The sequence below is a fragment of the Paramormyrops kingsleyae genome, chromosome 15, assembly GCF_048594095.1.
Source record: "Paramormyrops kingsleyae isolate MSU_618 chromosome 15, PKINGS_0.4, whole genome shotgun sequence".
NCBI lineage: Eukaryota > Metazoa > Chordata > Actinopteri > Osteoglossiformes > Mormyridae > Paramormyrops > Paramormyrops kingsleyae.
In genome coordinates this window covers 7,696,453-7,840,631 of record NC_132811.1, presented here as the reverse complement: position 1 = coordinate 7,840,631, position 144,179 = coordinate 7,696,453, and the positions used below count along the sequence as shown (strand labels likewise).

The window sequence follows — 144,179 nt, the reverse complement described above, 5'->3', positions numbered from 1 at the left end:
GCTATTTTGAAAGATCCTCCTTTTTGAGCCTGACAACAGATCTCCTCTGTGAAGCCATCAAGGATGGAGTGGTTGAACGACTTCAAGTGATATAGATTCTCAGGTCAAAATGAAATGTGTCCTATTACATACACTGGAAAGTATCCAGATCAGACGTGGCTGGATCCAACCAAACAAGGACAGCAACTATAGATATTAATGGGATACTGCAGTAACACTTTACTTAAACATAGTACCCTCATAATGCATTATAATGGCCAGTACAATAATTAATTATGCTTTGTACTACATTATGAAGGTATCTAAGGGCATTATATATGAAAGCATCATAAAGCATGTATTATGCATAATAAATGTGTCAATAATGTGTTATGCCTTTTTATAAATATTTATTACCATGTTTATAATGCTTTATGAATGCATTATAAAGTGTTATGAATGTGGTCATAGATTTTTATGGACATGATATTTATAGAAAATGTTACTAATACTGCACTTGTGGAGATTTTAAAATATGTCAATAAGGAGTTATTTTGCATTGTTTCTTCCCTGTCATCATTCTGTCATCATCCTGCTTATATCATTCTGTTTATAGAAGTATCCCACACTTCTTGAAATCCTCACTGGTATGATTACTTCACTGCTTTGAAAAATGGATCAAGTTCCAAAACTTGAAAATCATTCCTGGGTAGATGTCAATAATTCATAACACTTAACCCACAAACGCTGTTGCCTTCTAATAAGTTTTACATGATTTATATCTAATAAATATTATGAAAATATGCTTTCAATTTCATATTTTTCACAAACACCCTTTCTGGTTTAATAATTTACGTTGCGCTATACTGAATATGGTTTCCTTTGATACAGAAATAGGTTACTGTTATGTACGCAACATAACTTTAACTGATTTAACATTTTTATATAAAAGGGAGAAGAACTGAGCTTGCTGTTTTAATAACCACTGTTATACATGTTTAAAACAATGTTACTTAGTCTATACAGGTCATCATTTACTTCTAAGACACTGATAGTTGGAGTTTTTCTCGGTGGACAGGAGGATTACCTCGATGCAGCTACAAGTTGCAGTTAGGAAAACTCTTTTGTTTGTGTGTATGCACTGAGTAGCACTCCAGAATACTAAGCCTTCTCAAAGAATGTGGGAGAGGTGATTGAAAGTGTGCCCCCTGTTAAGTCTGTGGTTTTACTAAGACATTTCAACACACACATTGAGAAGATACCAGAAGGGGCGGGGTTGGTAAGATTGGACTCTTGGATGTAAATCTGTGAGGTGCATTGTTTTGGATTGTGCAAGCTATGGACTGTCCATGACAAACATCTAGTCTGAGCAAGAGGATGCCCGTAAGTGTACATTGTGCCAGATCAATCAGCTTTGTGGTTGTGCCATCTGAATAGAGACTGTATGCTTTGAACCCTTGGATGAAGAGACCGGAGAGGTATCAATTGATCACCACTTGGTGTTGCATTGGATTCAGCATTTAGGCAGGCGGTTGAATGGACAACCTAGCAGAGATATCACTGAAGCTTCCATGCAAGATGAATTCAACCTATGCAGCTGAATTCAACCTATGCAATCCTACTGGATAGAAGACTCTGCCTGATAGATTCAGAGAGGGTGATGTGGATCAGTAAACCAGCGCATCTCTCTCACACCATTGTGTGAGGGTTTGTATAAATACGCCCACACTGGGGTCCGTATACAGTGTGCTATTTGTTCCTGTATGAATGCAGTAAGCATCCAGATACTTGGCACATAATCAACCTTAACAGTTGGTGCTGTCACCCAGTAAAGGTATATGTTGTCTCCACTGCTGTTTGTGATTTTCATGGACAGGATATCAAGGCACAGCCATGGCTGGAAGGCTGCCTGAAATGGAGAGCTAGAAGTTACATCCCTGCTTTCTGCAGATGAAGTTCTGCTTCTGGCCTCATCCAACCAGGATCTCCAGTTCAAGACTGAGTGTAAAGTAACAGGGTTGAGAAGCAGCATCTTCAAACCAGAGGACATAGAATGAAGTTGATTGCTGCTTTCAGTTGAGGGGGAAGAGTCTGTTCATGAGAGACAGGCAGATCAGTTCAGCTCCTGCAGTTTTGAGGGCACAAAACAAGTGTGTCACTTGTCATATGAAGCTTGTGACTCTCTCTGTTTTCTATCTTCACCCATAGACATGAGCCGTGGGTAATGACCCAAAGAAAAGGGTTGCGAGTACCAGTGGCTGAAGTGAGGTTTCTCCATAGGGTTACTGGGCTCACTATCTGCAACGGCATGCAGCTTTTTATAGGCCTGTTCCTGTTTATCCAAGGTCAAATGATAATTTGCTTGTTAGTCAGACTTCATTTGTAACGAAAGTGTTAAAATGACAGAGTGTCAAACTTCAAGCAGGATTGTGGGGGTGTGACAGTACACCAAAGTCACGGTTTTAGGTTATATACACACACAGACGCGTGTATGTGTGTGTATAATATCATTACAATTATAATTCATGAAATTGCATGTTCTTTACTACCATGTATGGTTGCATATCTGTAGCGATAAACGCCCCTATAGCCATAGTTATTTTTTTTTACCCGGTCTGCATTCCCTGGCAAAAATGCCTTAAATGCACCAGGGAGAATAACTGCTTTACTCCGATCATGCACACACTCGGATGATGTCGTCTCAAACGAGCGAGCGCGTTTTCTTGTGTTTTCAGCAACATATCCGCACCCATGTCATCCTACCTGTAGTGAAAACAGCGAGCTAGGTGACGGAAAACTTGTGCATTTCAGTGAAAACTGTGAGCCATCGAAAAAGATTCGTTATTCTCATATCTTTAGCTTTTACTATTAGTTTCCCTATAAAATAACATTTGCAATTACACTGACTCGCAACACGCAAACTTTGACAAATAATGCGGGGGCATTTCACATCTGGTTGACTTGTCTCAGCCATTTTGGGTGTAACTGGCAGCAGTGTCACAAAACTACATTGCTTTCCGAGGTCACAGCAGAGTCACAGCAGAGTCACCCCAGTATATTCATGCATAACACTGAAATGAATACGAGTCATACAGAGTGGCATATATTTTTATGTGTGTTCAGATATACCTTCACAGCAGGTCCTGTCTGATACTGAAGTAAATTTTTTGTTTGTTTAAGCACATCACCATCCACGGGATTTCCATCTCACACCTGTAAGATAGCAGCTAAGACAAAAAAAACTTGAGTTTCATTGGGAAAATGTGAGATTTGACACGAATGTGGACCATAAACATCACGGCTGATAGACAGTTATTTTGCCATCCATCTTCCACTCCCTCATCCAGCCATCCATCATGGTGGGAGGGGGGGGAGGGCTTGAGTCAATCCTAAGCAGCATGGATGGGATTACAGTCCATCACTGTGCACACAATGGACAATTGAGAAATACTGATTAGCTTAACTGGATGCCTGACTGCATGTCTTTGGATCATGGGAGGAAAGGGCAATATGCAAACTCAAAACACAAACACACGCACACACACCCACAAACACACACACACACACACACACACACATGTCTGCACATACACACACACACATTGTTGAGAAAAACCCTAATCCCAACAATGACAACCTTAACCCCTACCCAGCCCTAACCTTAACCATAAGTAACCAAACAAAATAAAAGTCTTTTGGCATTATTAGTTTTTTGATTGCATTCACAGATTTTTGTAAAATTGAAAAGGTGCTCCCCACAGCATCGCAGTAACAGATTTTTGTCACATTGTGGGGACCTTTAGTTCCCATAGTGTAATCTATACATGACCTAAATTTCACTTTTACAAAGCATTTCCAAGGAACATAGACCACATTCCCTGGGCATGCAAGAGGTAGATTTGCATGTGCAGGGCTGAAGGACTCTACAATGAGAAGCCCTACACACTCCAAATACAGGCATGTGTTATCAGTCCACTCCATATAAGTGGTATGTAAATAAAATAAATTACATTGTGCTTAAGCAAAACAATCATGCAGCACCCAATAAATGATGTTTGTACACCCATCTGTATCACCTCAAAGGTCTTTCCCTCCCCCCAGCTGAGCACTAGGCATCTATTCAGCACTATCCATACTATAGCCACTTCCAAGTCAGTGCTGGAGCCTACAAAGTCATTATTATAAACCCCGTAAACTGCACAGAAATACAAAATAGGGTGAATGAATGACAATTATGGCAGTCTGTTTTTGGCACTAAATCAGATAATGCTGATCTTGTTGATTTTGGAAATATTACAGACAGCAAGGGGAAAATGTAGTACTATGGTCTTTTCTGGCGTGAACACAGCATGAAAAATGATGTGAATTCTTCAGGTGATTTATTACCGATGCCATAATTTGTTAATTGTGGGGAACGTTTGGAAGCCGAATCGATTCTGCTGTGCGAATAGTAGGGTTAAATCTAAAGGACTGAATTTCGAAGAGGTTTGTGCAAGAACTTACTGGAGTTTCTTTACCTCGCAGGGCAGGTGTGTTTTGAGGGTAAGAGGAATGTAGGGAGAGCAGATGCAGCTGCACAAACGCTAAGCTGCGGACTCCACAGCCGATTAACGTCATTCAGAGGGACGTGAGATCTGGCCGAGGGCCAAGCCCAGCATTCCTGGGGGCATTACTCTTCTCAGCGGTGAGGGATGTGGTCCAGCCAAAACCATTTCCTTGTTCACATGTGTGAGTGAAAGTTGCGTAGATATTTTACTGGGGAAGTGCTTCAGGAGCAGTAAAAGATTTGCCGATAACTGACATGTGATCGGAAAACATCCCAGGGATCACGCGCTTCCCAGCCCAAAGCACCTTCTTTTCTTCTCTCTTTGTTCGCAACTGAGAAGCAGAGAATCTTCTTTTACTTTTTTGTATGTGTGTGTTATCAGATTAGAAGCATTTTACATTAGCAGAAGTTGGATATACTGATGGATTGACAACTTAGGAGGTGAATTTGCTCTGTGCTGTATATTTGTGGGGATTCCAGTGTAACTATTTCATTTACCTATCTCTTTATTAGAGGCCCTTGGGAATAAGTGCACTTTTTGCGGTGTATGAGACCTGTGGGGAAGTGCATTTATCTTATCATAGACTCTTCACTGATTCTCCAATGCTGCCTTTGTGAATTGCGCAATGAAATCAGGGACACAGTACACATTTCACTATAGACATACAATGACAATAAACTCTTATCTTAGATGATGGATGGATGGATGGATGGATGGATGGAGTTTATCAGTCCCAAAAGTGCCACATCGGAAAATGTCAGCGACTGGTGTCAGATTTTTGCTCTAGCTAGTAGGCAAGATAAATGGTACAGTACTATCAATATAGTAGCTAAGATCACTTTGTTGTTTTTTTTATGCAACCAAGGTATGTTTACAACAGAAAACAGGATCTTTGGAACCTGCATTAAAATTTGATTTCTAAGGGATGTTTCTAAATAATTTCTGCCTTCTTGTTCGATCCTGCTGACAGCAGTTAGTTCGTGGAATGCTGCCAACAGCACTATTTTCAAGCTTATGTATGTCGTCTACCTGCAAACGTCTGTTCCAAACCCATGGGTTGGTTACGCATCATGTGTAGGACTGATTCAGGTCATTCTTTATTCATTAGGACCCAGACAAATATGACCGGACTTGTTGTATTTATGTCAAATTTTATTGCTCACAGTAGTTCTGTCATCTTTACCTGAGGAGGGCACCTGTCTAAGAAGGTTCCTTCTAGGAGAGAAAAAGAATAATGAAATCGGACAGAGTCAAACAAGACAAACAAAGACCAAAATACACACTATCTCAGTGTATCCAGTGTGACTATTGGGACAAAAGTTCAAACTTACACATACAATTTACAAAGATTTCTCTCAAGGAAAATTTGACATGTGAATGTAGAATATGACGCACCAAGTTTCATTTTCTGCAGAAATGATTTCACATTTAAGAGAAATGCAGACAGAATTTTCCCTACCTATGGGAATACTTCTCTACAGCAAGTGATTACAAATGTTTATAGGTGGGCAAGGTGCCTGTTTTGTGTCTAGAACTCTTGTCCTCTTCAAAGTTGAACTTGGAAGAATGACCACGAGATCCAATATCAAGTAGCTTAATATATAAATGGTACCGGAATAACAGGACACAAGCAGCTTTTTAAAAACAGTTATGTTTTGAATATCCAAGCAGTCAGCAAGGTGACACGAACATTAGAATATTAAATGAATAAAATATGATGCTCTGGGAATGCAGCCAAGCTCTGAAATAAAGAAAAATGTAACCTTCTCTCCGAGTCAGCAGCTTGAAAAAGGAGCTGCCTACTCAAGGCAGACCTCAGACCGATTTACTGCCGCGCGCCCGTGCCTAGCTATCGTTTCCTCCCTTGCCCTTTTTATTCTCAGTGCATTTTTTTAAATGCCCTTTATAAAAAAAAAAAGCACGTCCTTGAAAAATAAATTAAATTTACCGCATTTTTCAGATTGATTTACAATGAAACGTGCTAAGTCGGTGTTCCTACTGACAACATAGCTTTTTTTAAAGAAGTTTCACTGTGGATTAAAGAGAACTAAGTAAAACAAAACTGAATTATTAGCAGCAAAATAATAATGAAAATATTATAAGTATTTTATAATATTTAGCGAATTAAGTTTAAGCTTACATTAGATATCGTTGTAACATACATTTTTGTATTGTCATAATTATCGTTTGTAACAGACTGAATTGTCACATCAGTCAAATGTTTTTATTGGGCACATTTTTAATATTCCAAAACTGTATACATATGTTAAAGAGAGTTGGTGTTTGGCTAGTTAGAATGGGGAATGGATACATCTTATAATAACTTCTAAGCTGCTCTGCGTGTTTTAGAAAATGAGAAGAAAATATTGTTTCTTAACTTATCCATCCATTTTCGAGAATTATTTATAAAGTCCTGAATCAAGAAAGGGTGGAAGTCGGATCTCAGGAAGCACAGGGTTCTCCCTGAACAGGATGCTTACATGTTACCCCACAGGCAATTTACAGAAGCTGAGCCAAGGCAGGGACAGCACACCCAGCCATGGATGCAGGAATCCGTGGTGCCAATCCACTGAGCTGCTGATCCGCTCCTTGTTTTATATACAGCTTGGGACAAAATGAATATTTAAAAAAATCTGCATTTTAAATCCTGGTTTAATCCTGGTTCTGCAAGCAGGAGGCTACACTGAGAGGCAGGCTGCTTCCAGGCTGAAAGTTTCTAAGACAGTATTACACAAGAACAAGGTGAAGCAGGAGACACTGGGAACAACCAGAAACCAGCCAGATAGAGGGCAGAAGCAACCTTCAAATGGCAGAGATGACCGTCAAATTATCTGGCAGTGTCTCATAAATCGGAGGATGACCTTCAAAAAGATTGGGAAATGTTAAGTGGTGTGAAGTGCATTGCTAGGACAGTTCATATCAGGCTCATAGAATCAGGACCAAAGACCCACAAAGCAAGGAAGAAGCCCTTCATCGATGAGAAGCAGGGAAGAGCCAGGTTGGAGTTTGAAAAAAAAGAAGAAAAATGTACATTTTACGCAGGTGCTTACTCATAAGTTAAGAAATGAGTAAAACTGAAAAATTTCTTAATTTTTTCCAGAGCTGTACATGTTGCCTAATTTCAGAGCATGTTTTCCGTTCTCAATAAAAAGGCAGTTTCCTTTGATTAATCCTGCATGGATTTCTGTTTGGTAGGCCTCATCTATAATCTCAGACATAGCAAATAAATTTACAGCTTGGCGATGTAAATATATAATTCCTTTCAAATTGAAGAATATTTCAAATCTGCACCAACAGCACCCAATGGGAATATTGTAAACGTGTATATTCTTATGATATAATCACTGCAAGTCAGGTCAGGTAAAAAAGAGAAGCCATGTATCATGAGGATAGAAGGAAGCAACGGGGATTTAATTTGGCACAGATTTAATGAAAAGGCAGGGAGGGAATAAAAACAAATGATAACCTTTTCAGCTTCAGCACAAGGGAAACACATTGGAAAACAAAATAGGCATTACACCCTGGCAAAGGAATAACTGGAATCAGACAGAGAAGCTTATTTTATATAAGAAGCCTTCGTTTAGCTTTATCGTTGTCTTAAACTCCTCCCCAAAGCCAAACACAATCCAAAAATCCAAAACCAGAAGATTGGCAGACATAACAGAACCCAATGCTACCGGAGACCAAATCGATCGTTATTCATAAAAGTTGTAGTCAAGAAATGCAGGCAGAAGAGTTGAAAAATACATGGACAGGCACAGAAGAACACAGGGAACACAGGGAACACGGGCTCACATTACCTCGCGATGGGCTGTAACTAAAGACCGGTATTTAAAGGTTAAACTTTTATCGCAGGTGTGCTAGCTAATCGGTTGGTGCCAAGATGTGGAGCAGATTCAGGTGCTTGCTGGCTGCTCCTGATGATCACATTATTATGTCAGTACATTTCAGAAATATAAAAAGGACAGTGTATTTGTTTGGGAGATGCAATAAAAACCCCAGAGACATGGTAAGAGGGGGATGGACTACAAATTACAAGAAGCTTCTGAGAATGCGATGTTTGTGAATTTCATTTTTGCTATATATATATAGCCTGACGATGAATAATATCTACATTTTTCTAAAATTACACTTTATGACTAAATTCACAGATACTTATTATATTTTAGGAAAAGTCCTGTCTTCATTTAGAGACGTGACTGAATAAGAAAGTCTTCTGGGGAAAATGCTGGGGAAAAGGCATCTGCCCATCAGAGCCGCTCATCTCCACTGCAGCATTAAATGAGGCGGTGTTCCACATCATTAATCAGCAGCTTAGACCTTTCTTGGCATGAGTCATCGTGGTGTAACATTTCTTGGTGTCAGAAAGTAAATTGTGGGAATGCACTTTCACCTTTTTTTCTTCTGGTTCAGTGGTCACCACAGAAACTGTACGTTACTGTGTGGGCATGAAGATCTCTAAGGAGGGCACCTGCCTACGTATGTGCTTTTCAGGGGAGAAAAAGAGTAATGAAATTGAACAGAGTCAAACGAGACAAACAACCACACATATACACTCTCCCTCCAGTGTAGGTATTGGTACAAAACTTCAACCTTACCCAGTTTCAACTTTAATTTTTTAACATTAAAGAGCTCTTCTTGGTGTTTTCACTGCACTACGTACCTGCAGGTAAAAAAATACCGTCCATTCATTTCTATGGACAAAACCCTAATTCCAACAACCTTAACCTCTACCCAACCCTAACCTTAACCAAACAAAATACAAGTCTTTGGGCATTTTTAGTTTTTTGATTGCATTCACAGATCTTTGAGTGGACTGGAAAAATGGTCCCCACAACGTCAAAATATCAGGCTTTTATCACATGGCGGAGACCAATATCTCCACAATGTAATGTATATCTGACACACACACACACACACACAAAGAGAGACACACACACTTCACACAAAAGATCAGTTTAGTACTGTAGGCATACCCTGATATGTTGAATCCTAATTAATATAATACTTTTTATTAGTAACTTTATTTGTGTGTGTGTGTGTGTATGTGAAAGAGAGATCGAGAGAGTATAATGTGATATTCTTAGGGACAGGCAACAAAATCATAGAGTTATTCACTAGTTGAGTGAGCTTGGTGGCCACGGATGGATTCAAGGTGTCAGAGGTGGTGGTTGGAATGTGCAAAGCCAAGTGGAGAAGAGAGCTACAGTGTTACAGTGGGAGAAAGCAGCAGTGCAAGAAAGCGTACATTTCAGGCTGCTGGAGAAAAGCATGTACATTTCTGAATAAAATGTATGGGGTGATTGGCGGGAAAAAATAATAATGTGATCCAATTATGAGTAAAAATACGAATGCTGCTTAAGTAAGCTACTTTTTAAAAACTTTTGAAGTGGCGTCTCAGAAGTATTTTTAGGCAGGATGATTTTGGGGAAACTTTTATTTTTAGTCACATCTTGAGATCAAAGTAATTGCAGCAGATGTCACATACATTTTCAGTTTTTACCAAAATTTCCATTTCTCTTCTACTAGGAGCAGCATTTTATATATCCTGTCTTTTCCAGTATGGTCAAAGAGAAGTTGAGCTATTTCTTTTACTAACTTCGGAAAAATTTGAGAATTGGTCATTTCTCACTGTGGTTGCAGAACTGGTTAAAACCTAGTCTTAAGGCAAAACTACCGGGTTGGCTAAAAACATTAGTTTCCTAGTAGCTAAATCATATTCCAAGGTTAGACTGAGTGGAATTATCCTTGGCTCTAACAGCAAGGGATATTATCTTAAGACTATATTTATACATTCAGGTTTTGGTCAACGTTGTGTTGAGCCAGCCTTGAATCTTGACCCAATGGTGTGGGCAGTACTTGAGGTTGGTAAGCTCACTATGTTAGCATTCTAGCTTGAACACCCTTGCAGACAGGGTACACAGGAAAGTGTATGTAAAACAAGCCTCTTTACTAGGATACAGTTCCAATAAATCATTCTTTGGTAGAAAAAAAAACTAAGAATAAGGAATGACACCTGAAGGCTACAAAGCACAGGCATATAATTGGAGCATCTCAAGAACTGATTTGGATCAAACCAGCTGGTTCAAGACTAAACACAGGCTATAGTGCCAGAAGAGCTTATATAGTGGACACAAGACTCTGAGACCAATGAGACCACAAGGGGCAGGTAACAGAGCATTAACAAATGCAAAATAGATTTGATTGTTTGAAATATTCTGGAAAGATTCTAAAGAGGGTATGGAGCTTAGACTACAGCCCTTCAGTGGACAACTGGCACCATCTGTCTACCACAACCCACAGCTAATGGATACGGGGGCATGCCGGACCTTATTTCTGTAAGTCGTTTCCCCCAAATCATTCCCATTTTCCTTGGATTTAGCAAAAGTAGACTTTCATATGACTTTGCCAAATACCATAACCCATTTCAATAAAGGGCCTGTGTTCAGGATGCAAATTTGTTTGTTTGTTTACCTGCTCTAAGAATCCTGGGACTGTGGTGAACTATGGCCATTTAATGAAGGCAGAAAACGCAAACTGATCATTGTAAATATATTTTACACACTCATTCTATGTTGGCACCATAATGGATGTCACTGTCTCAGAGCATTCCCGTTGATATCAGTACTTAGTTCTTACACATTACTTGCCCAGGAGTAAACAACCAGGCAGATGCATGCTTTAGAGAGGTTTAAAGTGCAAAAGTAATTTTATTAATAAATATAAGGTGTTCAGAAAAACAATTAAACCATTTAAAATCCTTTTTAAAACATCTGGAAGCCACCACAATCCCATATGAAACATAACTTCTCTGCTCAACTGAATTTGGAATGATTGTAGGACCATTGAAAAATACAAGAGAGAATACTTTAAGCTATTAAACTGCAGTTCTATAATACCGCGCCCCCCCCCCCGCAGACTCCCAGAAGAAGCCACTTATTATTAACTGTAACTTGACATTTCACAGTTCTGAGGAACCAACTTGTTAAAAAAATGAAAGCCTTTAATATTCTGTGTCTAATATGCTCAGATGAATCCTGTATAATTCCCACCCATATATGAGAAGTTATACTTTATGTTTACATATTTTCTTAAGCACTGACATTATGTAATTAATATATATAATATATAGACAAATGTCAATTCAAGCATGGATGGCTCTCTTGCAATAAGTCAATTCGTGAAATTGCTTCACTGCTTGATATTCCCCCTGTCAACTGTAAGTGGTATTAATGCAAAGTGTGTTTAGGAACAACAGAAAGGCATAATGGAGCGGCATCGTTGAGTGTTCAGGCGCAAGCTGCGTGAAAGTCGCCAAAGCTCTGTTGACTCAATGACTGCAGAGTTCCAAACTTCCTCTGGCATTAACCCCAGCACACAAACTGCACGGCAGGAGCTCCATGGCTGAGCAGCTGCATGCAAACGGATGGCGTGGTGTAAAGCACAGCGACACTGGACTCTGGAGCAGTGGAAACATATTCTGTGGAGTGATGAATCATGGGTCTCTGGCTGCCTGATGGATGAGTCTGGGTTTGGTGGATGTCAGGAGAACGTTACCTGCCTGACTGCACTGTGCCAACTGTAAAGTTTGGTGGGGGAGGGATAATGGTATGGGGTTGTTTTTCAGGGGTTGGGCTGGACCCCTTAGTTCCAGCGAAGGGGACTCTGCTTCAGCATACCAAGACATTTTAGACAATTCTATGCTTCCAACTTTGTGGCAAGAAAGGCCTTTTGCTGTTCCAGCATGACTGTGCTCCAGTGCACAAAGCAAGGTCCATAAGGGCATGGTTGGGTGAATTTGGTGTGGAAGAACTTGACTGGCCCGCAGACAGCCCTGACCTCAACTCCATCAAACACCTTTGGGATGAAGTAGGACAGAGATTGTGAGCCAGACCTTTTTCTAATTTATTTTTATTTTTAATTTGACAGCATGTCCTCTTTAGTGTACAACAGGAATAAATATGTTTCCTTACATCAGTGAAAAGATAAATGCAAAAACAAAATGTCCACTACAATGGACATAAATGAATGGGTGGGGTCTCAGGAGGATATACAGTACGATGGTTGGCCCATAAGATTGCAAAGGAGCTGAAAACAATCATAACGTCATAGTGCAACACTTTACTCATGTGTTTGTGGCGATTGTGCAAACAAACCTACTGCCCTGCCAGTCGTATTAAAGTATAGCATATGCAACTATTTATTGTGCACAATACTTGATAATGATAATAAACAACTCTGTTACTGGTTCCTGTTACTGGTTATTTACATTACTGTACTGTTTTAGTGTTTTTTAGAGTGCACTCATTCTACTTATATAAAAGGTTTATTGCAAAACGTGCACATATTGTGTAAGTATACCTCATGATGTTTGCACAATGATAAAATCGCCTAATGATTCATTTCTCAGAATGTCATCATTAAATGACACTTGACTGTGTAAGGAATAAATCTCAGAATGAATATTGTATGAATGACCTGCTGGAGTAGGTGCATCGCAACTAGTGAAAGGTAATTGTCTCCCACCTAGAGTAGGTGTGGATGGGCAAGCTGGCAAAGTAAAAGGCAGTTTTCTCCCTCCTTTGGAAGGTGTAGGTGCCTGGGTAGGTGCAGGTGTGAACACCTTGGGTCAGGGTGTCCCTGAAATATATAGTCATTAGAGTTTCCCCTAGGGTTGGTGAAGATGCCAGCATTTAGAGAGGAACTGGGTATCCCTAGTGAAAAGTGTGTGATTATAGAGAATATAATGATTTTCAGAGGGAATGGTGCTTGAACTTTGCATTTGCATTGAAGTTCTGGTGGTCTCCATTAACTCCTTCGATATCAGTGATATTTGAGTTATCTTTGAATTATACTGTATGTAGATTGAATCTTGAACATTATGATACTTCTGTTCAGTTGTGTTGGGAACAGAGTTGGGTAATTCAGGTCCAGAGAGTAAAAGTCCAAACCGGGATTTTGTTTCAACCAACCAGTTGAGTATAAAGAGTCACAGTGACAGAGTACTCAACTGGTTGGTTGAAACAAAATCCCCATCTGGACTTTTACTCTCTGGACCTGAATTACCTAACTCTGGTTAGGAAAGACAGTTTCTCTATATACCGATCAGCCATAACATTAAAAGCATGTGTCTAATGTTGTGTAGGTCCCCTCCCATGCCACCAAAACAGCTGTGACCCGTCGAGGTATGGACTCCACAAGACCTCTGAAGGTGTCCTCTGAAGGTGTCCTCTGGTATCTGGCACCATGACATTAGCAGCAGATCCTATAAGTCCTATAAGTTGTGAGGTGGGCCTCCATGGATCAGCTAGCCTTTGCTCCCCACATGCATCAATGAGCCTTTGGCACCATGACCCCATCACCAGTGCACCGGTTGCCCATCTCTGGAACCCTTTTGGTAAGTACTGACCACTGCATACTAGGAACACCCCACAAGACTCGTTTTGGAGATGCTCTGACCCAGTCATCCAGTCATCACAATTTGGCCTTTGTCAGAGTCTCTCAGATCCATACACATGCTCACTTTTCCTGCTTCCAACACATCAACTTCAAGAACTGACTGTTCATTTGCCTAATATATAATGGCAGATGCCATTGTAGTGAGATAATCAATGTTATTCACTCCACCTCTCAGTGATTTTAATGTTATGGCTGATCGGTGTATATTGGTGATTTAAACTGTCAGACCTGTATAATTTATTCTTTCACTCTGACAATTTTGGATGACAATAAAAATCAGTCAGACTTAATCTAAACAAAATCCTCTAACCCCAAGGTACACAATTAAGAATCAAAATTCAGGATTTAAGTTTTATTAGTATATGCAATAAGTGCATTGGAATGTTTACTTGGTCAGCCATACATAGTACAAGAAATAACAGTATATAATAAATAAAGAATATCTAGACATTATATATACAATACAAGATAAGACGCATAGACACATTTTGTAAAATTCAGAGTACAGTGATATTGCAATGGATCAGTTCAGCGAATCATGATGCAGATAGCTTTCGAGACTAAACTGTTCCTGCATCTGATAGTCAGCATTTTGATGCTGTGAAGCCTTCTACCCGAGCCCAGGGGTGAATATAACTTGTGGCCTGAGTGATCCGAAACCTCTAATATACTCTGTGTTTTGTTGAGGCAGCTGTTAGTGTATATCTAGTTGATGGATGACAGACCGGTCCCAATGATCTTTTGGACTGACCTCATAATTCTCTGTATAGCCTTCTTGTCTCAAGCTGTGATCATACCATACCATGATACCATTTATGAGAACACTTTCAGAGGTACAGCTAAGGGTGCTCAAAGAATCACTGACCCCGGTCCCATTTGATTCTGCAATGACTTCTGGACACTGAACAAGGTGGTGAAATTTAACAGTTTTTCCCTTGATGATCTAGTGGAATTTTCAGATAAAGTCTGATGTATCAGTGCTGTACATTGGAAAAATGGGGGCCCAGAGAGGCCATGGAAAAGGTTTTCTTTAGTTCTCCCAGGGGCCACTGAAAGGCCACATCTCTCCCATGGGGCCCTTGACATGACACATCTCTCCCAGGGGCCACTGACAGGACACATCTCTCCCAGGGGCCACTGACAGGACACATCTCTCCCAGGGGCCACTGACAGGACACATCTCCCCTATGGGGCCCCTGTTACCTTCTAGAGGATGATGGACATTTTCCTTCATGTGCATCAGGCTATGCTTTGGCCTGAGTAGATCATGTGGAACAGCCAAGCAGAGTAGGAAGCATTGACATTTACCCCCATGCTAAGAGGAGCATAGTGCTTGGGGGGACTGTCACAGGTCGGACAATGGGAGGTCATCTGACTTTTGCTGCATTGATTTCAGCACTGTGGATTGCTGCCACTTATTCCTCTTGCTGAAATGTGCGGAAACTAAACAAGCCGTGGCTAGAACATGATCGGTTGCCCTCACTCCACTCCTTTTGCTCCTCTCTCATTTCCCCATGGGGTACTTAATGCATTCAGGAGAGACTGCTGGAGGAGAAAAAGCCAGGTGGATTTGTTCTAATGCTCTTGTCCTCTCTTTGAATAGAGATTGCATAAACTGTCCTCCCAATATGGACAGAGAAAACCTGACTGAACTGCTGATTTTCAGGAACAGTGGATGATCATCCCCCCCCCACACACACACTGCATCAGCTGATGGCCCGAGGCTGTAGGCATGATCCTTTACATGTCGTCCCCACTTAACCTCTCCTGTTTTTGCACTCAGCAGCTGCCAGTTCAATTCAAACCTAGCATCAAATCAAAGCTCTGGATGTTGCTGCCTGTTTAAAAAAAGCAAATTCCAGTACACCTGCGACACTCGTAGATTCATTTGGAAGGGATACCCACCAACACACGTAGATTCATCTGGAAGGGATACCCGCCAACACACGTAGATTCATCTGGAAGGGATACCCGCCAACACACGTAGATTCATCTGGAAGGGATACCCGCCAACACACGTAGATTCATCTGGAAGGGATACCCGGCAACACACGTAGATTCATCTGGAAGGGATACCCGCCAACACACGTAGATTCATGTGGAAGGGATACCCGCCAACACAAGTAGATTCATCTGGAAGGGATACCCGCCAACACACGTAGATTCATCTGGAAGGGATACCCGCCAACACACGTAGATTCATCTGGAAGGGATACCCGCCAACACAAGTAGATTCATCTGGAAGGGATACCCGGCAACACACGTAGATTCATCTGGAAGGGATACCCGGCAACACACGTAGATTCATCTGGAAGGGATACCCGCCAACACACGTAGATTCATCTGGAAGGGATACCCGCCAACACACGTAGATTCATCTGGAAGGGATACCCGTCAACACACGTAGATTCATTTGGAAGGGATACCTGCTTCACCAGCTAATAATGTATTACCCAGCCAATAATGGAATGCCTTATTACATTATGCAGAAATTGTTATTATCTTCTTGATTCTGAAATTTAATTACATCATAGGTAAGTTATTCCATTATCGGCTTTTACATTAAGAATGGAAAAATTATTACATTATTGGCAGTTACGATATTATTGGCTGCAACATGCCCATTCATCCCACTATTCCTTTTCCTTTAATTAAACTAGCTCTATATCTAAGACACTTTTTATTCTATTGGAAAAACCTCCAGTCCCCAGTAAATACATCCTACAGGTCTTATATTGTAGGTGTAGCTGCAGTTGATGCTATTTATTTTGCTTTCCATTAACTTCTGTCAGTCTCCCTGCTCTTGAATTCTTCCTCTACCTCCTTTCTTCTACCAGCTCTTTCTCTATACCAGAATTAATTGTGATGTAAGTCAACTTCTTGTGCCATAGGCCTTGGCCACCACCACACACCTTATCTGATATTTCAGCCCACGTTTCTTCTCTAGTTAGTCAATGCCTTGTCTCTGGAGTTCCATTGTATTTACAAATAGCTACAGTCACCCCTGTTCCCAAGAAGCCTAGTTTAAAGTCCACTTAGCTGATGTTTTACAGACCAATTTCTAATCTCACTTTTGTCACTATGCTTTAGAAAATGTTGCTGTTTCTCAGATTCTAGCCCATTTAGGTTTCTGTAAACATTATTAGCCTTTTCAATCATTTTTTTCTCTCTCCATAGTACTGAGAGTCTAAATCATGAGTTTTCTCTCAGCGCTTCTTCTCTCTCTCCCACTATTGTGTTATGTTACTGTGCAGTGATTGTTTTATTTCTTGACGTTGCCATTATACCACTATGAACATCACCGTCAACATTCTCATCATTTTCCGTGATCCCTTAAAATGCAGTTGTATGCAGTTAGACAGTTAATATAGTCAAAGTGCAATACATACTTTTTTCAGTGTCTCTGCAATAGTGATTTGTTGTCTAGTTAACTAGGATAAGAACTGTAATTAGTTGACTTCTGCAGGGATGTATAACTAAAACATTCATTATGCTAAATAAAGCAGGGTAAATCAGAGCCAGGTTTTCAACCAAAACTAAAACCCATGAATGTTTACAAAGTTTGAGCTAATATTACATATCTGAGCTGTTCTGCACATCACTTATATTGGAATTATTTATCAGTTATGGCCTTCATAATGTTTTTCTTATGACGTGGGATATAATAGTACTTGACTTACAATTACATCTTACAATTATGTGCTGTGCACAACTTAGAGCTTGTTCAGAAAGCTTCAGCCTAAGAAATCAATGATTCATTATATTGGTTGGAACAACCACTTGAAAAGATTTATTGAAGAAATATTTTTCATGCCTTTTTTCTTAAGAGGATTTTTTCCCACTTTTAAAATATTTGCTAAGATTTTAGTGTAGCGGAAAAATGGTGCCTCCTATGATCTTAGATGAACTTTTGACAAGGCTGCTGAATAATTTGTGTCAATGTCATAATGCATTGTCACACAATCTTTTCTTTAACTCTTTGAATTCAATTTGAATTCAGCCAACCTTGAACAATTAGTGCACATACTTATTTTTATGCATGTTTGTCTCAGTTTCAAAGATTTTTTTGCCAACTCATAATTGAGCGCTATAAAACCTTTTCCTATTCAATATGGTGACCTTGTTGTTCTAAAACCTTCTACCTTGCAATTTATTTTTTTTCTCAGCCAATGTAATATGGCTGTACAAAATAAGGTTTGGCTGTTTTCCATAACCTAGAACATCATGAAAGAGTGCTAACGGTACAAAATGTGCCTTTTCATCTACAATATCTCAAAAAATCACAAGTTTTGTTTGTAAAATGCAATATCGATTATTCTCTATAGTTTCATGAGCCAATAGAAAACATTTAAAATAGCTCTTTGTGTGTATGATATTGTCTAAATTTATATGTGTCTATACTTTTTTCTGTGAAAGATAGAAGAAAAATAGCTTAGGACTGGGGTTACTATCTTCTGTTTCCCCCGAGTAGAACACAAAAGGAGCAACCTGACAAATATTTTGCGTTTTTCTGCTCAATAATCACTGATATTAAAGAAATTTGTAAGCTGCTCTTTTAGTCTCCACATCGTTTCTGCACTCAGAAAGAGTTATGAAAAATAAAGCCTGTTATAAGTTAGGTAAATAGTAAAAAAAAAAAAAGATAGATACAGATAACTGAACTCGTATTTGTGCAAGGGCTAAGGTCATAGACTTTAGGTGATTTGGAAGGGTGGTAGAGGGTCAGAGTATTTTGTATTGATTACTGTCTGTTGTTCCCTGAAATATTTTTAAATTGGTCCATTATGTTTTGTTTTTCTTCCACCAAGCAGGATATCAGTTGACGTCAGTCCAAGGATTTGTATTCTCCTGTGTGATCATTTATACTGTTCAGCCTGGATGAATCAGCCCTCTGGTCTCATTCTTCTCATTTCTCCAACTTTTCTTCTTGTGTGTGTTCTGTCTTTGGTAGAGGTTGCTTTTGGGTGCACAATCAGGGACAGCAGGAAATTAAATAAGGAAATTAAACAGAAAAACCAGACAATTGTAGACCAGACAGAATAGGCGAAGAATCAGGTCAGGAAAAGCAAATGATGTTTTCACTTGAATTCACAAGAGAAGCTTCAAGATTTCAAGTTGCCTAAATAGCACCCCAGTGAGGCTTAATTAGTGGGCGTGCTCTGATTTTGAAGAGAACTGGGAGTCAGTTTTCCTTGTAATCTCCTGTGGAGAAAAAGTGGATCGGATTGCCCCCAATCTGTTACAAGCGGAGCTGGAGCAGAATCTGTTTAGATTCTCCTAAATAATAAGAAAGTCCTAACAGATGATAATGATAATCATTACTACTACTACTACTACTACTAATAATCATAATAATCAAATATTTTACAAACTTAAAGTCCTCCCCACTATCAAATACAATCATTTTCTAATCAACTGCTTGTTATTCAATATCCACATTATTGCAAAGTTCCTGAAATTTCTTCAGCAATACGCAATGTGTTCTCCTGTCTATCTCCTCCATCCTACAGTCCACCCAAATGCGGAGTATTTGTGAAACATTCCAGCCAAAAGTATACTGTGAAAAACCAGAGGGAGCATAATAAGAGCCACTCTGCTTTTTGCAGTGAGAGAAGCTCTCCCAGGATTACTCTTTCACACTTCCTTCATGGCCACTGGCAATTATTCAGTCATTTAATCATGCTTCCAGACTGTTGACATGCCCTAATATTATTCTGGCAGTCACAGGTCCAGCCAGCTATAAATATTAGTGTACCGCTGCAGGGGGCGTGTATAATTACATGGCCTGAATTCACGGTGAAACACATTTGGTAAACGTTAAAGCAATAACAGGTAACCTAAATGTGTCGGCCTGGTTACCCTTAGTTATGATGTTACTTGTTCATTTAGTGACAGAATAAAATCCTCATTGTTGAGTATATTACACAGTCCCATGTGAGATTTTTACCTAAACATTTTTTAACTGTGACATGTAAGTAATTTATGAGGCAATCAGAATATTAGCCATCTTAAATTTAAAATGTGTTAAGTAGGACGCCAAAATATGTATTATATTTTGTTTAATATCATATGCTTTTATATTTTATGTTCTGATTTCTTTCACTTATTGTCCAGTTAATTTCCATATTTAGTATTTTGGTAATTTTGTATGGCAAACATTGAAGCAAATTGTACCGTATTGCAGCACATTATATAATGGCATAAGAAAGAAGAGAAGCATGTTTGTGGAATTAGTGCTGTCTGTCTGTCTATCTGTCTGTCTGTCTGTCTATCTTTCTGGTCTGTCTGTCTATCTTTCTGGTCTATCTGTCTGTCTGTTTATCTTTCTGATCTATCTGTCTGTCTTTCTGGTCTATCTGTCTGTCTGTCTATCTTTCTGGTCTATCTGTTTGTCTGTCTGTCTGTCTCTCTTTCTGGTCTATCTGTCTTTCTGGTCTATCTGTCTGTCTATCTTTCTGGTCTATCTGTCTGTCTATCTATCTGTCTATCTGTCTGTCTGTCTGTCTGTCTATCTAAATGCAAAACCATAAAAGCCTGCATATTCTTTTCATCCTTACACCACATTCACAGACCCCCTCCACAGTGAACTGTGCTTCGCAGCTGATGCTTTACTCCAGTGGCCTGTACTACGTACTGTAGCAGAGTTACTGGCTTATTGGGGTAACTTGTCTGATTTAAGGTACCACAGTTTAAATGGACTTAATATTCCTTCGCTTACGTTTTACCCAGACTACCTTAAATCCGACAAGTTACCCCGATAAGCCAGTAACGCCGCTTCGTAGTACAGGCCACTAGTGAGATCCACAGCCTTACCTGATTGCAGAGACCAGTGACACAAGGTGCCACAAATTATTTATAGTAATTACTTCTGTATGCAACTGTCGTAATTTACCGCTATATACTCAAAAGTTGTCTAGATTTCTATTGCTAGTATGAAGCAATATACACATGTTTATTTTCTGTTTTGAAACTTTTAAATATAGCTTGTCTTGCTCATATTGAGATAAGGAGACCTGTAAGTATGTGCAATGTTGTCATGTTCTCCAGGTTGGAGATGATTCAGACCACTGGGCTTCTACAGAGCATGCTAGAGTATACCTGCCATCCATTAGATACAGTATGCGCTGCGGCAGTAGGTGTTTTGGATATAAAAACATGATAAGGTGGTGTATGGGTTTTGGAGAAAAAAAAATAGGGGTGCAGGGGGAGCAACCGCATTATTTAGATGTGATTTTATCCTAAAGATCAATCCAAGCAGCCGATTAAATAATGTATAAGCAGTGGGATTATATTTCAAGTTCAATTGAGGAATATTGACATATTCTTTATGTTTTTTGTTTTCTGGACATTCTGGCCTACTCAGATATGTCATAATTTGATGTTTAGATGACGTGGGAATGCAGAGGTTTCATTGGGGACCTTTCTATGGCTTAGTATTGTGAATGAATACATGTCTGGTGCCATCTTTGATTTTGCATCCATTTGGTAACTTGTTGAAGTTATTTGATAGACTGCAATGTATGCTTTTATATATTTTTTATTTATCACTTTATAACATCTGAAAGAAATTGAAATAGAATAGCTGTGTTGTCAGTGTCAGCGCCTGTTCAACCCAACCCTTGGTGTCTCAACCCTGTTTGGCCAGCAGGTGTCGCTGGTCATCCCACCTTTTCACTCCCTGTCTAACTCCTGCGTGTTCGGCTACAGCTTGGGCTACTGCATGGCTCAGGGGCGCAGAGGCCAAGATCCTACAGTCATGGGTTCAAAGCCAGCTTCACCTGTTTCTTTTAATTATTGATTTTTGTTCCTAGTGTTTGTTGCAGTTATTTTGCTTTTCTTTTTGGTGTGCCCTGTTTGTGTCCTGTTTGATTTTAGTTTTATTTTATTCAGCCCTCTGTGTTACACCTACTAGTTTCTGGTTTTGGTGTATATTAAGGTTCCTTGGTTTCATACTTGTTTAACTGAAAAAGCTACTCCTGGATATCTATCTAAGCTTGAATTTTTCTATAGAATGGTATGATAAAGCCAAGCTATATGTTTGTGCTGTGCAAAGATCTTGGTCTATATACAATGGTCTATCTGAAATGTATCAAAACAGCACAGTGTTAAACAATGTGCAAATTCAAAGGTGTGTGTAGCCTACAAAAATAAGCAATATGTTATTCACTCTATGTAGATACAGTAATTAAAACATTATTAAAGAGCACTATGAAACACCAACAATAAAAGGAGATTACAATTAAAATAGCCGGTTCCCAGTATTCTGCAAGACTTTATGAATGCCACTGGTTTTAGAAGTTGCAGCTGTGCTCTGAATGTTTAACATGCCTTTTGGACAATATGAATATCACATACTCCCATTTGGTATTTCATCTGCCCCAGAAACATTTTATTGTGAGATGGAAAACACAATGGTAATGGACTGGGAAAAGACCAAGTATACCGACGCCTAACAGCAGAGTGTAAACTGGTGTCACTTAGAGTGCAAAAAATTATTTCACTTCCTCGGGACCCGTTCCTGGGGGATAGGCTAACACCTGCTTGTGCTTAGCCAGATGTGAACAACATGCCTATGGCAACAGATAAAAAGTGATTGCATGAAAGGTCATTGTGTATGGAGAAATGCAAGTTTTATCAACCACCTCCTAAAAAAATGACTGCTCATAGGGAATTATTTAAAGGCAAAAAATGAACAGTGACCATGAAGTATGGTTAGCAAATGGGGAAAATCCATTTCTTCAAATAACGAGAAAACCAAGACTTTCCTCAGAAACTGGGTGCAGTTATTCTGCAGGCCTGTGAGTGAACTTTGAAATAAATCCTTAATAAATCAATAAATACATAAAAAAAAAACAGCATGCGAGGTCATAAAACGGTCAGGCCACCAACCGCTCGCTTTTTTTGCTTATCATAAATTAAAATTTAGATATACTACAAAACCTTGACAACCATATGAGCTAAAACAGATACTATATGTCTAATAAATTATGGTGGCACTGTAAAAGTACGTACAATTATATGCTTTCACACAGTAATGGAAAATTACTTACTTCTCCAGTCTCTCTGTCAAAAGCAATATAATACAGGCAGCAAGTGGGGGAGCTGCAGACCTGTAAGAGGTTACAAGCTGTGTTCTTATAGTAATGGAAGCATTTCTTGGCAGTGCTGCTCTGAAGCAGAAAATTATGGCTGAAACAGCCATGGATGGGCAAATGAAAAAGGTCATGAGGGTTAATGGGGTGTGACTGTCCAAAACAGGCCTGCTCTCATTTTTATGAATAGCGGGCCACATTTTCATTTGTGCAAGGAGCACTAAAGGAAACCCAGACAGAGATTCTCACCATGCTGTAGCTGGAGGTTCTACAAAAATGTGGCTGGTTAGGCAACCGGATTATTGGGCTGGAATCAATGAAGATTATTAATAATATGTACAACATAAGCTGCATTATTCAATAAGACAAGTAGCAAAAATAGCTTATGAGGAATGGCTTTCCCCAAGTTTGTTTGGCTTTCAAGGAAAGATATTTGGCCTTTGTTACACTCCTTATGACCCCACGTTAGCAAGGAAATCTAATACATGTAGGAAATGGTCACATTGCAATGTTTTCCTGCTCTGTCAGATGGTATGAATTGTAGCCTGAACTCATTTTTTTCTATAGGCTGATGGCAAATCAGAAGTACACATGGTGACACTTTACTTGAGGGGGCACAAATAATGTAATAGCCAGTAAATAAATGTTATGTACTGATCCCAATGTTCCCAATCTTCGTTCATCATTAATCAATCATAACGGTTCATAGCGGTATTTCATGCAGGAACTATATTAGGTGCGTGATTTGTTCTTTAGTAACTGAATAAGTATGTTATTTGTGCCCCCTGTTACTATCCACATTTTCATGCATGGCAATCTAGACAGGATAGTAGTACTTTTTCATTAGAGTTGGAAGCAAATTTCAAAATTGGACATGAAAATTAGTTTCAAAACTAATTTTTGGATTAATGGAATTCATATGGCTATATAACCAGGGGTCTCACAGCCGCAGGGGGAGTGTTGTTAGGGGACCCGTTGGTAATATTTGTCGCCGCAGGGGGGTCCCCCTGGGTAAATGCCTGGGGGTGGTTCTCCTCTGGTCCCTCCACTACTGAATGTAACAGTTAATCAGACCGTATCATTCTGATGCTTAACATACTGTACATGTGAGAAGCCGCTAAGCATACCTTTGACATTTGTTCTGTTATACAATTTCTGTCCTGCGATATTGCCTGTATCTGTAGCCATAATGTTTTTCAAAGCTTCACGTGCAGTTTGTTGATAGATGAAGCACCAAACAGCCTAATATTAAGATGTTGAGGCATTGTGTTTTTACTGTATCAGCCAGTGACTATTTTACAGAGACTTTTTGAGGGATTTTATGTCATGATTACACTGCTAACATAACAATAACAACAAGGACATCTTTTGTTTAAAAGAGGTGTATTACCTTCTATAGTCAGTGAAACAGTTACCTCTACTATTTATTCTTACCTTACTCACACTTAGAACTTTAAAGAAACTGTCAAGAAATTGAGCTTTATTTGAGATCTCTGTCAGTCCCTTGGTGTCTGATCTTCAGCTTATTACAATTTCCAGTCTTTGGTCTCTTACAATCCAGTTTTTGTTGGTTGAACTTCAGGGCAATAGACACGCCCCAGGATGTAGATGAAACATAAGGGCATGCTTCCAAGAGTAGAATCTTCACAACCCTGGCAACAGTGACCTAGTTGAAAGGACAATGAAATTAATCTTTTATAGAGATGAACAGGCAGAAGTTAAAAAGGAAAAGGAAAAATCCATTATTAGTATGTATAAAACATTTTATGCATGCAGTGTTAAATGTACTCTATACATTTATATAGCATATATAAATACACATTTGGCGTTATGTGATTATATATGCATATATATATATACACATACACTGTATGTAGTAATAATGTACTGTAAATGTACATGTACTGTAGAAAATTCCTATTATCATTTGTGAAATAAATGAGATGTAACAATCCTTCCTACTCATTGATCTAAATTTTGCCTCCTTTTTTTAACACTTCTACGCTTTGCCATATGACAAGAATAGTACCAGTGCAAAGCTTCCACTAAATCAACATGTTGTAATACTGTGTAAATACCGTGGAGGCAAATATTTTTCTATATACAGTACGTGCTATACCTTTCCTCCAGAATTTATTATCAATGCCAGACATGGATGCATCTGAAAAATGCCTGAAACGCCTGAAAAAATATATATATTTAGAGATGTTGGACAATTTCCTACAGGATGCCACTCATTCTTGGCAGCACATACAGTTTCTAAAGAAAATCTAGGATGTATCAGAAGCTGTATGATAAAATATTAGATTTTCTTTAATGCATTATGCACTGAAATCACTTTATCCTTACTTGACCTCCATATACTGGACCACTAAATCAAATTTTAATTCTTGGCTGTCAAAACTTGGCAAGACATGTACAAAAGTGAAAATGAGATTATCACTAGAGCTGATAGCACACAAATCCAGATTAAGTGCATGCATTCCACAGTCTTCTAAAGTACGGTTGTCTTTCTGTCTGAAAAAATCTCTTCATGCATGTTTTTGCATCTGCACACAGGCACGCACACACACACAAACAAAGAACTTCTGATGACTGACAGATAAAATATGACAGTAGCTAGTTCCTATTTTTACTATAATGACTATTTCCAGTCTGCGGCAATGCTCAAAAGTATAAAAGTTCATAACCTATTTTACATAAGATAAATCAAGACCTAGCCCTACCAAAGATTTTATATATGTAATTTATTTTAAAAATGACAATATTAAAAATTACTGTTGGGTCAACCAGAAATAAGTTCTGATATAAACTTCTATATGTTAAATTATATTTAAAAATCGCTGCAAATTCAAACATTTTTCACGACCATGGCCCAATTCTCTTCTCATTATTGCCTGCAGCCAAGACGTCAGTGGTACATGTGGAAAAAATGTGACCTATAAGGAATGCAGCCTTACCCTTTTCTGCTTGTTTTTTTTTTTGATCCTGACATTGAACTAGAGAACACAAGGGCATTTTGCAGCCTGGGAATTATATTTCTTATATTTGTGAATGAAAATTATCTAGCATGGCTCAATGTCAGTGGAAAATTCTTTTGTTTTGGCTCCAGACTGCATGCAGATCCTTGGCAAATGACCAATGCATACAATTGCTAAAGAGCTTGATGCAGTCTGATATTTTTACTGAAGCAATTCAGCTTAAATAGCTATAACTCTCTGTGCTACTGCAAGCTCTTTGTTCTCACCTTGTCTAAATCCACCCAGTAAGGGAGCAGTTGAATCTGCTTATATTCAGGTGTACAACGTGGCCACGGCGTCTCATTGATGCTGTATCACACAATGCGTATTTTAGCAGAACCCTGCTTTATCTGCAGTAACTGCTGCACCAAAGATGCCTGGGCTTGTGCTTGTGTAACAGTCGAAACACAAAACCCCGGAGAGAATTCTCACCTGTCGCGGCAGCAGAGCCAGTGCCAAGGCTTCAAAAGTCAAGGCAAGGATATGCTTGAGTGCTAATTAATTCAACAAAGCCTGTCTGGTCTTGGGAAGTGACACTGTTTCCTTGCAACGTGCACCCAGCGGAGAGTATCATAGCACTCGCGGAATGACAGCACTGCAGGGGTGCACAGTCAGGTAACACAGTGTGACTTCTTTCTGAGGGATCCAGCCCCCACCCCAGCAAGAAGTGGCTAGCCTAACTTTTCTCATAGTCTGGCTGCTCTGTCTGTGCCAAACAATGCATCACCTCGAAAACTGTAATAACAGGAGGTTTTCGCTGGATAGAGATCCAGGCACAGGGTATATTGTTGTCACTCTGAAAACAACAAATCAAATACATGATACTCGGTAGGGATGCAATGGCCCATCGGGGTCAAACATTACAATGAAGGAGAATCAAGGCAATACATATAACAGATAAAACACACAGATGAAAAGTCATACGCAGGCAACCCAGAAACTGGAACTAACACTCAGACTGCCCCTTAGGAACAACACTGAAGGCACAAGGGATTAAGCGTCCATATAACTAGCAAGAAACAGGTGAAACTAATTGAGACAAATCCAGTTGATATTCCAGTGAGGGGGAGTGTTGCCAACTGCATGTGGGCGAGACTCAGAGTATGATAAAAAATATTATTAATACTTATTAATAATTAAATGTGAATAGTAGCCACCCCCAGATCAGCAGACTGTACATCTCAGACAAGTACGCAATATTACAGGCTCCACTCAGAACATTTTTATTTTAAAATGTTGCAGTGTCTTTCCATTTCATTTGATTTCTTTGAGATAATTTAGGTTAACTGGGGTAATTCGGGGGTCTAAGGATAAAGTGCTTTATCCACTTAAATATATTACTGGATCACATTAGATGATCTCTCTACAACAGAGCACGTTTTTGTAGCAGAGATGTATCCAGTGTTTATTAAACTGGACCATGGACCATCCACAATCTGCATTCATGCCAAGCAGTTCAAATTTGGAAGCAATTAAAATTGTAGTGTGTGATCTTCTGTTACCCTCAAATACAGGGAAGGGAATCTAGGTCACTCATGTAAGCCAGTATTATGAGGAGGTAGAAAATGTTGATATAGCAGCATGTGAACTCCAGAGAAAATTGGCAGCCTAAATAACATTTTAAAGGCACCGTTTTGAAGGAACTAGTGATGATAATGTTCTTCTTTAAAATTCATATGTATAAATGTCAGCCTAGAAAATGTTATTTAATTCTGAACACTTTTCACTCACACCCTCGCTTGTCATTTCCATTATCTTTCTTAAGCCCTTCATTCGTATGATATGAAGCTTTTCTACATCGTATATGCTTTCTATAGGCCTAGTAGTAACAGCGTATCGTTGCAGCTCTGCTGCAAATGGCTGAGGATGAGCCCAGCCTGAAGAAAGAAGGGCTTCACAAATGAAAGTAGTACTTCCAGCTCTTGCAATACTCACACACAGTAATGCCTATAGTACTACAATAGGACTGCTTTGCAATTAGCAGAAGTTGTTGCCAAACCAACTGGATTTAAAAAGGCAAACACTATAATCCCTTCAAACTCAGCTACCTACAAACAACTCGTAAGTCGTAAGAAGCTTCAGCATCTTTAGTTCACTATATTATTGTCAGCAAGACATAATATATTTCCCAAAACAAATAGCAATGATTTCACTAAGCCCTTTCCAACTAGACAATGAGGCAGTTCCGGGGAGAAAATGGAACTAGATATTATGATTAATTTGCCTTTGCAAAATGATCATGATTTTAATACAATTACATTATGACGTATCTAATATATCAGTTACATAGAAGAGTGAAGCCTTCAGTATTCAAGCATGATTGCACTACATAAACATAATGAACATGATGCAACATCTATCTTTTTTTATAATGACATTGTGAAACTGTCTGTGGCTTGTGAGAATGGACAGGGAACAGGAGGTCAGTGGAGGAAAGTTCAGGTTCAGAAAGTACAAATGCAGTTGGGTATAAAGGGTCACATTCACAGAGAACTCAATTGGTTAGCTGAAACAAAATCTTTGTCTGGATTTATTCTTTCTGACTTTGAACTTTTGTTTTGCATGAGGGGATATAGTGTAGTTTAAGAGAAAATAGTTTTGGGTAGCAAAGGGATGGGCAGCACAGATAAAGATAAAAGCAAACAATAATGATGCTCTTTTGGCAGTGAGTGAAATGGAATATCACACGAAGGGGTGAAGTAAGGCAAGCTTCAGGGTGTTGGGGAAACGTGCTACGGTGCATGAGAGATGAGCTTGTAGCAGTGTGAGGGCTGTAGATTCCTACAGGGTACTAGAAGCAAAAACTCCAGGATGAACCAGGTGGTTAAGGCAGTGCTTCCCAACCCAGACACAGGTGCACTGTGAGCTCAGAGGAAGCAAAAACGTGGACTGACCGGGGTTCCCCGAGGACTGGGCGGGGAAACACTGCACTAAGGCATTGGAGATAAAGTAAGATTTACTTGTATAAGCAATTGCAAAAAGCTGGAACACCTGACTCTACCTGTTGAAAGAGCCACCCCACAAACCAAGTGATATTTCTATTTGTCTTGACCCTCCCAATAAGTTACTGATGGATATAGCTACGTAATAAATCTGAATGGATAAGCTTCAACATATTCTTTTGCAAAGTATTCTACATTCCATTTTTTTTTCATTATACACATTATTGCTCAAATAAAAAGAAAGGAAAATTAAAGCTTTGCTGATTTTCTTACCTAGCATAGCTGTACATAAATACCTCTTTATGCATCGTGATAAAATACTTTAATAAGAGCTCTTTTTGTTTTAGTGATTTAGGTAATCATTTCATTTATTTATATATTGTTTACTAGTGCAGCACACAACACAGGAAAACAAATATGAAAGAACAACATTAGACGAGAAGAAGGAAAAAAACGATAAAAAGGAAACACACACACGCACACACACACACACGCACACACACACACACACAAGTTGGTATTCCTATCTAAATGGGGACCGTCCATTCATTTCTATGGAAAAAACCCTAATCCCCATCACGACAACCTTAACCTCTACCCATCCCTAACCTTAGCCATAAGTAACCAACCCAAATACACAACTTTTGGCATTTCTACTTTTTTGATTGCATCCACAGATTTCTATAAAACTGAGGTTATCCAAATGGGGACCTCAAAAGATGTCCCGAAAAGTATGGAAATTTCAGGTTTTACTGCACTTTGGGGACAATTTGGTCCTCAAACGTGATCTATGCAAACCCCCCCCCCCCACACACACACACACACAAAACAAGTGTAATAATAAAGTCACCTTTAATTACTGCCCAAGCCAAATGTTTAGTCCTCCTGCTGGCCTTCTCCAGCAATTCTGTTGCATTTCCTGGCGCTGAATCCACTCACATAGGTAATCATCTCTAAGAAGAATGCATCCTACTGCAGCCTATTATAGAAGTTGCTCCAGGCAACAAAAGCTTTTGTGTCTTGGTGCTCAGTTTTATTATAGTATATTCAATGTCAGTAGTACAGACTCTATTCTTATCTTGGAGATTTCAGATTATCATCATTCCATTGTAGAAAATGAAAAAAATGTTCATGCTGTAAAAATTCATTTGTTCATTCATCCATCAATCCATCTTTCAACCGCCATTTGTCTGTCATCATAATAAGATGTCTCTTTGGCAGATTTGAGTTGATTACATAAAAAAAAAAAATATTTCTTATTCTTTTTACTGTCATTGGCTACATACCCAGTCCAGGAGTTTGTCCTAATTTTTTTAAGATGAAATATTCCAACAATGAGTAAAACGTCCATGGTTGGTAATCGATACTGACAACCAGCAGACAGGCGTGTTGTTAGTGAAATGCAATAAACTCACACTAGTGACAGAAGAGTTATCTGCTTTTAGGAAATTGCCATAATTGCTTCAGCATCTGTGAAAATGGGACAGTTGTAATGAAAAACTCAGATTGACAGACAGATAGGAAGATTGAGGCCCTGCACACACCCAGAACTTTGGCTTTATTCCAACCCCAGGCTCTGTTTATCAACTTTGCATGGTCTCCTACACTCAGGAGGGTTTCCTCTAGTATCTAAGCACGATCCATACCTACAGTTTAGGTGAATTGGTGGCTTTTAATTACCAGGCATTGAGCTTCTTAATATGTCTTGTGATCTGAAAAGCAAATGTGATAAATGCTTGGGGGGCTAGCTTGGCTGCTTCTTTAGTAAACTAAACTTTAAATATCTAATAGATCAAATGGAAATATGTACCTTAAAAAATTCAAAGTAACGAAGCGCATCTATTTGGAAACAAGATGTCGAATCAAGGCAAGACAAAGTGTCTGGATCGGCACGTCTGGCCCTGTCACACCTGTCTTTTCAGCATTTGGCCAGCAGGGGGCGCTGGCCATCCTGTTCCCTCCTCTGTCTTGTAGTCTCTCAGTACCTAGCGTATTTCTCTATGCTGCAGTGTGACTTAATGGGTTAAGTGGTCAGCCATCATCCAGACATCCTTTTGTTGGCCAGCCCCAACTATTTTGTTCTTTTCTTTGTTTCACATTTGTTATTTTTTGTTCTCTTGGTCTCATTTTGCGTATGTATTCCCGTTACAGTCCCTTGTGTTTGCTCCCTGGTTGTGCTCAGTTTCCCTTGGTGTTTAAATCTGCTCCTCATTGTCCCTGGTTCTTTTTAGTCCACACCTGCCCTTTGTTAGTCTTTGTTATTAGTGTATTTAGTGTCTGCCTTTGTCCTATTCCTCAGTCTCTCATTGTAGCTGTTACTTCATGTTTGTAGCTGTGGTTGTTTTCCAGGCTAGCTGCCAGTTTTGCTCTGTTCCCTAGTTGTGTTGCTTTCTGGTTAATTTTAGTCAGTTCTTGTTTTCCTGTTTTTTTATTGCCCCTCATGGTCCCTTTCTTTTCTGCTTCCTCCCTTTATGTTCTTTTTGAGTTTATTAAAGTCTTCTGTTTGCTGTGAGCCACTCTGTGGTTTTGTCCCTTTTTCCTTCGCCATGCCCCCCATTATTTAGGTTCCTTTCTCTGATGTCCTTCAACCGTAATCCTTCATTCTGTATTTCATTCACTGTTATGGACTGGCACCCCACCCAGGGTGGACCCTGCCTTATGAACTTGGACTGGATAAGCAGTTCTGTAAAATGGCTGTATCTAATGTATTTAATCTAATTCATGATAATCGTCAGCTACCCTTCCCATCCACATTAAAATAATTTTTGTTAAACTGTTTTGGTATCCTGTCTTGATGCATGTGCCCATTAAGCATTTGCACATTTTGGACCTCAAGAGTTTACTGATGTGCATGGTTTTCAGTTAAATCCTGGAATAGACACTTCCAATTTTGATCAGTACTATGCATTTTTCATAAAACCCTGACATTCTGATGTATTAAATCTTTTTTCCCATTGAAATATTGTGATGCTTACACAATCAACTCAACCCTCATCTGATATGAGTCTGTGAACTAACACCAAATAAGAATTTCACTGTACTTGGGATATGTGACAATAAAATATTGAATCCTTGAATCTACTCCACGAATCATCACCTTATCTTTGTGAAGAGGTTTGTGTGTCTCCATGATCCTCGGAGCTATGTTGTCAGGGGTAATTGCCCCCGGTAGGGTCTCCCATGGCAAATTGCTCTTTGGTGGTGGGCCAGACAGAAGTGCAATCCAAATGACCCCCATGAAGTAAAATATCAAGGATCTAGTAATCTCGTCTGGACTGGGGAGTCCGGGGCCCTTCCCGAGAGCCAGGATTGGGGGGGGAGGGAACTCGCATGGGAGCACTTGATGGTTGGGCCATCCACCCATGGGGTCTGGCCGGGTAAAGCGAAAAAGAATGAAATGGACCCCCCCTACTGTGCATCCACCACCTGCAGGGGCCCAATGAGCGACAGTTGAAGGAAGGGGCCTTAGCGGACCAATCCTCAGTTTTAGGAACATGAAGCGTAGCCTCTCTGGTGGGAAAGGTGCCTGAGCTAGTGCAGGAGGTGATGAGATACCATCTAGATGTAGTCGGACTCTCCTTAATGTACAACATGGGCTATGGAACCAAATACCTGTTGAAGGGCTAGACTCTATTCCACTCTGCAGTTGTCCTAGGTGAGAGGCGCTGGGCAGGTGTGGATCTGCTCATAGCCACTTGATTCAGTGCCTCTGAGCATCATTTTAGAGGATATGGCCTTGGGTGGGGTGCTGGAAGGCACAACCTCTGGGAACTCCATTGTTCTACTGGGGGACTTTGACACTCGTGATCAATCCAATCCAGTCCAGTCCAGTCCAGTGCCTTTCACAACAGATTCATCCCAAAACACTTTACATGGATGTGTTGTGATACATTAAACATTATTAGAGAAAGTAATACAGAAAAACCAGTAAAATCACAGTAATGATTAGTAATGAGTAATACAGTAAAACCTGGAAGGGTGTGATAGGGAGGAACGACCTGCCCAATTTGAGTCTGAGCGGTGCCTTATTAATGGACTTTTGAGCTAGCCATAATTTGTCAATAACAAACACCACAAATATGCATAATGGTGTACATAAGTGCATCTGACACCAAAATACCCTAGGCGATAGATCAAATGATCAGATCGGCAACTGTATGTCTTGTATAGTCAGGTGAAGAGAGGAGCTGAGCCATCAGTTGATCACCTTCAGGTATGAGATGAGGGGGGAAATGTTGAACAAACCTTCCAGACCCAAAAGTATAGTGACAGTGTGCTGAGAGTGTCTGGTAGAGGTTCCTGTTTGGGAGATCTTCAACTCACACCCCCGACAGAAATTCTCTTACATTCCGAGGAAGGCTGGAGACGTCGAGCCTGAGTGGGCTATCTTCTGTGCTAGTGCTTGTGGTGGCACCAAGCCCCAAATATGCTGATGGGCACCAGCAGTAATAGGAGCCATCGGGCTGAAGAAGGCCTTTTCAGCTTGGTTAGCTTATGGGACTCCAGAGGCAGCTGACAGGTACCAGCAGTCCGACCAAAGTGTGGCTTTAGAAGTTGTAGAAACAAATACTCAAGAGTGGGAGAGTCCAGTGAGGCCAAGGAACGAGATTCTTGCAACTGTTAGGCAACTTATGAGGGTGAAGTAGGGTTTTGCTGTTTACAGCAGGGATAGACTGTTGTTGACCTCAACTGGGGATATTTTCAGATGTAGGAAAGAGCACCTTGAGGACCCCCTGAATCCTACTGACATGCCTTCCAAGGAGAAGGTAGAGTTGGAGGACTTGGAGGAGGATTTGCAAATTACTAGGTCTACAGTAAGGTCACTGAGGTTAAAAATGTCTTCAAGGGTACTTCTGAAGGCTCTGGATGTTGCTAGGCTGTCTTGGCTGGCACCCCTCTGCAACATTGCATGGAGGTTGATCAGGGCCACCATATGTCTGGCACGTGCCTGGGGACAAGATGATCTCCAAGGTCCCCCCCCCCCCCATGACATTGTAAACTATCCAGTTCACATCATGCCTCGATACATGTGTGAGCAGTTTAATGCTTATAATAGTTGAGAACTTGAGATGCATTCAAGTATGTTCTAGCTGGAGTATGGGAAATCCCCAGAAAAGATCGCTTCCTAATCTTACCGAAGGTGAGAATTTTATCCCTGTTCTATTAGTGCTGCAATGTCTAATGACACAGACAATATGCAAAACTATTTTTTGATATCAGCTTAGGGCTAGGTGAAATGGTAAAATATTTTATCACGATGCTCTTTCTAAATCAATCTATATCGATAATTATCATAATTTGATTCAAGTCATTGTTTCTTTACTTCAATGTTCCGTTTCTACTTAAAATTGCCTTATAAATGCCCTTTAACAAGTTCAGAAAATGAAAAGAGGGACAAATTGAATTGACTGCAAACTGAAATCTAATTTTAATAAATAAATCATGCAAAAAAATACAGAAATCATACATATAAATAATACACAACCACATGTATTCAGTGGGCTGCCAATTCACTCAGCTGACCACTGCATCTTTCTGGGTCTGCTGGAAATCTATGAAATGTTAAACCAGGTTTATCACCTCTCCAACGTTTCAGGCATATTAAACAAAAATCTTCTCGAAAAAAAAACGTTGCTGCTGTTTTTTTCTGCATTGTAAGGCATTGCTTTTTGAAAGGCCAATGGGTTTGTTTGACTGGCACTAAAACAAGAGACCAAACCATTTTTTTTGTTCATTATACAGCGCGTAAGTAAAATTATTTTTGCCCACTATGCCAAGGAAAAATAGGAAGATAAAAAATAACATGCTTCTCTGTGATTCACAAATGCAATATAACATTTTCACGAATGTGCATTTTTGACAAAATATGCCAGCAGGATAAAGCCCTCTTTTGCCCCCCCCCCCTTGACCCAGGCACCTATACCCCCCCCAACACCATCCACCCCCCCCCCCCCGCCATCTATCTGTCCGTGGGTGAAATCTTGGACCCAGCTGGAGCAATTTTGTCCCGGTCATGGAAAGCTGGACCAACGTTTTACCCTCACAAAGAATATTAGAAGGTTCATTGGAGTTTCTCCACCCATCCGATACATGTTCTGTGAACTTGGAAATAGCATAGAGCTATGTCTCTCAGGGGGTCCTGTGCAGGATGATTTGAGATATAGGGTGCTGGACCCACTGTTACAGGCCATTAGGTTCCTGTAAAACTGGAATGAGAGTTTGGTTCGCATTGCCAGCAGTAAGCTAAACTCATTCCTGGTGATTTTGGACTCCACTAGAGCTGCCCTTTGTCACCGATTCTGCTCATAGTTTTTGTGGACTTTCTAGGCACAGTCAAAGGGTAGAGGGCATCCAGGTTAGTGCCCTCAGGATCACATCTTTGCTTTTTGTAGATGATGTGATCCTGTTGAATTTATAGAGCTGTGACCTTGGTTGTGCTGTGGAGCATTTTGAAGAGGAGCGTGAAGTAGCCAGGATGAAGATGAGCACTTCTAAATCTGAAGCTATAGCTCTGACATACCACATAGAAGTAGCTGAGAATGATAAAATAATTCATATAAAATAATTCCACCTAGAGTAAGAGAAGCAAGCCCCCCACCACAAAACAGCTGTGTGGAATTTTCAGTAGTCAGAAAGAAACAATGATGGTTAAACCTTCCCACTGTTTGTCAGTGCATGGTGTGACCAGTGCATTAAGACATTGATGCCTCTCCTTTGTCAAGGGTATGTACATTAAGATCTGTGAAGATACTTAAACACACACACAAATATGTGCTGAGAGTTTTAAAAATGTTAAAGGCTTAACATAATCAAGACTGGGAAAGCAGGCGCCTCATGAAATCTAATTAAATAGAAGGTGGATTTTATATGCAAGAAGAGGAAGATTAATTTGGTTTTATGGAAGAGAGACATCATGTGGATTTTTATTGAATTGCAATAAGTGCAAAATCCCTATAATTGTGTTTTTCCATTAGGGTGACTGCAAGTCATTTTCTACAAGACTTACTTTTGATGTAAGCATAACAATACATATTGGTATAATAATATTAAAGCATACTACCCACTGCAAATTCGTATTAAATATTATATTTCTTTTAAATATCTGCAGCTGAAAGTGGTATTGTATTAGTGCATGAGAGATTATAAGTGTTAAAATTTTATTAGGCTTGTTATACAAGCATTTTATCATTTTTTCTGAGTCTAATTAAGCCCAGCATCCTTCCCATGTAGCACCTCTAAACCAGCATGTTTATTCATTCATCCATTTACTGAAACCGTTTGTCCTGTTCAGGGTCGTGGGGGGTCTGGAGCCTATCCCAGAGGTTACGGGTTCAAGGCAGGGAAGAACCCAGGACAGGGTGCCAACCCATTGCAGGGCACACACACACACACACACATACACACACACACACTCCTACAGGAAATTTGGCTACTCCACTTAGCCTCAGCATGTTTTTGGACTGCGGGGGGAACCCGGAGTACCCGGAGGAAACCCCACGATGACACGGGGAGAACATCACACCCCACACACATGGAACCCTGTCAGACAATCCAGGTCCCAGAGATGTAAGGTAACAGTTCTAATCACTTCGTCTTTATTCTGATTCTGTAAAATTTTTGTACAGTGATTACTATATGAGCACCCCCTGCTGGCCAAACATTAATGAAAAAACTCCATAAATGATCAGTACACTGTAGCAAATATGGTAGCTTAGTAAGCCGCAGTCTTGCCTCTCCAGTTTTAGAGGCTAAGATCCCAGCCCTGTCTGACTGCTTATTCTTCCCTTGTTCTGTGAAATTCCTCATGAGCAGGTAGGTGTGATTGTTTCTGTGCCCGAGGTTTATACGGCCTGTGAGGGACCTTCCATCCACGGATCGACATGTGACACAAAATCCAGTAAAGAATGCTTACTTTCAGGGCTGGACTGGCCATCAGGTATATCAGCAATGTACAGTATCATGCCCCCCCCAGTCAGCAACACTTACTGTACTGTGAATGAACCCACCCCCCGGTATAATTTATCATGGGGTCACAGGGGACCCCGAAGTCCGGGCCTGACTTTTAATTCCAGCCCCACCCTGCTTACATTTCCATGTGAAACACATTTTTGATTTTGTCTTATTCATCTGGAACTGCAGTGTAACAGCATGTTTGCTGACTCTGAAAAGGAAATGCCTCTTATTTTTACCCTTGCATTTGCTGTTCTTGCAGCCGCATCCATCGCAGTTGCCCACCAGTTGGCTGCAGCCCGTCGCCGTCATTATGAAGCAAACCCCATTATCCCGGTTATCAATGGGTCACTAATACTATCTTGAAATGTTCTGAAATGTTTTTTGAGCAATAAGAGAGCTGGTTAAGTCAGAAGAATATGTAATAAATTCCAAAAGCTTAAAAAAAGAACCATAAGTTCTCTGCACGTAACAGTAGTTAAAAAAAGTGAGAGTTAAAAGAAAAAAAAACTCTGAACATACCACCAATTAAATCTTTTTAAGCTTACTTTACCTGGTCTTTTACATTTTTTTGCAGGATTTATTTCTTTTGCAGTCATCCAATGACAAGAATGACAGAAATTTTGGCTCAAACTACACCCTGCTGTGCTTAGTCTTCCAGAACGATCTGGGGCAGGCCATTCCCCCGCTCTCCCTGTTCAGATAGACAGCTCTCATGAATGGTAACTAGGTTCTGGTGCCACTTAGCTCCTAGTCACACTGGAATAACAGCAGGGCTCAGACCCGAACACTGATATTCGCAATTGAAACATTTCCTCACTCAGAACTGATTCCTTAGCCAGGTTAGTTGCTCAAAGATCTCCACATTTTTATACAATTGATAAATATATAATCACACATGAACTAGAACATTGTTACATAACCTTGATTGGAAATGTGATGGAGCTAATGGCTTCACTTAGGACACACACACACACACACACACGCGTACACACACGCACACACACGTGTGCCCGCATGCGTTTGTATTCATATCTTTTTAGAGACTCTCCATGTATTTCTATGGGCATAATCCTAATCCTTAACCCCTATCCAGCCCTAACCTTAACCATAAGTAACCAAACAAAATGCGAGACTTTTGGCATTTTAAGTTTTTTGATTGCATTAACAGATCTTTGTGTGGACTGGAAAATGGTCCTCACAATGTCAAAATAACAGGTTTTTATTACATTGTGGGGAACATTTGGTCCCCATAATGTAATATAAACATAATAGACACACACACACACTTACTTAAGCACATGCAACCACAATGCTTGGCTGACTAATTTTAAGCATGAGAGTCCATTGTGCCTGTCACTCTTAGTGCACCATGAGCTATGTCACACATGTGGGGACACCGGCACTTGACCCAGACATTTAGCAGAACTGTGTCTCTAATAATCAACTTCTAGGAAGGAGCTTGAACAATAACGCTGCAACCCTCAATCTTTAAATGAGAATGGGATTGATAGCACAGTCCAAAGAAAATAGTGCAACTAAAGGTAAGATTTGTTCAAGGCTATTCAACGACTCATTCCAGGCTTATTGTGTTTTACGGTACTTTGTGTTTTCCATCTAGCGCAAGGCAAATCCTCAAATGCAAATTGTAGTTCACTTAAAGTGTATTTTCCTCATTTCTCAAAAACCTGGTTACACGAAATAACAGGTTATGAGTAAGTGTACGCAGGTCTTCCATCTTCCACTGCTTTTGAATTTGTTATTCTGTGTTACAGAATGTTATTGTTCTAGGTGAAGTACTTAATCTGTTGTATTACATTGTAAATAGTAAAAAGAAAAAAACAGCCGTAACGTGCATGTAGGCATGTAGCATATTGTAGCATATTGTAGCATATTGTAGCATGTTGCAGATGGAGTAATTAGCCTCAGTTGAATTTTTCCTTTTTTCTCTTGCCTATCTATGCATTGAAGATCAAAAAATGTAAATGTTTCCTCCTTAGAGACAGTTGTGTGTTGAGGGCCACCAGACAGAAAGGTACAGACCCTGGTGCCTCCTCCAGTGAGGTTTAACCCCGTTTCATGGTTTCGGCAATGATTCAATAAGGAACGAGCTGTTAAAAGAAAAAGTAAAAAAAGACCACGAACGGTGTTGCTGACTAAATAAATGTGTTTGGGAGAGGGATTTGCACAGATATTTATAGCACATAATTTGTCCCTGGAGAGTAAAATGAAAAATGTTAGCGCACTGCTGCTCTGTCATGTTGTGTAAGGATAAGAGCTAACAGGAATATATCAACGTCTTAAAATAACTAAAGGCAAATCAAATAGCATTTTGAGTAGGAACTAAAAAGCCATTTAGGGCTGGGAGGACCTGTTAGGCTGTTACCATTCGGGGAAGTCGCACACAACAATAATAGTGTCCCTTGTCTTAATCGGTCTTGACCTGCTAACCCACGCAATACTCAGTAACCTTCACCAGGTCTCATGGAACAGATGCCTGCGTTAAACTTTCTATTTTCAGAGTGTTGCTGCATGGTCAAGCACATTGAGGAGACACTGCAGACCATCAGCACTCTACACTCATGCCCATTACTCTTTCATCACTTGTAATATTAACTCTAAATTCAGGGTCACTGTAAGTGAATTGTACAGATACATACAAATACGGCACAGTTTACTCTTAGTGGTTGTATGGTTATTTGGCTCTGATTTCCCTTCCAATCATGACACCTAAGCCACAACGCTAGAATACATGTATACTGTACACACAACCATGAAATAAACAGTAATAAAATGTATTATTCATTTATCCATGGTCATGTACTTCTTAACCGCTTAACCAATTGGAAACTAGCAGAACATGAAAACACTGCACAGAATGGGACATGTTTAACACTGGACTACAAATACTCGCCAGTATAATGCATGAACAGGTATTCCTGGTACTGATTCAAGTTTCTCACCTGGAGAATAATGCCTGAACAAATTTCTGTATTTTAGAATGAATTGATGTTTTAATTTTCAATCTTTAAGTCTTAAAAGATTGCGGGAAATAAAGTTGTGCTGATTGTTGTACAGCTTCCAAGCAGCAGGGGACTGATGTCATATCATGAGGCTGTTATTTCAATAAGCAAACAGTGGCTGCATTTCATCTGTTCACCATGCACCTGCTCTTTCAAGTGCTGTCCGCTCTGCCTCAGATCTGCTTTTATCTACCTCTACCTGTCATCTCCCTGTTTTTTTCTGTCTTGCTGAGACACCGGTGAGGAGCTGAGAACTCCCACTGTGCCTGGTATGTGAAATGCTCTGTATAATTGGTATAAAACAGAAATTTATTCTAAAATTTCCCAACATTCAAAACATAAATTTAACTCTACTTTGAATAATAAAATTGTAATCTAGGCAAAGGTGATTTTATTTTATTTTTTACACTTTTGATTATCACTTAAAAGTTGTCATGGTTCATGCCATGGTTGGGATGGCAGAGACACACAGACACTCACCCATGGAAACAGAAACCCAACAATATTTTAGCTACTCTCAGAAGCTAGAGCTCAGTGATGTAGGGCTGCTGAAGAGTATCGCCAAAAAAAGAAACAAGCTCCGAGGGAAGCAGGGATTGGAACACAGGACAAAAAAAGCAAAGAGTATTAAATTCCCTACCGGACACTCAGGAATGATTCCCACCATCTTACCTGCTCTTATGTTTCACAGTATCTGGCACCATTAAACTTATTAGATTTCATGCGATAAATGATAATGCAAAGATGTCGGGTGAGACAGCATGTGTCTCATAGGGTAAGTGAATAAAAGCCTGAAAAGATCTCCTCTGAAATTCCAATCAAGGTATACGATAAAAATTACTCCCACACGTATAACCTGGTAACTGGATTGACACTGTTATCCCCGATTTCCCACTAATATACACCATTGCTGATTAAGTCCCGTATCCTGTAAACTTCTGTGTCCCATACATAGTTATTTTCTAGTCCCGACTTTCTCTGGTCGGAATGAGAAGTCTTTCCTCCTCTCACCTGTTTTTCTTTCCGACACAATCGGCTAAGTGGTAATGGGTCATCCTAACTCTTTGACCTTTTCTGAACATGTCACAAGTTTTGTGTTCCAAACTCGCTGTTTGGCACTCCCATTTACATAGAGACAGAGGACCTTGGAGTGACAGCAGGCTCAAGGTAGAATTTACACAAACTAGTGATTCTCCTTAGTTGCTTAAGCGTGATGAATAAAAAGTTATACAGTTCCTCAGGAATTAATGTCACTCACATATCATACACGTATGACATTTATGCAGTACGACATGTAATGTACCAGACATGTATTAGAAGAGGTTACTGTTTTACACATTTTTCCTCCTGAACATCAATATTTTAGTTAATGTTACGTTATATAGAATATAAACAAGCAGTCTACCCACAACTTGGCTGTGTTTGTAAATAGCTGAGGAAGACTAATGGCAAGCTGAATTACACAGAATGACTCATTGTTTTATAACCACATCTGTATCCATGTGCATGCACTGTTTAGATTCCAAGGATTTTAAGTAATTTTTTTTCACTACAATGCCTTGTTTTCTTTCACAGAGCTGTCCACAGGCATTACATTTGAAATGTGCTGGTTGTCTCAGCAGAACAGCACAGTGGTTCCTGCTGTTCCTTATATTTAATTACTGCATTTTCTATTGCAATCCATGAGGGAGTCTGAGTGTTACAAATGAAGACTGTATGGGAATGTGGAGCGCTGGAAATGATTTAACTCAATTACAATCCGGAATTCGTCTCTTAAAAAATACTAGTCATTGTGTGTCTTCTTCCCCACTTTATAAAGCTCAAATGTATCCATTCATATAACACTTCATATAATTTTAAAACTGAGTAAAAAGGAAAAAAAAACTTTAAATTCCTGTCAAATATACCAGTGATATTTATATAAGTGACAGGTTTTCATCTCAGGGTTCTCACGTATTACCTGGCTGTAATGTGCAAAACAAAATGTAACCCAATATTTGAAAAATGCTCTCTGACCCACAACATGTGATTAGCTTCTGTCGTTTCCTCTTCCAGCATGACTTCCACACAGCAACGGATCTACGACCACAGACCTTTAACAGAACATTACAGTTAATATATAACTATAATACCAGTAAGGGTGAATCCCACTGTACAGGGATGAGTGTGGGTCTGCAGTTTCTGTAGGTGGTCTTGTCATGCAATAACTCTAAGACTGCGATCAGGTTGCTTGTGTTTGCTGTAAAAAGATGAATATATGTTTCTTATCAGGCCTATAAAAAGACAGTGCTCTAAATTACTTATATAGTTATATTTACTAGTTAAATAACAGTAAATTAAAAATGTTAGTTGAAACCCGAATGATAAACTTGGTTGTATTACCATTTAGTGATATTTTTGTTTATATGTTGCATTGAATATTTTAATTTTGGAAATATTTTGTATTGGGACATTTAAAAATGTATGTATACATCGATATGGTGACAGTATATCACAAAGAAACTACTGTGCATCTGAGCGTTACTATATTCAGTGCTACATATTAGTACATTTGTGTGCCACTGTTTGCCATTCATGGGAAGCATCTCATCCGTTGACATTTTGTTGACATTGTGTGTGTGCTTGGCCTCGTTGCCATGACACTGACAGCATCATTAGTGGCACATTCGAACAAATTACGGAGGAAGTTATCGTTTACATGGACATGAAATGTCAGGGTACTCATTACTAACACCGTGTAAAACCTGAAAGGCTATTAGTCAAAGCAGCAATAAAAATTAAATGCTGTTTGTGCCAAATGTACCTCTCAGTAAATTCAATTTAGTACAATGTAGATGTACATCAACAAAATTAAACAACGTAGGTTTGTCATAGTATAAATATGAAAGTAAGTGCTAGAATTGTTTTGTTTTGTGAAATGTAAGTTTTTGACTTTACAACTTAAGTATAACTTACCGTGTTTCACAGAATTCCTGTAATTTCTCTGCCTATTTAATTGCTAATTAAAAAGTAACTGCAGAGTTTAAGATAGAAATAAATTGTAAAGATTATATCTGTTTAAAAGTTAAAATGCTTAAGTTCCAATAGTTAATTCATATAAATTTTTGCCTTAATGTGCAATATATTTTGAACACAAAATATTAAAAAACTATTAATATTTGACAACTGAAATGTTTCGGCATATTACATTTTTATCACTGCCAGTTTCCCTAAAACCTGTCAATCTGATTTACACAATTAGCTAACATTTTCTATGCTTTAATACTCCTCATGCATTTAACACATGACACTTTGAACGAAGTAGCAGCTTGCTGAAGAGCACCAATGCAATTCACTCTTAGCGATTAAATACATGTTAATATTAAAAAATGATTAGCTTGCGCTGACAGATATATCTTTCATGATGTGTTCGCTAAAACCATCTGTTCATAACTTCTTATATTGCTGCCCAAACACAACGCTGCTACCTTGTCCTCACTGCATGATTCAGTATTTACTCAGAGGTGTTGACTTTGAACCTGCCCTAAGAGCCTCTTGCAGTTACTCACCAATGCACAGCTGACTGATTATCTTACTACTGTCTTCCAAAAGAAAGAACATGTACTGAGACTTGCAGATGCCTCAGATTAGTATCACATGAAAGTTAGTGGTGTGTGTCAATAAAATGGCATCATAAACGCATCACAGTTTCACAATTGCAGAGGAGCTGAGCAAGATTTTTCCAAGAAATAACACGACATGCAGCAAAGGTACAGTTACTGAGTTTGTGTTTATTACTTCACCATTCTTAAGTACTCTAGAATATGGAAAAAACGATATGGCATTTGGGCATTTTGTTGTAGGCAGTCTTTACTTACTGTCTGTGTTTGCATGGAAAGACTATTGTAAGACTGGGACTGATTTTCATGGGTTCAATCTTGCAGATGTGATTCATGTTACGCCGCCTGTCCGTCATCCAATTTCTCAAATAAAGCATAATGAAATGTTGTTTTTGTACTATAAATTTGCTTTGATAGGAAATTAACAGATTAATCAATGAGAAGACAAATTAGTGAATATGGGATGAATTAATTAGATAACGAAGCTTAAAGAAACTTTTGACAATATTACTACAACACTTTAATGGACAAGTTAAGTTAAATATTTATCTGTGAATAAAAATCATGTTGATTATATTATATTGAACGTGTCTATAATGTCTTTGGTCAGAAACTGATTTTAAAAAGTTTAGATTGTGCATGGACCAATGAATAGTCAGAAACTGATTAATCCTCTGGAGTTGATTGGACCAATCTACTGGGGTAGATGGGGCTGCATCAGCCAATTAATATGGTCCAGATATGACAAATCAGAATTTACCCACTTTTTCTGTTATCTGTCTTAGCATAAGATTTCCATTTCTTTTCTGCCTTATCTGTACAAGTTCAATTCTTGTGTCTCAATGTGCTTGTCCCAGTGTGTACAGTACATGTACACAAGCTTTTGTATGTCATTTATATCTGCTGGTTTGATACCTGGCGTAAGTTCATTTGTTCAGCTGTCTGTAGTAATACTGTGAAAACTGGATTGCTTTTTATAGGTTTTGTGTCAATGTTTTGAATTGAGAGCTGCCGATTAAAGGATATGCTTCAGCTAACAATTTGAATGTTTGCGCTTTTGCTTTTGCTGTCTGCAGGATTTGAGCTGTACAGACTGACTTATTGCTATAAGCAATATAATAAAATTGCATTTCAATTTCGTTGTTCAAGTGACAATGACAAAGGTTTATCTTATCCTTATATTTTAAAAGTACTGTTATATTTATCTGGGTAGTAAGTGTATATTTTTTTCAGAAAAGCACTGTTTTATTATAGAACGTAAGCAAATAAACACAATAAAAAGTATGAAGGATTCCTTATTCTCTAAGAAGTTATTGATATCTTGCTGGATAGCTAGATGAACATCACTTTGGTTCCCAAATCTCTCCTCATGGCCACCGCAGCCATTTCATGCATTCAATAAATTTCACCACCAGCTTACTTAATTAACTTAATTAATTAAAGAACTTGATTCAAACATGGTTTGTTAGTGGCTGAGTCAACAAACACATGGCTACATGCTTTGAAAAGTTACTAAAAATACTGAGGTTAATTTTGGTTTTGATACAGCAAAGCTAAATCTCTTTGAGAGACATGCAATAATTGTACAATATAACACAACAACGACTGTAACCAAAGCACTAGTAGGAGCCTTCCTAACAGTACAAACGTACGAGTAGTGAAACAGCAGGAGGTTACAAATAGATCTGGTTTTAGTGACAGTCAAATGGGATGGCAAACACCTTCTGTGACACACACACACACACACAGCTAGAAAAAGAGAACATGAGGCTGCCCAGTGTATCCTGCTACTGCAGTTGGGTCACATGTGCCGTTTTTAAGAAAGGCTGTCTTTGTTGACCTAAAGCTAGGCGCCCTATTCTGAGTACGCAAATAGTCCAGCACCTGCTGTCTCAATATGCCTGCCATCAGGAGAGAATTTCACTTTTCCGGATCTGTCCGGCATTCTGAAGGGATCAAGTTATTTTTTCGGCATGTTTTTGTTGAAATATGCAGCATCTCATGGTTAACTTTATTAATCCCATAAAGTGAAATTGTGGATATATTTAATGCCAGGAAATGCTTTTGAAAGACTGCATTTTCCATAAGGTCAATATAGAGAAGCATAATGTTGTGTTATTTTGCTTGAAACAAGAATAATAAATTCAATATTTCAAATAAGTCGATAGTTGTCATTACATGATAAATGACGACAGATTGGAAATTTGTAGGTATTCATCAGTAAAACAAATTCTTACAAATATGTTATTACCATGGTGATTTGTAATAACAACCTTGATTCTGTGTAATGATGTCCATTGATGGTTTGGAAAGCTCAAGGAACAACAGTAAGCGTCTATATTGAATATTTAATCCCCTGTCAGAAACTTTGAAATAAAAGGCATTTTTTAATTAGAAATATCATCTGCAATGAACTAGGTATAGCTTTATTGACACAATATGACAGGTACAACAAAAATAAGCGCCAATATGCCCTCCCTCGCCCCCTACTTCCCTCTGTTCTACCTTTATTCTGTGGGTGTCGTCTATGTTAGGTTAGGTTAACTAGCGTCTCTACATTGCCCATTGTGTGTGCCATGCAATGCCCCAATGTCCTGCCCAGGATGTACCCCTGCCATGTGCCCTAATGTTGCCCCAGGCCCCCTTATGACCCTGTGCTAGATAACTGCTTGGAAGAGGGTATACTGTAAATATGCACATAATTTGTAGACAATTATTTTTAAATATTTAACCCTAATGCTCTTATTATAAATGTATTCAACATCAAACTTTTTTTATTAATATTTTTTTTTACAAAAAGACTTCTCCATAATTTTCATATTTTAAAACTTGAAGTTATGACACCTTGAAAAAGCTATTACAAGTTGCTGTATATAAACTGTCCCACACATAATTAATATGCATGGAAAAATGGAAAATGTGGTATTGCATAAATATTAAAATCCTTTGTTGCTGCAAACCTAAATTAATTATGAATCAGAATTATGTCTTGACAATAAACAAAAAGTTCCGATCTGAAGTTTCTTGATCTGGAGTATTCAGAATAAGTCAGGGATTAAATTGAAGAGCAGATGTTGGCAACACATCCAGTACATCTGAATCTGAGAATACTTCTCTGTTTATTAATTACGAAATAAAAAAAAAACATTCAAAATTGAAAGCAGGAGTGCATCGTGTCAATGCAATAGCTATGCAAAGACAAACCAGGTTTGATATGCTGTTTTGAAACCAGCCAAGTTTGCAAGAGTTACGCTGCTCAATGGCTGACGTGCAAGAAATGACAAAACAAAGAAATATCTAAAAATGCTAATGAGTCATTAGCATCCTTATCGTTCCGCATGATTAAAAAGTTTGACAAGAATAATACTGGGAAGAAAATATTGCACTAATTTAACAATGTAATGGGAAGTATGCTGCTTGCAGCCTTAGCTTATAAGGAGTAAATAGACAATAAATGGTTCTGGATAAAGCCACAATTCAGGAAGATAATGAAGAGGCGAATAGAATACCAGCACTGTATTCATCTCTGTGGTTGAATTGGGTACTTAATGCATGTCCCATCTCACTCCCCATGAGCAATACAGACACACATGGATTTCCCCAATGGTTTTTCATTACATCTGAGCAACAGCATGTGAAATAATAAAATTCTCATTAGTCTAATACACCATTAGAGAACAATTATATTTGCTTGGTTAATGGCGGTAAGTCAAACACTAAAGTTTTGGCAGTAAATCAAGAACTATAGTAAATGTCTGTGGGGGGAAAAAGTTACAAAAACATAGGAGAAAAACTAAAATCATAAGGAAAATTTAACAGAACACAAGAATCATTTATGAAATGTAATTCCTGGTAATAAATAATTACACACGGTAAATTGGTGAACTATATCAGGGTTATCAGCTAAAGTGTTTCAAATTCCAAAAGCATTAGCTCACTGAATGCTCCTTACAAAGCATTAGCACTGCAAACCATACTTATATCCTTCAGGGTCTTACAGGTTGTTACAATCAACAGAATAATGCAGTAAGTGAACTGTATATTTAAACAACTTTTATATATAGAGCGAAATAATACCTTTCAATGTTTGCAGTTTTAAATTCAACATTTAATTTAAGCTTCTGGATATGACTGAAAGCAGTATGATATTAAAAGTTCAGGCAACCCATTCCACTGCATCAGCTTGCATACATAACTGGTTTTGACTCTGCTGTTTATTCATTTAACAACAGCAGTAATGTCCTTTGATATGCAATTATGTCCTTTACCTTCTGTGATGTCATTAGTGGTACAATATCATGCAAAATTAGGCATGTAATCTTCTGCTAAATGAGAGAGGTAAGTTGAGGCCATGTTGTTAATGAACACAGTGATGCTAATGAGACACAGTGGACATAGTAATGAATTTAGGCATCAACAGAGATGGCACTTTTCTTTGCTAAATATAAGCTGAAGGGCAGCATTACAAACTTTATATCATATTTTAACAAAGCATCATGGAAGGAACTGTATGGGATGAAACAGGAACTGTATGGGATGAAACAGGAACTGTATGTGATGAAAAAGGAACTGTATGGGATGAAGCAGGAACTGTATGTGATGAAAAAGGAACTGTATGGGATGAAGCAGGAACTGTATGGGATGAAACAGAAACTGTATGGGATGAAGCAGGAACTGTATGTGATGAAACAGGAACTGTATGGGAGGAAACAGGAACTGTATGTGATGAAACAGGAACTGTTGGGAGGAAACAGGAACTGTATGTGATGAAACAGGAACTATATGTGATGAAACAGGAACTGTATGGAATGAAGCAGGAACTGTATGTGATGAAGCAGGAACTGTATGTGATGAAACAGGAACTGTATGGGAGGAAACAGTAACTGTATGTGACGAAACAGGAACTGTATGAGATGAAACAGGAATTTATGGGATGTAACAGGAACTGTATTGGATGAATCAGGAACTGTATGGGATGAAACAGGAACTGTATGAGATGAAACGGGCAAACTTACCGTAGTCCTCTTCCGATGTTGAGTATCATTCATACCCAACATCCATTTCCCCATTCCCCATTAATATCTGATATTAATTTTATTCTTTTACAGGTATACTGTCAGATGAATATATGGGTGGACAAATTAAAAAATATTAGATGCTTTTATTGAGTTTTTAACTGTGCAAGAATTGACATATTCATATATTTTGCACAATTATTAATTTAGAAAGATTTTGTATCTTTACCAAAATAATAAGTGGTGACCCCCCCCCCAGCCCACCCCACCTCATAAAAACTGGATTAGGAAGAAAATTAGAAATATAAAATTTAATAAGTTAGTGTAATAAGATCATGTTAAAATATGAGAGAAGAGATGGTGGCAGGTTCACTAAAAAGGCAGAAAATAGTTTTTTATATAATAAGGATAACTCGTGTATTAGAAGGTGGTGAGAAATGACAGATGCTGTTCATCAGTCTGCCTAAACCATCAAGGTCAATCCCTAATGAGAAGTTACCGCCATAGCAACCGTGTTATCATGGCTTTGTGCCACTGTGTGTCAGACACCAGACAATTTATTTTAATGAGTGACATTAACACCGTAACATATGATGTCGGAGGAGTAGGAAAGTTGATGAGAAAAAAATATAGAAAAAGCAGAAGGTAAGGAGATTTTGTATTCACTCCATTCAGAGTTTCATGGTATGTGCATCAGGGAGGGAGCAGAGCAGAGAGTGTCCAGGGTTAGGATTGTAAAGGTTGATCCATCTTTCTTTGAGTACGAGGTGCAGAAAGCAGTGGAGTGCAGAACAGGCTGATATGAAGCCTGCCTTCTTGACAGCTGGTTGGCAGTTCCAGAGCCCATTTTGATGAAGCAAGAAGAGAGGGTAGGGGATCGGGATTTGGATGGATCAGTTTACCATTACAGTAGAAACAAGAGGGTTCGATCAACACCAGTGACTCTATTGCCTTCTGGAACAGAAATAACAGATTAGAACATCGGGACTATGGATGATGGGGAAAAAAACGTGTCAAGTGCAGCTGTATGGCTAATTAGGCTGCTGAAGTTTTGTACTATAGTTTCCTTTGTCGGGACAGTCTCAGAATATTTCTCCTATGTGCTTGATCGGCCCTCCCTCTCTTGGGGCGGATAGGTGACAAGGTTGCTACTACAGAAGTGAGCGACAGATAAATTGCCAGCAAATTCTTTTCACTGCTGAGCAGAAAGGATGCGACACACTGCTGTTGATGTGCCTTAATGCTGAATTGCACAGCTGAAATACCATAAAAAGCCCAATATAAATCAGGCATCTCGCCGGTAAAACATTGCCCAAAATGTCATCACCTCTTATCCAACCACCATGTGGCCCCTGAACGAGGGCCTTAACCCTGAGTTGCTCTGGACAAATTACCTGATATATGGCCTATATATATTCACTGTAGTTGCATACTAATATAAAATAACCCTGAATTGTTATGATTTAAATGCTGTTGAATTAACAGGTATACTTAACACATTAACGTGTTAAATTCTATCCTGACATGATATAAATCAATGACGCATAAAATGTGCAACATGATAATCCCATAAAGTAGTTTGATTGAAAGACATTTTTGTATGCTCTAGCTTAGAGTTCAAAGCAAAACATGGTTTATTTATACTCCTTATTTACCATACGAGATGATGACCTTGAAACCCTTTGCCTAAAACTAATTGCTGAAATTTTGCAAGGGATCTATGTTGTGCCAGTCTAAGTGCTGTCAGCTAATTATCATTCCACTACCACTGCCACTTTGGAATACAAATATTAAATAACAAATGAGCAGCCCGAAAATTTAGGACCAATTAGGAAGGCTTGACGCATGCTAGGCTTGTGATCTGAAGACTGTTCCTCCATCGTTCATCTTCTGTCACCTCCTTTAACGGAATTCCACCATGCAAAGTAGGAGCCGTGTGATTCCTTTCTTTTCAGAGGGACTGTGGAGGCAGGACGCCAGGATCACAGCTTGAGTGTGAGTACACAGATAACTGAGCGTCTCTCCCCCAGGTCTTTCCAGCCATCCTCTCAGACGACTTCTGTGAGTGGGCAGAGCACTAAAGTCTCCCGGAGAATGTTCCTCTGGGCAGGGAGCAAAGGAGCCCAGGGACCAAGCCAAGGAAGAAGGTAGAGAGCAACTTTAAGATAAAATAAGCCCTATTTTAATTACCGAAAAAGTGCCGTCCAGTAGATTTGAATGTTGTTGACCGACTAGGTTGTTACACTGTAATTTTTAAGAAAGGGCATTCATTATTTTTTCCATTTCAGATTGACGAATGTATATATGCATTATATCAAAAGTATTGCATGCAAATGTAAAAATACTGTTTATAAGTATAGCAAACATGCACACAACACAAATGAATTACGGAACCCAAAGAGATAAGCTGTGAAATTTAGTCATATAAAATTAGCGTCACTTAAAAGTAAAATGAATTACTCAACTACCTTTAGAATTTCAGAAAGCTAAAAAAATCTATTATGTGTTTCATGCATCAGGACAATTTACCAGAAAATCTGGGAGTACGACTCTCTGGACAAGAAGAAAACTGTGACTGCTCTTAAGGCTGGAGAGGACAGGGCGATTCTCTTAGGCCTCGTCATGATCCTCTGCTCCATTATGATCTATTTCATTCTGGGCATTACAATAGTGCGCTCCTATTCAGACAGGTACAGTACAGTGACTGATACTGTATCATCGTGTGCATGTGTGTGTCTACTGTTCCAGTTCTTCCTCTTGGCAATGTTCTGTCTACAAAATATATAAGCAGAAATCCACCAAACACACCATATTTTTTCTCCTCGATTATGTTCAGTGTGTGGACAGAGGAATCCAGCTGCAGTGTGATCAATTCTACTATCATAGGAGAGATCAACTGTACTTACAGCTGTGGCTCTGACTGCCGGAAAACGTCTAAGTATCCCTGCCTGCAAGTGTTTGTCAGTCTGAATACATCTGGGAAGACTGTGCGTCTGTTGCTGAACGAGGAGATGCACAATATGAACCCAGATGTAAGTCCGGAGAAATATGCAATACTTTTTCATATTCAAGGTGCAAAAGGCATTATGAACCAGACATTTGTACAGTGCTTATCAAGTACTGTCCGATTCATGATCAGCATCACTACTTTTAATTCAGTTGCTTTAAGTACACAAATGGAAAATTTATACTCAAATAATTCAACTCTTTCAATATTCACAATAATGTAAAATGAAGACCTTGCAACTCTGTATTGAATAAGCCATTAGAAGATGGGTGGGTGTATGAAAAAGACTGACAAATATTTTTGAATATTAGTTTTGTCAAAACTAGTATTCAAAAATTTGCCTGTGTTAGGAACTTGCCAGTTATTTGCACCAAAATTGCCTGTATTAATAGGAAATTGCCAATTGATTATGAGAAACGTCATAGTAATACAAACTATATCAACTGTATACGTACACATGAAAAAAAAAAATCTATTACAGATCAGTCATCATTTTGAATTATTGTCAACATAAAACCTCAAATATATTTTTCTGTTACAGTGTTTCTATGTGCCAAAATGTCAAAAGGATCTTGTGACAATGCATACAGTAATTATAAACATTATTGGGCACCTACGATTGCATCCTCAATTCTGCTGCTATTACGACCCAGCCGAACGTCAGGACAGCGTTCTACTAACGCAGCTGTACAGCCATACTACAGTTCTACAGTCCCTCTTTTGGCCCACGATTATTTTCTTTGGAGGTACCATCATCATTGCATTGGTCAAGCTTACGCAATATCTGTCGATACTCTGTGAAAAGATCAGCAAACTTAATGGCTGAAATGGCTACAGAAGTTGCATCAGAAGCTGTAGAAGATGAGCTGTAAACGTTGAATCCTTTTAGGCTGGTTATTTTTGAAGAGCTGAATAAATACATTTTTATTTAAATGCTTATTTTTATGCATTTTCTATGGCAATCAAAGATGAAGACGAGCAGACCTGTTTTATATTTAAAATCCTCTTTATGGTGTATATCCAGCAAAAATCACATGGATGCTGTATGAAGAACAAAAGCTATGTGACCTGCCCTTGTAAGTGACAGTAATTTATTTATGTTTGGCACACAGATTTATTCAAGGAGGAACGATAAGAACTTCAAAGCGAAGTATGTCAAACTTTTTTCCATGCAACCTGTAGTTAGGAAATGGATAGTAAATTTCTATTTTGTACTTTGGAAAGAACTTTTGTATTACCTCAAGGACTGGAAATGATTAATTCCAGGCATATATTATGGTTTAACATAAACTGCAATGATGCATTTAAGTTGGTCTAAAACATTGAGATACAGTGTTATAACACAATGTAACCAAATGCATTTTGGGTACATTTGCAGTTACAGTATATTGTGTGAGGAGCCTGAATTCCGGTGCGTTCCTTCGGCTCACTCTACTTTAATTGTGATATTTTTTTGTATGACAATTCACAGATATGCTATCTATATTTTTGGCAAATAGGAATTCAAGGTTTCCAATGTTAATTTCTTACATACGTTTGATTTAAACATCACACATCTCCTCCTCATGAATAAACAATCGACCACAGCAGTTATTGTAATGTACATGTAGTTTTGGTTGTGCTTCAGGACCTAATTGTTTAACTTCAGCACAGGTTTTGATTCCATCTTTTGTTACGAATAATTCATTGATTGCTTATTAATTATTAATTTATGGTTACATGTAGGCAGATAAAAAAAAGGTCAAAGTTACAATTGGTGCTTATTTCAAGTTATCGCAATGATCGTAAAGATAACTAACTACTACTGCTATAATCGATATAAGATTTAAGCCAATGCATTTACTGAAATGTCATTTGCGATGCTTCCATATGTTTTAATGCCAAATGGGCACATCAATGACACTAATAAAGTTGCAGTCAGTTGTGGTAAATCTGAGACCATGAACCAGTTCTTTGGTTGTCTATATTTCCACCACTGAGTACTGCAGGTGGGCACATGCTTTGATAATGACTGCGTTTTATCTTTTCTGGTTTTAAAAATAAATAATTTAACGAAGCATGAATGTAGAACAGGGTACAGAAGTGAATGTGATTTTTCAATGGATGGTGATTTCCAAAGAATTTGTGATTGATTACAAACATTGTATTAATGCATCTTGGCAGAACGATGTAACCAGTGTAAATATCCATTTTCATTCCAGTTTGTATGCTATGGTATTATACACAAGCCACATTCTCACAACCTAAATTACAGCGAATAGCTTATCTGTAAGCTAAGATTTATGTACTTTTATCTACTTTTATACTTTTGTGCAAGATATAATTTATATGAGGTGACTAATAAATATGTTTCTAATAAAATGTTGGCAGTGTTTTTTATATGGTTCACAGCAAGCATATATTAATAAAATAAAATACATTAGTTTCAATATGTTCTGTAATGCATTCTTCAATAAAAATATTAAATGAACAAGCAATCCCTTATGTATCCCTTATACAATAGGAAATCATTATACATTTCCATTAAATTGTGACCATAAATTGCTTGCTAATTTAGACAAAGTCTGAGCCATAATAATAGCTAAATGGACAGAGATTGAAAGTTCAGGTTCAGAAAGTAAAAATCCAGAATCTTTATCATCTGACTTTGTTTAAATGAGCTATCATTTTCAGTAGTCTTAATTAAGCCAGTCTGCCATTTACAGAGGTGGAAAGTTCAGGTTTCGAAAGTAAAAATCCAGACCAAGATTTTGTTTCAACCAACTAGTTGAGTATAGAGTTACAGTCACAGAGTACTCAGCTAGTTGGTTGAAACAAAATCTTGGTCTGGATTTTTACTTTCTGAACCTGAACTTTCCACCTCTGTAAATGGCAGACTGGCTTAATTAAGACCACTGAAAACGATAGCTCATTTAAACAAAGCCAGATGATAAAGATCTATGACTAATGATCCTTAGGTGGTTGGGGGTTAAGGTCAGCCCTCAGGTAGGTCAGTCAATAATATTGGTTTTGAAGGTTAATTAATGAACGAGTTTGTGGAAAATTGTGACAAAAAGAGAGACGGTAGACAGAATGTCTTTAGTTGTATATTGGGATTCAGCAGCACACTGGTCTACCGAGACTCTGCCCTGCATATAACGTTCAGAAAAAATGGAACCTGACCATGGAATGTCTTTTAAGTAAATCACATGACCTTCCTTTTTTACGTTCACAAAGTATGCTTGATTTTATTATTCCAGAAATGGATTTTGAGCATAAACCTCTGGAATGTTCTACAAGTCCATTAACAAAAACACAGGTGTATAAAGAGATTGAGATGTGTAAGGGCCAGCCCTGGGGATTTATGCACCTTAGGTGAGATTAAACTGAGGAAAATTATACTGTGATAATTATCGTAATCGTTTTATCGCCTAGCCCGACTTGTGTCTCTAATTAAGATTTATTCAAACCTTTCCAGCAACTCAATTTGTTGTTATACAATTTGCAGAATTATGCTACTGCCTGTTTTTTGGGCCTCTGAAATGTTCTAGCCTAGGGGTGAGCAATCTTATCCGCAAAGGGCTGGTGTGTATGCGTGTTTTTGGGATAACCTTTAGGTCAGCTGTTCGAACCCAGGTGTGAGGACTCTTCAGCCGATCAGTTCTCTAATTAATAATCTAATTAGGGAGTTGCAGCAAAAACCCGGGTACACACTGGCCCTTTGCGGATAACATCGGTCACCCAAGTTCTAGCCAGTTGAACAGCTTCCTTTAGCTTAGGTTAAACATAGCAGTCAGGTTTTCCTTTCTCAAATAAGAAGTCACATTTGTAGGTGACCATAGCACACAATTGAATTCTGACTTGCACAGTCCACAACACTTTTGTTTCTGGTCAAACCTAAATGTTAGCCCACGATTATTCTGAATGGTTGGTATAGTTTTTCCTAACCAAACATCAGCATCTCATGCAAATGTTTTGTGCTGTCCGTGGCCTCTAACCATGAAAAACAATGGCATATTTTACGATCATCTAGCAAAAAAAATTAATTCCTGTAGATGCATTGACAATTCTAGACCTATGTAAGGGGGCTTCAGCCCACATATTCTTTGTCAGGCTCCCTGAAAATGTATACACAGCTCTGGAAAAAAATCAGGACATGACAGCATAATTTTCAGTTTCACTAAATTTCTCAGTTTATGGATATGCACCCGTGTAAAATATATTATTTTTTTGCAAACTCAAGCCTGGCTCTTCTCTGCTTCGCATTGATGAAGGGCTTCTTCCTTGCTTTATGGGTCTTTAGTCCTGTTTCTAATAGCCTGTTATGAACTGTCCTAGCAATGCACTTCACACCACTTAATGTTTCCCATTCTTTTTGAAGGTCACTTGAGGTCATCCTTCAATTTATGAGACGCTGCCAGATAACTTGACGTTCATCTCTGGCATTTGAAGGTTGCTTCTGCCCTCTAGCTGGCTGGTTTCTGGTTGTTTCCAGTGTCTCCTGCTTCACCTTTATCTTTGTCTTAGAAGCTTTGAGCCTGGAAGCAGCCTGACTTGCAGTGTAGCCTCCTGCCAGCAGAACCAGGATTAAACCAGGATTTAAAAATGCAGATTTAAAAAAAAAAATATAGAGTGGTGTCTTAATTTTATTCCTGAGCTGTATTTATATTTACTTACAAAGACTTTCTGAGGTTGCTGAGCCCCCTAGGGGTCAAATCAAAGAATTGCCCCACATAAAGTATTTCTATGTATGCAGCCTTGTCAGACACAAAATAAGACACGCTTTTTTTGGGCATTAAATAATGGCCCAATTTTCAGTAAACTGCATACCGCAAACCTTAACACATCACGTTGGATGGTTCATTTAATTCTCTCCACCCCAAAATTTTGCACGTTGAAAGGGAACTCCTAAAAATGCATAGGCAATATGTCCAGTCGCAAAATTTATTGCGTCTCTGCCTTTCCACTGCTAACTTTTCACTCTGTGTCTTTAGTAAATCCAGACGGTACTATTTTAATGCCAAAAGACGGTTTGCCCTGATCTAAACCTTTAGCATGCTTTGCTGCACCAGTACCTGTAAATGGGTGTCAGATCAGATGCCCTTGGACAGGGAACTGACTGGCCGAAACTAAAAATACTTTCTAGGGTACAATCAACCACATGACAGAAGATATCACACACACCCACACACACACCACCCAGTCGTGTAATCATATTTTTTTGGGGACCGCTCATTCATTTCTATGGGAAAAATGCTAATGCTAACTATGACAACCTTAACCCCTACCCAGCCCTAACCATGACCATAAGTAACCAAACAAAAGTTTTGGCATTTTTAGTTTTTTCATTGCAGTCAAGAATTTTTATAAAATAGAGTTTTCCCAAGGTAAAAAAAAGGGTATTCATGACGTTGTGGGGACATTTGGTCCCCACAAGGTAAGGTATACCTGGACACATACACACACACACCCATGCACACACAATCTTTCTGACCTTCCCAGCCTAGACAGAGACCCCCAGAGGTTTTGCCTTCACCTATATCAAATTATGCAGTTGTGTTTCCCGTCCTCCTCTCCTCCCTTGTCTTCTGGCTTTTATTAGCTATTCATTTACACAGCTGTCACCCTAAACTGTGACATGTTCGCAAATGACATTCTTTGACTCACTGTTAGGCAACCATGTTAGGAAAGGCACCGTATAAAAATAGATTGGAATTTAGTTATTGTTCTATATTTGTACATTAAACAACCTGGTAACACTTTACTTAAGACCATGTTTTAGTCATTTATAAACACATTCATAACAGATAATAAGGCATTCATTCAGCAGGGCTGGTCAGTGCCCTGGGGGCACCATCGGCAGGCGTCATCACCAGTGTAGCCTGTCGGCAGGGCTGGTCAGTGCCCTGGGGGCACCATCGGCAGGCGTCATCGCCAGTGTAGCCTGTCGGCAGGGCTGGTCAGTGCCCTGGGGGCACCATCGGCAGGCTTCATCGCCAGTGTAGCCTGTCGGCAGGGCTGGTCAGTGCCCTGGGGGCACCATCGGCAGGCTTCATCGCCAGTGTAGCCTGTCGGCAGGGCTGGTCAGTGCCCTGGGGGCACCATCGGCAGGCTTCATCGCCAGTGTAGCCTGTCGGCAGGGCTGGTCAGTGCCCTGGGGGCACCATCGGCAGGCTTCATCGCCAGTGTAGCCTGTCGGCAGGGCTGGTCAGTGCCCTGGGGGCACCATCGGCAGGCTTCATCGCCAGTGTAGCCTGTCGGCAGGGCTGGTCAGTGCCCTGGGGGCACCATCGGCAGGCTTCATCGCCAGTGTAGCCTGTCGGCAGGGCTGGTCAGTGCCCTGGGGGCACCATCGGCAGGCTTCATCGCCAGTGTAGCCTGTCGGCAGGGCTGGTCAGTGCCCTGGGGGCACCATCGGCAGGCGTCATTGCCAGTGTAGCCTGTCGGCAGGGCTGGTCAGTGCCCTGGGGGCACCATCGGCAAGCCAGTGTAGCCGTTTTGTGCCGCAGTCACCGAGGGCATGAGCACTTGTAGGGACACGAACAAGCCAATTTTACTTTGCCACAGACGGTGTGTGCTACAGGAAGTGAAATCGTGGCTCAGTCAGCACCCCTGAGAAACTGGCACCCTAGGCGGCTGCCTATGTTGCCTATAGGAGACACCGGCCCTAGGTGTCAGGTGCAGGACCGTGGTAATGGGCGACAAGGTTGCCTGCAGAACATATTTAAACTACTTCAAAATTCATTGGTGAATCATATGGTATGGAACAAATGGCAGTTTAGTGTAATGGAAACCAACTACACAAAATGAAAAGAATTTTGAAAAAAAAACCCTAATTGAAAATGCATAACTGATATTTTCATTAAAACTGGATTTTCTGAACTTCCGGTGGCACGGTAGTGGAGATGGCAGCATAATCGCAGAGCTCCGGTATCAGCCTAAAGTTTTTTCACTCGATTTGTCGTAATTCAATTTATTCAACATTCATACGATTATAAGGATGAGTGGGGATAAAGCTAAAAAACAAGGAAGAACACGAAGCACTGCTGCTGGACGAGATAATGAAAAAGAGGTCGGAGACGGCGAAACTGCACAAGATGGAGGCTATGAAGGAAATGAAAACATGGACATAATTCGGGAAACAGTGAGTGCAGTTCTTACTGCCGGAATGGAAACTCTTAGAACGGAGTTAAAAAGTGACCTGTTGGAATCCCGTAAATGCTTTAGGGAGGATATTAAAGAGCAGATGGATGAGTTCACATCAGAAATACACAGAAAATTACAGGATATGACTGGTCAGATTGAGGCAGTAGTGGGGCGCGTTGGAGAGATCGAGAAAAACTTGGCCGATACAGAGCGGTGGGACATTGGAGTTAAGAGCACTCTCACCCAGCTACTGACTAACCAGAGAGCACTGCAGGATAAGGTGACTGAAATGGAAGGCCATTGTAGACGTAACAATATTCGGATATATGGAGTACCTGAGGAGGCAGAAGGTACTTCCGCAACTGCATTTGTGGTTGATATGATAAAGTCTCAACTAGGGGAGAGTATCGATTCAAGTTGGGGCAGTGACCTGGGAATAGAGCGAGCACATCGTGCCTTTGCACCGAAGCCATCCAGAAATGCTCCGCCGCGCTCTATGGTGGTTCGTTTCCTCAGATTTTCTGTCAAAGAGAGCATACTCTACGCTGCCTGGAAGAAAGGGTTCACCTACAAGAACAAGCGAGTGTATTTTGACCACGATTATGCTGACGGTGTACAGAAGAAGAGGAAGGAATATGCTCCGATTAAGAAGACCCTGAAAGAGCATGGAATACGCTTCCAGACTCCTTTAACCCGAATGCGTGTTCACTATAAGACGGGCACCGCAGTATACTATAACGCTGCACAAGCAGCGGAGGACCTGGAAAAACGGGGTCTTAATGTGGGAGCTACCATCTGTGAGAAAAAAGGGGACAGTATTACGGAGGAGACGCTAGCTAAGCTGTTGCCGTGGAAGGCGGTTGAGTCCCCGCGTGGAGGAGATAAGGAACAGTTTCAGCAACAGGTGCGTAAGAGACTGAAGGAGTACCGCAGACTGGAGACGGACACTATGGCAGCGGAGGAGGGGTAATTTCGAGAGACCCCACTTTTTTTTAGGATTATATTGGAACTGCTGATACCTAGGCATCATAAAGAGACAGCCACCAGCCTTTTTTTTTTTGTTTGTTTGTTTTTTCTCTTTTCTCTCTGCTGCGAGGGAACCCACTTAGTGGCTAAACCCCTCTCTTTGCTAAAGGTGATATGTCGCCTTTTTTGATGGGAGTTCTGTTCTATAGTCTGTACAATAGTTATATAATTTTCTATTTTTTGTTTAATGTTCTTTTTTACTGTCTGAGGTCTAGGAAGTTACAAGTAAATAGTAATAATAGGGTATACAATGCATTATCGATATTATAACATACTCTCTCTGAATGTAAATGGGCTGAATAATCCAATTAAGCGTAGTAAAATGATAGCTAAAATGAAAAAAGAAAAGATAAACATAGCATTTTGGCAGGAGACCCACATGTCAGGAGCTGAGCATGAAAAATTAAAGAAGCTAGGTTTTAGGAATACCTTTTTCTCATCCTACAAGAAAGGAAAAAAAAGAGGAGTGGGAATATTAATCTCAGACTCAACCCCGTTTGAATACTTATCTGAAATAAGAGATAAAGAAGGTAGGTTTGTCCTGGTAAAGGGGAAAATAGACCAAAAAGAAGTAACATTATTTAACATTTATGCCCCTCCTGGGAGTGAGGCTTCATTCTTTAGAAGGATATTTGATTTGATTGCGTTAGAGACATATGGAATTCTTATCTGTGCTGGGGATTTCAATGTAATTCTTAATCCAGCATTAGACACGACTAATATTAACAGAAAAAAGAATCGTACCGGAAAATTAATAAATAGGGCTCTTCGTGAACTGGGATTGAAGGATGTGTGGAGGGCCCTGTATAATTCTGATCCTGGGTACACTTTTTACTCAGGACGATATGCAACTCACTCAAGAATTGACTATTTTTTTATGTATAATGAGGATTTGCATAGACTCAAGAACTGTAAAATAGGTCAGAAGGATCTCTCGGACCACTCAGGGGTTTATATAACTCTACATTTTGAAGGTAGACAGCGTAAAACACTTTGGAGGCTCAATACTGGACTTCTAAACGATGCTACCTTTGTGACTACGATGGGGACGGAATTAGGGGTATATTTACAAGAAAATGATAAGGGAGATGTGAACCCAAGTATACTATGGGATGCCGCTAAGGCGGTTTTGAGGGGAAAGATTATAGCCAGAACAGCAATGTTAAAAAAGATAAAAATTCAAACACTTTCAAATCTACAAGAAAAATTGAAAGATCTCGAACAGCTTAGCATTACTTACACGGACCCTGACATTAACCAACAAATCAGAAAAGTTAAACAGGACATAGACAAAATACTAAGCGAGGAGGTGGAGAAAAAACTGAGGTTTCTGAAACAGAGATACTATGAAGCTGGCCCAAAAGCAGCAAAGCTGTTAGCTTGGAGACTTAGGAAAACACAAGCAGAGAGTACTATCCATAAAATAAGGGATCCTGTAACAAACAAGATTACTAGTAATCCAGATGGTATACAAAAAGCCTTTGAGAAATATTATAAATATCTGTATTCTAGAAGGGAACAGACAGATAAACATACAACTATGGAATTTCTGAATTCATTAGACCTTCCTAGCATAGGGAAAGAAGTTAATGATAAATTAACCTTACCAATATCGAAGGAGGAGATAGACAAGGCCATCTCAAGCTTAAATAGGAACAAGTCCCCTGGTATAGACGGTTTCCCCCCGGAGTGGTATAAAACTATGAGAGAGCATCTTATCCCTCTCTTGGAGACCTGTTTTAATTATATCTTGGAAGAAGGGTCCCCTCCCCCATCTTGGAAAGAGGCCTTTATATCAGTCATCCCCAAGGAGGGAAAGGACAAGAGTGAATGTACAGGATATAGACCTATTAGTGTGTTAAATACGGATTATAAATTATACGCGACCATCTTGACGAAGAGATTGGAAATTGCAATGCTCCAGCTAATAGATGTAGATCAAACAGGGTTCACCAGGAATAGGCAAGCACAGGACAACATCAGGAGAGCTCTTCATACTATAGAATGTATAAACAGGGAAAAACTTAGCTCCATGGTCCTTAGCTTTGATGCTGAAAAGGCATTCGATTCTGTTGGGTGGGACTTTCTTTATTTAGTAATGGAAAGATTTGGTTTTTGCAAAAACTTCATAAGATGCATTCAAATACTCTACTCTTCTCCAATGGCAAGAATAAAGGTTAATGGTAGCCTCTCTGATGCTATTACCTTAGAGCGGGGATGCAGGCAGGGTTGTCCAGCAAGCCCCAGCCTCTTTAACCTATTCATTGAACCTTTGGCTCAGGCGATAAGACAGGAGACAAAACTTACAGGTATAACTATTGGAGAAGATGAATATAAAGTTAGTCTGTATGCAGATGATGTTTTTGTTACAATAATGAATCCAGATTCTTGTCTCCCTGTCTTAATGAACATGTTGGAAGTATATGGGATGTTTTCGGGGTATGTTCTTAATGTGAGTAAAACCCAGGTTATGACATTCAATTACACACCGACACAGGAATTTATCTCTAGGTATAATTTCAATTGGTACTCAAATAAAATTAAATATTTAGGAGTTTATTTGACTAAAGATGAATCACAGCTATTTGACGCTAATTATAGCCGGGTTAATAAAAAAATATATGAAGACTTAAGAAGATGGAGTCTTCTTCCTCTTGAGTTGGGTGACAGAATCAGATCTGTTAAGATGAATGTCCTCCCTAGACTGCTATACTTGTTCTCATCTCTCCCCATAGAAATTTCCGCAAAACAATTTAGGGAATGGAATATGCATATTTCACAGTTTATATGGAATAATAAGAGACCTAGGGTAAAATTTTCCACTCTACAGTTACCAAGGGAAAAGGGAGGCATGGCCCTCCCATCGCTAAAGGATTATTACATCTCAGCCCAGTTGAGACCCCTGGTATACTGGTGTGATCCTTCTTATGAAGCTAAATGGAAGACAATAGAGACCTCTTTAACAGACATACCAATCCAGTCATTTATAGGGTGTATTGATGGGAAATGGGGGACACCACCGACAGGCAGTAAATGGGTGAATTTATCTTTGAAAATATGGCTAGAGGTTGTTCAACGTTTTCAACTTCAGAGACAGATTAAATTGCTCAAATGGCCGGCATATGACCCTGACTTTAAGCCAGGACTATATGATTTTAGATACAGACAGTGGGTTTTCGCTGGCATTACTTCTATATGTAAAATAGTTAAAAACTGGAGACTGGTCAGCTTTGATCATCTATGTCAGACTTATGGGCTTAGTAAAAATGATCTATTCAGATATTTACAGCTTCGTGATTATGTTACTAAAGAAGTTAAAGGCTCTGACCAGAAAGAACTGCCAATTGTTATCCAGCTGTTTGTCGATGCATACAAGTCCAGTAGTACTAAAGGACTTATAGGCAGGTTGTACAATGGTATATTTTCATTAAATAAGCACACTACTGCCTATGTGAAGAAACGATGGGAAAAAGACCTGGACATTGACATAACTGAGGACACATGGATGACCGCTTGGTTAACACAATCATCCACCACCAACTCTCTGATTTGGAGAGACTTTTGCTGGAAAAATATTATAAGATTTTTTATTACCCCAAAACAAAAAAGCAAACAAACAAATATGCAACTACAGTGCTGGAGGGAATGTGGAGAAGCTTTGGTTGATCATGCCCATGTATTCTGGCTGTGTCCTCTTATTCAAAATTTTTGGAAGGAGGTTGCAGTAATTATAGCAAAGGTGTTGGGCTTTAGGGTTGACATCACGTTCACATCTCTGTACCTGGGGAGTCTCCCCGAGGGACTAGGTGAAGATGATGAGTACCTCCTAAAGATTATGTTAGTAGCGTGTAAAAAGGCAATTACAAAGTATTGGCTTCAAAAAGATACCCCTACTCTGGGGGTCTTTATCGGTATTGTGAAACAGCTACACCTCCTTGAGCAGATGACTTATTCTTTAAGGCTTCAAAAGGAGCTAGGGGAGAGAAGGTGGGGAAAGTGGTCCATTTACATGCTGAACAGAGAGATATTACTTGATTAAATAGTATATGTTAATTTGTGACTGTTTAATGATCTTTTTTTTTATATATATATATATACACATTGTGTATCTCATGACCTCAGACTGATTCCTTTATTTTCCTCTCTTCTCTTTTGTATTGTGTTGACACTTCATAAATAAAAAGTTGAAAAAAAAAAAAAAAAAAAAAAAAAAAACCAAACTGGATTTTCTTTGGTTAATATGTGAACTGTGAGTAGCACCATGTTCTTCCTGTGTTGGCATGTTGTTTCCACTGGGAAGACGGGTTTCCTGCAGCCTCAAAACACACCGTATGGGTGGATTGGTGTTAGTGTTATATAATGATGATCTGCATATTTGCCCTGTGAGGGTTTAGGACATGCTCCATAATTGCTGGAACAAGTTTCAGACCCTCTGCATCACTGCATAAAATGTTTACGGATTTATGGTGTCCTTCACGTTCCCATAATGGCAAATGCTTGAAATCAATACATTTCTTTTTGAAGGAATGTGGCACCCTCTAGTGTTCAAATTAATAATCGACATTGAAATACATTCGAGTACATATGACTGCCAATAAAAAAATAACATTTGTAGTATGATATATTTCACCCCATACAGTAGCTCTGCTTGAAGGGATATCCATATGCATTTTTAATATGCAGTTCACCCATGTTTCCAGTTCTGAATTAGATGCATAGTATTTCCATAAAACTGATACTTGTGAAAAATAACTTCCCATTGTGTGATTCCCCAAAAGGGATTAAAGACAAATTAACTAATTTCTGCTTCTACTGCAAGATTACCAAAATGAAGGCAGAGTTTCAATTAAAAAACACACACAATCAAATGGCTCAGATTTCACAACTATGCTATTCTGGATTAGATAAATATTGTCTTTGGCAATTGCAGAAAAGGATATTTATGATTTCATTGTTTATTTTCTCGTTCAATTTATAAAATAAATAAATAAAAACAAATGATTGACTAATTATATTTGCCCTCCTCTTTTATTATTCTGTTTCACAGATTTGCCATAATTGTGCACAGATTTACGCTCAGATGTTGCAATGAGTAGCACAATTTACCTGAGATCTCACAGTCACAGAGTCTGTCCAGAATACTGAACCACACATTTCAATTTAAGGGTTAATCCATCAAAAGAATATAATCCCACACATGGAGATACAATGAAAAAGAACACCAGATGTTAAATATATAATTAATGCTTGACACATTATGTTTGTTGAAATTTTTAAAAATCCAGTGTTAAGACACCTCAGTTTAACATAACAGTACAACATAAACATTGACAAAAAAAAAAAAATCCAATGACACCGGGATAATGAAATTTTAAAGGACTGTCAACAAAAACCTATTCAATTCTATTCTTCTACGCAATGAATGCAAATTTGGGCAGCTCACAGATGATCACCTCTTTCCTTTTCCAACCTATTTCTAGAAACAGCTAGGAATATATGTTACTGTGCTCTGAAAAACTTCTCATATATAAAATACTAAAGTATGGAAAAAAAGTATCCAACAGAGTCCCTGCTTGCACCCATCACTGAAATTGCAGTATGCAAAATTAGTGAGAAATGTCATTTTTAAATAATTAGCGGAATACAATTGAAGTTGTATTTTCATTTTACCAAAAAAATCTCAAATGTTTCCTTCAGTCTAAGCTGAAGAAAACACATTAAGACCAGAATATCAACTTTATTATATGCCTGTTTGAACATACCACTTATAAACACACAGGAAGTTATATTTCTCAAATCAAGTTACTTAAATGTTTTATGACCCTACAATGATTTTAACAACGGACAAATGAAATATTTAATGTTTGTTTAACAAAGTTAAAATACATGAAGGTTTGTGGATGAATGTTTTGACCAGGCAAATGCAATGAATCAAATACTCAACACATTAACAAAAAACATATGTAGGTTTCGCTTGATTAATTTTATTACGTGGAAGCAAATACTTATAATACAATGACAAAATGTCAAAAAATGCTATCAGATATCATTTATAGGATAATTTAGATATCCTTGTGATTACTTTCTGAAAATATGTACAGATGCTGTGGTCTATACATTCACCTTCGCGACCAGAGTGCTCCACAACGATTTCAGGTTTCGGAGGACAATAGGGGTAGAATGACTAATGATTTTACACTGCTGACTTCCCATGAATGATCCACAACTTGACTAGTGGACAAGGTTAAAAAATAGAATAATTTTGCATCAGACTCCTAAGCACCATGCATTCCCCCAAATCAAACTGAAATCAAAATATAGGTATTTGAAGTGATCTTTCAAAAGATGTGATGTGTTAAAATTACTGGTCGTACAACACTATTTAAAATTATTATAATAAAATCTGCTAAGTGACTGGCTAAATCCAGCTGGCTAGTTAACAATATAATTTTGGATGACGGAACTTACAGTATTCTTACAGCTAATTGAAGTTAGGATTGATTGCTGCAATACTTTAATGCTTATAATTCTTTTAAATAGATATTGACAACTACAACAAAAATAAACACTGCATTTTTGTTAAAAATTTTGGGTGAAAAATTTCATTGACATTTAGAAATAAAGTCAAATAATTATAGCAACACTGTGCTTTTCCATCCACACTGGGACGTTTCAGAGGGGACTTGCAGATCACTCCGGTCTTCAAACACTTGTAGTCCATCTGACTATATTTGGGTTTTGAAATCTTAATTAGATCACAGTACTCAAGTTTTAAACAAAATATTTCAATTCTGCAATGGGCAATTTTGCAGAATGTCTATTCACATGCACGAATTAATCCTAAAAACATTTTATTTTTCATACGATCTAAAGAGAACAGAACTGACTCTCAACTAATTTGTGAAAGCCCAATAGCCCAATTTTACATCCTGTGTACAAAAGACTTAAGTCTGTCCTTGAGGCAACCATGAAACTATTTGGCAGTTTTAGAAGGCACTATTTCTCTTTTTCTGCTTTTCTAAGTTCATGAGGTGCTTTTTGCAAATTACTATGGGCTAATTTTCAACGTATTTAACATTTTATACCATAATTCATCTTCTCTACATGTGCTGACAAAACTGGGTAAGAAAATACTTCAGTAATTCACTAGTGAAGTCAAATCTGAATCATTCTCACAAAGCGCTTTATGATTTGTTTTTTATGAACCACCTAATGGCACGATGATGATTACGGAAACATGTTTTACACTGGACAGGGCAGCTGAAAAAAAAAAACATACAAAAGGCTTCATCCAAGGAGAGACTGGCTCCCAAATACAGGATGAGCTTCTCAATGACTCCAGTACCAAAAAAAAAAAAGAAAAAAGGAAAATCTTGAATCCACAAACATGTTACTCAGAAACAGAAATTCTACATGGAAAACTTCAATGGAATTTAACAGAGTATAATAGTTATGAAATCTTGGTAATACATAACATAGAAAATAAAGTGCCACAACTTCCCTGAAATTGTAACATTTTGTTTAAGGCTTTCTTATATCAATGCCCTGCTTTGTTAGAGTCGATACTATTTTACAGTGCAGACTCAAACTAATTTTAGAGAAAATCTTTCTAACAATAACCATAAACTATGCACAATCATTGTTATTTAGAAAAATATACATAAAATGTACGCCATAGTGCTTCATAATAAAAGGAATTCGCTTTTCTTCCCTTCAGAAATAAATATGCGCTGCTTAAGGGCTACATACTAACCCGAAACCACTCAAAAGTTAAATCTACCGGCAATAAATTCCCACCGTTAGAAAATGGGGTCCTAACTAACATTACAGGGCTGGAGTCCGGCAGGTTGTAAAGACCATCTAGGTCAGCTAAGCCATGGAATAAACACTTTGGCTGAGATACTCTGCTGCCTTAACGGCCAGTATGAGACACGGATGCTACAGAACGTTGCATTAGCAGACAGAAGGCCTTCAGTTCCCTTTAGTGACCTTTCAGGAAGGACAGGATTCAGGACTCAGTAATGACAGTGTCCAGACTGGGAGATGTTCTGGGCTAGTGTTGCCCAGAACAAACATGTGATTCAGTTTCCATTATACATGCTTTCATAACACATCTAGTAGTAACATTAATAATAATAATAAATAATAATAATAAACATACATACATAAATACATAATGCATAAAACAAGCATCTACTAAGTCCAGTGGCTTTTACAAAACAAGCAAGCTTTAAATAAAAGATTGCATTGTATATTTAAAATAATTTCTTTATCTATAAATGAATTTGTTGTTGTCCCACTATAAAATATATAATAATAGAAATGCAAATATATTACTACTATGGGCATATTACACATGTTGAAAACCATAAGTGGTTCTAATACACAGTTAATAAAGACCATATTTAAATGTAAAATAATGATACATGTTAATTTTCATGTTGACATAATGTGCATCTTACACCATAAGCTTTAAGAATGTCACAATAATAGATACTTTTAGTGGGGGTTACAGATGTAAAAATTTGAGCAGAAGATGGAATTCAGAGAAAGGCATGCATAAGTTTAGAACACATTTTAAAGTCCCAATGAAAATTTGTTATTAGCTTATCATTACAAGTCATAACAAGAAATATTAAAAGTAACACTACCTTGTTAACATAACACAATTCTAAATAGAAAACTTAAACAGAATTAGTGCACAAACAGTGAATACAGTGTTTTAAATATCATCCTATGCCTTCCCTCAAATGTCTTATTAGACATTTAATTGCTGAAAAGTTAATAATAGAGCAATTCACAGCCTGTTATTTATTTAAACAGTTACGTGTCTGTGGTTTATTTCACTTTGAATAATAACTTCTAAATAACCCTGGGTCTAGAAGACACAGTTTCCCATACAACAATCGTATGGTGCTTTAAATGTATAATGAACTGAATTATTCCAATGTTCTCAGCACAGAAACCTTCCCTTAACAGGAGAAACATGAGTTTTGGTCTAATTACAAAAATGACTACAGATAATTAGCACACACTCAAAGTCAGTCTCTACAAAAATTTTAAAAATACACTGAAAATAATTTGCATTAAGCCAATGAAAAATAATTGTCTTCACAATTTAAACATAAAGCATTATAGTGGTGAGTGTCAAGAGTGCAATTTTTCAGCAGCATTAACTGGTGACGTTACATGTTTTCTGGAAACCAACAATAACTAAAAAACGGACAGTATGGGCGGACTGCCAATGTACATCAATCTGGAGATTGCAAGAATATATTTGCTTTTTCAAGCAATGGTTTTTAAAGCTTGGTCTTGGGCCATTTTTGCATATGCTGGTTTGGCTAAATGGTTATTAATTGGTTATGATTGCTGCAGATTAAATGATTATTATGATTTATCCTGATTTTTCTCTTTATAGAGATGTTTAAAAACACATCTTGCTCTTAATGTAATTATACAGTACAAGATGCATTAATTATTAGATAGGTAAAGTACCTTGAACAATGAAATGAGTGGCTAATTTATCAGAATAAAACTCAATAAAAATTTTCATGCAACTGCACCCATATTACTTTCCTTAAAGGAACTTGCAAAGTTAGTATCTTCTAAAAAATCTTGATTGTAAACTCCATTACTTAAGAGATCAGTCAAGCCAGCATATGCAGTGATTCTTCAAGAATGCTTTGAGAACCACAGGTTTAAATTAAAAGCAATTACTTGCTCTGATTGCAACAAAACACAACAAGGCAAGATCGCGAGATGGTCATATTTTTAGTTACCCAGTGGGAGAAGTATTTGTACAATCCTTTTTGGTCAAAAATAAATATGGAAATAAATAGATCCAGCATTGTATATTTTCATACAAATCAAATTAAATCGAAGACAAATGTGAGAGGATAATTTGATTAAGACTAAACTCGTATATCAAAATGGCCCTCATCTTACACTGGCTACCTCCTTTCATAGTCTTGCCCGGAATGAGAAGCCTTCCCCTGTTCTCTAAGTGTAGCCCAGGTTCTCCATCTCACTGCGGTACCGCTGCTCTGACACCTTGCTCTTGTGCTGCTTGCTTTCGAGGTGCAGGCGGAAGTCGGCCTCCTCGCTGGCCCCGGAGTTGCACATGGAGCAGTAGAACTGGCCGCTGGGTGTCACGCACATGGCCAGGTCCCGGGGGATCCTCTGGCGGGGGCGTGGGTGGTAATACGGACCTGGGGGACACGCGAGTGGGGAACCTCGTTAAAAAGGAAATTCTAGTTTCCTCACTGCCAAAATTAAAGAGTCTATTTATAAAACCTTGGGGTCCTCAGTTGTACCATGAAGCTGGGCTGGGCAGACAGGGTGGAATCAGATTCCAGAGGAGCAAAACAGTGCATCACATGGCAAATACCCAACATCCTCATGCCTTTGTTAGTATTTTTCAAGGCAAAGTCACTGAGGTATTTCTGTTGGCTACCCATCATGCCCTTTGTCTGTCTGAAACATAATGGATTGATCACTCTAGTCTAAAGATATTTTTTAAGCTAAAGCTAAGAATTAAAGTATAAAAAATCCATCCATCTGTCTTCCAAGGGGGCATGACCTGCAGTCGATCCTAGGCTGCACTGGGCGCAGGACTGGAACACACCCCTGGAAAGGATGCCAATCAAATTATAAAACACAGATATTCATTACGCACAGTTCCATACACTCTCTAAAGAAAAGGCCACAAAGCTGTGAACTTCCAGTTTTGCTTCATTGTCTCGTCAGCCTTCACATTCGACATAACCTAGTAGGTGTCAGTGTCCTATCCTGCCACCTTATTAATATGCGAGAAGAAAAAAGACATCTGATGGCTATAGTGTTATTTCAGACAGGAAGTGATGTCAATGCCAGGTCACAACCAAAGCATGAAGTCTGTTATGAAAGTGTAAGTCATGGCTGTCAAAGTTTGCCAGTGCAATAAACAATTAGCACAGAACCATCTATGCTATTTATATTCATGAACTAGAATAGAGACTCAGCTTCTCACATTAAAGTTGCCACAAACCAGCCAAGAAAAAGGCATTGGCATCAGCAGACCTTGCTATTTACTCAACCAGCTGGCAGGAACAGATCTAGGAAGGTTATTTATGTCTCACTAATTCATAATTTTTACACCTATCTTATTGAATCAGTCATTTAAAAAAAAATCAGCATGAGGTCATGTAAAGTCTGCTAGGTAGGGTTACAGAGTTATTTTAGCTCAGCTTTTAAATATCAAACACTGTACAAATATAACGTCTCTGAATTTCCACCTCAGTGTTCCTGTCTTCTGCATCACTGAAAATGCTCTTTAAATGATTTTGTTTGTAGAACATCATTAGCAGCTCGGTACCCGTCTAATTCCTTACCTTCATGCATGGCAAACTACAACACGAATCTGTTCACAATTTAATTGGACATATGTGCATATATTCAATCTTGAATTCATCTGACATTTGAATTTAAGGCTACATGTCATATAGTCACCAAAAGGACTATATAAAAAATTTTCATGTGCAGCTGTCATACGTCATCATATTAACTATAGCAGGAATCCTCATCTAAATTTTATATATCACATAGGAAATTAGAAAATATAAAATTACACAATGTCCTAATCAGTTTCTACGTGCATCCAACTAATTTCTAGAAATGCATGGTTAATAAGATTCCTGTAGAAAATTTTGTTACAATGAAGGTTACCTTCCAAATGTTCATAGCAAGAAGGAATCAAGGGAATCAGAGACTGTTGACCATAATTGGCTATGGAAGTGAATGTTAATAACACAATCAACAAGGTGTTACCAAGAGTTAAAGGTAATTATGTACACATGAAAATTTGAAATGCATGCAAAGCTTGGCACAGGGATCTGAAAACCGCATGGTGCTGCTGCGGTGATGGTTATATAAATAATACCTGCAGACTTTTTCTTCTTCTCCCAGAAAATGAAGTACAGACTTTAAATCCTTATTTCATTGTCTGTTAATGGTGTAATCCCATTTAAATATATATATATAGCTAGTCCAGTATACACATGTATACCTTTCAAAAGAGAATATTACAAACGCTGAAGCAATACTTAATGTTAGCTAGATATTTTCATGTCACGGAATCAATCTGCACATAGGTCAGGTCATGCTAACAAATGCCCAAATGGCAGAAAAACCCAGTGATCTAGTGCATTGTCAGTGTGACCAGGGCATTAGTTTGACTGGAATGGAAGGATGCTTTCAAACAAGGCTTAAGGAAAAAGACAGTGACAAACTGCTTATCAGCAAGGAGAGCACATGGTGATGTACCTGAAACGTTGGGAGGCACATTCCTGCGATTCCTGATCGGTTTGAACTCATTTCCTTCTTTCCTCTGCCACCTTTGGCTCAATTCTGATGAGTCTCTGTGAAAAATAAATAAATGATCAAATGAATGAATGTATGAATGATTGAATGAATGAATTATATGAATATTGCTGCAATGTTATCCATGCCCATTTAAGGGTATGACGACAGACTTGACTTTATTTCCTTGGTTAACTTATTAACTTTATTTGAATATGCAAATGTGTCATAAATGTGATGCAGTGGTAGCTGCATAGCTACTATGTCCTGTTTTAGCAACATTAAATGATTGTCTGACTGTTTAACTCACCTATAGGAAGAGCTCTGGAAGAGCCTCAATTAATCATCATTTACAACTAGTTGTTAAAACTAGCTTCTGAGATAAAAGAAGTTACCAAGCTGAAAAATGCACAAGAATGTATCATTAATAAATAAAATTACAATTTTATACTGTATTTCTGTAACATAGAGTCATCAGTTGAGACACCAGTAATTGGTTATTTATTGGTTATTTATTTGCAAGAAACTCAATGTCATTTCACAAACAGGGTAACTAGTGCTGAGTTGTATCTTAAAAAACAAAAAATACAACATTTTAATTTAAAAATATCGGGTTGAACAATAATATTGAGTTGTCCACTCCCCAAACCCTCCAAAAACACACACACACACACACACATACACACAGAATCGGGTAAACATATCTTTATGAGGACCACTCATTCATTTCTATGGGAAAAATGCTAACGCTAACTATGACAACCTTAACCCCTACCCAGCCCTAACCATAACCATAAGTAACCAAGCAAATGTAAGTTTTTGCATTTTTAGTTTTTTCATTGCAGTCACAGATTTTTATTAAATTGAGTAATAAAAAAAAAAAACAACGGGTATTCATCACGTTGTGGAGTCATTGTGTCCCCATAAGGTACAGTATACCCGCTCACACACACACACAGTCACACACACACAAACAAACACTCAGCTCAACAATAATCTATTATTTTTTTAAGATTAAGCTTGACATATGATCACGTAATAATTTTTAGTATGGGGCGGTGGTGACACTGACAAAGAGTGAAGGCGTGGCTGAATATGCTGCATGGTTACTGTTTACGGGGACAGCTCTCTAAAGTGAACAGCAGACGGAATTGCCGAGCATACTGACATTAGTAAGTAAGGGTTAATGCACAACAAGACAGCTGTTATATGTTTTTAAAACATGCTTCATGTCGGGTGGTTCTTTGCCTCTGCAGCCATTATGGGCAATTCCTGACTTAGTTATTGTTTACTGATTACTAAAGGCGGAGTTACGTGCCATCTTGTTTAGGCAGATTAAACAAGACTGTGAAGTCTGACTGGACTACAAGTACATTACGTCAGTAAATGAATTTGGTATGTAATCGTTGACCACAGATCCTGGTCCTCAGCTTGAAGAACTATTGTCGTCTAAGTGATCTGCACAATTTCTTTGCTTTTATAACTCCCATTAAAGGTAAGGTTAGTTATAATTAAAGAATACAGCTGCATGTTGATCGATGATTCACCTGGCTGGCACAACGTGTGCGGTTATAGAAAACTGATCAACACCGTTCATATTCGAGAATTCAATAGTGCCAGTATAAGCAATGGTTAACATCGGCATCAGTAAATTCTCACCCAGCCTTATTAAGGGTTAATGCACAACAAGCCAGGTGTTATATATACTATGAAGTAATGCAAATTCGACCCGACTGAGACCTAGGGCAAGAAACTGAAACTATTATACTTCAACTAATAAAAAAGCAGGCAGTTACATACCACAAAGAACAAGCTTTTAAAACTAATTAATAGCCTGGCCTGGTTGATCTAAAAATTGCCAATCTTTTTTTTCCCTCCAAATTTTGGCTAGAACCTGGTTCCCTACCATAAATAAATGAAGCTGTAAAGAATAAAGTCATAGGCCTTCGGTACTGTGTCTCTACAGAGAATCCTTGGGTACGGCTGGCTTGACTTTGTGTCGACTGAGCGGTTGCTAGAGGAGTCCCGAATGAGGGACATTGCCTGCATTGTGAGGGAGTGTCAGTTACGGCACTACGGCCATGTGGCGCGTTTCCCTGAGGGTGATCTGGCTCGCAGGATCCTCATTGCTGACAGGCTGAGGGGACGCCCACGTAACACCTGGCTGCGGCAGATGGACGGCCATTTACGGACGGTGGGACTGGACCGTGTATCTGCCTGGGGGGTCTCTGGCCGGGATCCCCAGGAGTTTTGCTGTGCGGTGGGTGCGGCAACGCGCTGCAACAGCGCATGTTCCCCAACCTGACCTGACCTGACCTGGAGTTTACATATTTCTACACGTTTGCTTGTCCATCTTGCTTTACTGCTACATGTCTTTGTGCTGGCATATTGGATTCCTGCTGCCATGTGTCATGAATAAAACTGCTTTTGCAGAATCCTGGTGAGACTCACAGGTAGGTGGCGCTCTGCTGGGCCTCGGCGAGCCTCAGTCTTTTTGCGTGGTTCTTCCCCTGGTAATGCGCCTGTGCTACGGCGAGGGAGCTGAAGGAGGCGTCACACAGCTTGCAGTAATCATTCTCCGTGGCCAGGATCACTCGGCTGGCTCCCTTCGATTAAGTGGGTGCAAAAGTTAAGGTTACTGATGATGCTCCTTCTGCAGAGTTAGAACCAAATCCAATTAAAGCCCCCAATACTAAAAAGTGACAAAAATTTACAACTATACCCATGAACCAAAGGCGTGCCTTTATCAAATCTACTTAAACATCATTCCAGTGTTATCTTTGTTTCAAGTTTTAATTTAAAGTTTTATTGTATTCCAGGAACACAGTGAATTTCATTTGCCACAGAAGTGTGTGTGTGTGTGTGTGTGGGGGGGGGGGGGGTGAATGGGGTATAAGATAAACAGTAGTGAATAATAAAAGTGAAGAAACACGATATAAGAAAGTAAGTATAATAATGAATAAGTAATAAGTATTGTGATATGCGGATGAGGTAGTTGCATGGAATGAGCAGATTGACAATAATACAATATTGTTGAGGAAGTGCAGGTAGTACATTAACAATACATGTGATATGCATCTTCATATGCAACAAATACTTATTTTTCTGGAAAAGCTAATGCCTCCCTTATGAACACTTTCTAAAGGGCTCAATTAAAAAATATATTTAACCAAGTTTATTGTGGGATTGCATCTTAATTTGGGCATCGATAAGCACACACACACACACACACACACATAAAACAGCTGATTAAGAGGTCAAAATACAGGCGTACTGCAACCTACTTTATAAAAATTAACATAACAGTAAATTATACTTGTTCTATTCAATAATTATTTTAATAGTTTATACTTCACTATCATTTTCAGAAACAATGAACAACACAATGTCAAGAAAATAATTAAACGTTCTGGGATTTGCACACATTTACTTTGCACTGTTTGTACCTGCTTGCATGCCGTAGCACTTTCCGTTGGTGGATTCGTTAGGGGCTGTAAGGAAACGGGCTCTGCTGCCTCCGTTATTCTTAAAGGAGGAGGTTGCTGACTGCCAGCATAAAAATTTCTTAGTTTCTTACTGTGGTTTTTACCCTAAAAAGGAAATAAATCACTATTCAGTTTCTGTTTGCTTCCATGATAATTAAAAAAAAAATTGACAAAACATATTATCACACCGTACATTGAAACATATCTATTAGGGCTATCATTATCGATCATATTAATGTTTGAGTAATCTACTGATTACTAAGGCGAATAATGAAGTAACCATTTAATTAATATATATAGCAATTGATATGAGGTGGGAAGCAACCCCAGACAGACAGAGCACAAGGCCATCGCAGGGTGCAGTCGCTCACTCACACACATGGTCAATAGAGGCACTCCAATTCACTCAAGTTGAATGTTTTGGGACTGTGGCAGGAAACTAGAGGCTCTGGCGTAAATCCACGCACACATGCTAAGAACATGAAGACTCCACACACATACAGTGGCAGTCTGCAGTGACAGCTCCACCTACTGTGGCACGGTGACATCCTAAACACGAGGCCTGCACTATGCGCAATGCTAACATCAACATCCCATATCAACATCCCATGAACATACACATGCATTTGTCCCATCGGAAGAACGGCGACAGTCAGTGGGTTAAGACACTAATTTCCATGAAAAGATTTTCACTTTGTTGTTGGAATCAAAATTTAGCAAGCTTTGCTATTTTAATGACGATTCCTTTTCAACATTTTCTCATATAATTATGTTAAAAAAGAGGCTAAAGTTTACCGCCACTGCTTTGGCATGAGCTTTTCCTGCCTGCGGCCTTGTGCCTGTGACCGAATCACAGCCGTGATATACTGGAGTACAACCACACGCCGTCTTGTATGTTATTGCTTAAATATCTTGAGAAGGACATTTTCCAAGTAATTAATAATAATATTCATAAATATGGTGGAAGAAAAAGAGAGAGAGAAAAAAAGAAAGTTTTGGGTATACTACTGGAACTCCTGGTCCATCACAGAGAACTAATGGTTATGTCCATCTATTTGTTGATGCAATAAAATTCTCCCAAACACCTGCTACTGCTTCATATAAAATCATTATATGTTCTAAACCTCCAAATTATATTAAGGTCATTTAGACAAACTTTTTTTTTTTTTTTTTTTAAACAATCGCATTTAGACAAACTTGATACTGGAATCCAGTATGGCCACTACAATAACCAAAATACCTAAACAACCTGTCAAATTGTCAAATTTCAACTCAATAAGTATAATACCACATGCCACATTAGTTACTACAAAAAGAATTTGGCGATGCTAACTAGTTATTCTTATTTAAACTGCTGTATTTCCCAACACCCTTGGCCCTGTGAACAATTATTTTTTCTCTTGAATGAGCTTTAAGAAATACACTGAGATAAAGCTGTCAGGACAATATACCTGCTGCAGTAAGATTGTGACAACCTGACGAGCTTATCCAAGGACTAGATCTTGACTGATTTTCAAATTTATTATTATTATTATTATTATAATTATTATTATTATAATTATTAATATTATTTAAACATCACACAGATGACACGGGTTAATCCATTGTAGGGTCCATCAGCATGCATCTATATATTCTACGCTCATACTGGGGTGATAAGGTGAATGTGAGTTCATGAAGCAATGCTTGCCTTGAGAACATCATTTTCAATTAATTAAAATGCTATATCTCACTGTTTTGCATCTAATCAGGCGATTGTGACTATATGGCTTGCCACCTTATTAAAACATAAATCTACATAAAAAATTAGTAAACACAAACTTTTTGCTGTTTTGATTGTACTGATGAACTGCTGACCAATTTACATTCAGGCAGCTGTGAAATTTGTCTTCTGGAAGAAACAGCAGCACGATTACATGTAAGACTAAAACCAGCAAGAGGCAGACGATGACTAACCTGATAATGTGCCTGAGCCTGTTGGGCTGAATTCAGTGTGACGTTGCAGAGCTTGCAGTACAAAGGCTTACAGAGCTCCTCCAGGGTGATTTCCTGCTCCCCTCCCCCTGCCTGACACTCCTCCTCCTGAGCCTTGGGACTAGGGGGGGGCAAAGTAGGGGCAGGGGACCTATGCAGAATTTGGACATAGGGAGGGGATTTGGCAGACAAGGGAACGGACAGAGAAAATGGTAGGGGATCGGAAGGAACAACTACTGGAGGCCCAAGCGGCTGAGATGGTGGCATCGTCTGGAAAGGCTGCTGTTGTGGCTGGCACATTAGATTAATGGGTGGCTTCAGTACAGAATCAGGACCTGAAAAAACAATTCATCCAGGTTACACATTTGTTCTGACTGGCACAGCTAGTTTTGGGGAAGTTATGTAGCTGTTGAACTGACATGCATGGCTTTTCTAGTACTCCTGTCATTGAATAGAGCAAGCATCTCTTCGATTCATTAAAAATGTAACATTGGTAAAAGACAAGGGCTTTGTAGCTTGACCCTAAAGAGAAAGAAAAAATAGGCCTAATAACAGAAGGATGCCTACACCTGTAGATAAAATGTTATTTCAGTGTCTTTGTTAGAGCCTGCTTTGCGTTTAAGTTTGCTATTGTATGCTTAATGCAACTAAATATGTATGTATAATTTAATAAAAATGAGATTCACCTTGTTACTACGCTATTAATGCGCTTTCATTGTTTCACGATTTTATCCATTTTCTGTATGACTTTCAGCTTTATTGACTCATTATCTTAAGTACTACTATTAAGACAATGTGATAGAGGTTGGGTATTGGGTCTACTTGTTTGTGAATTTGATTTGCACCACATGAGGACTTCCACAATTTTCCAATACAACATAACACCCATATAATATTATTTTACAAACAAAAATGTAGATTTTGCTTTCTATGTAATGGCACTAGAAGTCAAACCAGAAATCACTATTACTTTGGAGGGTACTAAACCAAAAATAGAGGAAGGACCTACATACGATCTCAAGGTTGAAGTATGTCAGAGCCCTACTGCAGATGCACTCTATGTGATATAATGATAACGAGTAGAAATATTTTAACTTTAGGAGTTGATGATGGAATAAGTTACACTCAATCTGTGTGGAAACTTTTTTTGTCCTTATCATACAAGTGTGAAAAAGACCTACAACGGGATGGTGTTTTACCCAAGGCTCACCTTCTTCTGAGCCAGGAATAAGATGAGAACTTTCTGAAAATGGGTGACCTGATCTACAATAATAATATACATCTGCGTAATTACTGTATTTATAAAGATAAATGAAGGATGCAGAAACACTCCCAAAATCCCTCCCTTGAAATCTGTTCTTGAAGAAGTATTTAAGTATGCATAAATACTTCTATGATGCACTTAAAATGAGTATTATATCAACATATAAAATATTAAACACTACTAAATAAATGCAAAGGTCCGCAGGATGGGTATAACTGCTAGGGAGCCCGTGTTTCTGAGACACCTGTGCACGGTCCACCTCCGGGCCGCGGGTCGGTATACGAGACCGTCTGGGGGGGAGGGGCGCCGGCAATTCGGATTTTTACAATGAAACCTGATTTTTTATGCTTTAAGGAGTCATCATTTACACACGTTAACATATTACAAGTGCAGCTCTGTACTTATTTAGCAATGTGAGGATCTGGCAAAAACTGAAATTCATTACGGTTTACCGGCATTTTCACTATAATGAAACGCCCATCGTTATGTTGACGATACTGTCGACGGCTGTACAACATATCCAGGAATATAAATCTATATATATATGTATACATCTATATATATCTTCCATGTATAACGTTTTACGGATCAGTTAAGTCGTGCAGTTAGCTGGACGCGTAGCCATCTAGCTAATGCACAGTGCATCACCGAAATCGCAGTCTCTCCGGTCTCAGAAAAGGAGCCATACATTGTCAACCACGGACGTTCCTTACCTGCTAAGCCAGGGAAATAGGTGCTGCCAGTCCCGTAATTTAGAGGCTGAGGACTGTGACTTCTAAAGTGATCATTACTTTCATAATAAGCACCACTATTTTTCACATTCATCGCCATCTTCACCGCATCCTTAGCGAACTTCTTCCAGCCAGACGTAGATCGGGGTTTCGTATTTTATTATGGCCCAGGAGGGGGAGCGTTAACAAAAGAGGTTTCGAGAACAAATAATAATAAAAATAAGGTGATCCCATAGAATATAAATCAACCACTTATTCTGTAGATGTATAATTATAATACGAAACAACTGTCTAAATACTATAGATAATACAGCGAGTAAGATTGATATGCTTGTGTACCATCAGATTTGGTATCGTCCATTTCCTATAACAACGCGCATACAGTATAGCCCACGAGTTCGTTTAATAAATATTGCTAAAAGACGTGGAAATCTGCAGTGTAAACCAGTATTTACAAGATGACTTATAAAGACTGGACATTATGGAAAATAAAAAAATATGCTACTGTACTTCAGCAGGACAACTTCAAAACAAATTTAGTGAGAACGGATACGTACAGATTTTTTAATAATACCAAGTAAATTCGCTACTGAAAACTAAATAATTCACTATACTTCGTGCCCATGAAGTGTTGTACAATAATGGGGTGTACATTATTATTATTATTATTATTATTATTACACACTTATGAGGCATATTTTTACTTCTCAAGCTCCGCGCGTTATGCAACGAAACGTATTATAATTGACAGTATTCCTGCATCACAGTTATTCGAGATATAGTTTTGCTACAGTCATTATCAAGAAATGGTGTCATATGACTCAGATGAGGTCTTGCTTTTGGTGAGAATGTTTGAATCACGCGAACACAGTTACTTTTCTTAATTACACGTACGTCTATTAACTTGATGCCCATAGTCAATGAAAATTGACAGTAACATATTTCGTATGTGTAACGCTGAATTAAAACAGCTTAATGTAAATGATACTACGACACATTGATTTACTCAAATAAATATTTGTTTTATTCTTAATAGTAATTTTAGCACGTGTTTATAGAGATGCATTATATGTAATCCATGCTGTGCTTTTTGTATTCGCGTGATTGTGTAAATAAATGTATGAATATGAGATGCATGGTTATAATAAACAAAAACAATATATGCCATTTAAAATGCATAAATGACCCGGGGACACACAAACACACGTGATTGTCGATTAGTGAATAAGGAATCACTATACCCTTTGTAATGAATGAAAACATCTTAAATTGGTATCTTACTTGTTATCGCATTATGCAATAAACATATTGAGAAGACTTGCAAAACGTCGTATAATTTTCAACACGGAATACGAATGTTTTACACGTACCGTTCTTCTATAAATACTAAGACGTATTTAGTTTAAGACTTAAAATAAGACGCCTAACAGTAATAGAGTATACATTCCAGAAGTGAAATATATATACCAATTTAAATAATTATGCAGATTTGCACTGCGAAGTACATTAAATTTATGTTAACAGATTAACTTAATTGATTGCATTATCCAATATATAAAATTATTTGAGCAAAAGCTACTGACACACTGGACTCCAGTACAGTAACAATCCCCATAGCGTCTGTGCTGCTGTGGCCCTTTATATTCCCGGCATCCCGATGGGAGGAGTTTTAAAGGAATTCTCGTTAACTGATCATATTCGCGCGATAACGTTTTAGGGCTGGAAAAAGCATACAAACAAATCGCATGTTTGTTATTTTTGTTTGCGGTTGCTGTTCGGATAGCTGACGATTTCCTTGTTATAGATAATTTGCAAGTGATATTCACTTATAAGTGTTCAGTGAAATATTAGATTGACTATTTTATAAAAAAAACCTATCGGATCATTCAGCACGGACACGTGAAAAACACCGAATGTGTTTTCGCCATATTTCTGTTCAAGAAAAACAAGAGGAGTTGTGGTTGCTATGGAGAAGCTGCGGCTGTCAAACCGGGGGTAGGCCGCAGCCTCGGACTGGAGTTTCCTCAGTGGGACGAAAAGGTTGGGCTGACTGGGGCAAATTTTGTAAATAAAAGCAAAAGGTAGGTCCAGCTTCACTGTGGAACAGGTAGCTAACTTCCCGCAAAGGACCAAATACAAATAAGATAATTTATAGACTGATTTGTTGCCGGACATTTAAATGAAGCAGCCTGTATATTTGTTGGAAAAAATGCACCAATAATATAGTAAGTGGCTAGCCAGATAACTAATTGATTTAACGTCATTATAATGTATCTTTCACAAATGTTTTTTTTTTTTTTTTGTCGATTACGTGTAGATTGCTGACGTTTGGAAAGGCAGTTTGCTCAGCTACCGTAGTAAAAATGTGTCAAGCTTGCCCGAGATATCCTCGACACTATATGGGGACATCCTTCCCCCCAGTGTGTCGTCAGTTTGTATTGATTCTTAGTGATATGTTGATGTAGCCTGGTTAAGCCCGATAAGTGTTTAGCCTAAGATCGCGCTGCGTACTTGTCACTCATGTCAAGCAATGTCCTGTCATGAATAACTAGGAAGGTAAAAGTCATTAGCCAAGCGAGTAAGCTAGCATCATCATCATCATCATCATTATTATTGTTGTAGTTGTTAGTGTTATTGTTGTTATTATATAATTCTCAATGTTAAGCAAAACGAATAAACAAACGCAGCGCAGGCGACTTGATTCTTGCATGGTTGTTATTTTGTCCCCACGTTGTGCATGTTCAAAGGAAGATCTCGCAAGCTGGCTAGTTAACTGCAGGTGAGGCAGTGGCCGTATCAGTTTAACTCAGTATTGCTCATCAAAACCAGTTTTGTTTATTTCCTTACAATACGGTGTCCTGTAACATGGTAACAGTGGGAAAAGCGCAAGTACGTGAAGATCATAAGACAGTGTGGATGTTTTGGTCAGAGTTATTTACGTAGTTGGCAATATATATGTGATTATATATTTATTATATATGGCTTTTGTTGTCCGGACTTATAAGAAAATTGCAGCAGTTGTTGCGGGTCTGTGTGCATTTTATTTTACTCTTAAATTGACTGTGTACTCGTTTGTAGAGCATCAATAGATTGTTTGTTTATGTTTGTTAATATACACGTATAAGTAAAAATGTTTGTATTTCATTATTATTATTATTATTATTATTATTATTATTATTATTATTATGATATAAAGTATTAATATAATGCATATAGGAGAACTATACCTTTTCCTAGTTGTTTTTTAAAGATGTTTCAAAAGCAGCTTTCTTAACGGAGATATCCCGGGTTATGTAAATACAGTTATTAGTAAAACTCACCTTGTTTTTTGTTTGTGACAGAAAATGACGCTATAGCGCGACATTGCCAAAATGTAGTGGAGATTGTTGGTGGTTTAAAATACGAAGAAACCACCATCCCTTAATGAAGTTCGGACCATTTGCCCAAGGTAAGCTAGTCAGGTGTCTGGCAGAGTGCAGGTTCATGCATTGTTGTTAACTTAGAAGCAAGTATCTGTAACCAAGTAGGTCTAGTTGCAGTTCCCAAAACTGGCATTTCTGTTCTGACTTTGAGTAGGACAATTATTATGAATTGTTTTATTTAGAATATTTAGTCTAGTTATACAATGCTATTTTTTATTTTCTTTAAGGTTCTCTGAGGTCGAAAATGCAGACATATTTTTGTGTTTTATATCCTGAATTTTGTAATCTCATACGAACATTACTTCAGATAGATATTGTCATAGAAAGTGATAACCTTTCTATTTTTGTTATTTTGGAAGTGTTATAATCACTATTTATATCAGATGATTGTGCTCATCTTTCTTATACTGAATTACCCACTTCATTTTAAGCTTAAAGGCCACATATTTCGCTGTTAATTGGTATAAGCCACTAAGTGGTCAAATTTTTTTACCTTGGATAAAGAGTGCATGGATGCCCAGTGCATTTTTCATGTTTGATTTAATTTTTTTTTTAATTTAATTTGTGTAGTGTTATCTTGAAACTGAACAAAATTATTAGTAGGTTATAGTGTTTTGTCTCTGTGGCAGAGATAACGTTGTCTGCCAAATGCCAATTAAGTAGTTTGCTAGAAATGCTAGATGACTTATTTTAATCTAGCTAGCAAAACTAAGTATATTAGATCAGGGTTTTTCAACCACTAGCCCAGTGAGTGGCCCTAGTCGGCTATGGATGTATATTACGTAAATGTAGTTTACCAGTAGGGACCCAATCAGTGGACAGAAAAAATTATCGCTCTGCAAAATGGGCCGCCAACACTTTGTAATGGTCAACAGCCCTTGAATTAGATAGGAAACAGCAGAGAAATGCATACAAGAGAGAATGTGTAAGTGTAAATGTAAACTACGCAATGTGTATCTAAGATGGGTGGTATCACAGTAAACCGGTATACTGTGGTTCTTTCAAATCTTGCTTTTGAAAATGCAGTGAAAATACTGTATACCGCAGTATAATGTCTGGAAGGTATGACTATGAAATATAGATACCACACAAGCCTATGTGACTCTAAGCAAACTTGCATCAATGCACAGTAAAGGCTGTCTGAGGTACATACACAGTAAAACACGCAACATAATAGAGTTTACACTTGCAGTGCTCTTGCATTTAATGCATAATGTAGTGTTCTTGCATTTAATGCAGGTCAAACACAAAACAATCGCTCGGGGAAGTCTGGAAGACTTTCTCTTTGACATACACATGAATGACTTGGGCAATAAGAATATTGTGTAGTTACTGGCAATGGGGGAGAGACGGGATGTGTAGCAGCCAATACTCATGGTTGCTTTCCCGAAATTCAGCAAGAAAGTGGAAAGAAAATGCTAAAGGCAGACACAGGTACAAACAAATAAAAATCAGATGACAATCGGTTATTTTACTGGATGCTCATTTCAGCCAGATATTTGATTCACCCCTTCTTCAGCAATACAGCTCCACGTGTTTTTCTGCTTGCCAGCAGAATGCAAATATAATGTGACTGTCAACTTCTTTCCAGCCAGTAAAATGTTATTTTTACCAACTGTTAAGCTTGTCACTATTGTCTAAAATGAAAGCACTGGGGTACATGGACAGATCTATACAAAAGGTCTAATGCCACCTCAAACAGAAACCTCACCACCTCCCTAAAGATTTGACACAATGTTCCAAGAGCATATAATAGTCATAGTTGGCATGCAGCAGTATTTGATACTTTAGTATCCAGAGAAACAGGTGTATTCTGGGAGTGTGAATAAAATTGAAATTAATCTCCTGGTCCTTGAGGCTAATTGACGGTAACTTAACTCAAGCCATGGATCTGTTAGTGTCTTTTCTGTAATATATCTTAGCCTCTGTGCATCTGCTGTATGTAGTACCTTATAAGGACTGTTTCCAGAGTTGCATGGTATAATGTCCTGTAATTAAATATGAATGAATACAATTGTGTATAAAATAAGGAGGAGTTTTCTCCAGAGATAAATGGTGGTATCCCTTCCTGTCACGCAGTGCTGCACTGGCATTGATTGGAAGGTCTTTTGTCAGTTGTGGTAGTTAATGTTAGCAAAGAATATATCACTGATGCAGCTTTGCATGTACTTCAGCATTTAAGCCTAAACATTTAACACAAACCTTCCTAGGAAGTAAATATGGTTATGGGAAAGTAACTTAAACAGCCTATGATGTTGCCCTCTTATCAAGCTTCATATTTATACAATGCAGATTGGGTTAAATGGCATGCACATTTGTGAAACAGCAGGACGTTTTCTGGGAAACCTCAGAATAAGGAACTAAAAATGAGAAGTTGCAGAGACTTGGAATATGAAATTTAGCAGAGGGTGAATCCAAAGTGATTTTGATGTGACAGCAGACCCTCTCTAGGCATTTTATTTATGCTTATCTATCTTATAAAGAAGGGGTATAGACTCTGACTGAAAAGAAAATGGCTCATGTCATTTATACAGATTTGCCTTCTTGCTTAAAAATGTCTAGTAAAGTGCAGCATGACGTATCAGGAAATTTATTCTCGTTTATTCCAGTAATGATGGCAGGGTTTTGAAATAAGTTTCCTGGTGCGTAGGCCTAGTCGTTAGATTGATTTTTATCTATATTTCTATCACCTCTCCTGTTTGTATCTAGAATTACCACATGGCACCGGATATAGCTATTAATTAAGAGACAGTGTTTGCATTTTCAGGCGTTGTGTGGTGTATATTGGGTGTGCTCATTAAAACTCAAAAAGTAAATATGAAACATAAAGATGTTTTGGCTGCCGAGAAAAGACTCGTCGTAGCAGTCGGAGGTTGTTTTTGGATATCCGTTCATCTTCTGTAACCATTTATCAAACACGGAGTTTCATTGAGCCTCTCTTATGCACCCTGGAAGGGACGCCAGCCAATCACAGAGGTCCACGCACAAAGGGGAAATTGGAGGGGCCAAGTCATCAAAATAGCATGTCTGGACGGGACGGGAATCAAATGTACCCACATAGCCACTGTGTCATTTTGTTGTTTTTATGCTGACCTGATGTTCAGAATTCATTTTCACTCTTCTTCCATTAGCTAGATGAGGGTTGCCTTTGCTCTCTATCAATGTATTTAATTTAATATTTCAGTATATGCCTTTTTGTCAGGAAGTTTAGACACTTGTTGGACAACTAAAAGTTTTCACGGAGTGCAAAATGCCGCCGAGGCCATCATCGGGAGAGCTATGGGGAATCCATTTGATGCCCCCACGGATTCTGGTGGACTGTCTTCTGCCCAATGGGATGATCGTCGCGTTGGAGTGCCTCCGAGAGGCCACGCTTATCACCATTAAGCATGAACTTTTCAAAGAAGCACGGAAGTACCCTCTGCATCAGCTGCTACAGGAGGAGACGTCCTACATCTTCGTCAGTGTCACCCAGGAAGCAGAGAGGGAGGAGTTTTATGATGAAACCAGAAGACTTTGTGATCTCAGGCTCTTTCAGCCTTTCCTAAAAGTTATTGAACCTGTTGGTAACAGGGAAGAGAAGATTCTGAACAGAGAAATTGGTAGGTCTCCCGCTTTCTCATGGAAAGTTGAATTCATATTATTGATACATGTGACCACTTATTTGCCTTATTAAATGTATTAATCCAAGTTAACTTTATTCAGAACTTTCTTGTTCTTTTAACCACTATACTAATCATTGACATACATGAATGAATTTAATAATAGTGTAAAATGAAACTTGACGATCACTTAAATTTTTATTTACAGTTACACAGAGCCACTTGCATAACCCCTTAGTCATCGAAATCAGGCTCTGAAAATGACTCGGGAAATCAGTTTTTGGGATTTGTCCTTGTAGTGAATAGTGTGTATTTTTGGCAAATGAATGGTAAAGCCATTTTAGCCTGTTATCTGTCTGAACTGAAATATCAAAATACCTACACCTTGTGACAGATTGTGACAAACTGTCATAAGGGATTTTTAAAAATTAATTAGCTTGCTGTCTCTCAGTACAAACATATTACTGCTGTCAACATTTGAAATTTATCTTGCAGGGTTTGCAATCGGTATGCCTGTATGCGAGTTTGACTTGGTGAAGGATCTTGAAGTTCAGGACTTCAGGAGAAACATCCTGAACGTTTGTAAAGACGCAGTGGACCTCAGAGATGCGAATGGGCCTCACAGTCGCGCGTTATACGTTTACCCTCCCAACGTTGAATCTTCATCAGAACTTCCAAAACACATCTACAATAAACTTGATAAAGGTAATTCAACCAGACAAAGCAACTGTACAGTAGCTCCAACTAACTGTTAACATAATAACTGAGGCAAATTCTTTAACTGTAGTTAGTCATACTGTACCTATAAAAATTGTAAAACTGAGACAACTGAGTAAAACGGAAGTAAAACATATTGAGTGAAAGATATGTGAACATATTTTATAATATGAATTGCAATAACAGGAATTTAAGGTTGCATGCATTTGTAGCTGACAGATATTTAATATTTTGTCTTTAGGTCAAATAATTGTTGTGATTTGGGTAATAGTCTCCCCCAACAATGACAAGCAGAAATATACACTCAAAATCAACCATGACTGTGTTCCTGAGCAAGTGATAGCAGAGGCTATCCGCAAGAAGACCAGGAGTATGCTGCTGTCGCCAGAACAGCTCAAGATGTGCGTGCAGGAGTACCAGTGCAAGTACATCCTCAAGGTTTGTGGCTGTGATGAGTACCTGCTGGAAAAGTACCCCCTGAGTGAATACAAGGTAAGCCACGTTAAATAGGACGCTTTTCTGGTGTCTCACACGATCGGCTCAGTCGTTTTTTTTTTTTGTGACATCCCCTAGGTATGACTGTGGTAATTCTATAAAGTGATAATTCCATTGTTGTTTTTCACATGTAACTGTAATGATATATTTAGAATGTATTGAATAGCAGTTTACAGTGATGGCAGCCATTTTTGTGTTTACGCTAACATATTTCAGTATGTGTTGCATCATATGTATGTGTACATCTCTCTCTCAGTACATAAGGAGCTGTATTATGCTCGGTCGGATGCCAAACCTAATGTTAATGGCGAAAGAGAGCCTCTACTCCCAGTTACCCATGGATACGTTCACCATGCCATCCTACGCCCGCCGCATCTCCACTGCCACACCCTACATGAATGGCGAGGCCTCCTGCAAGACCCTGTGGAGTATCAGCAGCACCCTGAGGATACGGATCCTCTGTGCGACATACGTCAACGTAAACATTCGAGACATAGATAAGGTACATATGTGTTTGTTTTTCCTTTTATGAATTTAGTCTTACCAAAAATACTATTACCGACGAATAAAATTTTCAGGCTATTCAAGTAGGTTCTTCTCTGTTTAATTTCTGTGTTCCAGCAAAGAGTTTATAAATCAAAAAAAATACAGATGAAATTAAAACTTAGATAATGAAATGTAATGAAGTCCTCTGAGTGTAATGTTGGTGAAGGGTTCACTCAGTGATCTGCTCCCATATTGCAGATTTACGTGAGGACTGGAATATACCACGGGGGAGAGCAGATGTGTGACAATGTGAACACACAGCGTGTGCCGTGTTCTAACCCGAGGTATCATGCTGTGAGGCGCAGTGAATCCTGTCTGTACTCAAATAGAAGTTTATGATTCATTTTCTGAACAGTATGAGCTATGTCTGCCGCCATGAAAGGCAACTAAAATGATAATGATGAAATAATCTGTGTAACCGTCGCTTTTCACAGGTGGAATGAGTGGCTCCAGTATGACATGTACATCCCCGATATTCCCCGTGCGGCTCGTCTCTGTCTTTCTATCTGCTCTGTCAAAGGAAGGAAAGGGGCGAAAGAGGTAAATAATCTAGCAGTGGTGGTTGTTTTCGTGACTCCTAAGGGCAGTAAATAGTCTCATTGTTGTGAAGACTCTTGGATTGTGGGCTGAGGGTTTATTTCAGACAGATTCTATCATTATTTTCCTGTGGTATTTTTCTGTGAATCATTCTGCTGATCTGCATGCTGTGGTTTTTGATCCGTCAGCAGAGATCACACCACCAGAAAAAAAATGTACAGTAGATGTTTGATATTAGCTTCTCTCTCTCTCTCTCTCTCTCTCTCTCTCAGGAGCACTGTCCACTTGCATGGGGGAATGTGAACCTCTTTGATTATACACATACTCTTGTCTCGGGGAAAATGGCACTCAACCTATGGCCAGTGCCTCATGGGCTTGAAGATCTCCTTAATCCGATAGGTGTCGCAGGATCCAACCCAAACAAGGTAAATGAGTCACGGCAGTTATTCGATATGGGCATTTGTAAATGTAATGTGAGTCTAATGGAATGTGTCTCTTAGGAAACTCCTTGCCTTGAGCTGGAATTCGATTTCTTCAACTGCCCAGTGAAGTTCCCAGACATGGCAACAGTCGAGGAACATGCAAACTGCACCATATCCAGAGAGCTCGGCCTCAATTATTGCCAGTCCGGACTGGTATGTCCATAGGTTGATACTGTTGTCTAACACAAACTTTAAGATAATCACTGAGATGTTTTAAATTGACATAGATGCAATCTTTACCCAAAACAATATGAGGTTATCAGAAAATGACAAACTGTAGGTGTTTAACCTTATAGAATAGTGTTATCATGAAATTCGTAACAAAAATAAAATAGGTAGAGACATGTATGTGATGTGTTTTCACTCTCCATTGGCGTGATCTTTAGATAAGCTTCCTGATTTCCTCTATAGAGCAATAGATTGGTGCGAGACAATGCTCTAACAGACAATGATACGGAGCAGCTATGCCAGGTGTGCAACAGAGACCCTCTATCTGAGATCACTGAGCAGGAGAAGGACTTCCTGTGGCGACACCGGTAACATACATGCCTGCATTATTTACATCCGAGAGAGGGGCTCTTATTGAAGCTATTAATCATTAAATGACCTTTATCTCTTCTTTTCTTCCCTAGATATTATTGTGTGAATATGCCAGAAATTCTGCCTAAGATCCTGCTTGCAGTAAAGTGGAACTCAAGAGATGAAGTAGCACAGGTCAGCCGAACAAAATGTTAACTGGCTTTTATGTTAGCTGTTTTTAGTTGATTTTTCTGCACTAGCTATCCATCCATCTTTAATAACCATTATCCCATACTGGGTCACGGTGCAGTTAGCTGTGAAATATAAATTGTGTAAATGTATTTGTGCAATGTTTTATGGAAGTTTTTATGATGTAATATATTCTTTCTTGGGGTTGGTTGATCTATGTATGAGGTATGCTATATATAGCACAGTTTTAACAAACACAGTTTCCATGAACCTGGTTGTATTGCAGTAAGTTTCTTTTCTATCCTAGTTATTTTAATATGTTTAGCACAAATCTAGCTTGGATACTTAATTAAAGCTTAACCCACAGAGCTTGATAATACAGATTATGCTTTCTGTGTTTCAGATGTATTGCCTTCTGAAAGACTGGCCAGCAATAAAGCCAGAACAAGCCATGGAATTGCTGGATTGCAACTACCCAGACCCAATGATCCGGGATTTTGCTGTTAGGTGTCTTGAGAAGTATCTGACAGATGACAAACTCTCACAGTACCTCATTCAGCTTGTACAGGTAATGCACATTTCATTTGCAGTTTTAAGCAGTCTGTGGGTCTTGGGGTCAAATTCACATCAAGTTTTGCTGTTGCCAGCATGAAATGTTCTGCACTACAAGCGATCATAAGGGTATAAAAATGAAACCTTTGATTTGTTTTTATTTTGATTTTTTGTTTTGTTAAGGTCCTAAAATATGAGCAGTACCTCGATAATCCACTGGTGCGATTTCTGCTTAAAAAAGCCTTGACTAATCAGAGGATCGGACACTTCTTTTTTTGGCACTTGAAGTGAGTTTCTTTGTTTGATTTGAAGTGGATTTATATAATATATACATTTTAAGAGTTTTATACACCATATACTTTGACTTAGCTTTCCAATAAGCTGATCCTGGCTAACAGCAGATCATAAGCGACTGTATCGACCCAGGTTGTGTAACAAAAAATGTGGACTGTTATAAGAATTTCACTGTGGATATATTATCAAGCTGTTATATAGTGAGCGTGAAAAAGTATGAGTGTAAAGAAAAACCAGATTGATGTGCTACACTGGTGGTAAACACAGGATTAAACATAAGTGCAGTAGTAGCTATATTGCACATGATGTAGGAAAGTACCTATGCATCTGCTTTCAGTTTGTCACTCCGGGGAATTTGAACTGACAATACCCAAGCTCCTATCTTTTGTTGGCCTACGTCACTTAGGTCTGAGATGCATAACAAAACAGTGAGCCAACGCTTCGGGCTGCTGCTGGAGTCTTACTGCAGAGCATGTGGGATGTACCTGAAACACCTGAGCAGACAGGTGGAGGCCATGGAGAAGCTGATAAACCTCACAGACATCCTCAAGCAGGAGAAAAAAGATGAGACACAGAAGGTAATACCGCCCCTTTCAAAGATCTATGGCAGTGTTTCCCAGTCCGGTCCTCGGGGACCCACAGACAGTCCACATTTTCGCTCCCTCCCATCTTTGAGGAGGGAGCAAAAACATGGAATGTCTGTGGGTCCCCGAGGACCAGATTGGGAAACAATGATCTAGGGGAGGCTACAGTATATACTGGTATAGGTCTGAACACACTGCTTTTCCATCAAACTTCCTCTGGGTCTTCTTTCTGCAGGTACAAATGAAGTTTTTAGTGGAACAAATGAGAAGGCCAGACTACATGGATGCGCTGCAGAGCTTCACATCCCCACTAAACCCTGCACACCAGCTAGGAAACTTACGGTACATTGGGATTGTCCATTATTCCATCTTTCTGTGTCTGTGGCACATTTGCATCCGTTTTTGCGGGTCATGCTGTAGTTGGGTGACCAGATAGTCCATGTCAGGGAGGACACTTTGAACTACTTCAGGTTTTGCAAACTACTGTAAAATTTCCTGTGCTTGGCTAAGTAGTTAATTTCTTCTTGTGCTAGGACTCAATGCTTAAGTGCAGTCCAGGTCCTTTTAAGTGAATTGGTAGTTTAAAAATCATATCCTAGCTCGAGGTGTCCTCCCTGCATGGATTATCTGGTTTCCCTAGCAGTAAGATTTGAGAGACATACAATAATTAAAACACATAATTCACTGATAAATATTAAATCAATGTGGTGATTTAGCAGTGCTGTTTTTTTGCTTCAGATATGAGCCAAAACCCACACAGATCAAGTACAATATATCTTGAAATTTTAAGAGGAAAAAAGATCATCAAATAATGGTCATGTTACCAATTAGAGCACATTGTGAATAAGGTATAATTTGGTAAAAAATGTGTGCACTACTATTGTAATACCGCAGTGTGTTACATTCATGTATTCATTACTTTATGGTTTGACTCTTCCAGACTTGAAGAATGCAGGATTATGTCATCTGCCAAAAGGCCCCTGTGGCTAAACTGGGAAAACCCCGATATCATGTCGGAGCTTCTCTTCCAGAACAATGAGATCATCTTCAAGAATGGGGATGGTAAATACAATTTTGTACAGCCAATAAGTACTACAGCTTGTAATAGTTGTGACAGTTATTGAATATTACATTTACGTGTTTGTGCATTGTGTATAATATATGAATATTTTTTTCCCCCAAGATTTACGGCAAGACATGCTAACTCTCCAGATTATCAGAATAATGGAGAACATTTGGCAGAATCAGGGTCTTGACCTCAGGTAATATTTTTAGAGGCTTTAAATGAATAAAATAAATAAAGGATATACCTATTTCTCAACAATTTAAAAGCTGAAGAACGTCAAAAACCTGTGAAGCTAATTTAGTTCTAATTTTTGTCTGTAAGAATGCTGCCCTATGGTTGCTTGTCAATCGGTGACTGCGTGGGACTCATTGAAGTGGTGAGGAATTCCCACACCATTATGCAGATCCAATGCAAGGGTGGCCTGAAGGGGGCGCTGCAGTTCAACAGCCACACTCTTCACCAGTGGCTGAAGGACAAGAATAAAGGGGAGATGTGAGTAAAACCATATCATGTCAGCATTTGATAATCAGTGTTTCATTGAGGGGGAAAACATCTCATTATTCATCTGTGTTTTTAACCTTTTTATGTGGTAGGTATGATCTGGCCATTGATTTGTTTACAAGGTCCTGCGCTGGTTATTGTGTAGCTACCTTTATCCTCGGGATTGGGGACAGACACAACAGTAATATCATGGTAAAAGATGATGGACAGGTAAGATATCTCTTAGATCTTGTGGTGCTTTGAGGAGGAGTCATGATATGGAAATTGAACAATGTAATTCTCTCTATTGTCTTTTCGAATAGCTTTTTCATATCGATTTTGGACATTTCCTGGATCATAAGAAGAAGAAGTTTGGCTATAAACGAGAACGAGTGCCATTTGTTTTAACCCAAGACTTTTTAATAGTGATCAGCAAAGGAACACAAGAGTGCACTAAGACCAGAGAATTTGAGAGGTATGTCACATCTTTCCAATCCACATTATCAATTTGCCTTTTGTCATGAATGCTTTGTGAGTTGACATGAGCATTTTGAATCTCTCCTGAATTAGTTGTTCTTGACAAATGGCATTGAAAGTAGCTGGAGCAAAATAACCCTCAGTAGTCTGTTCTAGTCACATTTTCCTACAAAATGCTACATTTCCTGGGTGTACTCAGTTTTTGAGGAGTCGGGTTGTCTCTTAAACTGTGTTCACTGCAGGTTTCAAGAGATGTGCTACAAGGCTTACCTTGCCATCCGACAGCATGCAAACCTCTTCATCAACCTCTTCTCCATGATGCTGGGCTCGGGCATGCCTGAGCTACAGTCCTTTGATGACATTGCTTACATCCGGAAGACCTTGGCTCTGGACAAAACGGAACAGGAGGCTCTAGACTACTTCATGAAGCAGATGAACGATGCACATCATGGTGGATGGACAACAAAGATGGACTGGATCTTCCACACGATTCGACAGCATGCTTTGAACTGAGATAGACATGGGCATTGGAGCAACTGGATATCAGATTCCAGTCAGCCGCAAATGGTGCATTCAGACCTAGGAAACATCAGGTGACGACCCCACTTTATTGATGAAACACTATAAACAGTCTTTTTTAAAAACCTACAGCATCCAAAAAGCCTGTTGTCTTGTAGGGGGTGGGGGCTTCTGCATCCATGGCAAATGGTTATTGGGTTTGCCTGTGGTTTTGTTAAAGAGGGACTTTCCTCCCCCCCGCCCCCGCTTACTTGCTGCTTCAACCTGGGGAACGCCCAGGAGTATATTGTCATGCCCTTTATTAAAATAAAATTAAAAATAAACAAAACAGTAACGTACCTCTAATTTTCAGAAGGTCTGGGGATATGGATGTCTTCCTCTAAGTTTTATGCCTTTAAATATGCACAGAAAATAGAAACTGTTAAGCGAAACAGGGTAGAACTTTGTTTTTGGTTCATGTGTTGTTTGAACAGAAAGTGAAGTCACTAAACATGAGGTCCCTATGCTCCGTACAAGGTGACAATAGTGACACCTTGAGGGAGCTATTGGCATTGCACACGTCGATCCTGAGAGCATTAAAGACTTAACATGATTTTCTTTTGAGCCTAGATTATTACGTTTTAGTGAAGATGATGAATACTGGAAGTGCTATTAAAACATTTTGCTCTTTAGAAAGCCTTAACTGATTTGCAGTGAGAGTGTCTCAGTCCATTTGGTGTCTCTGTGCTTCACACCAGTGCAGTGATTTTAGACCTTACAGTTAAGCTTTGTGTCCATTACGTAATGTCAAGGGTCTGCTGTGATGAATGTTGAAAATTGCAGTAACATGACTTGCCCATTTCCTGATGAAGCAGTTTTCTGAATTTATGTTTTGTTATTTTATTATTTTATTTTGCTAATGTGCATGTACAGAGACATAAATTTGCAAAAAAAAAAAAAAACCTGGATTTTTGGGTTACATTTTGTCAGGGAATTCTGAATTTTAAACCGTGGGTACTGATTTTTTCAGTATTATCAGTTTCCTTTACAAATACAGCATTTACTGCCTCACACTTTAAATCTATCATTTTGTTTAATAGCTCTACAGGTACATTGAAGATTATTCATGTAGAAAGAGCAGTTTCATTTCTTGACAGGAAGATGCAGGAATGTGTTCTGAGGGTCTCCACATTCTGCTGCTGCCTGAATACTTATTTATTGCCCTTCTACATAGCTCTCCCCATCCACTGAAATACATTTAAAGGGATATGGAATTGCTATTATTTTGTTACTGAAAACTATTTAGATATCTCCTGATATAAGAATGTATTTCATGTCATATTTCTTTACTTAGTTTCTTTCAAATTTATATAGGTTCAATAAAATATAATTTTATATATGAGGATTAACTGTTAAAGGGGCAGTAGGTGAACACTTGGAGGTTACTTGGCGTGTTGTTGAATTTCTCATGGGGCTGAAAAACGCAGCCAGATTAGCTTCTGAAAATTCTTTTCACCCAGAATGTCAGGATATTGAGAATAGTGCACTAACATTGGGGGAGAAATTATTTTATTAGTGCCACTTTACAATAAGGCTTCCATTATAAAGGGTTTATGAATGGTTTATAATCTGGTTATTAATTAGGTTATAACACTTTGTAAATTATTAAGACAGTTTTAAACAAGTTATAACAGTTTTCTTTTTATTAATGAGTTACTACCATTTACAAGTGGCAAAAGGGAGTCTTATTGTAAAGTGATACCTTTTAATTTTTTATCCTGATTTGCCCCTTACACCTTATTCTCAAACATTACCTGCTCTACATTAACTACTAGAACATACAATGAGAAGAGGAAGAATGTAACTGTGTTACCATATTACATGTTCAGTGAGGTTATACATTTCCAAATAGACATGGTACATATACTCGGTCCACCAACACCATTAGTGTTTGCAGTTATGCACTTTGTATTTTTTTTAATATTATTTTCTAAAGACCCTGCAGTTCTCCACACGCATGTTTAAACAATGTCATTCATTTGCTACATACTATCTTAAATGGGTCAATCTTTTTGAAGCTTATAATGGTGAGTGGCATTATGATGGCTTTTATTGCATGGTTTGCAAGTGATGTGTATTGTTTTATTTTCTGTACAGGTTACAGACAATGGTGGGCTGGGCCCATCTGAAAAACCTCTAAATGCTATTTTCACCTGATTTTTTTATATACATATATTAACTTCCATGATGCAGCTTTACTTGAACTTGTTTTTATGACCCACCTTTTTGCTGTAATAGAGGACATGTCATTGTATAGCCTAGCATTGAACATTGGTTAATCTAGGCAATTACATACCGATTGTGAATGTTTCAAACCTCTCAATGCAGTTAGGGACACTAAAAATTTACTTTTTTTTGGAACTTAGGCCAAACTTTAAAGTAAAGGGAGGTAGCGGATCAACATTTCAGAACAGCTAGGAGATATATTGAAAGACTCAAGTATATATACAGTTTTACATTATAGGTAACATACATTATTGTTTTGACAAACTAAGGCCCAGTATACATTTTCATGGCGGTTTTAAAACATTATCGTTACTACTTCAACTATTAATACTACTATGCTACTCCTACTATTGAATATGTCATGGGCCAAATGTAGGTGGCACAGAACCTTCATGCATGCAAGTCAGTTGCTGCTTTTTATTTTTTATCCTGCTAAAGCTTTATAGGATGTTTGGCCTAAGACTGCACTCTGTAGTAAACCATTTATTCAATTTTAACTGCTACCAAATAAAAGCCTGTCTTTTCAGTTACAAACTGTCTGTTCCATTGTGTATTTAAAGTTGCTTTGTATTGAGTCTCTGATGAGTGTTGTGTAATTATGTACAAATAAAATTATTTCAGATAACTTATGTTTCATTGACGTTAAACGTATATAATTTCATCCTCATTCTGTTTTTTTTAATATTTTATTTTTAAGAAAGGCAGTGAGTATTTTGATGGATAATGTCAGTTTAAAGTTCAGGAGTGATGTCACTGTATAATTGTGAAAGGTACTTAAACTGAAGTGCTGCTATAAAATACCAACTAAAATAACTTTTTGGATATGCCTTTCACAACTGAAACCCAGAAACTCTCTTGCTTTAGCTAGTACAACTATGACCTTGATAGTGAAGACTAATCTCTAAGTAAAGTTGTCTTAGTTAATCCTTCACTGTGTCATACTTTACATCCATCTTAAAAATTGTGCCATGATACTTTGCCAGTGCTTCTGCCACGTGTCTTCAAGCTATGTTCATTTTCTCTATGGTGTCTAGTCCAATTTCTATAAACATTGTCATTTGATGCTACCAGCATAGGCTAATAATGATATAATTTGGCATGATAAAACCTTCCAATGTTAATGTATAGTAATAAAGAGGGTGAACACACACACACACACACACACACACACACAGATCGGCCATTACATTAATACTACTGACAGGTGAAGTGAATAATGATGATTATCTTATTACAGTGGCACCTGTCAAGGCAAGTGAACAGTCAGTTCTTGAAGTTCATATGTTAAAAGCAGGAAAAATGGGCAAGTGTAAGGATCTGAGTGACTTTGACAAAGGCCAAGGTGTGATGGCTAGACGACTGGGTCAGAGCATCTCCAAAACGGCGAGTCTTGTGGGGTGTTACTGCTACTGTATGCTACCAAAAGTAGTCCAAGAAAGACCAAATGCTGAACACTTTGACTCAATAACTATAGAGTTCCAAACATCCTCTAGAATTAACTCCCACACAAAAACTGTGCCAGGAGCTTCATGGAAATGGCTTCCATGGCCAAACAGCCGCATGCAAACCTCACATCACCAAGCATAACGCTGAGTGTCAGATGGAGTGGTGTAATGCACACTGCCACTGGACTCTGAAGCAGTGGAAATATGAAGTGACAAATCATGGGTCTCTGGCAGTCTGATGGATCAGTCTGGGTTTGGCAGATGCCAGGAGAACGTTACCTGCCTGACTGCATTTTGCCAATTATAATGTCTGGTGGAGGAGTGATAATGGTGTGGGGCTGTTTTTCAGTGGTTGGGCTAAGCCCCTTAGTTCCATTGAAGGGAACTCTTGAACTTCAGCATACCAAGACATTTTGATACAGTACTTCTATGCTTCCAAATGAAGACATCACATTCTCACGTACAGCCACAATATCAGGTAACTGTCAGCTAAGACAATGCAAAAAAGTAATTATGCATAGTTAATAAGACAAAATTAAGACAATATACTATAACATATAACAAAATATCTTTAAACCAAGAAACAGTGCAGTTTGGTGTTTCAACAGCTCACATATGCTGAAAGCAACTCTACTGTTGAATGGGATGAATTCATTGCTGAAAATCAGTCCCAATATTCAATGTCTAGGATACATCCGACAGTAATCATGACGAACGAAACCAATCCCATGATTCGTTGCGCCCCAAGTTCGTTCTTGGAAGACAAGTTAGCAACACCGGTATTAAAAAATTCACAAGTATTATCTTTGCGTTGTTGGTACTGAGAAAAAAAAACTTGGGTTTTTCCAAGAACGCAACGATGGCGGGACAAGTACAGTTAATTACGCATATTGAGAAATACCATAGTCATCCAACAGGAATCACGGGACTGATGCGAAGCCTGATTGGAAGAAAGGAAATCCAATTTTAAAGCCTTCGTGCCTTGCTGGAAAAAAATGTGTCCATCTTAGCGTTTGTCCTTGTTTCTCGACCATAATGAAACAAATAGTTTCACTTATTTAGACGGAATCTCTGTCCGATTTTATTACTCAGGGACTGCATGCAAACACGTGTTATTTATCAAGAACTGTAAGTTCACTGTTGTGTCGAAACAAGGGGGAAATAGTTTCAGCATTATCTTTTATGTGCATTAACAGCTTGAGAAAGCATTACACTACACACAAACACAGTGCATGTTTGCATACATGACGAATAACACTAGAACTTGGGGAGAAAAACACGCGACGTTATACAGCTATGCATCTATTTATTTCTAAAAACTATATTTGCAACCTGCTTACTAAAAGGTTGTAAATGCAAAGGTTGTAAATTTACCTTTATTTTCCACAGCCAAGGTAAAAGCCGCTTGTAAGTGCGGCGACCGGAAGTTGCTTCAGTCGACTTGGGAGATCGAAAGACGGCTGGATACCGGCGCCGGTCCCGATCCCGGTAATGACGGAGGCGCGCTTGTTTACCTGCAAATTCCCACTTGGGTGGATCCTTATTTCTGTAGTTGTTGTAGTTGACGGGTCATATAAGCAGTTACGCTGACAGAAAGAGACGTTCCGTCTGTGATTTTTTAAAATTAGCTGCAAGTTAGACACATATATGTATGTAGGCTATGTATGTATGTATGTGCCGCGTATCACATATACCAATTAGCATCGGGGTTTTATTATACGATACTATTTGCTAGCTACTAATACCCTGTATTTATTGCGAGATTTTGTAATTGGATGCACAGCCTCCTTAATCTGGGCGACCACACGGGTATCGCCATAATCCGCATTTGCCTTTATACATATACAGATTTCATCTGAAGGGTAAATGCGATGCTTTAACCCATTTGGCGAATAATGGATTATCGGCGGAAGAAGAAGCTAACGTTTTTTACTATTGGGTTAATCTTTCTTCTTAGTGGAATTGAATATGGTAAGATTGTTATTATTTATTATTATTATTGTTGTTGTTGTTGTTGTTTCCATTTAACTAACTGAAATCAAACAATGCTGCATACAGCATTTTCGGTCCTCCTGTTAGTAACTCTTGATCCTAATCACTGAGATAATACGTGATATAAACGGGGGTTTAAATGTAACCTAATATCACTTTTAAAATTAACCATAACCGTACGTCAACTTAATGCGTATTAGTAAAGTGTAGGCTGACACGCACGATACAATATAAATCAGTATAATACCCTAATTATTATAGGATTTATTTAACTATACAAATAAGTTATTTTGTTTGACCTTTTGTGAGGGAATATGGGACTGTAATACGTACAATGACATGTTTGCCTGGTATAAGGTTGGGGATCATATGTTCTTATTATCATGGTTTAATAATGACTTCTCAGGATAGTAAACTATAGTTAAAGGACTAATATTACAGCAGTGTCTTGGCTGACTAACCTTAAATTTAATCTGCGAATAATGTATTTGCGAATTATTTGTGGAAATAAAATATTGGCTGCTAACTACAAATATGGCAAAATCTTAACATGTTGTCTGGCGAGGGGAAAAACGACGAAGTTGCCAAATTATTAGCTAGGGCAAGTTGGGTATAAAACATCTAGATTTCTCATTATTTGTACAAAGTCTGAAAATCAGCAATAAATAACCACACTCGTGCACTAATTCGAGAAACATTGTTAACAGTATTGTTCGACTATTCTCACAGTATTCGCTGTAATTTTAACTATCGTACATACAGTGTGAGCGCTCATAGTTGTTAGGTGTTTTGATTTGATATGTTGCAGGCAGTACTTTTTGACCTTTCCCAATATTTCAGATGATTTGTTTGTATACATACATATTTGTTATAGTGTTGTTACTAACTTTGCCTTGATAACTTTTGGCTTTCAACTTTTCTCCTGCTTGTTTTCTCTAGTTCCAGGATGACAAATGTCACCTTCCTTACCATCTTCCCTCTGTCATAATCTATTTGCAGTCTGCACACTTGCAGCTTGGTTTCATGGTGTACCAGGAATGAATTGTTTTTAGTTTCTCGTAAGAGTGTCAGTAAGTCTATTGTTTTTCCTCTGGCCATTGGTTGCAACAAAATGAATGTCTTCCTGTCTACAACAAAAGGTAAATGTATATAAATAAATTTGTTATAACCTGGGCCCCTCATTGTATCCCCAGCATTGTTATATACTTCAGTGGATGGGAATGAAGCACATTCTGAGATGCTTTAGATAAGGGTTAACTGAATTAACTATAGATCAGCAGTAAACAACTTTGTTTTGTAAGATTTGCCTCAGTGTATAATTCATTTAGCTAGTTTGATCGCAGTAAAATACCTAAACATTGTTCAAACTTCTAATCACTTTTCCAGTACTGAGTCATGGGGGGGGGGGGGTTGAGTCTAAGCCAGGCAGTACAGGCCACATGTCAGTGGAAATCCAATTGTGGATCAAATTTAAAATCTCAAATGGCTGTATTATAGGAGGTATTTCTTGCAAAAAAAAAAAAAAAAAAGGAGATGAAAATGCTAAAATGATAATACAGCCTCCACCGCGGGTCCGTGGGCGGATATATACATCACTGCTGCGCTTTCTAAGTGCGTTTGCTTGCGTTGTCGTTGTTCCTTCTGCATTGTCGCCCGAAGTAATGCTATAGTCACACGTGGCTCAAGTTAGCTACTTATTTGCAGCTTCTTATTCGTGGTGTCTCATTTCGCGGTTTAAGTTAGCTTCTTATTCCCGGCTTCCCTAGAGGGGAGTGTTTGCGGCGGCACGTATTGCGTAGTTTATAGTTAGGAGATTTTGAAAATAAGAAATAACGTGTGAATAAAACGTTAAACGCATATTTATTTCATATGTGAATTTCACAAAACACCCTGCTTTGAAAATAGTGGAATTACCCCGGCATAATGTGATTTTTATTTCGTATCAGTAAACTGGTCGCATGACACGTCGAGCAACTGATTTCGAAAAGAAGTCGCATCTTCAGATAGATCATGACCAGGCAGATATGAAATGCGCAGTACACAGCAGGCACGCCACTGGAAGGACACATGAAATTAGCCTGGGCCAGATTGGTTTTATGCCTGAAAAACGCTGGAAACATGGCAGTCTGGACTAGGCTAATTCCAGTGTTTTCTTACAGTGGCGCACCTGCTTCAACATGCAAGTCAAGTTAGAGAATGAAATGGCAAACAAGAAAATTATTTCATCATCTTCTAGTTTTTCACAAATGATTGGAAAATTAAAGTGCAAACGGTGTTAATTTTAATTCTTTTTTACACGAGCATTTCGCAGTCTTTGAAAACTAAATGCAAAATGGAGATTGTATTTCCATTTTATCATTAACACATTTGATTAGGTTCAGAAATAAATGTGTAATAAAATCTAAAGTGTTTGTGCTACATATATACATTCAGTTTTGATATAATTTATTTACTTAGCAATTCAGAAAAAATGTGCAAATAATTTTTTAAGGAGCAGAATTCCTTCCACAAACACTTGTGTTTTATGTTTCTGCGGGGTGTCCTATTACTTAGAAAACATACTGAAGCTTAAGCTAATTTTCAGTAATGACATCATGCTTTCAATAATTACTCTGGTTGGTCATGGCACAGAAGAAGAAATACTCTGGTTGGTCAAGGCACAGAAGAACAATTATTCTGGTTTGTCATGGCACAGAAGAAGAATTATTCTGGTTGGTCATGGCACAGAAGTAGAATTATTCTGGTTGGTCATGGCACAGAAGAAGAAATACTCTGGTTGGTCATGGCACAGAAGAAGAATTATTCTGGTTGGTCAAGGCACAGAAGAAGAATTACTCTGGTCATGCATTGTGTTGATGGGCCTCTAGCTTCTAGGCAGTGGTTTGCTGAGCCAAAGATCTCTGCCCAGTGAGGACTCCGTACCCTGCCCTGCCCTGCTAGCATATTCATCTTCTCCAGGCGTGATAGGGACCCGTGACCCTGGATACTGCAGCTTGTATTCCTTGGGTTAATGTTATGTCACTTAAAAAGCAGGCAAATGGGGAATGTTGCTGTTCTTTTGTTTTGTCAACAAACTGCGCAAATAGGATTTAAAAACCTGAATTATTCATGAATTGCACTAATAACGGCTGCTGTTGAATAACAGATGGATTTATGCATTTATGCTTATGAAAGCTATCACATAACTGTAATATTAATAATAATATCAATTCGAACAACGATGAATTAATAATATTAATTCAAATCCTTCCTAGTTGAAGAACAACAAAAATGTATTTGTTCTCAGTGGAAATTTCAGGGTTTTCTTAACCTTTTTGTAGCACTAATTAAATCTACTTTATCAGCAATCAGCAATATTTGCAATGGATGCAGTGTTTATCCTTTTTTATTGAAACAATTTGTATAAATGTATATATTACTTTTAATCAAAATGTTAAATTTTTGTGTCTATTTACTTGATGGTCTTTATTTGTCTTTACTGTAATACATATCACTGATGCCTTTCTGTGGCATCATTATTTGTAAAACCATTAAAAGTACAATGCCTGTCTCTCTGAAAACTTCACATCACATGATCTGGCCAAATATCAGTATATGAGTAGGCATTGAGAAGTGTTGCATTTTTACATTGTGAATTGAAAGAATATATAATATCAAACTATAATGATCTTATTTTTCTTCCTTGAGGGGTTTACCTGTTAAGAAGACCTATTTATGTCTTTTTTTATATAAATCAATTTCAATTATTTTTATTACTTTGTTCACTGTGGAAGAAACAATGTTTTAAAAGAAACTAATTTTCCCATATTTTCTAATAGTTTACCTGTCTGATATTACTTATTTATACTATATTGCAAAAAGTATTGAGACACCTGCCCTTACACACACATTAACGTTAATGACATCCCATTCTTAAAACATAGGATTTAATATGGAGTTGGGCCACCCTTTGCAGCTATAACTCTTCTGGGAATTTTTGACCATTCTTCCAGGAAAGCATTCGTGAGGTCAGGCACTGATGTTAGACGAGGAAACCTGGCTCACAGTCTCCACTCTAATTCTTTCTGTCGGGTTGAGGTCATGGTTCTGTGCAGGCCAGTCAAGTTCCTCCACACCAGACTCACTCATCCATGTCCTTATGGACCTTGCTTTGTGCACTGGTGCTCAGTCATGCTGGAACAGGAAGGGACCGTCCCCAAACTGTTCCCACAAAGCTGGGAGCATGAAATTGTCCAAAATGGTCTGTAGCTATTTACTCTGCAGACAGTTGGTGACTTCTGCACACTGTGCACCTCAGCATGCATCCCCGCTCTGTGATGTTACGTGGCCTACCACTTCGTGGCTGAGTGGCTGTTGTTCCCAATTGCTTCCACTCGGTTTAAAATACCACTAACAGTTGAGCATGGAATATTTAGTAGCGAGGAAATTTCACGAATGGACTAATTGCACAGGTGGCATCCCATCACGGTACCACGCTTGAATTCACTGAGCTCCTGAGAGTGACCCATTCTTTCACAAATGTTTGTAAAATCAGTCTGCATGCCTAAGTGCTTGATTTTATACACCTGTGGCTATGAAAGTGATTGGAACACCTGAATTCAATGATTTGGAGGCTTGTCCCAATACTTTTGGCAATGTAGTGTGTTTAGTTTGTTTATGTCATAACTTTTCAACAGTGTATTAGTGAAATAGATTACTTATTCACATTAAAATCTATCTACTGTTTAATTTTCATAGTTGTGTAATGATGTGAAAATTGAATCTTTGAAACCCATGTTCAGTATGATTGTTGTATACTGTCAATTAGTGACTCATTCAGCCCATTTTTCATTTGGCAGAATTGTCACTTAGTCTCAGGTTATATTAGACAATTACCTTTTTTGAACAAGGTAGATTTTTCATGGTTTAAAAGCTTCTTTTTTTCCATCACTGTCTTAGCACTGTGAATTTAAGTATGTTTTAAAAAGCCGTCATGCTCCTGTTTGTCCCAGCAGTGTGTCGAACAGCTAGTCTTACTTTGGATAACAGTCAATACTTATTTTTTGAGTTTTATAGCAAGTTCTTTGCTTGATAAGCTAACTGAAAACTAATATCTGTATGACACTGTGGTTTCCCTTTTATAGCTGTAATTTTGCCAACGATATGGAGGTATCTTCAAATCCTTGGAGCTCCACCGTATTTCCTGGGACTGAGCCTGTCTGCGTTCAGTTTGAGCGGGCTGCTCGCGGGTCCCTTTTTTGGCCAGTTGTCAGACAGGACTCGCACTACCAAGAACATCATTCTGTTTGCAAATCTCTTCGAGGTTGTGGGTAAGCATTAGTGTGGATGATTGTAGCCTTTATGTAAGTAGGCTAAATCATTTTGCCTCTCTTACACTTAATTGAAACAACAACATCTCACCAAATTATGACTCAGAAACACTTCTTCGTTCTGAGTAGGTGAATCAGAGAACTGGTTTCTTTTGTAGAACATCACAGGAGAAATATACAGCTCATAGCCCAGTGAGGCATTTACAAGACACCGCTCTGAATGTGGCAGTAACTCTTAGTCTATTTTTTAGGTGGGCTGAATGTAAACTTTATAAATTTTTTTTTTGGGGGGGGGGGGTTTAATGTAGACTATCCTTTTTATATTTGGGAGGGGCGAATATAGACTGTGTAATTTTTATTTTTTGGGGGGCCGATGTAGTTTGTGCATCATTTAAAAAAATTTTTGGGGGGGACAAATGTAAACTATGTATCGTGTTTTTTTTTTTCCTTTTCTGGGGGTGGGGGGGGTGAAGCCAAAATAAATATGGGGGGTGAATTAAATGTCAAATTAAACACTGGAGGTACACGTACTAGCCGGTCTCCCCCCCCCCCCCCCACCTGGTTCCTATGCCCCTGGCTGGCATCCCCTTCTGGGTGTTCTGTGCTGTCTGGGATGGTCACCAGCCCAGTCCCCCTGTAAATTGTACCTGTTTCTACTTCCTTCATTCCCAGGTAACTTCATGTATTTCATGAATTTCGATAAGTGGCTCCTGCTGTCCAGTCGACTCGTGGCAGGTCAGTGTATCGTCAGCTGCCACATTTGTATACTGGCCAGAGTCCGAGCCAAAGTGGTTCTTAAATGCAGATGGACAGAAAGGAGGCTGACCGTGTGTGTGCTCATTTCCAGGTATCGGGACCGGTGCTGGCGCCTCCATTTTTGGATACCTGACCCGTAGTACGGCCCCTGAAGATCGTAGCACAGTGTTTGCAGCAGTCATGGCCTGCCGGCAAGCTGGCCTCCTTATTGGTCAGTGGCATTTCCAGCATCTTCATGCTTCCTGTCACAATGTGGCCTTGTATTTTGCTAGTGTCTACAGCATGCCTTTATCCATTCCTCTTTCCAAAACAGGTCCGGCTTGCAACATATTTTTGAGGTTGTGTAACTTCCAGCTTGGACCCTTTGTTGTAAATAAGTTCACTGCACCAGGGGTATGTAACCATACCGGTACTTATATTGACGTGTTTTTTTTTTTTGTCTGCATGTGGAGTAGCATGCTAGCCTAGCAGCTTAGTTCTGCAGCCGTTTTAGTTTATTAATTTGTTTTATTCTTGCTGAGGCTATGTCACATGCTGCCCCTTAAAACACGGCCGGTTATCTGCTGAACTGACCCACAATTTACATTTTTCATGTTCATGTTAACTATTCTCACTAAAAATTAGACAAGAACTAATAGTGGGGTACTCATCTTAATTCTGCAGAATTAAAAGCATTTGGTCAAATTAGATGAAAGAAAGCCTTACATTATACTTACTTCTCCATCCAGTTCTTTTTATAGCACGCGGTTGGTATTTAGTGAAGGAATGTATCCTCCTCAGTTTCTCTAAGCTTATCTTTGGCCAGTGATTTGGTTGTACAGATCCCAGTCCCAGCATTTTGGTGTGATTGCTGTCTTCTCTTCTAGCTCTTCATGTGCCTGCTGTGGATCCTTCTTCAGCTGGTAGTGCTGTTAATGTACTGGGACCTGCCACCTGAGAATTCTGGGTCCTGTATCACCAGGGATGTGGACGATGTGGAAGAGGACAGAGAAAAGGAGCCCCTGGTGGGCGCTGAAGAGCCATCTGAATCTTACGGCACTGTTTCCCCGGGCCCATCAGAACCTGTTCCCAATGGTAGTCTTCCTCACAGTTCCCCACCCTCTTCACATTCGGAGTTGCCTAGTCGGTCTAATCCCTTCAGGAACTTCAGTGCCAGCAGAGGTGAATAATTCTCTCGTTCCATCTGTCTTGCTATCTGCTGTACATCACTCTTTCTGTTATGTATGTTGTGTCCATGCTGCATTGCTCATAGGTCTTTCTCTGCAGAATTCTTAAGGGAGGAAGTAGTGGTTCTGCTCACGGCCCAGTTCATTACACTGTTCAACCAAACCACACTAGAGGTACATCCAGTCAAACATTTCCACGACCATTATCTATACCTCAGAGTTGCTGGGTTTGTTAACAAAGAAAAACTTGGTTCGTATTCTATTCCCTTGTCTGTATTTTTCTCCTGCAATATAGACCATGGTGACTCCTCTGACCCAGAAGTACTTCAACTTTGGCGAGCTGGAGAACAGTGTCATGTACTTTGCATGTGGGGTGGAGGTGATCGCTGGGTTCTTCTTGGTCCGCTGGCTTAGCCCCCGTGTGGGTGACCGCGCGGTCCTGGCCGTGGGGCTGATTGTTGGAAACATCTCCTGTGTGTGGTGCCTTATTTTTTTGACCAACCCCCAGGGTGAGTACCCAGTTAGGGTCAAACACTCTGAACCATTTGCATCGTTGTAAGAAGTCATATGATCTCAAAATACTACAGATTCAAACCCTTAACTCTGCATACTTACTGATACAAAATTATGTGCTTATATGAACTGATATTTACTCACCTGGTTCATCTTGTCCCATTTTTTTTCACAGGTGGGTTCCAGTGGCAGTTGACAGAGTTCATAATCGGAGTGTTCCTGCAGGTTCTAGGGTTACCTTTTGTTGCGGTTGCCCAGGTGTCTCTCTTCTCAAAGGTGACTGCAGAGAAGACACAAGGTGAGCGGCAGTGCCCCCTAATGGTCATGTAGGTATGTTCTAAGCAGTGACTTTTCTGTTTGTAAATGGCCCTTGTAGGTCCACGACAGCAAACTCAAAGGTCATGCAGTGTCTTTATGTAAATTAACTAGGGCTGTGAGGCGATTAATCTTTTAAATTGTAATTCATCGCATCAAGAGAGTGATTAATCACATGTTTGGTCTCATTATATTTTGTTGAAAATTAGCTAGACACATCTCAGACCGAGACAAACTCAGAGCAAGCTTAACTACCAACAATAAAAAGTCACAGGTGTGACTAAGAGAACGAATTAACTCAACAAGGTCATAAAAGAAGTTAACAAATAACCAGGAAATCCAAAAGTAGTAATAATCTATAAACTAAACTGCACATAAAGAAGGTGCTTAACTACAAATAAAGCAATGTGTGATCTACCAATGAACGGAACTGACTGTAAGGACCTGAAAAAGAAAACACAGGTTGAATAAGATTATCGGCAGCTTGCCTCTGCCAAACCCCTAACAATAACTGAAACTTGTACATATTATTCACTTCCACTAAAAATACTACTTGAAAGCAAGTGCAAGCTGAGTTTCAGTGCTTTCAAAATGGCATTGTTTAAGTAAGGATGTCAAATTACAGGTAATTCGGGACTTCACAAGCTATTTTGTTCCAAATTATTGCTCATTAATTAAGAACAATGAATTACGTGCAAATTTCTAAAAATATATATGAAAATGATTTTTTTTGGCACAGAAAATTGTCGTACTCATATAAACTGTAAATAGAAACCTGGAGCTCGGAAAGCGAGAACTTCCTATATTTATTTTTCTTCTTAATCGTACATCTTCCCGTATATTCAGCAGGCAGATTGAAAAACTGTTTTCTAAAACACAACACAACATGATGACTATGGTAAATGTTTCTGTTACGACGTCTGCAGTAATCAGATACTTCAGGATATAGAAATTTGTGCCAATGAACACTCTGTTACATGTGCTTTAACAAAATGTAACTGGTTGATTCTACTGTTATTCTAGTTTTGTTGTTCTTTGTGATTGAGAATGAGTAGCCTTCTATAAATGCTTTTTTACAGGTGTTAGATAAATTTAGCTTAAAAATACATTTTTATTCAATGTAAATTGTAATGTACTATACAGTAGCCAAATTATAATAATTTATTGTCCTAACCATATAAGCCACAAAAAGCGTTTATCTGTTTACACCTTTGCAGGATTCAGTCAGGGTATCCGTCGTTCTGTTGGGGGACTGGCCACCATCCTAGGTCCCCTTTGGGCTGGGGGACTTACAGAGAACCTCTATGTCATGCTGGGAGTTATGATGGTCCTACTCATGCTGCTGACAGTAGGTTCCGAGTTGTATTTGTGTGCTGAATAAAGGTGCAGGTCATAATTCTGTGGAAATACAAAATGGATGACATTATGTATCAAAGCATATAATAATAAATGTCAACATTTGTAAATGTATATTCAGCTTGTTTTAATTCTTATTGTACTGCAATAATAGGACGTAAATTATCCCCTGCTTTTCCTTTCAGATCATGATGGTTTTTTCCTACAACCGCTTGGTAGAACCAAGCATTGCACAGAATGCAGACAGGTCAGAGGTTTCTGGGTAGAACTGTTCCCTTCCGTATGGGAAAAGCAAAGAGGTAAGTCATTTTACTATAACTCAATTTGTATTTTACATATTGAATCATATAGTAGCATGTCTGCTCCCTATATTCTGACACTGTCATTCTAACACTGCAGGTGTTTGAGTTGCCCTAAACAACACAAAACTCCCTGAAGAGATTTGGATACGTGGATCTGGATTGGACGAGCAGATGGGATGGATTTAGATGGTACCTTGAAGCAGTTTTGTTAATATAATATTGTGAAAATATGTAATATGTCATTATTGCACAAAAAGAGCCCAAATTCTTAAGTAGCATGTGCCAAACCTTTATTGTAACATTTTCTGAATGAATCAGAACAATAAAATAAGTAACACATCCAGATCCAATAGACTTATCCCATAGATACATAGAAATATGCAAATGCCATGTAATAATTAAAACATAGGTTGCTACAGTAAGTGGGCTAGTGTAAATGCACTACAAATTCAGTACGTTCCTCATGAAGACCTCTTCTTTTACCTTTTCTGGTAAAATGTTTCTAGTTGTTATCAACTGTGCATTATGTTCCATTTCTTTGGTATAAACATGATTTGTCAAAATCAATTTTATAATTTTCTAGCTTACAACACTAACATAAAAATAACATAGTAAAATAAACATATGACTGGTTTTTAATACAAAAAGGTATTAAAATGACCTTATTGGTGTCTTGCTTTGCTTGGTCTTACATCAGTCACCATAGGGGCACGATAAGCAGATTAACAGCATAGGAGCCACAAGGCTGCCTCACTAACCATTGGGCCAGTGCATTTTTTGGAACGTAAAAGGCATGAACATGCTAAAATTTAACCTGCGTTTTTCAACAGATTTTAAAATGCACTTGAGCAGACCATCATATCTTCCTGTGATTTTGCAAAAATACACTTACACTAAGAATTAAAATCCCATAGTACACAACAATTAATATTCTTTAAAACACTTGCTATATAATATTACTATAAGGCTGCTTGCAATAAATATAATATTGCAAACCTGAGGATTATCATTTACTTGCATTACACACAAAAAAGGGAAGGCAGGTCAGTGCTATAGGGAGCAGCCTAAACGATTCATTTGAAAGGTTTTAGGGATAAAAACTGCTAGATCTTCTAAAAAGTTTCTAATATACTGTACCAGCATGTACCATCAATATGAAAAACATCACTTTGTAGGACAAAAGAGATTCCAGTTAGCCTGTTTTCTATGAAAAAGGGGGTATGAAAGGCAATATATAATTATCGGGATTTATTTGTCAATCAGTATTTTGGGATAAACTGGCACAGTATGTTAAAGCGAACATTTAGGAAACAATTATGTTTTCACCAAAAGTCATACCATGACACTGAATTGTTGCGATCGCTGTTGGTTTATCTGTTTGTGTGTTTGTTTGTTGGATACTGATCCTCGGTGAATGACCATGGGCAGAGGCTGTACCCCATCAGCATATTGACTGCAAGTTAAACAAATACAGAATTTACTTAGAGAAGCTTTCAAATAAAATTATTAGGTAAACAAAGTCTTTTATAATAAATTTATAATGTCAACACTTTTGAATGTATGCCCTGTTACTGTGTATTGCTTGTACTTTATAAATGTCTTTGTCTCCCTCCTACTGGGTTGGGAAACACACTGACCCAGAGTAAAGGAATGAGTAGCTGGTGGCCAAGGAAGGTCACAGCCATAGTAAAACATCTGCCTCAGCAGACAGCAGTCTGGCCAAGCTCCTCTGCTGGATCCCTGTGTCCTGGCCTGCTGATCAGCAGGCCATGTTTGGCATCAGTGTGCTAGATCTTAAAGCTGATGGGAGCTGTGATCAATGAGACCCGGCAATCATTAACCCCGATTAACTTGATGCGCTGCAGTATGAAAATCAAACGCATGGTATAACTCATTGTCCTGCCGCTGAACTGCAAGCAGATGATTCAGACAAGGTGAGTGGCAAGAGGAGGAGTGAATCACCACTTTTCTGAGGAGGACAAGTGGGGAGAAATGAAAAACCCTTGCTGCAAAGGAATTTGCTTAGGTATTTTGTAGATAATGAAATATTTATTATGCAGGTTATCAGCTATGTGAATAAATACAGATTTTAAAATTTATTTTACTAATGCAATTACAAAGATATAAGATATTGGGAGCACCATAGACCCATTTCCAGTGATTTCCTGACCCCCCATGCTCTCCAAATCCATCTGTCTATTGGATTCATAGGAAGAGTCACCAGAGATATAAATGTCACTACCAACATAAATGAACCTCTCAGTGTGGTCTCCCACATTACATTTGCATCAGCAGTCATAACCAAGTGTGCAAGTTCCTCAGAAACTGCATGCAAACTCATTAGAAACAGCCTGTTCTTGCAGTCTGGCCAAGTCCATCCTTATCCTCCTAGTTGGTGGGAGCCTACTGGACTTAAGCTGAATCTTCAGAGTAGCAACAGCAAGTCTGTGGTCGGACGTCATCAGGAGGAGTCGATCTGCCATAGTAATAGCTACTCCCTGAGAATGGCAACCATCAGAGTGACCAGACCAATAATAGGTGTACCCACCTACAGAGATCTGGCCACTCCCTGGTCTGCATACCTCAGAGAAATGTGAGTTTATGAAGCTCCCCTGACATCAGAGGAAGATGGTCATCATGTCAAAGACACATGATGTTCCACCCACTCAGATGGGCTGCTTCAGATAAAGACCCGAATGCTGCCATACAGCAGGCGATGCCTCAGCACCACACCAGTTCCAATCCCCAACAGGCCTGACCCTATTGGCTCTCCAGCTGTTTCTTGCTGTATGACTGTGAGTCATGGACGCTATCCATTGACCTGAGATGAAGACTGGACTCCTCTGGTACTGTGTCTCTTCAGAGAATCCTTGGGTAGCACTGGTTTGATTTTGTGTCGAATATGAGGTTTGCTCAGGGATTTCTGAAATGAGGCACATTGCCTGCATTGTGAGGGAGCGTCAGTTACGGCTCTAGGGCCACGTGGCGTGTTTCCCTGAGGGTGATCCAGCTCACAGGATCCTCATTGCTGGGGACTCAAGCGGCTGGACCAGGCTAAGGGGACACACATGACACCTGGCTGCGGCAGATAGATGGGTACTTCTGGAAGGTGGGACTGGACCATGTTACAGCCTGAGGGGTCACCAGCTGCGATCCTGAGGTATTTTTTTGTGTGGTGGGTGCTGCAACACCAACCTGACACCAACTTAGCAAATTGCTACATCATGTTACACTCCTGTTACGCTAAACAATTTAATTCTTCATAATTTTTCCAGTACTAAAATGACTGCACGGTCTATGCAATGGAAAACTCATTAATCTTGGTTTACATCAAGATAGGAAACTGGTCTACTAGTAATATACATTACAGAAAATATTTTACAGCATTAAAATCTTCTTGTAGAGATAAGCATACTAAGTACAAAGCAAAAACCAGTTAAAATTCTTAAACGGAAAGTTTCACAGAAATCACTCATCGAGTAATTAAGTGAATTTCCTTACCTGCAGCCAAAAGTTTCCATTTAGTTAAATGGATGAGTTTTATTTTTAGAATTTCCATTACTCTTCATTTTAATTGAAGGTGAAAGTGACTGTTGGAGAAATGTATATAGATAAATCTTATACTTTAAATGTTTAAATGGTACATTTCTAAAAATTGTATGTGTTATATTGTAATTGGTTTTTGGAAATGAATCAGTTATCTGTGACAGAGAGAGACTTGCTGAAAAGGATCGACTGGAATAGATAGTAATCAACATAAAGTTATAGCCTGATTTATGATTTTGGAGTTGATATGGTAGGTATGGTTATAGGGGCACGTGAGTGGCGTTAATTAGAGGTGATCACAAACCAGTGACCTGTGTAAAGCAGTTTTGATTTATTGGTCAGCGTTGTGTTGTTATTTCTTTCTGATTAATTAGTGTTGTTTGCTAATTGTTAAATCTGCTAACTTTTGTTATACCATTAAGCTATTCATGCTTACCAATTTACATTGTAATGTGTTATTTAGCAAAAATGACACATATACTCTATTTATATTCTCTAGGGCTTTGAATTCTTGGCCTGAGAGCTCAGTGTTGAATTTCTTTGATTAAAATTTGATTATAAATTGAATTTAATACTTTACCGGATTTAAAAACCATTAAAATGTGAAAGAATGATTTGGTCCTGCAAAGAAATGGATTAGTACAGTATTTCCTGAAATGTTTTGTTTTACTGCTGGTCATCCTGTCCAAGGGTAACTAACAGAAACCAACGCACCAGCATATACAGTGAATCCCCAGCTAGCTGTTAGCACTTTAGCATCTCAGCTCCAGGCTTAGGGTTTATATCCCACCTCCTGCTATATCTATGTGGAGCGTTCAGGTTCTCCACCTGTGTGCAGAGGTTTCCTCCGTGTGCTCCAGTTCCCTCCCACAATGCGCCCTGCAATGGACGGGGGACTCCACCCAGTGTGCCATCTGCCTTGTGTCCCATGCTTCTGGGGATAGACTCCAGGTCCAACACAATCCTTGTTATGGATAAGTGGTTATAGGTTAAAATATAGATATTATAACAATGACACCTTATTGATCCCCATGGGGAAATTATCTTTCTGCCAACCCTGTCCTGCTCTCAGTGACACACCGACACACATGCAGGTGACAGCAAACTTGGCAGTGGAGGGCAGTGACCTACAGCTGTGCCCATGGAGCTGGGGGTCAAGGGCCTTGCTCAAGGGCCCAGAGACGTGCAACTGTTCTGTTCCGAACTGGCAACAATTATTAGTTTTAGATAATATTGCATCATAAGTGTGTTTTTTCAAGTAGTCACTCAAGCTGTACTTCGCCAAAAATGCCAAAGAAATAAAGTATCTTAAAAAATACATGGACACCGTTGTTACTGTCGCAGCTATGCATGGCCCTTAACTCTGTTGACAGCACATGGCTTCTTGTACATTAGTGCGGTATTATTGGTTATGAAAGATGGATTCATGGGTACCGTGATACATACCTATTCTAAAATATATACTAATCAATTTAATCTAATTGTTGCAATTTTAATCATCCACTAGAGGTCAGTGTGTAATCCTATTTTGCAACTGGACCAGAATAAATGAGTATGAAAACTATAATAATAATCGACACTATTATTATTATTATTAATAATAATAATAATAATAATAATAATAATAATAATAATCACCATCATCATTATCATCATTACTGAAATAAACAGCCAGGTCATCTATATTAATATAATATATATTTTTAATCTTTTTAGTTACCAGTTTAAACCATAATTGAAAGTGTTGTGTATTCTTCTTCTGGTTTTAACTATTTGCTTTTTCTTCTGCGCAAGGTACATAACTGGCAAAAAAGAACTGGCGTGGGTGTAACAACATAATGAGTATTGTATACTGTACCCTGTCACAGCCAAATATGCCGTAAAGGTTTACAAGGTATTTTGTTTAGACTTAAGATGGTACTCTGCTCTTTTCTGGAATGGTACTATTCTGGAATTACATTTACTTTGGAATTTCTTGGATGGGCAGTTTTACGTATAAAAGATTGTAGCAAAAACTCACATTTATAATATGTCGCCCGAATGTTGTAATTTTTTATCTTCCTCAATTTCAAATATGACAAAACACAAAAACATTATTTTCTCTTTGTCTAAATACAAAATAAAATTATATATACATACACCCACACACACACACACGTATATACATATATAAACATATATATATTACAGCCTATTCTCTATCACAGCAAGAAAATCTTTTTCAATAGATTAATGAGATCCAGTGTTTTATGTTTCTTCAGTCTCAATTAATATGACTGGTGTGCAACTATACTTTTAAAAATTCAACTTAGTGGCAATGGTGACCTGTGGTACCTCATCATTATTCTCACAAAGGACGTTCAGCCAAATATAACATCCACTCAATCCAGAAAAAATAATAATAAAATAAAAAAATATATCAGAATTGCTCTAGTCCTTCTCTCTAGCATAGCTAATGTAATTAGCAAAGGCAGAAATAGCTGTTCCTGGCCTATAACTGGGAGAAATGCAGTGAAGGATTGTGGGACTTTTATATGGAATTGTAGATGTACTGATAGCAGCCTGAGAAATGCAGCCACGCTAATTCCCACCAGGAAAGGGGAGAAAGGAACAAAGAGACCATCCACAACCAATGAAGCCACAGTAATAATGACACAGTTGACACGTTATTCCAGATCTGGGGCAAGATGGGAACCTGGAGCACAGGCATGGGCTGGTATGGTTCCAATTAGAGATCCGTTAGAGATAAATGAACAGATTAGACAGCTTGGACTCAACAAAAAAAGAAAATTAAAAGCAGATTTGAATCACTGACTCACACATTCCTCAACACTTCAGTTATATGTAGTACTATTAATACTAACCTATTTGTTTGCATTAATATTTATTTAATGATACGTAAGTAATCAATAAATAAGTAATGCCAGTAATAGTCATCTAGGCTTAATGATTCTAGGGAAGAGATACTACTATTACCACATATAAAATGTGGCGCTTAAGGTATTTAAAGCTAATTTTCTCCAATAAGGTTGAAAAATCAGAGGACACATCACACTAGGTATTGCTGTAGCTCATCGCGAGGCTCAACACTTGCTAAGTAAATTTTACATATTATTAAATATTACATATCTGTATTGTAACCAGTATTTATATGGTGTAGAGAAGAAAATACAAAGCCATCTAAGACGAAATACCTAAAATCCATTAAAATTCAATAAAAATTTAAGCAGGGAAAGTATGGGTATATCAAAGTATGGGTATGGCCATCCCAGACTACTCTGTGATATGTGAATCTTTTATAAATCTGTTGCACTGATTATATAAAATGTAGCTTGCAGCAAGAAGGTACATTTCTGATAATTATATAAAATAAGACACAGCTTGACTGTTCTCTCTAAAAATCTATTCCTGGTTTTGCATATATTTTCATGTTTTGTAGCTGTTCTCTGTCTTGTAGCCCAAAGTCCCAAGTGTGTTTCCCTGCTCCCTAGGCCGCAATGTAGCTGTATGAGTTGAGTGAGCGGTTCAGAGGCTGACGCCCCTCCAGTCATCGGTTTTAGGCCGGCCTGAGGCCTGCCTTACCTTTTGTTTATTTATTTATTGGGTTTTATTTTATTCGTAGTGTTTGGTTTTGTTTATCAAAGTCTTTGCTTTGTGTCCTTGTTTTTGGTTTACCTTACCCATGCCTTTTTACAATCTATTCTGGTTGTACTTGTCTTCCTAGTCTTTCCTAGTGTCAACCCTCAGTGTTTGCCAGTGTTTCCTAGTTTGTCGTGCTTGTTAATTGTAATTTATTCCACCTGTTTCTTGTTGTCCCATGCCTGTCCTGATTGGTTGATTTGGATATAGTCCACGCCTGCCCCTTATTATCCTTCTTGTCTGTATGTGGCTGCCCTCATCCCATTCTTCAGTTAGTCATTTTGTTAGATGTGTGTGTGTTTAAATGTGTGTAGATGTTTTAGCTATGTCGGTGTTACTTTGTGTTTGTAGCTTTGGTTGTTCCCTACTCTCACTCTCAGTTTTTGCTGTTCTGTGGTATGTTTACTTTTGTGATTCTTTTTTAATTCTTATTTCTCCTGTTTATTTCTTGACCTCTCGTGGTCCCATTATTTCATGGTTTATCCCTCTGTGTTCAGCTCTTTATAATAAATCCCTTTTTCTTGAGCCGCTCTGTGGATCATCACTCTTATTTTGCCTGTGCCACACCCTATGGTATCTCAGGAAGAGGTCACTGAGGTTTCAGAGTACCTGATTCTTACTTTACTAAAATCACAATGGAGCAGAGCAGTTTAAATTGCCGTATAAAGGAGTTAAAGGCCAATAATCAAATATCATCTCCTGCTTCACTTAACATGGCAGCATCACAACAACACTTGCCAGTCTGCCAGCAATGATGATAAGTTATGTGTGGGAAGTTCTGTTATGTGAACAGAATAATGTGACAGGGATATTTTAAGGGACTTGAGTTATATCTTTATGCATAGGGATGGACAGGGGGGTGGACAAGTAGAATAAAAACACATATTATTTCGCAAATAATGTACATTTGACCATTTTTCTGCTGCAGTGTTTGAGTAGGTTCACAGGTTGGTATATGAGAATGATCTGGTGACAGCAAAGGAAACAGAATGTATCAAAATCTGGGAGTGATATAAAAAAGTATCAAAAAAATCTATACAAAGCATTGCAGTCACTAGTTTCTCCATCCACAGAAAGACCCCCACAGCCTCTACAGTGGTTAATAGTTTAATAAGCATAGTTGACATAATAAGCAGCTTCATCTAATTTCCAGCCACTTATCCTGGGGCCTGTATCACGAAGAGAGAGAGCCGGCTATGAACATCATTCATTTTCCACACCCAGACTGAACGTGCAGGTGTGAGGCAATCGTGCTACACACTGAGCCACTGATAAGCATCTTAATTTCTTTGTGGTAATGGTTAGCATTTTGGTAATCTGGATATGATTACATACAGGTACAAGATGTATTGGAGGGAGCTCACTCTCACACATGTTATTTAAGAATCAAGGATTTGTTAATTCCATGTTCTGATGTTTCAGATATCTAGACAGCTTTCTGAACAAACAACAGTAGAATCTGTTACATTTGGGTGTTATTTTAAAATCACCCACATGAATGAGTTCGTCGTGACTAACTCATAGAAAATCAGATGCACGAGCATCTGCTTAGGATGCCCCCTGGACGCCTCCCTGGTGAGGTGTTCTGGGCATGTCCCACTGGGAGGAGGCCCTGGGGAAGACCCAGGACATGCTGGAGGGACTATGTCTCCCAGCTGGCCTGGGAACGCCTCGGGATTCCCCCAGAGGAGCTGGAGGAAGTGGGCAGGGAGAAGGAAGTCTGTGTTTCCCTGCAGAGACTGCTGCCCCCGCGACCCGACCTTGGATCAAGCGGAAGATAATGGATGGATGGATGGATGAACATAGAAAATAATTTTTAAAAGTTATTCCTGAAAGTAAATTGAAATAACTATATGTATATGTCCTACAATATGTATGTATATGTTTTTCTGATAAAATATGTAATTAATCAACTTTATGATGATTATTTACGTAATTCAAAATTTAGAAATATATAACTTTAAATGGACACTGCTGTATTTATTACGAGTGCAGGCTGGAAAATGAATGCCACATCTTATCCAGAATCTGTTTCACAAGTGAGCAACCACTGATGTGGATGTCCTCCATGGCCATTCCTAGCTCTGCAGAATTTATTTTATGATCACCGACATCTGCAGTCATTCTTCATATCTATTTAAGCTCACTCTGGCCAATGCTTCATTCTCAATTCTGGTATTTGTTTTTTTTCCCCCGATTATTCTTAGTGGTTGGTTCTAAGAGCCTGGATTTCAAGTTTTGAATCTGTTCAATCTCTCAATTCTCCCATTCTTTTTTTTAGTAAGAACCTGGGCTTTTGAGAAATGAAACACAATTGAAAGAATCAGTGACATAGAAAGGTTTGAAAAATGGCATCACAATGACATCTCTTGGCCCAATGCCCTTAAAAAAAAGCCCGGTTTTACAGGCAGACTAGACATTCAGTACTATGATACATTGTCTTGGAGAAACATGACTGTCAGTTTTGTGGCATTTTTAAAGAAAAACTCAATAAACATTGATTCAATGTCATCACTTTCTGTTGGGTCTGTTATCTAATTACTCATATACTCAAAGAGTCAAATACAGAAACAAGGTGGATGTGTACAAAGTAACTATAGTAAAAATATAGCTTAGTACAAGACATTGAGGATTGACTTAATATGGAGCTGAAGTTTAAACAGACTTTATGTAACTTTTAAAAGCTTTCAAAGGTGATGTGGGGCTGCACCCAGTCACCAAATGGGGACCTGGGGTATGATTTTGTACCTTTTATTTAGGCCATTTTTGGTCAATATGTTCCAGTCTTATATCTTCAGCTTGCATTTGTTTTTAATGCCAAATTGAGGAAAATAATTTTACACATCTCTAAAGAATATAACATTCTTCCATTCTGTGTGCCACATATTCAGCAGCTCCAGTATGTTCAGCACTGAGTACTTGCAGTCTCGCCTGCTAAACAGGGATGGAATGATAGGCAGAAGAACTGGTGATGTTTGTTTACCTCGGGGTCAGAACCAAAAACCAAACCAAAAATGGACTTTGCATCATCTTAAAAACAATCATATGCAAATAGAATCTGTCAGTGCTGGTCAGTTCCCCGAAATAGATGTTGCAGCCGATCTTCAAATCCGTTACCCAACTCATTGATGTACAGGGTAAGTGAGGCAATGGTACCGCCAGATGACTTCAAATAAAATTGGGGGTTAGTGCTAGTGCCTTGTAACAATGCATTAAGTAATAATGCCACATTATGTAATAACTTAACAATGCGCAACAAATTTTCATCATATAATGAGGTGATATTACATAATGCATTGTAACACTGGCCTGAAGTTTATTACTGAGGCCTCAATGAAATCGCAATTTAAAGTTGTTATTCACTGAGAGCCTTCATTTAGCCTGTATCATCCTCAAGATGAACCTTGCTGCATGTACAGTATAACCTGAATAGAATACTAGAGGGGAAAGGAGAGACCTCCACTACTCTTTATGAAGTTATACCTTTTGGGCTAGAAAATGCCCATCTGAATTCTAGGCATTTTTCAACAATGCATTACAGGAAATATTAAACAAGTATGTTATTTTTACCTAGGTTATATTCTAGTGTTTTCTATGATGATACCTGACTGCCACTGGTCTTTATGAATAGCTTATTATACCCTTTAGACTAGCAAATGCACCAAATGAATGACGCACTATATAACAAAGTATGTTGTTATATACTAGATAATATTCTAACATTTTGTAAGACGATGCCTAAACAAATACGTCATATTAGATCCATTTTACAACATTAACCAGAGAATTATTATAGTTTTATATGTCCTCAGTGAATTGCCTTGGGTGTATGCCAAGTCTGAATGGTTTGCATATGTATCCATGTAAGGTAAGGCAATTTTTGATGACCTCATTCTGTCTTCAGTCAGGAACATAGAAGGATTTGTGGGTTTCTCCAAATTGATCTAAGTTTTATCCGAAGTTTTAATTCACTAGCTATCCAATCACAACTGTTACCATGATCAAAGCCCTGGTTCATTGAATCAATGATGGAGGCTCAGCATGTCTTTGCGATTGAATATGAAATTCTTCTTCACTTTGGGTCTTATTATAGCATACCAGTCTCCAAAGAAAGGTTTTTTGATTGAGTTGAATGCATCCAACGGTGATGTGGATGTCCCAATTTACAGGATCACTTGAAAGATTCCACCTGTGTGTCCTTTTTCACTCATTAGCTATTCCCCATGGGGAATGAGCACTGAAAGGGTGGCACTGTTAGTTTAAGGGTGTTAAATTTCAATTTGTGATCATAACTATTCACAAGAACCCTGAGTTCCTATTTGTTAAATCCCTGACTCCATCACATGCTTTATTAGACTTTCTCTTTAATATTACAATTACTTATCATCCAGAGTCTAAGAATGTAAAAGACAATGCACTCTATCAAGTATATGCTAGGTCAGGGTATTGAAATCTATATCCAGCGAGTATTCTACCTGATCCATTTTTTTTAGCTGTCATTCAGTGGGATGCCATGCCACAAATCCAGGAGGGCCATTGGGTCACGCAGTCTCCATACAATTTTCCTTCTGGCCTCTTGTTTATAGCCCCTAACTAGAACACCACTGCTGAATTTTGACAGGTTGCCACTGTCCTTGGTGCAGCAACTCAATGGCCAGAGAGGCAAATGAATGCGAATCCAAGAGGCAACATTCTGACAGCTTCGAGATTCCTCTCTTCACTCATGAGGCTCCCAACTGTCTGGTCTTACGTTACCCCACCAACCTTCACATACTCTCTGAACTTTCTTTATTGGTTTCCTCACTGTTCCTCCATATAACCTCCAGAGTTCTGATACCTGAGCCTTATCCATGGTAGAACTCCACCTGTGGAATTCAGTTCCCCTGCATGGCTGCAATTATCTCAAAGCCTTCTTCTTCTCCCAGGCTTTCAAAACCTTGTTATCTGACCTAACTGCTCCCTGATCTACCTACAAGTACAACGGTATCTGCTCTGATTAAGCTGCATTCCTGGTAATCATTTTGGCTCTTCACCAAGGTCAGAAGTTCTGCTCCTCCATGACAAAATATCTCTAGAGGAAATCCCACAAAGACACAGGGAGAACATGCAACCTCCACACACATAACCTAAGAATAGTGGAAAAAATACAAAACTGCTGCACCATATTGCTATGTTAAATTGATTTCTTTTCTGATCGACTGGAGTTTAATGGGAGAGTGGCATATATGCTTTGAGTTGTATATGCAAAGAACACCAGAATGTTCACATTTCAGCGTGTACTTGGCAATCAAACATTCATGCTTCCACTTGACAACCTCGCGACAGGGATCCCAGGCATTGACAGCTGGTTCCTGCAGACCCATAAGTATGTAAAAGATAATAGTATCTTTCAAGCCCACCTTCGGCCACTGCCCAACTCACACTGCACCCGACCCCTAAGGCCCCTCCTACAGGTGGTGAGCCCATTGGAGGGGGGACCCACGTGCCTTCTTCGGGCTGTGCCCGACCAGGTGCTCACCATTGAGCCCCACCCCCAGGCCTGGCTCGCCCGCATCCGGGCGAGGGAAAACGTGAATCTATGCTACTGTATTACTCATCATAAGGGGTCTGATGAGCCGCACTTCGTCTGGTTCCTCACCCAGGACCTGATTGCCTTGGGTGACCCTACCAGGGGCATAAAGCCCCAGGCAACTTAGCTCCTGGGATCACTGGAACACGCAAACCCCTCCACCATGATAAGGTGTCGGCTCCAGGAGAGGGTTTCTTACATATTCAGTTTTACATATTCGAGAACCTGTCAAGTACTGGGTCCCCTGAATCTGCCAGGGTATCCTTGCCCCTCTGACGCCCCTAGTCTTCAGTCGCAGTCCCATATAATTTGCCCTAGGTATTTTAGTCTATTCCCCAATGAAAGCCTTATTAATGTCATCAAACCCTATCCAGAATCAAGTTGACAAGTTATCTGATACAGGTTGGTTAACCCAATGTCCATGCCCACATACAAATAAATTAAATCGATAATCATGATCACCTGTTTGCTTATCACCAAACTTTTTTGAATTGTGTGACCTCATCCTTGGTGACACCAATTGTAACACAGCACTAAAATCTCCCTCAGCTATCACAGTCAGTGGCCTCAGTGCTGTCAGTGCTGAGAACTTGGACACTACTCCCCTACGGAAGAGAAACGGACTGACAGGCGGCTGTGCATAGTTTGGGTCGTGACCTTTTGTCAGTGTGTCTTGTTAATGCACTTATATGGTCTCTAATTCTGTCCTGTTGTCATGTCAAGTAGGTTTGTTAAGTTTTCTCCCGGAGATTTTTTGGAACATTGTGATATTTGGGTATACTTCTTGCCTGACAGCTTTACAGTAGCAAAAAACATTTTTTTCCACTGTAGATAGCATTCATAATTTAATCAAAGGTTCACTCTAAACTGAAATAGCATGCGAACCTATGCCGCTAAACTCAGATAATCAAGAAACACAATCGGAAATATTTTAATGTAATGTCTGTATGCATAGGTCTACTCTCTCTTATCTACATTTCACCTTTTTAAAGCTGATTAAAGTATGTTAAACAATTCCACTTTTAGTCTATAAACGAAATGTTAAACTGACAGAAAAAAACAGACATTTCTGCTTATAATTATTTCTGAGTGTTTTAACATCTTGCAATTTGAATTCCAGTGAGATATACCATGGGTGCAAAAATTCACAGAAATATCCTAAAAATATTTTGTGAAAAAATATATAATTGGACAAACTTGTCAACAAGATTTAGCCTCAGAGAGGGGAAAAATCCTTCAAAACCACAGACCAGACAGTAGATGTTCACTGATCTCCTTTTGTCTTTGTTTTCGAACACAAGTATGGTTCTCATCATTTGTAGAAAAGAAGGGAATAAAAATGTGTTCTCAAAGTGTCAGGCTTGCATAAATTCTTGGGAGTCTTGGACCTACCTACATTTCATTTGCAATCCGTCACAGTGTGTGTTTATAGAACAGTTCAGAGAGGGCTGGCTTTACACTGAGCAGGTCACCATCAATCACCACACTTTGTACACCCAAGACCTGCACTGTAACAACATTGACTCTAAACAAAAAAAGAATTGAAAAAAAAAATAAAAAAGGAAATCAATCACACAAATGGAAATTTTGAATATATACATTTGTTAAGAAACTTTTGGAACCTTATCCCATGTTTTTTTTTTTGGCTTGTCAGGTTCTCAGAATTTGATTATGTTTAGATATTCTTTTTGCAGGGAAGAGAAGTGGGCGGCCTTTGCCAGCAAGTGTTTGCACAAATGGACAGAATGTATAAAAAAGATTACTCCCCATTTCCTCTCCTGCCATTACAAAGTGTCCCATTTTCGTGCAGAACCTACCAGCCCAGACATCACCCCTATTAGTCACAGTGAGAATCCCAGGGCCAAAGCTGTTCCGTATGCTGGACCTGCTGCTAAAAGTTCCATGGAAAAAATTTCTTGCAGGTTCACCTCAGTTCAGCCAGATCTTGTTATCATTCACATTGCTAGAAGCACTCTGACAGTCTTTAAATTTTGTAGAGTGAGGACAGAAGTATATGGTCTGAGCCATGGCTATAAAGGGGAGCAGGCAAAGACCTCTACTGTCAGAAGCAGAGTTGTTTATCCTTTTATCTTTCAGAGTTGTTTCCCTTCTGTTTAATGTATCCCAAACGGGACCAGAGAGAGACTGGGACAGTACAGGGGGATTCAGCATCCAACAGGTGAATGGTCTTCCCAGTCATTTACTGTGAAACTCAGCAGACAGCACCTGTATCTGAAATATGTGGAAGACTTGTGTTATTTTCTGCTTTTATTCCTGAGTGAAACAGAATGACAGCTTTTGCAAAACACATTCTTCAACTGAATATGCCATTAACTTAGGGTCGCTGAACAAGGCTGTTTTCCCATACATCAAAACCATTTGTCCAGGTGAAGGTCAATGTCCTAGTATTATTTGCTAAAAAAAACACATGTTTTTTTTTGCTTTTTTGATACAAATTTTGTGTCAAACTGCATTGTGTCCTTTAATCTATTTTGTCTCATGTTCTTTTTGGAATTTTACTCTTTTTCTAAGTACAATAGGTCCCCTCAATCCTGCCCATTTGATCTCGGAGATGAAAAGAGAGAGCCATCACCTCATTCATTCTCGGTGTCTCATTCCTTTTATTCACCCTTTATTTATTTATTTTTCTCTCTCACTCAGTCATCACCCTTCTTTTTTAAGCTGTTCCCCTCTTGCTCTTTTGCAAATAGGACTCACAGATTTCAGTCAGCACTTCCCTTTCAAAGACCCAGCCAGTCTCAGATATAGCTGGCTTGGATATGGTTCAATACAGGACAGTAATGTAATTATGGAGATGTTTTTTACACTCGTATGTAATAACAGCAGTGGTAGCACATTCATTTGTCTGATAGAACCATAAGTGCAGCTTGTGAGGAACACAGAATGACCATGGCATAATCCACAAACTGAACATTAAGCTGCTGCTTTTAACACGGGGTACAGGGTTATGATGTGTCAGTGTTCAGTAGGTCCTTTCTTCCCTGTTAACTTTCGGCTGTCTTTCGGTTTGGATAAAAGAAGAATAAAAATGCAGTCAGTCTGATAGTGTTTGTGTCTCACTTCAAGCTTAAGTGGAGCCCAGTTAACTGAGACTGTCTATAGACTGGGAACCTGTAAGCAAAACTACAGATGACCTGGTTAGTGTGCTATCTTATGCTTTTAGTCTGCCATCTTATACAAGAAGTAAGGATTCACTTCTTAATTAATTAAAATAGGAAACTATTTATGTAGCAGCACTTTTCTGGTTGAAGTACTAAATATTGCTTTAATATCAATCAAAAAAAAAACTCACCACAAAAAAGTCACACATTAGTTAATAATAAGAGATAATAGAAACAAATGAGGATAGCATGGTGGTCTCACACACCCAGAGTTGGGGGTTCGATTCTCACCCCCTGTTCTTGGTACATGGAGGTCCTGTGTTCTCATGGGGCTCGGAAAATTTGCCTCTAATTTTATTTGCGTCTCTGTTTTATGCATAAGACCTGTGATGTTCTGGCGTCCTGTCGGAGCAGTTCCCATGACCTGTGCTTCCAGGGATGGGCTTTGGGGAAGCCATGAACTTATGTTGGAAACAAAATTACAATCACTTTAAAAAAACTGAACACTGAACACTCACATCCTCTACAGTGTATGTACTAAGATTGACTTTGCTAAGTCAACAAATCTCAAGGTTATACTTTAAAACCACATCAGTTAACATATTTATGTCTGATTTGTATTATATTCCCCTCTATGAATTGCCACCTTGTCGTAGTGGAGGGATTTGTGTTCCCCTATGATCTTAGGAGCTATGTTTTCAGGGGCAATTGTCCCTGGTAGGGTTTCCCAAGGCAAATTAGTCCTAGGTGAGCAGCCAGACTATCAGAGCACCCCCACGAAGAAAAATAAAACAATGGACAATGTTACCCGACCTGGATTGGGGAGACCAGGGCCTTGCCCTGGAGTCAGGCCTGGACCAGGAGTTTGAGGGTGAGCAACTCGTAACCAGGCCTCCACCCATGGGTCCCAGGCGGGCATAGCCCAGGAAAATAACATGGGTCCACCCCCCTGTGGACCCACCACCTGCAGGGGGAGCTGTGGGAGTTGGGTGCAATGTAGATAGGGTAGTAGTCAAAGGCAGGGGTCTTGGAGGGCCAATCGTCTGAGGCCAAAACTGCCTCTAGGTACATGGAACATAACCTCTCTGGTGGGAAAGGAGCCTGAGCTGGTGTGGGAGGTAGAGAGATACCGACTAGATATAGTTGGGCTCACCTCAACGCACGACTCAGACTCCGGAACCAAACTCCTGGAGAGGGACTGGACTCTATTCGGCTCTGGAGGTGTCCATGGTGAAAGGTGCTGGGCTGAGGTGGGGATACTTGTAGCCCATCGGTTTGGTGCCAGCATGTTGGAGTTTACCCCGGGTGAGAGGGTCGCCTCCCTTCGACTTTGTGTCAGGGGAAGGGCTCTGATGGTGGTCTTTGCATATGCACTGAACATCAGTTCAGAGTATCCGGCCTTCTTGGAGACCTTGGAGTGGGTGCTGGAAGGTGCCCCGTCTGGGAACTCCATCATTCTGGGAGTGTTAAATGAGGGTGTGGGACTTTAATGCTCACGTGGGTAATGACAGTGAAACCTGGAAGGGTGTGATTGGGAGGAAAGGCCTGCCTGATCGTAATCCGAGCGGTGATCAGTTATTGGACTTATGTGATAATCACAGCTTGTCCATAACGAACACCAAGTTCGAGCATAAGGGTGTTCATAAGTGCACCTGGCACTAGAGCACCCAAGGTAAGATGGGGGAAGATGCCAGATAGACCTGGTAGACTCAAACGCATACTGAGGGTGTGCTGGGTGTGTCTGGTGGAGGCCCCTGTCCAGGAGATCTTCAACTCACACCTCTAGCAGAACTTCTCTTCTCTCACAAGGGAGTCAGGGGACATGGAACCTGAATGGGGCATGTTCCGGGACTCTATTGCTGAGGCAGCATTGTGGAACTGTGACCGTAAGGTGGTTGGTGCAAGTCTCTGTGGCAATTCCTGAACCCAGTGGTGAACACCAGTAGTAAAGGGAGCTGTCAGGCTGAAGAAAGAGGCCTTCTGAGCTGGGTTGGCTTGTGGTACTGGAAGGTCAAGTGGGAAGTGGCTCTGGCAGTTGCTGAAGCAAAAACTCAGCTGTGGGAGGAGTTTGGTGAGGCTGTGGAGAAGAACTTTTGGTCAGCCTTGAAAAGGTTCTGATAAATTGTCAGGCGACTCAGAAGCAGGAATGGACAGCTGTTGACCTCAACTGGGGCTATAGTCTGATAGTAGAAGGAATATTTCGAGGATCTCATTCTTAAAATGTACTTCTCGAATACACATACCAGAACATCATTTAGGTTCACCTGGGACACCATCAGAACGTTTACCCAGATCCTGCTGAGAGAAAAAGGTCATGGATGGAGACATGAGATGGAAGGTCTGGTGTTTGTGTCCTGGCTGGCATGTGGGGAATCATACCGTGTGACAGCTGTGTGACACATTTGCCACGGGCCACTGTCTGCAGAGCAGCCCACAGTATAACAGAGGAAATGATGACAGTCTGTCCTCCACAGGATCATCCATTTCCCAAAGCCAGATGAGTTGGAGGAGGTGAGAGAAGGCTTTGCTCACACTGGTGGACATGAGGCCTTTAAATTCACTGCAGGTGCCATAGATGGATGCCACATACAGACACGTCCATCAGCTGAACCACAGAAGAAATGCTATATAAATCGAAAGCTGTTTCCATCAGTGATCCTGCAAGGCATCTGTGACAGCCGAGGCAAATTTTTAGATATTTATGTTGGCGATACAGGGTCTGTGGATGATGCTTTTGTTCTACGCCAGGGGTACCAAACTCCAGTCCTGGGGGGCCGGAGCCCTGTGTAGCTTAGTTCTTTCCCCCTTCCACCACAAATGATTCAGCTCAAGAGCTGTGTGGTAATTAGCACAAGGAGTTTAATCAGGTGTGTTAAATGAGGGGGAACTGAAAACTGTGTAGGGCCCCGGCCCCCCAGGACTGGAGTTTGAGACCCCTGTTCTACGCAGATCTCCAGTGTTTAAGGAGGCACTTTACCCACCAGCAGGCTACGTTCTTCTTGGAGATGGTGGATACCCATGCCTGCAACTTCCTGTAGCTGTCATCACGCCGTTCTGGCAGCCTGTGTCGGGTAAGAATACATGACTGAAATATTCTGAAACTAGACCCCAAGACTCTGGTCCTCACTGCTTTCTTCAACGGGTTCAGTGAAATATCAAATAAGCAAGAGCTTGAGTGGGGAAAAATTAAACTAGAGGATTCAGGACTGGTCTTAGAATGACTGAATGGCCTCAGCCCTACACATTTTTGGTGTTTTTGTACAAAAGCTTATCAGTTAATTTACAGGACCATGGTGAGTAGGACAGGATGTATTAGGAGCAGGAAAAACATTAGAATGTACAGGGGAATTATATTCAAGTACTGTACTTTGTTAATTTGTTATCTACCAACCACCAGGGTGAGTTGAGGCCAGGTTCAACAGCCGTCATGCCAAGGCGAGATGCATCATGGCGCGCATGTTTGGCATGCTAAACGCCTGCTAGAGAGCTCTAGAGGTCCGGCCTCTGTTTCCCTCCGAGGGTGAAAGCTGCTTGTCACGTCCTCCACAATCTCTCCCTGTCCACCAATGATACCTTGGAAGAGGAAACTTGGCTACAGAGTGAAGAGGAGGATGAAGAAGATGAATTGAATTGCTCAGGAGATGAACATGAATTGTCAGGCCAAAATATTGGTGCCACATTGGCCGCACAACCGTCTGCCCCTGCGAGGCTGCCTGCATGCCTTGTAGACCATGATTACAGATTTCCAACAGATATTTAATTACCCTTGAAGCCTTCTTTTATATATTTAATTGGCGTAATTAAACACAAATTTAGTGTATTTGATTAATACATTTAAGTAGCTTTGTATAGTTTCATTTAGATTTACATTTAAGTTATTGTAGTTATTAGTTAGATATTGAATTGATTTTTTATGGCTTTTTATCTGCAAAGGAAAACCTTAAAGATACTTAATTTGCACATTGTAAAAACAACTGTGTGGAAAAAAAAAAACTACACCATAATAAACTAAATCATGTGTTTTCTACTATCAAGTATGGCTGCCCCTGTGCTGTGACCCCCCCCCTCACCTGTACATGTGTCTGTGTGTCATGCAGAGCAAGATGGGGAGGGGGGGGGAGAATTTTCCCACAGGGATATAGTGAATTATCATTATTTTATTCTCTCTCCATTGCTAGTGTAATTATCCACCAATTATAACTGACTGTAACCAGGATTAGGCAAACCCAACTCAATGCCACAATTAGCATAATTTAAGTGACCATAATATTTATCCAAAATAACATTTTAAATGCGGCTGCATAAACAAATCAATGAAAACTACTATTTAATACTTATTATTATTTAGCCTATCATTAACTAGGAAAGTTTCCCTTTTGAGTGGGCCTGGTGCGACTGAACCAAGTGCACTGCCCTAAAGATACTCTGATACTAGACCCTCCTTTTAATCACTCATCTTGTTTTAAATAACACACAACTCAATGACTCAAAGACTGTAAGTTCATATAAAAATATATTTTAATGATCTATTAATTTCTTTTAAAAGGTCAAGGTATCTCTCTGCCCTTACTGTGGCTGCTTTTTCCCTCTCCTTGCCGCTGCCTCTCTCTCTCCTCCTCCCTTGTCGCTGCCTATCTCTCTCCTCCTCCCTTGCCGCTGCCTCTCTCCTCCTCCCTTGCCGCTGCCTCTCTCCTCCTCCCTTGCCGCTGCCCCTCTCTCTCCTCCTCCCTTGCCGCTGCCCCTCTCTCTCCTCCTCCCTTGCCGCTGCCTCTCTCTCTCCTCCTCCCTTGCCGCTGCCTCTCTCCTCCTCCCTTGCCGCTGCCTCTCTCTCTCCTCCTCCCTTGCCGCTGCCTCTCTCCTCCTCCCTTGCCGCTGCCTCTCTCTCTCCTCCTCCCTTGCCGCTGCCTCTCTCCTCCTCCCTTGCCGCTGCCTCTCTCTCTCCTCCTCCCTTGCCGCTGCCTCTCTCCTCCTCCCTTGCCACTGCCTCTGATTCACGAGGATGACATGGAAATAGTAGATTGATGAGAGATTTTTTTGCAGGTACCCAGACCATGATAAGTAGAAGATGGATTATTTTGCAGTTAAAGACAAAGTTGCTCCACTTTATTACACTCTTAGCACTTTATTACACTCTTATCACATCATCTATTATTGTGTCAAGTTTAGCTTCTCTTAAATCTGGTGGTTTTAAAAATATTGAATTTAGATCAATATAATTCCAACAGACATATCCACAATCATGGAGAGAATATATCTATACTGTAAACAGTTATTTAAAAGTAAAACTGGATCTTTTTTTAATTACACAAACAGTTGATTGAAAATTGTCTTTCAGACCATTATTTTTAAGCAAACTACTTGGAAGGATATTCATTTGCACTGTATTACACTGTCCAACTCTACCTATCTACTGTAGCTACCTTCCTGCCAACCAACTAACCAACCAACCAAACAACTAACGCCACAGATCAGGTAGGATATAAATTAATTATACCAGCACTACAGGGTCACGGTTGTCTACCCATGTACAGGTGGCACTCAGGTTAAAAACATCCAACTTACACACAACTCGTGCTTCCGAATGGACTGCCATAAAGCCTATAATATGAAAAATAATTACTTAAATACAATGGTTTGTCATAATGAATGCATATGCTACTTTGTGACACACAGAAACATTGCGCAGCTTCAGCAGTCCGTCGGCTCGAGGTACAGTGTGTAGATACTTTTATTATAATCATTACAGTTTTTCACTATGTACTTTGGTACAATTTATGAAACATATTTAACATACTCACAACTAAATTGTCATTTGAGAAATGCTCCAAAGCAATCAAGAAAATTATACAGTACTTCATACAGTTTATTTTTCCAACTTCAAACAAATTCAAAGAAAGTCTGGATACAGATGTCGTTGGTAACCTGGGAACTGGCTGTATTAGACAGTAAAGTAACATTTGGTACTCATAGTTGACATATTCAGTGTAGAATTGCAGTTTTTCTTGATTGCTTTGGAGCTGTTATGGTGGAGCATGGCGCAAGCAGAGACAGAGTGACGACCCATGGAATGGCTCACAGCAAACAGAGGACTTTATTAAACTCAAAAGAGAACACAAAGGGGCAACCAGAAAATAAAAGGACCACAAGGGTTCAAGAAAGCAAGGACAAATAAGAATTAACTCAAAGTAACCACAAAGTAACATAATTAGGGAACAGAGCAGAACAGGGAGCAAAACTAGAAAACAACCATAGCTACAAACACGCATTAACATCTACAATGACTAACTGAGGAAATTAACAAAGGCAGGAACTTAAATACAGAGAAACAAGGACTAACAAGGGGCAGGTGTGGACCATAACAAAATCAACCGATCAATAAAGGTGCAGGACAGCAAGCAACAAGTGGAATAAATTACAAGCACAGGAACTAGGGAACATCGACAAACAATGAGGGCTAACACTGAGGAAGACTAGGAACATAAATACAAGCAGAACAGAACCTTAAATGGAGACACAAAGAGAACAATAACAGACACTAAGGAAACAGAAAACCAATAAATATTAAATAACAGACCAGAGGGGTCCCGTCTCTGAGCCACATGCTCAACCCATTGAGCTATGCTGTGGTCCATAGAACAGGGGAACACACTAGGGGCTGAAGACAGAGAATGGGGAAGCAGGATGATCAGCGGTGCCTGCTGGACAAAAAGGGAACGACACATGGGACAGCAGAACGTCATTTGTCATTGCTTCACACGCATGTCCAAATGTGTTAGTACATGTGTGCAACTGGTTTTGTACAATTGTCATCATGTGGCGCAATTTTCAGTTGCTTTAGTCTTGTTGGTCAAAATAGAATATGTCGTTTCCCACTGTAATCATTTTGTCCCCAAAACTATATATTTAAGTGACCATTGTGTTAGTCAGCACATGCAAAACAGTTAACCAAGCTTTCAAAATGATTTAAAAATATATTTTAAAAATTACAGTGATACAGCATAGTTATGTTTTTGGTTTTGCCTTTTTTATGCTGTTTTTGTGTTATACAGTACTGTGTTTTTGTTTGCTATTGTATTGTTTCTTGCGATCTGAAGAAGTTACATGTGCATGAGTGCTTTCTCTTGCCAGTGAACTTTACATACTGTAAAGTAGAGCGTTGTAATGTTGAAATTGGTGTCTTTGACATAAGTATCAGTTTGCTAAAGAGAAGTGATCAGTCAGTGACAATGAGAAAGTGGGAACTATCATTCAGAATTGTGGAGCTCTGGAGCAGACTCACACTGACATACTCACACTGACATTTTGACAACATATCTAAGCATTTTGACTCTCATGGTCTAAAACATGTTGATTGCACTTTTCATTTTGGTGGCACTGACTAATTCATTGGTGGAATTATTTGCTTTTGAGACATGAGTTAATAGTTTTGGGTAAGTTACAGGCTTCTGCAGCTAAACCACAGTGTTGTGCTATATGCATAAATTGTTTTGAGAAATGCTCTTCTAGTCATGAGACTGTCTAGGACAGGGGTGGCCAGTCTTATCTGCAAAGGGCCGGTGTGTATGCAGGTTTTCGCTGCAACTCCCTAATTAGGTCACTAATTAGAGGACTGATTGGCTGAAGAGTCCTCACACCTGGGTTTGAACAGCTGACCTACAGGTTATCCCAAAAACCTGCACACACCGGCCCTTTGAGGATAAGATTGGCCACCGCTGGTCTAGGATGTTTCATGAAATGTGCCAAATGAATTGAGAAAAACTGTAACAGACTCCTTGCATTAGCAGATTAAGAAATGGTGGCATAGAAAATGGAACAAATAGCACAAGGTTGTGCAAAGACATCAATATACAGCTACGGAAAGGGTGCGATTCGGGTAAATAAAAATGAATGAAAACAATGTTCAAAGAAATTCAGTCGACAGCAGAATGCATTCTACAGATAGGACGTCAGACACAGTTCAGTGGAATTTTACGAAAGACATTAAGAAATTTATGGTCATACATAGATGACAGTTTATGAATCTGTTATTAGGTAAGTTAGGTTTGAGTCTTGATAACTCTTTATATAAAGAGTTTCTAGTACTGTAGTGGCAATGACATTTTACATTACTCAAATGAGAATAATATACCTGTTTTAAAACAATTTGAGCTATCGTGATAAAGGACCCTCAAGTTTTAGTTCTTATGTTTTCATATCCTTATTTGACAGAGGTGACTTTGTCAGAGTTAACTGCTGTCAAACAGGACTTGGTCAAACAAGATTTCAGTGAAATTTAAATTTGGAAACAACACAACATTGTGCATAAGAATGAATTCCCATTTGTTGTTAATATGTATAAACTTACTCGGGAAGTGTATCTGCACTAAATAATACTGATTTAAGACTTTTCCTTGAGCAGCAGACATCCTTGCACACACTTGATTCTGCTACAGTACTTAAGTCCATCCCTGGAGTCAGGGAAAGTGTTGTGTTATAATACTTGTCTGGATTCAACATTTCATTTTTTAGTTGACATTTCATATGAGGGCATATTGTAATTTGCCTTGGAACACTGCAAAAAAAATGGCAAGTAGTTTCAAATGAGGGAGCACCATGAAATAAGGAAGGGGCTGTTCTTACGAGCACAATTTCGCATTTCAGGACTGCACTTACCATGAGGATTACATCATTTATAGGTTCATTGGTTCAAGGAACTTGACAGTAGAAAACGTGATATGGCTTAATGCAGGGGTGGCCAATCTTATCTGCAAAGGGCCGGTGTGTATGCATGTTTTCTCTGCAACTTAGATTACTAATTAGAGGACTGGTTGGCTGAAGAGTCCTCACACCTGGGTTTGAACAGCTGACCTACAGGTTATCCCAAAAACCTGCATACACACCGGCCCTTTGCGGGTAAGATTGGCCACCCTGGCTTAATGGATCTTTGACATGTGTGGGGGTTATCTAAGCCAGGGACCTGGTGCCTTGTTTTAGCCAATCATGGTGAGTGTATATAAGTTCTGAGTATCACAGATTAGAAAAATAAAGATCACAAATGCTGGTGAATAGAAAGGGTGGTGATATTCCTCACTCAAATAAAGGCTATCAGCAAGCAGTATAAATTGCAGTGATGCTTGGCCCGTCACAATTATTACATAATCGCTTGATTATATGATAGCAATTATTTTGAATAATCACTAAATTGTCCCATGCATTTGTATGAAAATAGAAATTACATATTTCTATCACTATTTCTACGTCATCGTGCTTCTGAACTGATGTGTACCACCTGCCCTATTTGCACTTTGCACATCTGCACATGCTCAGAGTTATACTTCACGGCGTATTTTAAGACGGTGCCCGATTTGTACCATTTCGTTTCACAACATTTTCACCGCCCAACCTGATCCTGTTAATATTATGCCAATTGGACAAACAACTAAAAAAAAATTAGTTATTATGTTATTTTGTCCATTTTTTTCTGGTCCTACTGATTCGGAGTGATACAAATTTGACTGAAACAAATGCAAAATGCACTAAACTTTGTATTTCTGTTCATTGAACCAAAGCTACTAGTATATCAAAATACCTGGATAGCAGCAATTTCAACTGATGGAAATATAAACTAGCATGTCAGATGCGGGATATTTAGGTAATAGCGTTGATCCAAAAAGAAAATAGGCATGGACACTTAAAATGATAAGCAAAGTCAGCGGCATCATTAACACCAGGGGCCCGTATCACGATTCACACAGCCTGATTTCTTGCTTAGCTGGATAACTTGTCGGATTTAAGACTTCAGTTTAAATGGATGTTATGATTGTTCACTTATATTTAACCCAGATTACCTTAATTCCTAGGAGTTATCCGGCTTTGTTTGCTGTAAATGTAGACAATATGTTTTGCCGTAAAATGGCAGGATGGGTGGATGGGACAGTGCCAGAAAATGCGATGCAGTGCACTAGTGCTCGAAAATGCTGTGCATGTACACACGTGCGAGGTAAAATCAGGCACAGCTCGGATGGTGACAACACTGTTTATCTGGTGTGTAACTTCTTATTTGTTATTTATGTCATATTTGCCCTGTGCAATTTTTGTTTACAAAGCTTAATAGGAAAACAAATGCAATATTTATTTATATGTTCCAATCTTCGATGCAAATTAATAGCTCTTCTCCATAGGTGTATGTGTATTATTAAGTGTTATAAAATAAACAGAAAAACACAATTAAATTCTTAATCGAAACCATTTGTAAAATTATTTGTAAAATTTCATAACAATCGTAACTGCCCAAGTGAGACTGTAATAACATTATTGTGTCCATGTTATCTGTTAGTGTAAATAATTGTAAATAACTTTGAAATGTTCCTCCATTTCACTCTGCATGCATTCTTGTGCCATACACTCTGTTACCCCTAACAACGGAAATCTGCATTAAATAAGGTGGAGCTTGAGTCACTCTGCACGAGCAGCAGAAGGAGTATATTGTCTTATTTAGAATATTTTTATGGTACTGGGTGCTTTATTGTACACTCAATGCTTATCTTCCCTACTAAGAGTATATCTGACAAAATCGGCAAGTTCTACAACCTAACAGAAGCCTGTGTTATTGAAAGAAACATATAGAATTTTATTCATATTTCTCAAAAGATTGGCAGTCATTTTTGTCTAGCTTTAAAATGACTTGAACTTGAACTCTATTAACTGGAATCCTAACTGGTAGCTAGCTGCTTTGACCTGCTTTGCTATTTTTATACACCCTTTGGGATATGGATAATATTACACTATTTTCAGACCCAGTGTTGGGAGGAATAAGGCATCTGCAAATCTTTGACTGCCTTGACCCCTTAATTTACTGAGTTGCATCCAGCTCTCTGAGACACTCTGACTCCCCACATCTGAGTTTAGAGGGTCATGTTTAATTATGAGAACTCAGATCAGAAATAGAAGTTGGCTGCCATTTCAAATACCCAAAGTTCCTGGCTGAAAACAGCATGTCAGCACATTTTATTGCACTGAAACAAAAGACTATATGCTGTATACTCATTTTTTTTGGCATCATCCAACTTCTTTTCTTCAATCCCTCTCTTTCTGGATGGATGGGTAGGTAATATTTTATCAACTTAGCAGACTCTTCTGTAGAGAGATAGAGAGAGAGAATATTTTTGAATAGACTCAAATAATACAGGTTACAGCTGTCTCCCATTCTCTTCTCTTCTGAGTTTAAAAATATATTTGATTGAAATTCTGAAAATAATACATGCAGAGGAGATGAGTATAATATAAATGTTAAAAACTCCACACTGCGTTCATGGGATAAAATCACGCAAGACTAACTGAAGTAACAAAGCCCTTTGTAACAATGTTAAACTTCTTCTTGCATCATTTCCCCAATTATCCATTATTTCATCATTTGCAGAGCTCATATATTTCTAAACCTTTTGATTAGTGACTTATAAAAAAGTCCCCTGGAGGAAACATTTCTATCTTCTATACGTTTCACACCATGTTTTTGTAGATTTTTAAAAGAAAACTTTAAAACTTAATTTGAAGGAATACATAAATAAAATCCTGGTAGTGCAGAGTTCACCCTCTGGATTTCGTCAGCTGACAGGCGTATCTCATGACTCATAAAAACAAGAGCACAGGCCCAAATAAAAGAGCTGTCTAGCACCGATTTTAATTCCGCAAGCTGATGCAGCTGCACGCATTCTACTCCATCATTTTTTTTTTAATTATAGACATGAGTTGAAATAATAATGTTTGGGGTGTAGTAGGAATATATATATATATATATATATATAGGTAGTAGTAGTAGTAATAGTATTAGTAGGTTTGCTCTAGTAAAACAGAGACTTGGCAACTAACCACTACTAATCTACTAGTTCTGTTAATTAATGTAGTTATCTAGAGCTAGTGATATTGTACAATGGCTAACTAAATATTATGCTAACACTGAGCTCAACAACTTGCTGACAAGTACATCATTGTACATAATCACTGATTTGGTTGTAACTAAGAATTAGTTTGTGGTTAAGTAATAAATTAAATAAGGATTGGTTTATGATTAATTAAGAGCACAACATTGTTTGTATCCCCTTAAGTGTTACTATAATTATTATTCAATTAAAATAATATTTTTTATTATTTATATTTTTAGTGTAATTCAATGCCAAATAAATTTGTAGTGCATCAAAAAGTTTCAAGCTGCACTGTAATTTAAACATATCTGTGTTGTTCTGTAAATGCACCGGCAGGTTTATGACCCTAACACCATTAATTCAAAGAAATGGCCATTAGGGGGAGCTGTAGCATTTATAATAGCCAATGACGCCTACATTCAACTGCTTAACAGGTACTGGCAAAATTAACAGTGTTAATTTAACAGTGTTAATTCTGTCTTTTTGACGTTATGGGGACATCTGTGAATGCAATCAAAACAGTAAAAATGCCAAAAGTATTTTGTTTGGTTACCTATGGTTAAGGTTAGGGCTGGGTAGGGGTTACGGTCAACATGTTGGGATTAGAATTTTCCCCATAGAAATAAATGGAAAGTCCCCACAAAGATATAATTACACACCTGTGCGTGTCCTGCCACAACTCCTGATCTGGTCTAATGATCTACCAGTATCATCCATACGTCAGTACTCCCACAAGTACTGTGGAAGTAAATACTGTATTAACCCCTTGCCAACTTCTGAATTCCCTTTAAATATTTGCAACTTAGATTGTCGTAAAGAATACAAATTATTCCCCCACTCTTAAAGTGAACGTTGCTAGTCCAAAGGATATATGTGCTAAATGTGCGCAGACATAAGTAGGCAAACTGTCTTTGTTTTTTGTGGAAGTTTTTATTACAAATGGATCTTTGAGCTGAAGTCAACACATTGCTGCAGCCCCCAGCACTTACAAACTCCTGCTGTAAATGTAGCATTTCACATTTCCTCAGCATAGCATAGATTTAAATAACCTTTTAATTTTACCCAGTTATCTGTCCTTTGAATTCGTACCACAATTACCCTTGATAAATATAAAGTTTACATGTGTAAACTGGCATTAGAAAAGAAAGGCTACATTCCAGTAACAACGAAAAATGTCAAAGGTTTTTTTTTTTTTTTTTTTTTTTACAGTTCTGACGAATTAAATGCTTTCTGAGAGATTACTGGGGGGAAAAATAGCTTTTCAAATTTTGTCATCTGGTCGGTCCTATAGAGACTCGTCAAGATGTGATCTGGGGTCAACAGCTGTTGGCAGCAGAGCACCTGGAGTGAGAGATAGTCACTTCTTCTAAAAGGGGAAAAAGAGAGAGAATGGGATGATTTGGAGGAGAAGTGACGATTGCAGACAGACAGTATGGAAACACGGGTAACAAAGATGAAAATAGAAAAATCGTATTTCCACAACATCATATTCTGCTTAGCTTTTTTTTCTGCTGCGACAACGTTGACATTTCTGACACGATCATAATACTGCTTCAGCTTCACAGGCAGCTCTTTACAAATCACAGCACAGAAACGGGGCACGAGCACAAAGAGACGCATCATTTCCAAAACCTTTCAGTTTATGCCTCATATGTTGTGCGAAATCTTCCTGGGCTCAGTGGTACACTTTTAAAAACTTTGTGTTCCTTGTATTTCAGACTGCTGATATCAGAAGACTGTTTAACGGTAAGGATAAATAATTTATAATTTCTGAGAAAACATCACTGTGCTATAAAAGTCTTCACTGCACCATTTTATTAAAAAAAAAAAAGGTATTGAGTTACAATGGAGTAACAGTTAACGACAGACAGACAGACAAACAGACAGACAGACAGACAGACAGATAGATAGATAGATAGATAGATAGATAGATAGATAGATAGATAGATAGATAGATGGATACTGGTATGTTATATATATATATATATATAAAGCCAACATTTCCAGAGATGAATGCATTCTGACAGGCTGGCAGGTCTCATGACTACCAGTAATGGTTTGGTAACTTGCCAATACCACCTACAATTCGGGCTAAACCTGATGAACAAAGCTGAAAGAATGGCTGTGGCTGCAGTGATGGCAGGCAACCCCAGGTCTCTTTAGCAACTGACTTGTGAAGGAGACAGAGACATAAACTGCTTGTGCAAGCTGATCTGAGGCCTGACGCACGTTCTCATCCATAATTAACACCACTAGATTTGCAACATTCATCACATGCCAGGGGATCTGTGGCTTTTCTGAATTTGAATTCAACGAAAGGACTTTTAATTAACTTTTGTTACTTTTCTGACGGTTAGATACGTTGAATTTTTAATACGTTTTGTTTCCCTCCACAAGCATGACAATATAGGGCTGCACATATAAAACAAAACAAATCCAGTGGATCAGGCTTAATCAACATCTGTGCTGATTAAAACAAGAAAAACAAGACATGTAATATTTAATTATTCAGCATTAATTTCATGATTAAACCTTGAAAAAGAACTTTCTCTACTAGAATGCAGCAATAACCAAAATGATGCCATTAACCTGTGATTCACTCAGTATTGAAGTCCTTTACCATAATGTCATCTGTAGCGTTTGTTCACGCAGGGAACCCAAGGTGCTATCAGGAATCTTCAGTAATTCAGCTCACTGGAAGGATGAGGGAATTTTCGGGTATGATCGTTTGTAAGAGTAAATTCGGTAACGCTTTACATTAACTGCACCTTTATAATGCTTTTATATTGCATTCATAAAACGTTCAGTGCACCTTCATAATGTATTCATAAAACAATCATAAACATCATGTATGTATGCCATAACATCCTAACATCCCTTAACTAGTGTAATTTACATTAATAACAAACATTATACAATAATAACAAACATTATAATTGTATAATCATGTAATGTTTGTTATTAATGTATATGAAAGCTGTTAAGGGAGGTTAGGATGTTAAGGTGTACTTGCATGCTGCTTATAAATGTTCTATGAATGCATTATGAATGCATTATGAAGGTGCACTTAATGTAAAGTGTTACTGTAAATTCTTGATTAATGATTGTAAATAAGGATGTAGGCATAACACATATTCTGCACACATCTTGATAACAGCAGAAAACCAAGCACATATCATTTATGGAATGGATTTTTTTTTCTCATAAATTCTTCATTTTATTCTGTGGGCTAGTAATTGAACTAGAATATCAAGTTGTCCTGATTCATATTGCATCAGTTTGCTTTATAAGTGTATAATATGTTTATGGTCATTTGTGATTCCAAACCAGCTTTCAGCCTTAACCAGCAGATACCAAGCTAAAATATAAAAATGAGCCACTCTTAATCTGTATTGTTCATGAGCACTGTTCTCACCATTACCCTCCAGTAAGAGGACAGTAAGTAAGGAAGAGTAATAAAAACCACAGAGCAGTGTTTCCCAACCCAGTCCTTGCGGACCCACAGTCCGTATTTTTGCTCTGAGAGCTGGGAGGGAGCAAAAACGTGGGCCGTCTGTAGGTCTCTGAGGACTGGGTTGGGAAACACAGTCATAGAGGATGGTGAGCAAAACCTCAAATTGGCCATGGGAGTAATCAGAAAGATTATGAACTAAATTCTATGACCGTTACAGTAACTCTGCTTTGCAAGTTACGCATTAAGTAATTATGCATTATATGTCTTGTCTTGGGACAAAATAAATGCGACTGATATCAGATAATGCATTCTCCTTTTAACCAACTTACTGTATATCCTACATATGGCCTTCAAAAAGAGAACGTTTTATTTTTATTATTTGATAAACTCATTAATGATGGAAGTTTCTAAGATGGGTTTTTAGGTTGATTTGAATCCCTCTGTCCTACATTTTCTAAGTAACAGTCTTATATTGTCAGGGGATGATTCTTGGATAACAGTTGTAAGACCATGACCTTCAGAGGTATAACACATTTTTAGACTTAGGAAATATTTTTTGTAGTAATTCAATACATTTTCAAGTTTTGTTGTCACTGACTTAGATTTCCTAATATACGCAATCTGCAGTACTAGAAATGACTACTACATGTGTTTGTCATACTATAAGATTTAATTTAATCTTTTCTTAACATGTTGGCCTCAGTGAGCAGAGAGTAGGTCACAGCAATTACCCCAGAAAGAATAATGATGTCACTTTCGTTTAGTTTCGCTGTAAGCCACTGGAATAGCTACATAAAACATTATATTTAGCTCTCTGCAAATGAGGGAACAGATATACAGATTAATTTTTTACAGCTTCTGTTGGTGAATAGCAAAACTTGGTTCATTTTTTTTCCCCATTTCAGTCTTTATGTTTAATAGCATAGTAAATTGATTGAGATTCATACAACCTGTCTCCAATGTATTTGTTAATAGGATCTTTATATAGATTTGAACTGCAGCTTGCTTTTTTCTTTTAAGTGGCCCTGTACAATTAACTTGTGATGTGCCTTCACAGGGGTCTGCTCATTAGAAAAAAGATAAACTATCCCAAGATGAGAATAATAAAATATTGCCCTTTTTAAAGAGATTGCTGTCCAGTTAAGGCTAGGACCTTTTAATTAACTAGATTTGATGCTGTCTGACACGACAGTATTGCATTCCCCCGACAGTCCTGTTATTTGGCTCACCCATCTAATCTGTACTGGTCCCACACTCATCAACTCGTACATTGTCTATAAGTGCTGGATGGATTGCCTGGAAATGTGAAAGTGAATAAATGTATTTTTACCTGAATGCTCTGAATCTTTGTTGTGACATGTAGGTCTGAAAGCATTTATTGCACATTTCATTTGTACAACAATTTGCAGAATCATTACGCATGTTTGAAATTGTCATGTATTATTTATATGTTTTATAAGTTTAAAAAAAAAAAAAATATATATATATATAATATGCTACAGTATGTTTAAATTTAAATTTAAAGTTAAGTATCTACTTACATTAGGGGGAGGAAGCACAATCGGAGTTATGGGGGCCGATAAGCATCAACACGCCGCAAATTCAGAGAACACTAACAAATTCTGAACACACGAGAAACAAAAACATGCTGCAAATCTGCTCACAACACAGCAGAAGTGAGTCACAACACAATGGAAGCTTCCGGGGCACAATAATTGCTAATAATTTCAAAATGAGATATACTGTAGAATGACACAATACCATTTATATCAATATACTTTTATCTTATGGGACTCTAATTAGTAATCTAATTAGGGAGTTGCCGTGAAAACCCATACACATAACCACCCCCTCTGGAAAACACTGCCCCTCCCAGCCTAAATAATCTGCCCCTCTGCCCTGCTCTTTTAAATCCTCCTCTGGCCTCCCTGATACATCCGAAGTGCAAAAACAGGAAGTCAAATAAATATGCTATAAATGGAGTATCCTGTCATTCTATATCAATCAAGTACATAAACCTGAGAACAAAGTGATTTCCAAATCAAAATGAAATAATTTATCAAAAAATTTTTTTACATATCTTAAAGTCAAATTCCTGGATAGGCTGACGATTGACCCAGAGGCTGCCTGTTTAATGTCTTCTCTAATTCAATTTCAGCTACAGATAAGCATTATCATCCGACCATGGTAAAATGTAGATCATCAAATTGACCTTGATTATACTGATTTCTTGATAATTCGTATTTACAGTACTGTCTGTCTCTATCGCTCTCTCTCTGTGGCATGTGGGTGCAGGCTAGCTCATCCGGTCCGATCTCACCGGAGAGTTACTGTAGCACAAATTGCTGAAAAAGTCAGACACACCTTTCTGTCATAGCCAGCACTGACTTTTTCAGCAATTGATACATCATGTGGATGGCCAGGTGTGTCTGCGTCATTTACCTGGGGATAAAAAGAAAGCAAGCATAAGTGATATATATGCAACAGTCAGCCATAACAGCCGTAAGTGATTGTAGTTCCTCTAAATTAGTTCCAGAACCTTATTTTTAGTCCCTACTTTGGACTAGGTACTTTTCTTTCAACCATGAACTACTGGGATAGGGCGATAGGCTTGCTGATTGGTTGACTACAAACACTGTCACTAACTCGGCATTTATGTGGATGTGCACGGAAAAGAGATATCAGTAGTGGAGCAAAAATTGAGCAGATGGAATTATTTTGTACCTGAATTACATTTAATGTAGTAATAAATACCTTTTTGCATCCCCCATGCTTATTTAGCATAAAGGTCACAGTTCTTGTGTTGTGGTGGGAAAAGTGTCCAGGTGCTACAAAAGTTCCAGGAACTCGGAACTATGAACTAGGTTCCTGAACTTCAGTGGGAAATTGCTAATGCTGGCAAACCTGGGGTAGCGTTCATGTGGATGTTACTTTGACATATACCACCTACCTAAACAGACCAAGTACACCTCTTCATGGCAACAGTATTCCCAGATAGCAGGGGCCTCTTTCTGGAGGATAATGCGCTCTGCCACACTGCAAAAAACAATTCTGGAGTGGTTTCCAGAACGTGAAAGAGTGTCGGCCTCAAAATTCCCCAGATCTTAGTCTCATCAAGCATTTGTGGGATGTGCTGGACAAACAAGTCCAATCCATGGAGGCTCCACCTCACAACTTACAGGACTTTAAGGATCTGCTGCTAACATCTTGGTGCCTGATACCACAGGACACCTTCAGGGGTCTTGTTGAGGCGATGGGGGGGGGCTACATAATATAAGGCAGGTGGTTTCTCTATTATGGCTGATCAGTGTATGTGCCCTAGACTGTCCAGAGGAGGTCCCAGTGCTGCCTGGGATATACTGCAGCCCCCAGCTCCCATGACAAGGAACAGTTAGAAGATGGATGGATGGATGGATGGAGAGTAATAGCACTAAATTGTAGTAACCTTGATTTCATAAAATGATTTTATTGAGTC

At 38.8% G+C, this 144,179-nt stretch overlaps 4 protein-coding genes and 2 long non-coding RNA genes across 14 annotated transcripts; 4 read left to right on the top strand and 2 right to left on the bottom strand.

The window, feature by feature from the left end:
* Nucleotides 1-37,767: 37,767 nt before the first annotated feature.
* On the top strand, nt 37,768-53,994 carry s100p (S100 calcium binding protein P). 6 transcript variants are annotated; one of them, XM_072699928.1, is made up of 6 exons: nt 37,768-37,831; nt 38,444-38,533; nt 50,657-50,773; nt 51,146-51,316; nt 51,463-51,658; nt 52,175-53,994. In XM_072699928.1, the coding sequence occupies exons 3-6, from the start codon at nt 50,721-50,723 to the stop codon at nt 52,457-52,459; spliced, it is 705 nt and encodes a 234-aa protein (XP_072556029.1). In that variant the 5' UTR covers nt 37,768-37,831; nt 38,444-38,533; nt 50,657-50,720; the 3' UTR covers nt 52,460-53,994. The 6 variants fall into 6 exon arrangements, with proteins under 6 accessions (XP_072556029.1, XP_023700098.2, XP_023700096.1 ...); XM_023844328.2 differs by lacking the exons at nt 37,768-37,831; nt 38,444-38,533 and adding an exon at nt 43,585-43,761 and having other exon boundaries at nt 50,582-50,773; nt 52,175-52,379; nt 52,746-53,994; XM_023844330.2 differs by lacking the exon at nt 37,768-37,831 and having other exon boundaries at nt 38,326-38,533.
* Nucleotides 53,995-65,752: 11,758 nt separating this feature from the next.
* zmat3 (zinc finger, matrin-type 3) lies at nt 65,753-79,712 on the bottom strand. The gene is made up of 6 exons (XM_023844323.2): nt 79,557-79,712; nt 77,562-77,914; nt 75,567-75,710; nt 74,572-74,726; nt 72,085-72,179; nt 65,753-69,992 (listed from the first exon to the last, which is right to left on the bottom strand). The coding sequence occupies exons 1-6, from the start codon at nt 79,672-79,674 to the stop codon at nt 69,784-69,786; spliced, it is 1,074 nt and encodes a 357-aa protein (XP_023700091.2). The 5' UTR covers nt 79,675-79,712; the 3' UTR covers nt 65,753-69,783.
* Nucleotides 79,713-81,282: 1,570 nt separating this feature from the next.
* LOC111860453 (phosphatidylinositol 4,5-bisphosphate 3-kinase catalytic subunit alpha isoform) lies at nt 81,283-96,945 on the top strand. Of its 4 annotated transcripts, none has more exons than XM_023844194.2 (22): nt 81,283-81,655; nt 82,916-83,022; nt 86,203-86,598; nt 87,094-87,303; nt 87,557-87,807; nt 88,067-88,312; nt 88,555-88,640; nt 88,791-88,896; nt 89,166-89,318; nt 89,394-89,528; nt 89,787-89,911; nt 90,008-90,089; nt 90,487-90,651; nt 90,819-90,922; nt 91,336-91,507; nt 91,749-91,855; nt 92,454-92,575; nt 92,697-92,775; nt 92,901-93,071; nt 93,173-93,290; nt 93,383-93,534; nt 93,779-96,945. In XM_023844194.2, the coding sequence occupies exons 3-22, from the start codon at nt 86,247-86,249 to the stop codon at nt 94,047-94,049; spliced, it is 3,207 nt and encodes a 1,068-aa protein (XP_023699962.1). In that variant the 5' UTR covers nt 81,283-81,655; nt 82,916-83,022; nt 86,203-86,246; the 3' UTR covers nt 94,050-96,945. The 4 variants fall into 4 exon arrangements, with proteins under 4 accessions (XP_023699962.1, XP_023699961.1, XP_023699963.1 ...); XM_023844193.2 differs by having other exon boundaries at nt 86,199-86,598; XM_023844195.2 differs by having other exon boundaries at nt 86,181-86,598.
* Nucleotides 91,923-99,277, bottom strand: LOC111860456 (uncharacterized). Its single transcript, XR_011982808.1, has 3 exons — nt 99,140-99,277; nt 93,807-94,447; nt 91,923-93,045 (listed from the first exon to the last, which is right to left on the bottom strand). It is a non-coding gene; the product is annotated as an uncharacterized lncRNA (long non-coding RNA).
* LOC111860454 (major facilitator superfamily domain-containing protein 8-like) lies at nt 99,155-110,145 on the top strand. The gene is made up of 13 exons (XM_023844196.2): nt 99,155-99,253; nt 99,614-99,736; nt 104,881-105,066; nt 105,739-105,801; nt 105,914-106,033; nt 106,136-106,215; nt 106,689-106,983; nt 107,089-107,162; nt 107,284-107,497; nt 107,677-107,799; nt 109,034-109,164; nt 109,358-109,471; nt 109,572-110,145. The coding sequence occupies exons 2-12, from the start codon at nt 99,661-99,663 to the stop codon at nt 109,436-109,438; spliced, it is 1,443 nt and encodes a 480-aa protein (XP_023699964.1). The 5' UTR covers nt 99,155-99,253; nt 99,614-99,660; the 3' UTR covers nt 109,439-109,471; nt 109,572-110,145.
* Nucleotides 110,146-126,478: 16,333 nt separating this feature from the next.
* LOC140578553 (uncharacterized) lies at nt 126,479-129,380 on the top strand. Its single transcript, XR_011982822.1, has 2 exons — nt 126,479-128,421; nt 128,748-129,380. It is a non-coding gene; the product is annotated as an uncharacterized lncRNA (long non-coding RNA).
* The last annotated feature ends 14,799 nt before the right edge of the window (nt 129,381-144,179 follow it).

Coding starts and splice junctions, on each gene's coding strand:
- zmat3 (XM_023844323.2), bottom strand. CDS start 79,674: ATGGCGATGAATGTGAAAAATAGTGGTGCTTATTATGAAAGTAATGAT. Junction 77,915..79,556: donor CTATTTCCCTGGCTTAGCAG/GTAAGGAACGTC, acceptor TTGTTTTTTCAG/GTCCTGATTCTGTACTGAAG. Junction 74,727..75,566: donor GTGCTACGGCATGCAAGCAG/GTACAAACAGTG, acceptor ACTTAATCGAAG/GGAGCCAGCCGAGTGATCCT.
- LOC111860453 (XM_072700048.1), top strand. CDS start 86,247: ATGCCGCCGAGGCCATCATCGGGAGAGCTATGGGGAATCCATTTGATG. Junction 86,599..87,093: donor GATTCTGAACAGAGAAATTG/GTAGGTCTCCCG, acceptor TTTATCTTGCAG/GGTTTGCAATCGGTATGCCT. Junction 88,897..89,165: donor GAAGGAAAGGGGCGAAAGAG/GTAAATAATCTA, acceptor TCTCTCTCTCAG/GAGCACTGTCCACTTGCATG.
- LOC111860454 (XM_023844196.2), top strand. CDS start 99,661: ATGGATTATCGGCGGAAGAAGAAGCTAACGTTTTTTACTATTGGGTTA. Junction 99,737..104,880: donor TCTTAGTGGAATTGAATATG/GTAAGATTGTTA, acceptor TCCCTTTTATAG/CTGTAATTTTGCCAACGATA. Junction 106,034..106,135: donor GCAAGCTGGCCTCCTTATTG/GTCAGTGGCATT, acceptor TTTCCAAAACAG/GTCCGGCTTGCAACATATTT.
- s100p (XM_023844327.2), top strand. Junction 51,317..51,462: donor GTGCGCTCCTATTCAGACAG/GTACAGTACAGT, acceptor GATTATGTTCAG/TGTGTGGACAGAGGAATCCA. Junction 51,659..52,174: donor TGCACAATATGAACCCAGAT/GTAAGTCCGGAG, acceptor TTTCTGTTACAG/TGTTTCTATGTGCCAAAATG.